General features: G+C 41.4%; 1 protein-coding gene and 2 pseudogenes across 7 annotated transcripts; 2 read left to right on the plus strand and 1 right to left on the minus strand.

Annotated features, from left to right (window-relative positions):
- Window positions 1-27,959: 27,959 nt before the first annotated feature.
- Window positions 27,960-106,761, minus strand: Slc16a12 (solute carrier family 16 member 12). 7 transcript variants are annotated; one of them, XM_042269857.2, is made up of 8 exons: window positions 106,623-106,742; window positions 69,222-69,330; window positions 51,460-51,708; window positions 40,393-40,496; window positions 37,036-37,179; window positions 34,832-35,411; window positions 32,068-32,327; window positions 27,960-30,487 (listed from the first exon to the last, which is right to left on the minus strand). In XM_042269857.2, exons 3-8 carry the CDS (start codon window positions 51,567-51,569, stop codon window positions 30,225-30,227), a joined length of 1,461 nt encoding a protein of 486 aa, XP_042125791.2. In that variant the 5' UTR covers window positions 51,570-51,708; window positions 69,222-69,330; window positions 106,623-106,742; the 3' UTR covers window positions 27,960-30,224. The 7 variants fall into 7 exon arrangements, with proteins under 7 accessions (XP_042125791.2, XP_076418726.1, XP_042125789.2 ...); XM_076562611.1 differs by lacking the exon at window positions 69,222-69,330 and adding an exon at window positions 63,312-63,510 and having other exon boundaries at window positions 106,623-106,714; XM_042269855.2 differs by lacking the exon at window positions 69,222-69,330 and having other exon boundaries at window positions 106,623-106,761.
- Window positions 55,510-55,569, plus strand: LOC121826073 (U6 spliceosomal RNA; annotated as a pseudogene).
- A 26,214-nt stretch (window positions 106,762-132,975) lies between the features above and the next one.
- Window positions 132,976-134,097, plus strand: LOC143271205 (heterogeneous nuclear ribonucleoprotein A1-like; annotated as a pseudogene).
- Window positions 134,098-144,179: the final 10,082 nt, after the last annotated feature.

A 144,179-nucleotide genomic window follows, 5' to 3' on the forward strand; every position in this document is an offset into this window, starting at 1 on the left:
ATAATTTCTCCAATATCTGGCGCTCATGTGGGGCAAACTCCAAAGGCCTGGGCAGCTCCCGCCGTCTCCTCCCTAGCTGGCGGGTACCTAAACCTGCCTGCAAAGTTCCATATAACCAGGGAACACCTACACGGTTCCATTCCCGAAAAAGGGAGCAGCTAGTCCGATCTCAATTCCCTAGCTTAGCCCCAGACCAGCAAAAGAGGCAGGAGAGTGCTAGCTCCGATTTCTCCACCATTTCTGCCATCTCCCTCTGACTCCAGCCAAGATCGCCAGCAGGCCCTGTTTCGGAGCTGTACCAATGCCACCTGCTGGCTGAAAAGTGCTACTACACGCCCCCAATCCCACGAAAGGTAAGCATATTGTTTCAAGTAAAGGTACTTGATAATTTTACACCTTAAAATTGACTAACAAATTTTGAGTAATTCGTGTAATATGACCGACAACATTACCTCACAAGTATTTAAAAACCTTTTTGCCTGTATGATGAATGACATCTTCCTGGAAATATATGACATTCCTAAGGCATATCTGGGCTATACCATTTTGGCATTCATCATAATAATTCACACAGTGTTCAAACACTGGTTTAAGAACAAAGATGAGTCATTATTGGGACTGATACAGGCTTTAAAAGATAGCAATGAAGGCTTAGAGAAAAAGATTCTCTCTCTGGAATCTGCTTTCAAAGATAGCAATGAAGGCTTAGAGAAAAAGATTCTCTCTCTGGAATCTGCTTTCAAAAATAGCAATGAAGGCTTAGAGAAAAAGATTCTTTCTCTAGAATCTGCTAATCAGGATTTACAAAACAGGCTTGTACCCAAAATTGATTTTATTGATAATAAATATGAATATTTAATGGATAGAACACTAACTCTCCAGAGTGAAGTTGTAGATACTCAGACAGTATATAAGGAAGAAAGATTATCGTTAATTGATAGGATAAGGTCCATGGAATCATGTGTTTCTGAGGAACATAAAAACTTCTATGATTCCATGAGAAATATGGAGTCCCTTGCAAGAGAGGAGGTTCACTCCCTAGAACAGACCCTAGGTGCTCGTTTGCAAGCCCTAGAAGAAACTCTCAGTAAACATGACAAGGGAACTAATAAGCAGAAGGTCAAGACCATAGAGGTTGTAACATCTCCAAATGGCTCTCATACAATGGCTTATCCTGTTAATGTCCATGAGAAGCCAGAAGATGACACACACCCCGAGCCATATATGACATATACATTACAACCAATTTCAACAAGGGACTTTAAAAATATAAAGGAAGCAGTAGTTACGTATGGGATACAATCCACATATGTAAAACAGATGTTAAATTCGTGGTCTACCTCACATAGAATCATTCCAGATGACTGGCATCAGTTAATTTCAGCTGTTCTAGAATATAGTCAGCAGTTACAGTGGAAAAGCTGGTTGAGAGAAGAGGCAAAAAATTTAGAACAACAAGGTAAAATCAGAGGTTTTGTGATCTCCCAAGATCAGATACTTGGTGAGGGATGTTTCACTGACAGGAATGTACAAGCCACTTATGATGAGCATACAATATCCCTATGCCGTACAGCAGCTCTAAATGCTTGGGAAAAAATTCCAGAACCTGGAAAACCAACTGAGGTATACACAAAGATATTTCAGGGACCGCATGAACCCTTCACTGATTTTTTACAAAGACTGAACAGAGCTATAACAAGAGCTGTGTCAGACAAAGAATTAAGAAAAGTATTAACTGAGTCCTTGGCGTTCGACAATGCTAATGCAGAATGCAGAAGAATACTTACACCATTAAAGATCAGATCAGCTCCTTTGGAAGAATGGATTCAATATACTAATGGTGTTCAGTCTCTTAACTACAGTAATGAGGCTTGGATAGGAGAGACAAATCCCAGAGGTGAAAGAAGGCCCCGTGTTACCAAATGTTTTAAGTGTGGTACACCAGGTCATATAAGTAAAAACTGTACATGGGGTACTCCTAGAAGCAATACTCCTCCTAGGTATAGCCTAAACAGGAGACCCCAACCACCTCCTGATTATGTAGAAGATGTGGCAAAGGCCGACATTGGACCAGTGAGTGCAGATCAAAAATAGATATACAAGGCAACCCTTTACTGGCGGGAAACACCTCAGGGGGCCTCTTGCAGGCCCCCAAACCAAACGTAGTACGAACATTCCCTGCCACTGTGGAAGAAATTCCTCTCCAGGACAACTGAATAAACCAATGCCTAATGTAAAAACCGATACTGCAATGGATGATAAAACAGCTTTGATAGCTGGATAACAGTTTACAAAGAACACTATAAAACAAATATTTTGGCAGACTTCCATAAATGAACAAAGACCAAAGCTTAGAATTCGAATTAATGGCCTGGTTCTGGAGGGCCTGGTAGACACAGGTGCAGATGTGACTATAATTACACCAAAATCATGGCATCCGAATTGGCCTCTTCAAGAGGTAGATGTCCAACTTTTAGGGATTGGCAGCGTATCTCAGATAAAACAGAGTTCGAGATGGGTTGAATGCATAGGGACAGAAGGACAGAGAGGAAGGCTGAAGCCTTATGTAGCAAATGTAGCAGTAAATCTTTGGGGCCGAGATCTGTTACAACAGTGGAATACCCAGATTAAAATTCCTACACTTTCAGAAAAGGAATACAGACCAATGCATGTTTCTAGGAATAATATCATAACATGCTATAAAAATCAGTCACCAACCATTCAGGCACAAACAGAGCACGACTGTTGCTGAACTCTCAGAAGTACCAACTGCCTTACCTTTAAAATGGCTAACTAATAAACCTGTCTGGGTTGGACAATGGCCTTTGACAAAAGAGAAGCTACAAGCTTTAGAACAGCTGGTTCAAGAGCAGTTAAATGCTCAACACATTGAAGAATCTACCAGTCCTTGGAATCCTCCTGTATTTGTTATTTAAAAAAATCTGGTAATTGGAGAATGCTGACAGATCTGAGAGCTATTAATAAAGTAATTCAGCCAATGGGCTCCCTACAGACTGGGATGCCCTTGCCCTCTATGCTACCAAAAGAATGGCCTATAATAGTTATTGACTTAAAAGACTGTTTCTTTACCATACCCTTACAGGAAAATGATAGAGAAAAATTTGCCTTCACAGTACCTAATTATAATAATTCTCAGCCAGTCAAGAGATATCAATGGAAGGTCCTCCCACAGGGAATGTTAAACAGCCCTACTTTGTGTCAATACTTTGTGCAGAAACCATTAGAGATAATTCGTGTAAAGTTTCCACAATCCATAATTTATCACTATATGGATGATATCCTATTAGCTGATCCAAAGTTAGATACATTGGAAAGCATGTTTGAAGAAGTAAAAAAAGTTTTGCCTCGCTGGGGACTGCAAATTGCTCCTGAAAAAATACAAAGAGGAGATTCTATTAATTACTTAGGATATAAGATAGAGCTACAAAAAATTAGACCCCAAAAGGTACAACTAAGAAGAGATAGATTGAAGACTCTTAATGATTTTCAAAAGTTATTAGGAAGCATTTCCAACTTACTGGGTATCATGGGAATACCCAAAGATGGACTACAAAATTTGGCTAATACTCTAGAAGGGGACAAAGAATTAAATAGTCCAAGAGAATTATCAGCCGAAGCTGAGAAGGAATTGGCTCTAGTAGAAAAGACAATTCGAGAAGCGCATGTGGATCGTGTGGATCCAGAACTTAAATGCATTCTTGTCATATTCCCCTCCAGACATTCCCCAACAGGTATTTTGATGCAGAGGGAAGATATTATATTGGAATGGATATTCCTACCACGTAAACCAAATAAGAAATTAAAGACTTATATAGAAAAGATCTCTGATTTGATTCAAAAGGGTAAATTAAGACTTCGCCAGTTGACAGGAATGGACCCAGCAGAAATTGTAGTACCATTAACTAATGAGGAAATTTCATCACTATGGAAAGATAATGAATACTGGCAGAGAGCCTGCAGTAACTTTTTGGGAGAGATTAACAACCACTATCCCAAAAGCAAGAGAATAGAATTCATAAAGAAGACTGAATGGGTCCTTCCTCACATTGTACGACAAAAGCCAATTTCTGGAGTCTTCACATTCTATACTGATGCAAATAAATCATGGAAAGCAGGATATAAATCAGGAGACTTAAGTAAAGTGGTGCAAAGTCCATATAGCTCTGTACAAAAGGCAGAACTGTATGCCATTCTTATGGTACTGATGGACTTCACAGAACCCCTCAATATAGTCACTGACTCTCAATATGCAGAGAGAGTTGTTTTACATATTGAAACTGCTGAATTTATTCCTGATAATACAGAATTAACTTCATTATTCATACAATTGCAGGAAATCATCAGAAAAAGGGAACATCCTATATATATAACACATATCAGATCCCATACAGGTCTGCCAGGACCTTTAGCACAAGGTAATGATGAGATTGATCAGTTACTAATAGGTAATGTGCTAGAAGCTTCAGAATATCATAAAAAACACCATATAAATAGCAAAGGTTTGAAGAAGGATTTCTCCATCACTTGGCAACAGGCTAAGGATATTGTGAAAAAATGTCCTACTTGTTCCATCTATAACCAAACTCCATTACCTGCAGGGAGTAATCCAAAAGGTATACAAAGAAATGAAATTTGGCAGATGTATGTGTTTCATTTTGCAGAATTTGGAAGATTAAAGTATGTACATCATACCATTGACACCTATTCAGGATTTCAATGGGCAACTCCTATGAGTTCTGAAAAGGCTGATTCTGTGATTACACACCTATTAGAAGTTATGGCCATCATGGGAATACCTGTACAAATTAAGACAGACAATGCCCCAGCATATGTCTCCAATAAAATGAGACAGTTTTTTGCTTATTATAATATAAAGCATGTTACAGGTATACCACACAATCCCACAGGCCAAGCAGTCATAGAGAGATCCAATCGAACTTTAAAGGATATGCTAAACAAACAGCAACAGGTAACAATGACTCCTAGAAATAGACTGCATAGTGCTTTATTAACCTTGAATTTTCTCAATGCTAATGAGAAAGGAACAACAGCTGCGGAGAGACATTGGACAACAGACAAAACTCCTGAGCTAAACCAACCAGTTTATTTTAAGGATGTGCTGACCTCAGAATGGAAACCTGGATATGTTCTACGTTGGGGAAGGGGTTTTGCCTTTGTTTCTGCAGGAGAAGAAAAGCTATGGATACCAACAAAATTAATAAAAATTCGATTCGAACAGGAAAAACCCCTTGATGAAGAGAAGTAAAAGATCATCCACCAATGTGACATCTCTACAAGTTGGAAGAAAAATTTAACAATCAAAGGTTGGGGTAGGGTTCTGTTTTTGTCTTTCCAGGATAATGGAAATACCCATCTTCCAAAACTCATAAGGCCTTGGATAGCTGGATGTTTACAGCAGAAAGGAAGAATCTATTGGTACCAATCTACACATGGTAAAATCTCACTGTCTAACATCTTTCTCTCTATCAATCTAGAAAAGCTGTGGTTCCAATTCAATTATAGCCAAGCTGGCTTTGGAGATGGAATTGGCTCACTCCTTCTCTAAACCCAAGCATATTGCTAAAAGAAAAGTTTAAAGAGATTCTTCAGTCCCATATCAGAAGAGCCCTCTGGTGTGAGACAGAAGGAAACCAATAAAAAGGGACCATTGTCTTCTAAATTCTAATTCTCTCCATGCTTACTCTTGATTTCTCAGAATCCTTTCTTACATGCTATGTCCTCTTTAAATCCAAACCTCCCATTTTTGATAACAAATAAGTTTTTCCAATAGCAATCTCAGAAGTCACCAGAAGGAAGATGGGGCCCCAACAACAACAACTCTACCCAATCCAGAATGATGCCATGGTAATCATCATCATACTACACTTCTTGCCAGAATTTCAGACAATCTTACCCATTACTCTAAAACTTGCTGCAGAACCTACAGTTAGTCTAACTGAGATTTAACTATCTGAGCTTTCTCACAGTACCCAACAGAGATAACATCACCCCCTAAACGGCAGGAAGCAATTCTAAGAAAACGACGCCCCTTCTCCCTTAGGTTTCATAATTCTCAGGGTTATGGATGATGGTTATAGGGTTGGGGGTGGAAGAAAATATTAACTCAGGATTGTAAAAAAAAAGGGGGGGTGGGGGAGAAGAAATGGAACAGATAGGTATAAGATATGATGGTAAATCATTGTATATACTAGTAAACAAACTTAGTAAAATAGCAACCTTAGATAATTTGCACTGTAATTTGTACTGTTATAGATTCTTATATGTTGATACAAATGTAAACTATTTTTATACTCCTGTTTAAGATAATTTGTATATTGATACAAATACAGAACTATATTTGTTATAATGTACATATATTTCTACTCTTATTTGAAACATTTTTATATTGATACAAATGTAAATTTATATCTGTCATACTTTATATATGCTCTACTTCTGTTTAGGATATTCGGTATATTGATATATATTTAATATTATTGTCATATTGCACTATATATTCCTACCTCTGTTATAAATATCTTGTGTATTGTCACAATTTTGAAGTCATCGTTCTTCACCATACATTTGCTTATAGACTGTTTACCTTATTTATGTGAAGCCTTAGTCCTTAGGTTATTTCGATAGGTAAGATTTATAGATTTATAGTCGCCTATGCCTGTCATCTCAATAGTTACGTTAGTTAGGTTATCCAGATTTACAGATACATAGGTCAGATGGGCAGGTAATCTTCAAACACTTCATAGACCTGGAGAATATGGCGTTTAAATAACTTAGAATTCTGTTGACGTGAGACACAATTGCTCCTGGCTGCACCAATTGATCCCGAGAGAATGTTGGGCTTCTAAGACATTTCCATTTGGAAGTTTGTCTTTTGGCACAAAATGGCCTACTGGGCAAAGAACTGCCCTTGCCTTGATGGCTGACAGTACAAATGCAATGCTCTCCTTTCTGGACAAGCGGGACACAAGGAAAGCGACCACTGTACTCTGCCAAGACAGGGTAAGATGGTCTTTCAGAAATCCTGCTTCTGAAAATGGTCTGTCAGATACTCTAGGCCTGTAGCCAATTTGAATGCACCAACAATGCTGAGAAACATTAGGTGACTCTCCAGGCTGCCAGCTGTCTTGGTCTACTCTTGCAAGATTCCCGAAAGTTGCTTGCATCCATCTACCATTTCTCAGGGACCATTATGTTCCTTCTCAGGTCTTTGATGGGATTGAAGACTAGCAGTTATAGTTACAACTTAGTATATATAATATCTTAGATAGAACATATTAAGTATTAGGTTCAGGTTCTTTAGGATAGGACACCTTTGAATGATCTTTATAACATGCTGTTTACCTATGCTCTATACTTCTCTGGACTTTAGTATGTGTTTCTTGCTTGATATTGTTTGCATTGGTTGTAGTTACATCTTATCTAGGTCATTATCTCTCATTATTTCTGGACAATATTTGATAACCATTCCTTTGTATATAGTCTTGTATTAGTTTAGAACCTTCTTATTTAGACAAAAAGGGGGAGATGTAGTGGGTAGCCATTCCAGCTTGGTTCTGGAAGTTCCAACCCCCATTGAGACTCTGGCAACTGTCACGCCTACGAGGCGGGGCGAGGGGAGGCGCCTGGGGACCCGAGAGCTGGATGGGCCAGCGCTCACTCTGGGCGCTCTCTCGGTGCCAGAACGCTGACCGGTGCAGATTGACTGTGCAGAGCTCCGGAGAACACTGCTGGACTGCATTACACCTTCCCCAGACCCTGCGACCTACCCATTACTTAATTTGTGAGTTACGCCATTAAATAAATATCCTTTTAACTACGTGGAGTGGCCAAACCAAAATAATTTCTCCAATACTGATCATTTGGTATTCACAATAGTTAGAGAACGGAAACAACCCAAGTATACTCCAACTAGTAAACGGATAATGAAAAGGGGTACATGTACACTATGGAATGATAGTCAGATATAAAGAAAAATGAAATAGTAAAAATTTGTAGGGTAATGGATAGAATTAGAAAAGATGATACTGAATGAGGTAATTCAGACCCAGAAAGAAAAGAGAAAAACCATTGTATGTTCTCTCATTGGAGGCTCCTAGCTCTCAATCTTCAGACATGAGTACACAGCCTGAAGCAAGAGCAAAAAACAGGAAAGGAAAACAGGACCATTGCCCAAGGAGAGGGGTCGGAGGAGCAAGAGAGAGGGTATAGCAGGTTATAAATTATTTTATAGGGGAGGGGCTCTTCAGTGAGGGGGAGGAAGATAAATACAGAAGAATAATAGTAAGGATCTCTGATAAAATCATAACAAAGAATTATACTATTAACTATCTACTCCCAGCCTATAATACATGTAAGTACATGGATATATATATATATATATATATATATATATATATATATATATATATATATATATATATATATATATATATATAGTTTAAATAAACTTTTCCCATCTGGGCTGACAATGTTCCCTCCAAGAGTCAAATAATATCTAACAAAACCCCCAACACCAAGCATGAGAAGAACTCTTTAAGTTGTGGGTCCAGGTGGTCCAAGAGACTTGCAAAAGAGTAGAGAGTATTGCTGTGGCCTTTGGTTATGCCCCAGAGGCAGAAGGGAAGTCCCTGTTGCTGAAGACACCATGCATTGCAGAAACAGGGTCCAGAGGCTATTGGTGAAATTATTGTGGCCACTCCACATAGTTAAAAGGAAGATTTATTTAGTGGGTAACTTACAAAAAAGGGAAAGGTAGGTTGTGGGGTCTGGGGAAGGTGTATCGAAGTCCAGCGGTGTTCTCTGGAGCTCTGCTCGGTTCACCTCCACAATCTAGGGTCCCGGAACAGAGCGAGCACTCCCCCATACAGCTCTTGGGTCTCCAGGCGCCTCCCCTGGCCCCACCTCATAGGTGTGACAGTTGCCAGAGTCTCAATAGGGGTTGGAACTTCCAGATCCAAGCTGGAATGGCTACCGACTACAAGAGGCCCCAGAACTGGAGCTTGATCTTAAAGCCTCCTCCCTGGGGACTAGATTTCATGGTGTGGACCATACAAATAAAGCAAGCTACAAGTGTGCAGGCTAGGGGGCAGGATAGAAAGTATTTGGACAGAATGGTTAAAGATTAGCCATTTTTCATCTTTAATGTATCTTTCACAGAAGCCCACATTTTATATTGTTCTACTTCTACTACGTATGTACATTGAAGTGGGGACTTGCACAAAAGCTGTAAATGTTTTCCAAAAATGATTATTCATTCAACTACTAGAGAAACAATTACTGTAAGATGGAAATTTCTCCTATTGCCAATATATAGAATTCAAGTTTTCTTCATAAGAATTCAGAAGTTGATTCAACCAGGCATTATTTACAAACAATAAAAAATAAGCCACAAATACTTTATTTACCAGGGATAAAATTATTGATTGTTCAGAGAAATTGTCTTTAATGAAAAGGGAGAAATGCATTAGACCTGGAGGCCTGTAGCATCCTTGGGTTTGTCTACAGCCTTCAAATGTTATGAGCAAGCCTGAAGGCTAACTGATGACTTGGGGAGGTATGGAGCACGGTCCCTCTCTGCTAAGATATCAGCCACTTTCACTTGCTTTTAGGTTTACACATATTTATCACACGTTGTGATTGCTGCTTTCAGAAACATATCGCATAATTCACTATAATGCTTTAACTTTGCAACAGCTACTCAAGCCCAGTAAAATGCTAATTGCATTCAGAAAACAGTGAATAAAGAGTGCTTTATGAATTGCTAATGACTGTATTGTGTAAATGTCGTATCGTAGAAAAAAGTCAGGGAAGATGTGTAGTAATTAAAACATTGGACTTACATATATGAACATTTTAATTCATTCATTTTATCAGTCAACAATTTAGTGCTAGATATCTAAAATACAAGTCAAAGAGGTAGACATTTTTGTTAAATCTCACACAGCTTTGAATCCAGTGAATGAATCAGCAAACAGGTATGCGACCCAGGTCTGCTTTCTATGTAAAATGTTTTACATTTAATCCATTGTCAAATTGTCCTATTTTAACTGAAATACTACTAAAATTGCTATTTTAACTGAAATACTACTTTAGCCACTTGCTGATAGAGATTTGATTAAACCAAGCATTATGAAATAGATGTAATATGATCTGAAAGCAATAGCCATTAATGCAAAATAAATATCTGGGGTGCTCATTGTGGTGGTGAGGGGTTTGATGATCTCCATGTAGTGTCCTTATTTAGTGTCTTACTATCAACCTAACAACACCACTCTGTTCTGCCTGCCCAAGAAGAGAGTCTGTCCTTCCTTGACAGATATAAGAATGGTACAGCGTGGTGCAGTTTGGATGTTTACAGAGAAAAGCAAGAACCGAATCTTGGAGCACAGTGCATTTTTGCATTGACTATACGAATGCCCTCGTATTCAGGATTGTCTGCAGATATACCCAAGATGTCTCAGCAAAATGGCCAATGAATTTCAAGAACTGGGTACTGCCACATAGGCTGTTAACAACTCATGCGGAGCTCTTCTCTGCATTGACACTTAACTAAGGCCAATCTACAGCTCCTTCCATTTGCTACACACTGCCATGGGCTCCAGCCACTTGTGCTATTCTGGCTATTACGCTTTATTTAGAGCTAGAACTGCATTGGAAATCAGAGTATCTACCCGACAGTCTGCTTCAACTTGGATTATCTAGTGGGTTAATGTATTTTATGACTACATAAAACATGTGAGGATAGGCAACAGAAAGAAAAAGTTTCTTTAGTTGATGGTTTAGGAGGTTAAATCTCAAACAGCACAGCATGGCCAACAGGCTCATGGTAGATTGTGTGCTTGAGGAACTAGACCATGACAAGACAGGAAAGCAGAGAACAGGGAGGGGCCAGCTCCAACCTCTCAATCTACCTCACCTTTTAAAGGTCCTACCTCCTAACATCACCATTATAGGGACCAAGCTTTTAATAACGTGAATCTCTGGGATTCCACACTCAAACTGTATCCAAACCATAGCACCCACCATTAGCCTGCAGACACAGCTGCATATGTATCTTGTCCTCAGTCAGACCGAATGTGGTAATAAACTTCCACTATGAAGTTCCTGGTGAAGGGACTAACTGATGCCTAATATTCCCCAACTCCACCTTTTCACATGTTCTCTTCTTGAATCTTAAAATAAGCCTATGATCTGATTTCATTACTCGTTCCGCCATCTGTATCCTGCCTCATATCTCTCACTTGTGCTGTGCATATTCATATTTTCAATTGGGAAAATAAACGGAGAGGGTGTTTACTAAAGCCTTGGTTCTCCACTGAGGTGACGAGGGCTTCAGCAAATCCAGTGAGGGTTTTGGTTGTCACAAATATGAGGTATTACTGTCACCTAGAGGCTAAACACAAAGATGCAACCTGAATATCCTACAATATACATACAGGACAGCTTCCCACAGTAAGAACCAAATGTCAGAGGTGCCAAGGTTCAGAAACTCAGACTAACCTCCTTTTCTTGGCAGAATTGCTGACAGTGAGGGCTTATTCTGAAGCACTGCTTTGGGAAGACCTACCTGCTTTACTGGTTTTGTGCTATGGGATGGTCTGTATGTCAAATTACTCTGATTTGTCAATAAATAAAACACTGATTGGCCAGTGGCTAGGCAGGAAGTATAGGTGGGACTAACAGAGAGGAGAAAAGAAAGAACAGGAAGGAAAAAGGAGTGAGTCACTGCCAGCTGCTGCCATGACAAGCAGCATGTTAAGATGCCGATAAGCCATGAGCCACGTGGCAAGGTATAGATTTATGGAAATGGGTTAATTTAAGATGTAAGAAGTAGATAGCAAGAAGCCTGGTATGGCCATACAGTTTGTAAGCAATATAAGTGTCTGTGTGTTTACTTGGTTGGGTCTGAGCGGCTGTGGGACTGGCAGGTGACAGAGATTTGGCCTGACTGTGGGCAAGGGAGGAAAACTCTAGCTACAGTTTTGTTTTATCCTGACGGAGGGACTATGGCCTTAACACAGCTGCCAGAGAACATGCCTATGCACATCAACTGGCTCTTGACCCTCTGAGTCCATGCTGAGAAATGTGTAAATGTGCCTGATGTCCATTGACTAGGTTGGAGCCAGAGAGCTTGAGGCCCAGTCAGGCAGGTACACATATATACATTTGTATATGTGCACACATATGGTGATATTTTATTTGTACTGAAATGTGATTTTATTTGTATGTTAATAAATAAAGTTGCCTGGGGCTCAGAGCTAATAGCAAGCCATAGCAGAGCTGGGCATTCGTGGCATACACCTTTAATCCCAGCACTTTGTAGGCAGAGCTAGGTAGATCTCTATGTGTTCAAGGATACAGCCAGCATCGGAGACACACGCCTTTTATCTCAATACCATAGAAGACCTGGAGGGCTGTACATACAGGCAGCCATGTGATTGAGTTTACAACCAATGAGAAGGCAAAACAAAAAGTCTATATAAAGACAAACAGACAGGAAGTAGCTCTCTTTCGGAGAGGTCTCTTGGCTTAAGAGGCTAGCTGTAGCAGGCGGGTAAGGCTCTTAGCTCTGATCTCTTGGCTTTCTTCTTTGCATTGGTTCTTATTTAATAAGACGGTTGGTTACATCTACACACACACACACACACACACACACACACACGTGACATTATGGGAAAATAGAAGGGAAACTGTCAGGAAGAGTTCCAGAGGGAGGAACTAGGAAGGGTAATGGGAAGAAGGACAAAATATTACATGTTTTCTCTCACAGGTGGAATCTAGATTTAATTATACGTATGTGAATGTGCCTGTGTGTATGTCCTATTCTATTGCTGTAGTAACAACATTGCCACACATCACTAAGGTTCATCTCATCTTACAGTTCCTCATTAACAGTCCATCCCTGAGGGGGGCAGGGCAAAAACTCCGGGCAGGAACCTGGAGGCAGAAACTCAAGCAAAGGCCATGGAAGAATGCTGCTTCCTGGCTTTCTCATTCCTCAAGTCTTGCTTACCTGTTTTTTTATACAACTCTGGACTATCTGCCAGGGTTGACAGCACCCACAGTGGGCTGAGACCTCCCACATCAGTCAGTCACTTGACACAAAAATGCTCCATGGGCCAATCTGGGAGGATTGTCTTCTCAGTTGAAGCTCCTTCTTCTCAAATGAGTCTAGCTTGTGTCAAGTTAAGCAAAATCTAGCTAGACCAATATGTTGCCTTTATACACAATGTGCAATAGAAAAGGGTTTGACTTCCACTGAAGATTCTCCCAAAGACAATGTGCTTCTTACTGCCAAAAGGACAAAATTACCCAGATCCCTAACTGTGTGGCCCATCCATTTTTGTTTGTTTGTTTCTGTATAAGATAGTTGATGCAAGGGCAGTTTCTTGCCCAAATGGCTAGCTTTTGCCATAAAGAAAGCAAGCTCCACATGGAATTTCTTTGATGTCTATCATATTCTCTGAAGTAAACTGGTGCTATCAGGAGCAGATATGTCTTTTTTGTTTTGTTTTTTATTTTACAATACCATTCAGTTCTACATATCATCCACGGGTTCCCCTAGTCTCCCCCCTCCCCGCCTCCCCTTACCCCCAGCCTCCCCCCAATTCCCACCTCCTCCAGGGCAAATCCTCCCCTGAGGACTGCGATCAACCTGATAGACTCAGTCCAGGCAGGTCCAGTCCCTTCCTCCCAGACTGAGCCAAGTGTCCCTGCATAAGCTCCAGGTTTCAAACAGCCAACTCATGCAATGAGCACAGGACTTGGTCCCACTGCCTAGTTGCCTCCCAAACAGATCAAGCCAATCAACTGTCTCACCTATTCAGAGGGCCTGATCCAGCTGGGGGCCCCTCAGCCTTTGGTTCATAGTTCATGTGTTTCCATTCATTTGGCTATTTTTTTCAATAATTGAGTAAGACTAAAATTTATTATAAGCCACAGTCGTCCTAGGGATCTCCATGCTATATATATAGCCTCTATGGTTCTATGGGTTGTGGTCTGATTGTTCTTTATTTTATATCTAGAATCCACTTATGAGTGAGTACATACCATGACTGTCTTTCTGGGTTTGGGTTACCTCACTCAGGATGATTTTTTCTAGTTCCATCCATTTGCCTGCAAATTTCATGCTTTCGTTGTTTTTCTCTGTTGAGTAGTACTCCATTGTGTATATGTACCACATTTTTTCCATCCATTCTTCTGTTGATGGGCATCTAGGTTGTTTCCAGGTTCTGGCTATTACAAATAGTGCTGCTATGAACATAGCTGAGCATGTATCTTTATGGTATGAATCAGCATTCCTTGGGTATATGCCCAAGAGTGGGATGGCTGGGTCTTGAGGTAGTTCAATTCCTAATTTTCTGAGAAACCGCCATACTGATTTCCACAGTGGTTGTACAAGTTTACATTCCCACCAACAGTGGAGGAGTGTTCCCTTTGCTCCACATCCTCTCCAACATTGGCTGTCATTGGTGTTTTTGATCGTAGCCATTCTGACAGGTGTAAGGCGGTATCTCAGAATCATTTTGATTTGCATTTCTCTGATGATTAAGGATATTGAGCATTTCTTTAAATGTCTTTCAGCCATTTGTGATTCTTGTTTTGTGAATTCTCTGTTTAGCTCTTTAGCCCATTTTTTAATTGGACTGCAGTATTTTGATGTCTAGTTTCTTGAGTTCTTTATATACTGTGGAGATCAATCCTCTGTCAGATGTGGGGTTGGTGAAGATCTTTTCCCATTCTGTTGGCTGTCTTTTTGTCTTATTGACTGTGTCTTTTGCCCTGCAAAAGCTTCTCAATTTTGAGAGGTCCCATTTATTAATTGTTGTGCTCAGGGTCTTTGCTGTTGGTGTTTTATTTAGGAAATGGTCTCCGGTGCCAATGCGTTCAGGAGTGCTTCCTACTTTCTTTTCTATTAAGTTTAGTGTAACTGGATTTATGTCCAGGTCTTTGATCCACTTGGACTTGAGTTTTGTGCATGGTGACAGATATGGATCTATTTGTAATCTTTAATATATTGACATCCAGTTATGCCAGCACCATTTGTTGAAGATACTTTCTTTTTTCCATTGTATAGTTTTGGCTCCTTTGTCAAAAACCAGGTGTTCATATGTGCATGGATTAATGTCAGGGTCTTCAGTTCGATTCCATTGGTCCGTATGTCGGTTTTTATACCAGTACCAAGCTGTTTTTATTACTATAGCTCTATAGTAGAGTTTGAGGTCAGGGATGGTGATGCCTCCAAAGGTTGCTTTATCATATAGGATTCTTTTAGCTATTCTGGGTCTTTTGTTTTTCCATATGAAGTTGAGTATTTTTCTTTCCAAGTCTGTGAAGAATTGTGTTGGGATTTTGATGGGGATTGCATTGAATCTGTAGATTGCTTTTGGTAAGATTGCCATTTTTACTATGTTAATCTTACCTATCCATGAGCATGGTAGATCCTTCCATTTTCTGATATCTTCTTCAATTTCTTTCTTTAGAGATTTAAAGTTCTTATCAAAAAGGTCCTTCACTTGTTTAGTTAGTGTTATCCCAAGGTATTTTGTATTATTTGTGGCTATTGTAAAGGGTGATGTTTCTCTGACTTTTTTCTCAGCCCTTTTATCATTTGTGTATAGGAGGGCTACTGATTTTTTTGAGTTGATCTTGTATCCTGCCACTTTACTGAAGGAGTTTATCAGCTGTAAGAGTTCCCTGGTAGAGTTTTTGGGATCACTTATGTATACTATCATATCATCTGCAAATAGTGAAAGTTTGACTTCTTCCTTGCCAATTTGTATCCCTTTGATCTCCTTATGTTCTCTTATTGCTCTAGCTAGAACTTCTAGTACTATATTGAATAAATATGGGGGGAGTGGACAGCCTTGTCTTGTTCCTGAATTTAGTGATATTGCTTTGAGTTTCTCTCCATTTAATTTGATGTTTGCTGTTGGCTTGCTATAAATTGCTTTTATTATGTTTAGAAATGTTCCTTGTATTCCTGATCTTTCTAAGACTTTTATCATGAAGGGGTGTTGGATTTTGTCAAAGGCTTTTTCAGCATCTAAGGAGATGATTATGTGTTTTTTTTTCTTTCAGTTTGTTTATATGGTGTATTACATTGTCTGATTTTCGTATGTTGAACCATCCTTGCATTCCTGGGATGAATCCTACTTGGTCATGACGGATGATTGTTTTGATGTATTCTTGGATTCGGTTTGTCAATATTTTGTTGAGTATTTTTGCATCAATGTTCATGAGGGAGATTGGTCTGTAGTTCTCTTTCTTTGTTGCATCTTTGTGTGGTTTGGGTATCAGGGTAATTGTAGCCTCATAAAAAGAGTTTGGTAGTGTTCCTTCTGTTTCTATTGTGTGGAACACTTTGAAGAGTATTGGTATTAGTTCTTCTTTGAAAGTCTGGTAGAATTCTGCACTGAAACCATCTGGTCCTGGGCTTTATTTGGTTGGGAGACTTTTGATGACTGTTTCTACTTCTTTAGGGGTTATTGGTCTATTTAAATGGTTTATCTGGTCTTGATTTAATTTTGGTATGTAGTATTTATCCAGAAAATTGTCCATTTCTTCCTGGTTTTCCATTTTTTTTGGAGTACAGGTTTTTGAAGTATGATCTGATGATTCTCTGGATTTCCTCGTTGTCTGTTGTTATGTCTCTCTTTTCATTTCTGATTTTGTGAATTTGTGTGCTCTCTCTTTGCCTTTTGGTTAATTTGGCTAGGGGTTTGTCTATCTTGTTGATTTTTTCAAAGAACCAACTCTTTGTTTCATTGATGTTTTGTATTGTTCTCTTGTTTTCTATTTCGTTGATTTCAGCCCTCAATTTGATTATTTCCTGGCGTTTATTTCTCCTGGGTGAGTTTGTTCCTTTTTGTTCTAGACCTTTCAGTTGTGCTGTTAATTCATTGGTATGGGATTGCTCCATCTTCTTTATGTGTGCATTTAGAGCTATGAATTTTCCTCTTAGCACTGCTTTCATAGTGTCCCATAAGTTTGGGTATGTTGTACTTTCATTTTCATTGAATTCTAGGAACTCTTTAATTTCTTTCTTTATTTCTTCCTTGACCCATTGATGTTTCAGGTGGGCATTATTCAGTTTCCATGAGTTTGTGGGTTTTCTATAATTTTTGTTGTTGTTGAGGTCTAACTTTAAGGCATGGTGGTCTGATAAGATACAGGAGGTTATTCCAGTTTTTTTGTATCTGTTGAGATTTGTTTTGTGTCCAAGCATGTGGTCAATTTTTGAGAAGGTTCCATGGGGTGCTGAGAAGAAGGTATATTCTTTTGTGTTAGGATGGAATGTTCTGCAGATATCTATTAGGTCCATTTGAGTCATAACATCTGTTAGGTCCTTTATTTCTTTGTTAAGTTTCAGTCTGGTAGATCTGTCTTTTGGTGAGAGTGGTGTGTTAAAATCTCCCACTACTAATGTGTGGGGTTTGATGTGCCTTTTAAACTTTAGTAGTGTTTCTTTTATGAATGTGGGTGCTTTTGTATTTGGAGCATAAATGTTTAGAATCAAGACTTCATCTTGGTGGATTTTTCCCATGATAAATATGTAATGTCCATCCTGATCTCTTTTGATTGATTTTGGTTTGAAGTCTATTTTATTAGATATTAGGATAGCTACACCAGCTTGTTTCTTAGGTCCATTTGCTTGGAAAGCCTTTTCCCAGCCCTTTACTCAGAGGTAGTGTCTGTCTTTGAAGTTAAGGTGTGTTTCTTGTATGCAGCAGATGGATGGGTCCTGTTTTCTTATCCATTCTGTTAGCCTGTGTCTTTTTATAGGTGAGTTGAGACCATTGATATTGATGGATATTAATGACCAGTGATTGTTAATTTCTGTCATTTTTTGTGGTTGTGTTGTGTTGTCCTTCTGTGGTGTATGTTGGTGTGGGATTATCTATTGCTTGATTTTTCATGGATGTGTTTAGCTTCTTTGGGTTGGATTTCCCCTTCTAGTGTTTTCTGTAGGGCTGGGTTTGTGGACAGGTATTGATTAAATCTGCTTTTATCCTGGAATATTTTGTTTACTCCGCCTATGGTGATTGAGAGTTTTGCTGGGTATAATAGTCTGGGTTGGCATCCGTGGTCTCTTAGTGTCTGCATGAGATTTGTCCATTATCTTCTAGCTTTCATATTCTCTATTGAGTAGTCTGGTGTTATTCTGATGGGTTTACCTTTATATGTTACTTGGTCTTTTTCCTTTGCGGCTCTTAATATTTTTTTTTTGTTCTGTGTGTTTAGTGTTTTGATTATTATGTGGCGAGGGGACTTTTTTTTTGGATCCAGCCTATTCGGTGTTCTGTAAGCTTCTTGTATCTTCATAGGTATTTCTTTCTTTAGGTTAGGAAAGTTTTCTTCTATGATTTTGTTGAATATATTTCCTGTGCCTTTGAGTTGGTATTCTTCTCCTTCTCCTATCCCTATTATTCTTAGGTTTGGTCTTTTCATGGTGTCCCAAATTTCCTAGACGTTTTGTGTTATGACTTTTTTGTCTTTAGTGTTTTCTTTGACGAATCTATTTTCTCTATTGTATCTTCAGTGTCAGAGATTCTCTGTTCCATCTCTTGCAATCGGTTGGTTATGCTTGTTTCTGTAGTTCCTGTTTGTTTAGTCAGGATTTCTATTTCCAGCATTCCCTCAGCATGTGTTTTCTTTAATGTCTCAAATTCATTTTTCAGATCTTGGAATGTTTCTTTCACCCGTTTAATTGCTTTTTCTTGGCTTGATTTGATTTCTTCCCATTTTTTGTTCGTTTTTTCTTCCATTTCTTTAAGGGAGTTTTTTATTTCCTCTTTAATGGAGTTTTTCATTTCCTCTCTAAGGGAAGTTTTTATTTCCTCTTTAAGGGAGTTTTTCATTTCCTCTTTAAGGAAAGTTTTTATTTCCTCTTTGAGGGAATGTTTTATTTCTTCTTTAAGGGCCTCTATCATCTTCTTAAAGTCATTTTTAGGGTTGATTTCTTCTGTTTCTTCTGTCTTGGTATGTTCAGGTCTTGCAGGTGTAGAATCACTAAGTTCTGATGTTGTCATATAGGTCTTTATGTTGTTGTCTGTATTTTTGCACTGGCGTCTACTCAGCTCTTCCTCTGTGCGGTGCAGATGGTGTCTGTGTCTGAGAGTGCCTCTCTTGTTCTAATTTTTAGTCTTGGTTTAGTAGGAGTTCTTGGTTAAATTGGTGCTATTGGGCTATTTCTTTAGGGGCAGCTGATCTCAGTCAGTGAAGTATATACTTATGATTCTGGTGATTTGGTTTGGTGGCTGGGCAGTGCCTTCTTCTGTGTTCCCAGGTCATGTTTTGTTCATTCGTCAACTCCTCAGCTGATCTTGTTTCTTCAGACTTCAAACTGTAGGCATCTGAATCCTCTCCCAGATGGGTTTCAGCTGAGGGGGGTAGTCTCACCAACACCTCCAAGTTGTTGGGTTTCACAGGATCAGCAGCTGGGCCCTGGGTTGTCCTCAGAGGGAGTGTTCAGATTTGTTCTGGTTCCATCCCACAGAGATAGCTTCTTCCCCGGGTGTTGGGGTTAGAGGCGTCCCTGTTCCAAGCTGCATCTGCTTGTCTCCATCGCCCAGCCTGTCTGCCTCTGTGGGCCGCCGCCGGGCCTGTATGTCTTTGCCAGCTGTGTGTGTGTGCCAGCTGCCGCCAGGCCTGTATGTCCCTGTCGGCTGCTGCCGCCGGGCCTGTCTACCTCTGCGGGCCGCCCCTGGGCCTTGCCAGCTCCTCAGGTGATCCTGTTTCCTTAGACTGGAAGCCTCTGAGTCCTCATATCCGAATGGATCTCAGCTGAACTGCTGCTAGAAGTCTAAAAGCTTAAACAGCCAAATGCTTAACCAGACCAAATGCCCAGATATGTCTTATTGTCATAAAAAGCCCAATGTTAACAAAACATTTTAAATGCTATATTCTGTAGGTACTGGTAGCCATATTGGAGGTGCAGCATGTGGCAATTAATATTCAGGTGTTAGCCCACCAGAAGTTCAACTCTCTGATGAATATGTCTTATTCAAGCAAGGCTTATGAAATTATAGACTCCAGAATGTCTTTTGTCTATGCTGTGCCTTCATATTGTTGCTGCTACATGCTCTTCTCTGGTATCTGATATGATGTGTTTTTTCTGTGGAAACTCCCCACTACCTGTACTACTATGTGTCTATATCATGATTACATCTTAATTTTATGGGTATTTATATCTGTGGACTATCTAAAAGATGTATAGTTGGATGTTTCTCCATCTTGCCTGGCCCTGCAGTCAGGACAAGTCTCTCCCACCTGCATCCTGCAGCCGCTTGGCCCCAAGTAAACACACAGAGCTTTATATTAATTATAACTGCTTGGCCATTAGCTCAGACTTATTACTGACTAGCTCTCACACTTAAATTAAACCATAATTCTTAATCTATGTATTGCCACATGTTCTGTGGCTTTACCTGTGTTCCATTACATGTTGCCCCTTGGACGGCCGGCTCATGTCTCTCCCCTCTCTGCCTTTCTTCTTTCTGTCTCCTGGATTTCCTGCCTGGCTATAACCTGACTCGCCATATGCCAAAGCAGCTTCTTTATTAACCAGTCACAGCAATACATATTCACAGTGTACAGAAAGACATCCCACATCACTGTTACACACATTCCATCAACATTAATTACCCTCTCATTTAATTGTTCCATTTTCAGACTGCCTAATGTGTTATCAAACAGAGACCAAATTCTTTCCATTGTAAAAATGTTTCCCATTTTTTTAATGTGGGAAAAAATTCTCTTTTAACTAATTCTTCCCTTTAAGATATCTTAATTGACTTACCAAGTCTGTTGACTGCATAGAACAGCAGAAGTCTGAGGGAATTTCAAAGCAGCTACCTAGTGTAGTAGCAGTCTGAAATGGAAATCCAGAGAGAGCCCACCACCCCACGAGAGAAAAAGCCAGAGACTCCTGTCCATGTGGGTGGAGATCCAGCTGCGTGCAGCTCTGGCCTTAGCAGGGGGCCTTTAAAGCCATAAGTGGCTTTTTAGTGAATTCTTGCCATAAAACATTGGGTACCAATGGTAGAATGAGGTGTTAAGTGGTCTTATTAATAAAAACAAAAAAAAAAAAAAAACCTAGAGCCAGACATCAGTGTTAACACTTGAGATATCAGAGGAATAGGAAAAGCCACAGCTAACCTCACCTCACCAACTCTGCAGCTTCCAAAGAGACCTACTTTCTGCATAACTACACCTATATGCCTTTCTCTTCTGCCACCTCATTTCCTCTCTGCCCAGTTACATCATTTCCTCTTCCTGCCCAGCCCTGTCACTTCCTGTCTGCCTGTACAGACCTCCAGACCTTTATGGTTAGTACTGGGATTTAAGGCATGTGCCACCACACCTGGCTCTGTTCCCAGTGTGGCCTTGAACTCACAGAGATCCAGATGGATCTGTGCCTCCTGAGTGATAGAATTAAAGGCATGTGCTACCACTGCCTGACCTCTATGTTTACCATAGTGGCTGGCTTTGTACTCTGATCCTCAGATAAACTTTATTGGGGGACACAGATAAAATATCATCACAAAGATGACTCCTCCTTAAGCTATATAATTTTGATGAATAAAAATAATGTTTCATATCTAGGCGTGTTATTACACACAAGGCCACAAGGCATATGAGTCACACCTAAAAGTTTTTTTATATCATAGCTCAGGCTGACATAGAAAAATAGTTTTATCCCTCCAGCTACAAAAACAGCTGTATATTAGTAGCAGATTTAAGGCTTCAAAGTAACTTCAGTTTAGATCAGGTTCCTTGCTAATGGGTTTTAAGATAAACTTTTCTAGGAAATGCAGTTCTGTTCACAAGGACATATAGCCAACTACAATCCAGTTTACTAGGACAATATAGCCAGCTGTCTGATTTGTTGAACCAAGGTTATAGGCACAAAGCAACTTTATTGTGGCACCAGCCCATCTCCTAGTCTGGCTAATTATCTAGTACAGTGATTAACTCTCTGCACAGATTCCTAAATTTAGTTTTATGATATAAGACTCAAAACTCAGACAACTAACTGTTTCTATGCTAGGCCCTAAAATTGCTTGAGACAAAACAACTTTTGTTCAGACTATGTACACAGCAGGAAAGTTCTGCCAACTAAATAGTTTGGAGTAATTACTTTCAAGGACTAGAAATATACATTACATTGTTAAATGATGTGTATAGGGACAACTTAAACAAGAGTAGAAATGCATATACAGTATGTTCTAACAAAAATAACCTTAAATTTGTATCAATATAGAAAAATGCACTGGGCAGTGGTGGTGCACACATTTAATCCCAGCACCCGGGAGGCAGAGGCAGGCAGATCTCTGTGAGGCCAGCCTGGTCTACAAAGAGAGTTCCAGGACAGGCTCCAAAGCTACAAAAAAAAACAAAAAGAAAGAAAGAAAGAGAGACAGACAGACAGAGAGAGAGAGAGAGACAGAGAGACAGAGAGACAGAGAGAGAGAGAGAAAGAAAGATCCACACCATTGTAAAATATTTAAGACTAGTAGTTGCTTTTTTTTTTTAGTTTAAAAGTACATTCAATAGTCTACCCTTCTATCCTACCATTTATATATCTCCCCTTTTTCTTTTTCAGAATGAGATCTTTCTGTCCTGCCTGCCAGCTCCCAAATAACCATACAGATTTCTTATTAACTATGAAAGCTCAGCTGATAGCTTAGGCTTGTTCTAATTATCTCTTATAACTTAATTTAACCCATTTTTTAAAAATTAATCTACATTCTAACACGTGGCTTTTTACCTCTATCCTATTTTGTGTGTCTGACTCGTTCAGCATCCGCCTGGCTTCTCTTGACTTCTTCCCCACATTCTCTCTGCCCCCAAAGTCCTGCCCAGCTGTTGGCCATTCAGCTGTTTATTAAACCAATCCAATGGTACATCTTCACAGTGTACAAAAAGATTATTCCACAGCATTTAGGCATCTGGGTTTGGGATGTTTATAGGTCTAGGCAGGATGATTACAGAATGATTCCTGGGTTTGTCTCTGTTGGATGGGTGTTTTGTTCCTTGGTTTCTCTTTTCTCTAAGTGTCCAAGGGTTCTGGTGACTAACAAATCTTCAGGTCCAGTAGGATGTCTCTGCTGGGATTTTGGGGGTCTGCGTGGCCTCTGGGATTCCCAGTACAGTCTGGCCTCCCTCTAGCACAGCAGAAATTTTCTGCTGAGGCTGGGATCCCTAGATCTGGCCTGCCCTCCATTAAAGCCAAAGTCCTCTTCCAAAGTTGTAGGGTGGGAGAGGTGAAGTCTCAGGTTATCTGGCAAGCTTTAAGGGGTGTTACCAGGAGGTGGTTGGTGGGTAGTGTCTTAACTGGGACCTCTAGGGCCAGGTTGGCCTCCAGTAAAGCCAAAGTCTTCTTCTGAAGTTGTAGGCCAGGATATGGAGCCCAGAGGGGGCGCTGCAGTCTGTGTGGTAATTGTAATTCTAATCACATCTTTCCACAATTTCAGAGGAGCCACACACTCTAAAGGAAATCTAATCACTAACTCTGTTATAAGCCTGATATATGATATGATATGATATGATATGATGATATGATATAATAATAAGCACGAAGTTTTTTATTTCCTAATTGTCATGAAATCCACTCTCCTTGTGTCATTTAGTTTCAATACTTTACAAAATATGACAACCGAGATTATACATCTCACTTCTTTTTTGTTTTGTTTTGCTTTTCAAGACAGGGTTTCTCTGTGTAGACCCAGTTGTCGGGGAACTCACTCTGTAGACCAGGCTGGCCCCGAACTCACAGAGATCTGCCTGCTTCAGCCTCCCAAGCGACGTGATTAAAGGCGTGCGCCGCCGCCGCCGCCGCCGCCCAGCTGCATCTCACATTTTTAGCTTTATCCTCTATCAACATATTAAATCCCTTCATACACTGTAGAGTTCAAAATGTAGGAAAAAAAAAAGAGGGACCAGGGATAGCATCTTTAGCCTGATAGTTGCACTGTGAGAGGAAGAGAATAAATGTGGGATAAATAGCCAGCAGAAGGTGGAAGACCAGGAAATGGCAACAAATCTTGGTGTTTCCGAGAGGCAGCCTAACAGTTGGAGCGTTGTGATGTCTCATGACATCCAGCAGGTGGCAGTGCTGCATAACATCTCAATGTTAAGATGGTTTCCTGTGCTTTTGAAGCTCCTTAAAGAGAAAATCGTTTCCTTCCTTTTTACAGTTGAGAGGTGAATGTTGAAGTAAGCATTATGCGTTACAGATTCCTCCTTTCACGGCGAGAATTCAAATGCAGCCCCTAAATCTTAACAAAGTTCCCAAACACCTTTGCGGATCCTTTTGCTAGATTATTTGTCATGTGGCTATTGGTTCAGCTGTAACCTTAAGTTGTCACACCAAGTGGCCGTCCCAAATGGCTCTCCCTACACCCAGCCTCTTCTGCAAGAAAGGAAGCCCTAGAGTGAGCCACACTTAGTCTCAAGCTGGCTTTTGAAACTTCTTTTTATTAATCAGTTTTCTTTGCCAATTAGTCAGCTTGATAGCATGGAGTGGGTAGCGTGTTTGTGTGTGTGTGTGTGTGTGTGTGTGTGTGTGTGTGTGTGTGTGTGTAATTCTCCCTCCCACTGTATATACTCCTTGGTGCCAGAGAAGTGCCTGTTTATCGCTTTGTCTCATCAACTCTCAAAAACGCTACCAACACACTATAATTTTCAGTAAGGCCGCGTGAGTTGGGGGCCAACTGTAGACTGAGCAAAGGCTCTGGTCAGGGATTTCTGGGGCTGGCCGATCCGTAAAAGCACCTGAGAGGTGTCTGTAGAGGAAACCCTATCACTGTGCTGGGGAGTCTAGCCCTTCCCTTTCACTGTTGCCAGGCTCTCTCGGGGGTGGGGGTGGGGAAGGGGGTGGGGACACTCCCTGCCTGGAGCAGCTCCTTATTTCTGCACACAGTTATTTAGTTGAGACTGCTTGGCAAACATTGTGTCATTTTTACATCTAGGCTTCAGTCAAGTTTTAGTTATCGATATCGTCTAACCAACTCCTTTCCTCACCACCTTTATTTCCTTTTCTGAGCCTGCCTTGTGTTCAGTTGGACTTCCTGCTGTTGGTGTATTCCATTTAGATGCACTAAGTTAGGATTGCCTAACGCCAGGAACTTCTAAGAACCTGGCATGCCAACCTTGCAGTCGGCCGCCCCGTTGTGTCCCAGGTCTCTTCAGCATTATTGTTCATTCTTTCCATTTGCTCTTATCCCATAACTCATTCACCAAGTACTTTTTGAAGATGTGATCTGTTCATTTTCATTGTGCATCCATGAACATATTATTTAAAGTATTATAATTAATACTTAAGGTTTGTTAACAATAGTACTAATGTTCTAGCCTCACAGATCATTGATAGTATGTTAATGACCTCCAAATTAATTATGTCACCACAGAGTTTTGAATGCTAAGGATATCAGGCACTGGACCGAGTGGCTAACAAATCAGCCTAATTCCTGTTCTCTGGAAAGCTTGTGGGGTTGGGAGGTGTCATGGTTTGAATGGAAATGGCCCCCATAGACTTAAAGGGAGTGGCATCATTGGAGGTGTGACCTCATCCGAGTAGGTGTGGCCTTGTTGGAGGAAGTGTGTCACTGGGGGTGGGCTTTGAGGTTTCAAATGCTCAAGCTAGACCCAGCCTCACTATCTCTTCCTGCTGCCTACCAATCCAGATGTAGAACTCTGGGCTCCTTCTCCAGCACCATGTCTGTCTCTGTGCCACCATGCTTCCTGCCATGAAGACAATGAACTAAAGCTCTGAAGCTGTAAGCCAGCCCCAATGAAAGGTTTCCTCGTAAGAGTTGCTGTGGTCCTGATGTCTCTTCGCAGCAACTGAACACCGATTAAGGTGGGAGGGTGATAACTTGGAAATAAATACATAGACAAGTGTGCAATTATAATTAAGAATGAATATTTAATGAACAATTAAGATATAGTTAAGAAAAGTATCAGGTGCTATAGGGGGAAAAGTCCCTATGAGTTCAAGGCCCACTTGGTCTGCATAGTGAGTTCTAGAGCAGCCAGAGCTACATAGTAAGACCATGTCTCAAAAAAAAAAAAAAAGTTTTAACTAGGCTTAAAGTTTCATGGGATTAGCATTTGTGATGGTGGGGTGAGGGCCCAGAGGTAGGCATCTGGAGTAGCATCTAAGAGCTCATATCTTGATCCACAATCAGGAAGCAGAGAGAAGGCACACATGGTGAATAGTGTCAGTCTTTTCAAACTTCAAAGCCTGTCCCCAGTGACACACCTTCAATAGCACGGCCACACCTAGAGGCCCACCAACTGGGGACCAAGTATTTAAACCCATGAGCCTATGGTGGCCATTCTCATTCAGACCACCACATAGGGTGTGAGGCAGGCGAGGCTGGGTGCTTAGAGGTGCGAAGGGAGGCAGGGCAGGAGTGTCTACTGGAACCTCCTCAGGGCGCCACACAGAGGTGGCCTCTCACTGTCATCCCCTCGCTTTCAGACGTTTTCAGACGTGACCCAAGCTTAGATCCTGCCCTGACCTTGGTAATAACATCTCCAGGACCAAGAACAGCTCTCCATCTATCCTAGAACCACAGTTGTCTTAAGCACTGAATAGCAAGAATGGGAGCAGCAAGATATTTTGACTTATTTGATATTACCCGAGGCCTCGAGTAGAGATGTCCAGGTTGGCATGGGCTGAGAAGAGGGAAACTTTCACCTGTGATTCAGGCTCCAAGCCCACAGGAAGAACAGGGCCCAATATGCTTTGTAAGCAATGTGACTCTTAAGTGATACTGTACTTCCTACCTATGCCTTCTTCTAGCATTGAATGGGTTATTGTGCCAAGTTCAGTTATTTCTGCAGCTGAAGGAACACATGTGATGGTAGCATGTTAACATATTCAACTCATGTCATTAAAGGAGAGAATGGTGGCCAGGCCATTACAGATACCAAGGGATGTGCACACCAAGTTAATTTTATTATTCTTTTTAACCTTTGGATGTGTCTGGGAAGTTCAATGATAAAATATGTTCCCCTTCAGATAGTCTTTATGTCATGATTTAATATTTACCCACTACTTCCACCAAATACTTTCCTGTACTAATTAGAAATAGGAAACTTCCCAGCCACCTGTCACCCAAAGCTGCTCTATTAACAAATGTTTGGTGGAGTTTAACAAAACGTAAAAACTGTGAAGTGTGAGAGCTCAGTTTACCTACTCGGAATGCCCACTACTTCACTTCCACAAACAATTTCCAAACTAACTTCTCAGGACCAGGAGAATGTCAGATAGACCAGCAATAGAGCAGACTGCACAGCAAAGGGAGCTGGGAGACAGAATTCACTTCCTCCCCATCCCTGCCCATCCACCCCAAATTCTTCCAAAGAAAAGTCTTCATTAATCAACAGTAAACTAAGTCATCTTGCTGGAAGTAGTGGGGGTTTTTGTTTTTTAAAAAACAAAACAAAGCAAAATCTCTCTTGGGGAGCTCTTATAAATTGCTAATCTAAACACTTCCTTTCTATAATGATTCAGAGGACCGATGCTTAACCCATTGGAGGAGCTCGTTTGGGATGACTTTTTGAACCCATGTAAAATGGCATAAACAATCACAATGGGAAGGATGCAGGCTCCAGCACCAGACAGTATTGGACAGCATCCCTGCTCAAAAGTGTAGTAGCTACTGATCTATGAGACCTGATACCTCAGTTTCCACATCTACAAGATGATGACAGCTTAGGATAATATAGGGATTAAATTGGAGGGCATATAGGAAGTGCTTATCATGATATATCATGTTCTAGAAGGACTCAGTGAAGGATTTAGGGTTTTATAAATCACATTAGCCATGTCAATATGATCCGGATAGACCCACTCCCTAACCTGTCTAAACCTCTTGCTTAAGGAAAAGAAATTGTTCCAAACATGTGAGTAGAAATCCATTTTATTTTACCTTTGAACTAGGAAAACATTAGCCTATATATCTGATCCATTAGTGAAATTCTAATTTAAACAGAGGAGTGAATGGCACATTGAAAAAGTAGATCATTTCTTCTGTTTTCCTACTTAGTTCCAAAGTAGAACTTACAGTGGGATAAACAAATATTAAAGGTATAGTATCATTCCTCTACAGTTTTATTCTTAATTCCATAAAATGCCCCATTCCCATGAATTCCTTAGAACTTGGAACCAACTGTTTAAATACATGGAGGGGGGAAAAACAGTACAAATTTGTATAGATATGAAAACTGTAAACTCCAAGATCTACATCTTTTCTTACTGGCTCTTCAAAAACATTGCCTGCAGAAAGTCAGATTGCAAATTCATTGCATGTATAAAGTAAAAAAAGATCTGAAATGTTTTTACATAAAAATTTAAAACCTTTGATCACTATCCTAGTCTTTTATAAACATAATAGAGAAATTATACTATAGAATCACATAAACAAAATTTACTATAATCAATGCTTTGAAAAAACATATGAATAAGAGCACTTATATTTTTTAAAGAAATCATTTTTAAGATTAAAAATGACATTTAAGATAAAGTGCTATTCCAAAACAAGTATTTCATTTTAACTTTGAATTCTACTGATATACCTAAAATATTCTTAAAATTGCAAATGACACAATGAATGGATTAAAAAACTAAAGTCACAGGATGAGTAAAGACAGAACATTCAAATTCTCTACGAAAAGCTACAAGGAAGTAGTATCATTTTCTCCATCAAATCAAGCTGGTATCCCATTATGAAAGCAATATAGTAACACAAACATTCTCCAGTTCAAACAAGGTCTACACCATCCTCAGACTTCCCTCAATGCTTTGTTATTTCTCCCAGCATCATGTCTGGCAAAAGCCACTCTGAGGCCTCTTGGGGACAGTAGGTTAAATGGCCTTTGAGATCAAAATGTTTCCATGTGACTTGAATATAAACTCCTGAATGATTACAATTCCCCTTTTAGTTACATAACTTGGTTTCTTTGCAGATGTGACATGATTGGGCATTCGGGACTCTTAATTCTATGGATTTGAAACAGCTGGAGATGAATTGGGGGCCCTTCCTCTGTTTTCTCCATGTTCTCTTCTCCAATCTGAAAATTCAGAAACAATTCCAAGTCACAGAAAAGTTGAGTTTTTTAGAATGAACAGGCCCTTCTACGCTGATGAGTCAGGTTTATAATTATGGATCCAAAATGAACAGAGCAAGCACAGAATCCCATTTTTAGAACATCACTATGATAAGAAAACCCCCAAGCCCTCTTTTGGACAATGATGAATCTAATGACTGGTTTGCAAAGAAAACTCCCACCAGATACCCTGCTGACTCAAGAATTCAATTACTGCTCAATTGGAATAGTATCAACATTCTTCTATTCCTAACAGGAATGTGTCTACAGTCCAGATTCAAGGTGGGGTTCCTGGGGTATTCCTAACATTTCAGAAAAGATGGAGAAGTTGCTCCATCACTCATCACATTGTGTTAAATTTAGAGTAAGTATGGGGTGGTGACAGAGGTGAGTGGCAGGGACAGCCAGAGCATAGAGCTTCCTGTTTCAGCTAGTTTCAAGTGAAATACACTACCACCCTTTCAAATCCACTCCAACCATGGTGTTTCATGATTATTTAGACACTCAAAGTGAAGTCTACCCATTGGAAGAGCCAAGGGTTGTTTGGGAAACTATAAAAAGACAATCTGTGATGTATTAACCATTGCCTTTCAAAGAATCTCAAATGCTCCTTTGCCACTCTATTTAAAAACTGGGGCACTCTGCCCAGAAGCCAGCTCTGCATCTTCACCCTCCACCAGCACACCTAGTGCTTCCATTAAGAATGAGAAGAAAGACAGAGGGACAAGGATTTTGTAACAACAAAACTGCTGCCCGGTGGGGACCAGTGCTTGGGTTGTGCCTTGGAGTTACCCTAAAATACAGCTAACTCCATCAACTATGTCCTGACCTCCTCTGGGAGCTAAGTTTTGTAGTGAGTACAAATCCTGCATGAGAAAACTCTAGGCTACTCCAGATTTCTTTGTTATTGGTTATTTCTCCTTATAAATATGTTAGCAAAACAGTATTAATAATTTTCCTGGGAGGTGATACTCTGTCAAAATAAAAACTTCCAAATATGAACAATCTGGTGGCCTCAGGTCCATCAGCCTTGAAGATTCCCAGGGATAAGGCCACACTGGTCACGTGAGGTTGCAACCTGTCACAGCAGCAGCCATGGATTCCTCATCTTTCTGATCTAACTCCTTTGCTACAGAGTAGGCCACTGATCCATTGGTCCATAGTGGCCGCTTGGGATCCGATTCTTTGGCCAGGAACCGCAGCTGCGTGCTCTTCAACCTCTTTACAATTCTAGCAAAGCCAAGCAATACAGAACTAAATATCATGGCAAATCCACAGAGAAGGAACGCTGCGGTGTAGCTGCCCATTGTGTCCACCAGCCATCCTAAAACAGAGGCAAAACCACATTGTTGAACTGAAAATTCAATTACCGGATTTACCCACTCTCAAATTTAATCATTTGTCAGGATGATCACAATAGACTACAGCACATCATCATGACTGTGAACAAAAAGCAGTTGGCCCAAAATTGCCATGCAGCAACTGAGAAATACATTCAGATTCATTAGGGCAACTCATAAAATAAATTAAATAATTGCTATTAAGTGAAGGGCTTATAATAGTCCTCTGTACTCAGTCATTACACAATAAATATTAGTAATTATTAACTTCATGAAATTTGATAGAAAATACTCAAATGTATATTTCATAGCCTATAAATTTAAACATCATTTAAAATATTGAAGTTGGGGTTATTTATATAGGGGGTTAAGTGGACATGCAAAATGCTAATAGATTTCCCAGACATCACACACCATTTTAAGTAACTTAACAGGCTTCAATGCAGTATCCAGTTGTCAATGGAAGTTTAATTTCACTCATATGCCATTCAAATATCAGGACTTTGGGCCATTGCGTCTTTGCCTTTTGGCTAAGATTATGTGCCAAACATGGTGGTATGTATTGTCTTAAATGTATATACCCAAGACCATTGTTGCTGTTGCAGCATATCAATCCCAATATTTATACCAGGCACAAAATTTGAGGGCAACCATGTTGTATGACAGGAAACATATGGGTCACAAGGATCAGAGAATCAGTGGGGTAAAGCTGTACTTTGGCAGGCAGTTACTTTGTAATTGACAAGGAGCATCTTTAAATTTTTTCTCAAAATATCATTCATATGCCAACAAAATGCACCAGGAAAGCACAAAGCACACAGCTTTCCAAACCCAATGGTCAAAATGGTGTGTACAAATTAATTGACATTCTACAAAGTTTCTCATAATCCATACCCCCTGCACACATTTTTGTAATGGTCTGATTTATGTGCGGATTTCTGTAGGACCAAAGTAGTCACTTTGGAAGTCAATAGACATTTATCAGCTTCACTCAGTTGCATTAAAATGGAATCTTAATTTCCTCTGTCATAAATCTCTAGATCACAGTTTCTAAAATTTGCTTTCATCAGTTTGCACAAAAACTTGAATGTTACCAACATTTAGTCCATACAAATGATAAAGAGTTCAGAGCCCTGTCCTCTGCCTGGCTCTCAACTCCATCATCACGCCATTGCTTATCCTTTTGGCCTTGCCACCTACTGCTCCATTTTGAAAGCAAACTTCCTTCTGAATGTGCCTGGCTTACTTAGAATTGGAACAAATGTGCCATTCTTTTAGTTCTACCATTAGTATGAACTAAAACAAAGACCCTAATTTGGGACTTTCTCTTTCCAGGCAAGCCACCAACTTACTTGGTTGGGAAAAAAAATTATAAAAGAAGAATGTGGGTGGGACCATAATACCTTGGTGGCTCTTACATTCCTATTACCTTTGTCTTTCACTCTTCTCTAACTCACTTGATAGGCTTTGCCTAGTCTTTGGCAAATGAGTTGTGTTCATAAGTGTGTGTTTACTTCTTCCACATCAATATGGTGACGGTGGCTAGCAAGCTTTTCACACTTACCTGCAATGGGTGGGCTCACCAAGTATGGCACTGCATGAAGGAAGTATACCACGCCAAGTGCTGATGACAAAGAGGTGGTCCCCACTATCTCTGCAGTCACTACTGGGATCAAGGTAACGTAGGCTCCATCAAAGTAGCCAAAGGTGCAAGAGAAAGGCACAAGAAGGGGGAAACTTTGGAGCACTGGGAGACACAGATAGCACAGTCCATCTAGTGCCACAGCAAAGAGGTAGCAAACGTATCTGTAATCCTTCAAACACCTAGGGATGGGAAGAACAATAGTGAGAATGGGACACACAGACTTCCTAAAAGAGATTTGGAACCCAGCCATGAAGCTGTAAGCATTGCAGCTGTTTATACAGGTACCTTCCTATTTGTGTTCCCTTCCAACTGCTCTTCTCTTTCTAAGGATTAAATTTTAAGTGTGTGTGTGTGTGTGTGTATGAGAACATAAGCACTGGTTCCCATGAAGGCCTGAAAATGGTGTTGTATGCCCTAGAGCTGGATTTACAGGTGGTTGTGAACTGCTCAGTGTGGGTGCTAGGAACTAAACTCCAGTCCCCTCCAAAAGTAGCAAGTGTTCTTTATTGCCAGGCCATCTCTCCAGACCCTGTTACCCCATCATTGTTCTACTGGCATATGTAAATAAATTTATGTCTGTAGCAAGCATAGTGTGGAGATGCTCTAAAATTATATATGCATAAAATTGCAACTTCACGGCCGGGCGGTGGTGGCGCACGCCTTTAATCCCAGCACTCGGGAGGCAGAGCCAGGCGGATCTCTGTGAGTTCGAGGCCAGCCTGGGTTTCCCAGGAAAGGTGCAAAGCTACACAGAGAAACCCTGTCTCAAAAAACCAAAAAAAAAAAAAGATTGCAACTTCACTACCTGTATAACTCGAATCTAAAATTCTTCCATCATAAAATAAAGTTATCGACATCAGTATATGTAAACCTGGTTGCGAACTAGGACATAGCATGCCAGGAGATTATAATTTCCTAGGCATCTACTGCCCTGAGTGTTTCAAGATGTGGTAGCCATTGGTATGCAGCACATCACAAATGCTCAATATCTCAATTGATCATACATTGCTGAGACTGGAATGTGAGGTCATAAAAATGAAACGCATGAGTGATGAAGGTCTGACCTAAGTCTAAGTCCTATGGTGAAGGTCTGACCTAAGTCTAAGTCCTATGGTGAAGGTCTGATCTAAGTCTAAGTCCTATGGTGAAGGTCTGACCTAAGTCTAAGTCCTATGGTGAAGGTCTGACCTAAGTCTAAGTCCTATGGTGAAGGTCTGACCTAAGTCTAAGTCCTATGGTGAAGGTCTGACCTAAGTCTAAGTCCTATGGTGAAGGTCTGATCTAAGTCTAAGTCCTATGGTGAAGGTCTGATCTAAGTCTAAGTCCTATGGTGAAGGTCTGACCTAAGTCTAAGTCCTATGGTGAAGGTCTGATCTAAGTCTTCCCCAATGGTGCTTCCACTCCAGTCCCTCTCTGCAACTCCATCCCTTTCCACAATACCAATTACCTGAAAAACTGTGTAAATGTCAGCTCTGGCGATCTGCAGGTGCTTCCTCTCATTATCCTCCAAATATTGCACTGACCTGTTTGACAGATGGAGGCCCTTGAGCGTCTGAGCACTAGGTGATTTTCCCTGGGTCATGGGTTTAACAAGGGGCAGAACTGACACAAGAATTTAGGTCTTGTGCCTAGCCAAGCCTCCCTCGGCTTATATGTTGCTTCTGCCTGAATCATCACTGTGCAGCAGACCTCGCTCTTCCGTCTCCCTTTGTCCTTAATTTAAAATGTGGAAGTGGTGGGGAGTGGCTCGGTGAGCTTGTCCAGCACAGAAGGTGCTGGTTTTATCACCAGCAAAGCACAAAACAAAAGAAGTGGAATCAGATCCCGATTGACTACCGAAGCGTAATTTGTGAGAAGCCTTGATAGATCTCTTAGGTCATATCTCAAATGTAAAGAATTCCTCATCCAGGACACCATTAGAAGTTTGCAATCTTCAACCCAAACAGGTAATTATTTGCTGTAGATTTCCTATAAATTCAGTCTCTGAGCTTACAATATCATGAAAGTATTCTTTTCCCACATTCAGATCTAAAAATGTGGCTGAAGACAATGTGTGTTACTGTACCTGACCCTCCTACCTGAACTAGATTTAGCTCTCTTTTCTGCTAGTAGCTAATCCCTGGGATGATTCAAAACAAGTTAAAACAGCAGCTGTCTCTGCAGAGAACTAACTTGCCCTGGGCGGGAATTAAATACGTCATTGGAACTGTCAGTTGTCCTTACCCTGTGCAGTTCAGATAGACTCATCAGCCTAGACAATCTAAGACACAGGTGAACAAATTAGGGTCACATCTAGCTTGCTATCTGTTTGTATAACTTACCTGCTTCCCCCCCCCCCCATTTTAAATGGTTGGAAATAGAAAAACAAAAGACAATATTTGATGAAACATATAAAATTTCAATGTACATTGCTTATCAGAACACAGCTGCTTTTGTGCTGTGATAGCAGTTCTGGGAACTCATGACAAATATATGTTCTACAAAGCCAATCAACGTTTGCTCTATGCCCCTTTACATAAAAAGTTTGCCAAAACCTGGTCTATAAGGATCAGCAAGAAAGCTTCCTTCAGATATCAAAATTATCCTTCAAAGGTAAGTGTATGACAAGATAAGGTCAGGGAAACTTAGGGCTTAAAATCCCCTAGGAGAAACTGGTTGTGTTTTCACAGATTTTTTATTTTACCTTCTGTCAGTAAGCCATCCAAATGTGATGTTGCCAACAATGTCTATCACCCCGAGTATGGACATAAGGAACGCAGCTTGATGGTGGCTAACTCCGACACTCAAAGCATAAGGCACCAGGTACACAAAGAGAGGGCTGCAGCCGTAAGCCATGAACAGGACAGAGACAGCTAACACGACAAAGTCCGACATCAGTAAAAAGCCATATTCCTGCTTCAAGGAGCCACAGAGACACATCTGTGCCCATTCTTTGGTCAAAGGCGAATAGGGAGATGCCTGCGGACAGTCTCCTCTCTGCGTTCCATGGTCACGATTCTTCTCTGGACTTGGGTGGTCCTCTTTAAGAGTAATTGGACGCATCAAAGCACCACAGACACAGAGGTTCAAAACGAACCCTCCAAGAATGAGCAGTGCCCCTCGCCAGGAAAACTGTTCGATAAGGAGCTGAACGACAGGAGCCAGGATGAAGGTACCGATGCCACTGCCGGACATGGCAATCCCATAAGCGAGGGCCTTCCGCCTGCTGAAATACTTGCCGACCATGGCGATAGCCGGAGAGTAACAAAGTGCAAATCCGAGACCTGAGAGAGAGAGAATGCCTTGAGAGCTGGTTCACAGTGAGCGGCCAGCGGGAAAAAGTACTCTTGCAACAGTGTGTCTGGGATTGAAGAGCATCTGATCTTCCGGGAAATCCCTTCAAACCTGAATACATATAACCTGCTGAAAACTTAGTTTTCCTGCCAGTCATTCATAACTAGCAAAACACATGACTTAAGTGACATTCTTCTTAGCAAGAATACACTAAAAGAAATGATTTCTCAGAGAAAAGAAATTGAGGAACTTGACAAAAATCGCTATTCAAGCTAAGCTGGAATTTACTAGCAAAACCTAGAAAATGCTGAACCAAGAAACTGATTTCTCCTCTACCTCCTTTTTCTGTGTCTTCTCTCCCTTCCTCCCCTGTCTGTTTTTGTAGGTTAAATTAGTTGAATAATTGCCTCAACTCTTCCCTGCCTGAGAAGACACAGCTTTGACAGTCTGTACCTCCCTGGATTTGTACAGAAATGGGACATACAAGTCCATGGAAGTTGCAGAATTAATTTCACTTAGGTGGGATACATTGTAGAATAGGAAACATTTCATAAGAATAAGGAACCTGGAAATATACCTCAAGGCCTTCAGAAAAATACCAACAGACCCAAAGGCATTTAGAAGCTTTCTGGTTTCTATTACTTTAGCTTAACCTCAAGAGCTTCAAGCCTAGGTTTTGGAACATGTACATGATTTGCCTCAACACACCTAAAGACAGCTGTGAAAGAATATAACACATCCAATGGCTGGTCATGCCAGAGAAGAGAACAAAGAACTACTTTCAGCTCCCATCATGGTCAGCAGAACGATGGGTTTCCAGATGGGGGACTTTCAGTGCTAAAACCAGACCAGTTTCAAGTAAAATTAGCAGTTAGGCTCATTGAGTTACTCAGTGTAGGTCCCTTCTTTAGCAGACAGAGCCATATGTAAAGCTTCACCATGAGGGTACATCCATTACTGGCCTAATTCAAGCTACACTCATGGCACAGTCCCCAGACAGGAGTGGGTACCACTTCCCATGCCCGTATCAGTGATGATTTGAATGCCACTTTTGTCCCACTAGCCAACTTCACTCAGATCCTATGCAGTCTCCTTAAAGTATAGCTTGTTCCATAAAATCCAGCATGATTTTCTAAAGTGATGTTTCTATAATATTGAGAGAATGTGAAATATAAGAATACCTATGACAAGGTGATTTCTAAATTGAAATTCCCACTTATTGGTTAATAATACTCATAATAAAGCCAGGAAAACCCAGGCTGAATACAGTGTTCAGTGTCTTAGCAAAGGCAGATAGATGGAGAATGACCATTGTTGAAAATCTGTACTGTGCTGAGTAATTTATCATTTCGTCTGAGTACAGAATCTCAGGCATATATAATACCAGAAAGAGAAGCTATTTTTCACCACATGACTAAATTAATGTGGTGAGGCATGCTCGATGGTGTAGTGGCATCACATTTCGGACTCCGTGTAACTGCTAAGTAGGCGGCCATTAGCTAAGTCAGCTCCATTATGCCTCTAACATCATGAATATTTTATAAATCTCTTGTGTATGTGCTTGACAACACCTGAACAAGGTGTGTCTAGACATGTGGAAGAAAGTGTACTCACCTGTAAGAACTCCCAGAGTGAGGTAGAGATGCTTCAGGCTGGTGGCAAAGGAGCCCAGGATGAAACCAGTAGATGCCAGCAAGCCGCCCAGCATGATCCCCACTTGACAGGATAAGTGATTACTGACAACACTCCCAAGTGGAGCTTCGAAAACAACAAATAGGTCAATAGAGAGAAAGGTTTGGGGGTGCCCTGAAAACACTGTGGTGTTGTACTGACCAAGAAGAGAGCCATCAACCTCTTAAACATCAAGCCCATTAATTTTATAGCTTTGGAAACTGAGACCCAGGGAGAAGTGGTCCATTGGAGGTTATACAAACAGGAGCAGGGCAGGGACAGGGATGAAATGTCCTGACTTAGACTCAGTGCTTACTCTTATCTTCATTTTCTTACAGTCACACTTCCAGGATGACAGTGTGGTTTTTTTGTTTTGTTTTGTTTTTATTAACTTACTTTTATCTACACTTTATTTATTATTTATTATGTTTTTATTTATTTGTCTTTATTTACTTTTACACACATGAATGTTTGCCTACATGTATGCCTGTATATCATGTGCATACCTGGTGCCAGTTGGGGTCAAAAGATGTTGTAGATACCCTAGAACTGGATTTACAGAAGGTTATGAGCTGTCATGGGGTTGCTGGAAACTGAACCCAAGTCCTCTATAAGAGTAGCGAGTGCTCTTAACTGCAGAACTATCTATCCAGATCTAAGGTGTTTTCATACAGGGATCAATTATTTATTTAAATTGTATGTCTCTTGCTCAAGGATGTTATATACAGTATTGATTTTACAACTAACAATAATGATGACAGTTACTTGAGTTGATGTGGAATATTTGTTTACACTGTTTGAAGACATGTCATTGTGATTGGTTTAATAAAGAGCTGAATGGCCAATAGCTAGGCAGGAAGTCTGGCCAGAGGGAAAGTCAGGGCTAAAATCTGGCACAGCAGGAGATGCTGCTAGCAAGACACTGAAGAAGCTGGACATACAGTACAAAGGAGAGGTAACTGAGCCACATGGCAGAATGTAGATTAATAAAAACAGGTTAATTTAAGTTATATGAGCTACTTTGGGGAAAGCCTAAGCTTTCATAATTAATAATAAATCTCTGTGTCAATTTTGGGTATCTGGCAGTCCCAACAAGAAAGTACTACTACAATGCATGAATTTTTATTTTGAAGGAGAAAAAAATCATGGTATCACCAGTATTCCTAGGAAAACTATCAAAAGAGATGATTCTCTGAGTATCTGTTGAATATGATCAGTTTTGTACTAATCAAGTTAAAATTGGAGACTCACAGATGACAGACTGTTACTAGGCCAGCATCCCCCGCCAGGTAAAGCTGTGGCTATTAGTGTATTTAACTCTGGAAGAATGGAAATAAGTAAATCTCTAGAGACTATGATGAATTCTCACGGGTGCTGCTACTGTAAAAACATTTGAGTCATTCTCTGAAGCAAACTTGATGAAGACATTACACCAACTTCAACAAGTGAGGTTCACTTCTCTGTTCATTGCATGCCAGATTTTCTTCAGGGGATATCTCAGTGCAACTGTGCAGTCCCTTGTTCATGCTCTAAATTCTCACAGTAGGTAACTTGGTGAGCAGGTGGATGTATGTAAATGAGTATAGCAAGACTCACAATCTTCCACAGAACATAAATTCACAATTTTACCCTGCCCAGAGCCTATACCATCATGGTGACCACATTGTTATTGCTCGGTGGAGAATCACAAATATTCTCCAGAAGATAACATTGAGGAAAATGAGTCATGTATATCCTCTGAAGCCTGCTGATATGAACCCTGTGGCTAACACTAACCCTGAAAATCCAGTGCTAGCTCAAGGGGCTTAGAATGACTACACACAGAACCCAAATATGTGATTTTCCTAATACATTTAAGTTGAAAAAGTAAACAGTCTTTTCAAAAAATTTGAACCAGAAATACACTTCAACACAATTCCACTGATTCCTAAATCTAGACATTTAAAAATAAATGTACTATTTTGCTTAATTAAAATTAATAAAAATAAAATAGTATAATAAAATTTAATTTATTAAAAATAAGTACATATGAGTCAGTACCCAGAATGGAGTCAGATGAATTTATCATGAGTTATTGATTAGTACAGTACTTTCCTTTTGCCACTGAAACATAAAAATTTTAGATTTTTTATTTTATATCTTAGGAATGACTGTTTTGTCTGTGTTATGTATGTACACCACATATGTGTCTAGCTCCAACAAAGAAGAAGGCATCAGATACCCCTGTAACTGGAGTTAAAAATGGTTGTGGGTTGCCATGAGGGTAACTAGAAATTGAACTCAGGTCCTCTGTAAGGGCAACAAGTGCTCTTAACCACTGAGCCATCTCTCCAGGCCCAGATAAAAGTTTCTCAAGAGACAACAGTTTCTAAAGCATCTTAGAATCTATCTTATTGAAAGGATAGAGTGGGTCCAGGCTAGAAATGGATTGTTCCAATTTTATGTAACCTTTGAAATTCACTAGTAACAAAGTAACTTTGGTTCCAAATTTATAAAAGGAAAAGTTCATCATCATCTACTACAGATGCAATGTTAGTTCCCATGAATATCTGGAACACTGTCCATGTCATAGAGAGCACATTTGAGATTTATAAATAAAATTATAACCACAGTGAGTATGCTTAGCTCTTGATCACACACTCCTATTATTCTGCAAAATTTCTCTTGTTAATGAAAAGATGAAATCTGTGAGTTAAATTTGGAACCCTCTGGGAAAGGGGCAGAAAGAAAGCCAAGACTGGAGATATGATTCATCACTGTAGGCACTCATTTAATGAGGCCATATAGAAATGGCTCACAGACTATACCATCCTAAAATCACCTGATTTCACTGAATCTTGGAAGCTAAGCAAGGTTGGTCCCTGTTATCATTTGGATGGGCAAAATGGCTTACTGTCCTGTATAATGTTTATGTGCATGACTAGAAAATTAGAAGGCCATCGAATTTGGAAGACATAAACCATATACATTCTACCCATAAACCACCCCCCCACCAGATCATCACAAGCTCTATGACACCCAGATCCAGATGAACCAAATGATTTGTGTCTTTCCCAATGTATTGATGAATTCCTGCACCTGGCATTAGTCAAGGTCATCAATTCCCAACACAAGTCTTGTTAGGTTTAGCTGAAGATGAGATTGATCTTCTAGTTTTTCAGTCTTAACTAACTTGTAACATAGTCCTTCCACTTATAAAACTAATAATGAAAACAGTGTCACTTCACTCTGTCAGAAACCATTGTCATGTACAGTTTCATAAGTGTCCAATAACTGTCTACTGTGGTAAATGATACTCACCACAGAGCATTGTCATGCAGTCTACAATGGAATGGATCCATGCTGTTTGTGAATAATCCTGAGCAAAGTACGTCTGAAACTCCACAAAAAAAATGGAGATACATCTGAAAAATACAATGTAGGCATTTGATACAAAAGGTAAATGAAGATGGAATTGAATCAGAACCTAAAATTGTTTCCATTAGCTGCTGCAGTTTCAAAGGATTTCAGCTACTGAGCTACAATTTATTAGGAAACCAGGAGTTGACTACTGGGGCCATTCTGAGAAACCAGAAAACAAGCGTTCCATCGCCGTGGGATGTTCTCTATGCTGTGAATGTATTGGTATGATTGATTGATAAATAAAATGCTGATTGGCCAGTAGCCAGGCAGGAAGTATAGGCAGGACAAGCAGAGAAGAGAATTCTGGGAACAGGAAAGCTGAGAGAGAGAGACGCCAGCCTGCCATCCAGGGAGCAGCATGTAAAGGCAGCAGGTAAAGCCATGGAACACGTGGTATCATATAGATTAACAGAAATGGGCTGAGTTTAAGTGTAAGAGCTAGACAGTGGTAGGCCTGAGCTAATGGCCAAGCAGTTTAAATAATATAAGCGTCTGTATGTTTATTTCATAAGTGGGCTAAAGGACTGCCGGGGCTTGGCGGGATCCAGAGAGAAACTCTCCAGCTACATTCCATCATCAGAGAGGCTGCTGAAACCATAGCAATAGTAAAGACCACTGCTCTAAGAAGGTGTTAGGGAAAAAAAGAAAACACGTTAAGAACAAAGTTTATTGTTAAATATTATTATTGAGATTTCTTTAAAGCTCTAACTTCTCTAAAGTGATATGCAACTTTAAACTTGAAAAATGAAGAATAACTTATAAAAATAAGCCTCAGAAATTTTACTTCTAATTGCAAAGGCAGTAATCTGATGATAATAATGATGATGGTGATAGATGTATTCAATGAATATATTCTAGAGAAAAATTTATAATAACCGACCTGCTTATTATTAAAAGACTTGTCTTGGTTACTTTTCTATTGCTGTAATGAGACACCAACTTATAGAAAAAAAGAGTCTATTTGGAGCTTACAGTTTCAAAGAGTTAAAGTCCATGACTATCAGGGTAGGGAACATGGCAGCAGGCAAGCAGGTGTGCCACTGGAACAGGAGCTGAGAGCTTAAATCTTATTTCATAAGCACAAGGCAGAGACAGAGGTCGATCTAACTGGGAAGGGTGGTTTGTGAAACCTCAAAGCCTGTCCCCAGTGACACACCTCCTCCAATAAGGCCACACCTCCTAATCTCTTCCCAAACAGTTCTACCAAATGGGGACCAGGCATTCAAATATATGAGTCTATGGGGGTCCTTTCATTCAAATTGCCATAAAACTGATTAAGCAAATTATGGTATATCAATAAAATAAAATAATATTTTATTAAATATTTTTAAATAATGTAGATCTGTATCTAATGATTTGGAAATAAATTTATAACATGATATTAACTCAAAAGGTTAGGGCTAACAATTGACAAAATGGGTAAAGGTTCTTGTCCCCAAGTTTGATGACTTTGTCCCCTGAGTTTGACCCATGGAACCTACCTGGTGGTAGCAGAGAACAAATTTCCACAGGTAGTTCTCTGCTCTCTATACCTACATGAATGCCTTCCGCCCAAAAAAAAAAAAAAAAAAGGAAAAGAATTTAAAAGTTCATAGAGCAAGAACTTTTTTTTTTTTTTTTTTTTTTGGTTTTTTGAGACAGGGTTTCTCTGTGTAGTTTTGCGCCTTTCCTGGAACTCGCTTTGGAGACCAGGCTGGCCTCGAACTCACAGAGATCCGCCTGGCTTTGCCTCCCGAGTGCTGGGATTAAAGGCGTGTGCCACCACCGCCCAGCTTATTTTTTAAGGCATAGCTCATGTAAACACACAAATAACCTGAGAGCTGAGCTGAGTCAGGTCCTTTGAGTTGTGTGTATTTTGGCCAATCATTATATGAAAATGGTGGGATTGTAAATAATTATTCTAACCTTATGGGTTTCAAATGATTTCACACTCTCAGTGGTGTCTTATATATAGTCACATGAACATATGTTCAGCGAAAAATACAAAGGATAATGATCATGATGTAAAAGTAATTACCTACAGAGTATGTGAGGCAAGAGTTTACCACTGCACCATTTGGAAGGTGCCTCATACAGGTTCCTTTAATGACCTCATTTAGGGACAGGTACTTTTAGAGGTATATAATAGCAGAGAAAGAACATTGGCCATGTTGCTTAAGGATAAGAGGTTATCCATCTTTTTGGATATGTCCAAATTCCAGCTCTTCAAGATTCAGCAGCCCATAGTCAACTGTTATTTTCAGTCTTCAGTTGCTTCTGGGTAAGCATATTGGTGGTGGAGAGAGTGAGGAAAAAAGATTACTCGGTGGGATTAGGGCAGCTGTGTCACACACAGCCTGGCATTCCAAAGCATGGACCTTGATTAATGCTCAGCTGTAACCAAATTAAAATTCTTAATAATCATACCTTTGGAATTAGATTTATAACTAACATTCAATGAAGCGACAGAGGCTTCCTGTGATCACAGTTACACATGCCCTATGTGTGTCTGTTACTCTTTGCTGCCCAGCTTACATGGAGTGTTGGAGATGTTTCATGAGCACAGACTTCTGACTGACCTATAGTCCAAGAGAACTTAGTAAGACTCAAGCTAGCACAGAGTGCATGTACTACATCCTTGATAGCAAGTACATGGGAGCAAAATGGAAAGACCTAACAGCCCAAGAGAGGCCACGCTTTACTTCTACACCAAAACTTGGTCAAAAACAGAAAGAGGCAAAGGTATCCTAAAACTCATAGTTCCAATCACCTATGAGGAAAATGATGGCACAGAGAAAGAGGCTAAGAGGGTTACTCCTACTTCTGCTCCCTTTCAGGAAGCTGAAGATGGCTCCGTAGATAACGTACTTAATGAGCAAACATGAAGACCCAGTTCAGATCCCCAGAACTCATAGAAATACTATGTGTGGCATAATCTGCCTATACTGTCAGTGCTGGCAATATGGAGCCAGGCAGATCCCAGGGCCCTCTGTGTGCATGAATGTATAATTAGATCACATGCACACACATGCACACACATACACGTGTACACCTGCATAAATATACATATGCACTCACATAAAGATTAGATAAATAGATAGATAGACAGACAGACAGACATATAGATGAGAAGAGGAAAAAGAAGAGAGATCGATATGCAAGTATCAGAAAATAGGGGTATCAGCTGTATCTAGCATTTCCACTGTTCTGATAAAAATCAAACTCACTTGCATGTACAAGCTATAAAACATGAATTATGCAGTTTCAATGATTCTACATAGAAGTCAATACTCACATTTGCATTTGAAATTGGCATTGTATGACATATATGATCAGTAAATTCATAATAATAATTTAACGTTCCCATTTTCTTAGTTAGACAGCACTAAATGCCAAAAGAATAGCATGAAAATTTGAGTGACTACTCAAGAAAGAAAAGTATGTTCCCATTATGATTTTGCAATGTGTTTTCCATGCTTTTTTTTATTTTTAAACAAAAAGCTTTGCATTTTTATTTTGTGTTGGGCTCTTTAATTACTTTGGCAGTCCTGGTGGTGGAAACGAGATATGGGAGTAGTAGAGGGAGCTAAATAATCAACCCATGGGCAATGGTGTGGAATCTGGCATTCATGTTATATAAGAGATCAATGCCTGGAGAAGGGAAGGAAAGAACACAGGATTAGCAAAGGGAGATCAAACTGTGATATAACCTAAAGAATCCTCATCTGGGTCCAAAGGATGGCCCACCCTCTCTCCACCAGTCATCAGATAAGATGCCCCTTGAAGGACAGGCAGCTTCCTACAGGTGACAGAGAGAGGAAGGCTCTGACAGCTACGGCTGTGTGCTTCTGTATGTGTACTATCAGCTGAGGCCATGCTACTGGCACATCTCTGTGTATACCACAGCCTGTGCTTCTCCACAGTGAAGGCTAGCAGAAATGCTTCAGCCAGAAGGGTATGAAAAGTAGTCCTTCTCCATCCATTGTTTTGAGAATCTATACGACCCTTGTAACAGATCCAATGTGAAGTCAGTAATCATGTCAAAGGCTGGAGTCTTGAAATGCATGTAGCCACCATCAACAGCACAGACAATAAACCGAGTGTAAATTACCCAGACAATTGTATGACTTTAATATGAATTAAAACATTGCAGAACATCTTAAAAACATGAATTAACTGAAACTACATTAAGCCAGTTTTAAATAATAGCAACAAGAAAAACAAGATCCTTTCAACACAGATACAACAGAGTCCATCTGTCGATCTTGCTTCCTTCCCCAAACAGATACTGATCTCAAGAACACTCACTAATAAATTCTGCAAAAGAAACTATCAGCAGAGCAAACAGACAACCTATAGAATGGGAGAAAATACTCATCAGCTATACTTTAGACACAGGGCTAATACTCAGAATTTGCAAAGAACTGCATAAATTAGACAGACAGACAGACAGACAGACAGACAGACAGACAGACACACACACACACACACACACACACACACACACACCAAAGTGTTAATCGGAAAATGAACTCAGGAAATGAGAAGTTTTCCAATGAAGAGACACAAATGGCCACTAAGTGTTTTTTACAGTGTTCACTATCCCTAGTCACCAGGGAGGTGCAAGTTAAAACTGCTTTTCAATACCACCCCATCTCAGCCAACAATCTGACAACTGTCAGCAAGGGTGTGGAGAAAAAGGAACCCTTGCTCACTGCTAGTGGGGGTGCAAACTAGTACAACCATTGTGAAAATTAGTAGGGCATTTCCTTAAAAATATTAAAATAGAACTACCATATGATCACTATACTACACCTGGGCATATGCCCCACAAGCTCCATGCCATACTACAGAGATGCTTTCACAGCCATGTTTATAACTGCTGCAATCACAATAGCAAGGAAATGAAACTAGCAACAGGTGAATGAGTGAAGAAAATGTGGTACATGTACACGACGACATTTCAGCTGTAAAGAAATATGAAATTTGCAGGAAATGGGTAGATATGGAAAATATAATCTTAAGCAAGGCGACCCAAACTCAGGAGGACAAAAGCCTCATGCTTTTTACATGCAGATCCTAGTATGTTAAATACATATGGGTTTATATAAACAGATAAAAGTGTGTGTAAAGCCTAAAAAACTCAAAAGGAGACAAAGAGAGGTAAAAGTAGGCACTGAGGAAAAATGGAGGGTAAACAGAAAGACACACAGGACACAAAACGAGGAAGAGATTGGAGACAGCACATGGGGAAATTTGGGATAGTGGAGGTGGGGGAGATGAATGGGACTAAGAATCACTAAAGCACTTCATTCAAAAATGCAATAACGATAACAAGATTTGATATACTAATTTAAATTTTAATAAAAAATAAATACCTATATACTAAGAGCAATAACAAAAATCTTCTGATGTTCCTTACTATCCAAAAAGACTTCTGGTCTGGTACTAAAATGTCTATTATTTTCTCCTAACTATTCAGTTTTCAATATAAGTGAAAAATGATTGAACAGATATAGCCTAATCATCCTAACAGTTAAGTGATCCATCACCCAGGATTCTGAGCAGAACATGATTGACTTTGGGGCTAGGTAAGTCTTTGAGGGATTTGTCCTGTGTGGCAGGATGCTTAGCAGCTCTCCAATTTCTGCTCCAAATGTCTCCAGACATTGTTAATAAGCCTTGAAACCAAAATGAGGCTGGCTGACAACAAGTGATCTAATCATCAAGTTTTCCAATCCCTCTGCAGAGCATTCATATCCCTCCATGGGTCTCAACTCCTCCATATTGTTCATAATTCATGCCAGTACCTTTCCCCTGATATGTAGCTCAAAGCTCCTAACTAATGCTTCTGAATTCACACTTGGCAGTCTTCAAAACATTCTGCCAACAGTGGCCAGAGTTACCTTCCTGGAACACAAATCAGATCCTGCCATTTCAAACATTTTAGCTTGACTCATAAGATTATGCAAGCTGAACCTTTTTGTTTGTGTTCCTTTCTGTCCACTGTTGGGTACTTCACATCAGCCAAAATGAACTTCTTTCTGCCTCTTTCAACACACTCCTGTGTTTTATGCACTTCTAGACATTATTTTTTATGTGATTCTCCTCTAAGCCCCCTCTTTTAGTCTCAGGCAGTCAGTCAGTCTGCACCTCCAGGAAGTCTTCCTTGACTACCCCCTTACTACTTAAGACAGAAATTGATGCTTTTATTATGTGTCCTCTGCATGCTGCATGTTTATCATGAGATGTGGCAGCTCCTTTTACATTTGTTTGTACTGTCCACTAGACATTGCTCTGTGATAGCAGAAGACATATCTGTCTTAACTCACACTAAATCCTAAATATCTAATATAGTATATGTCATGAATTGGGAGCTTATAAATATTGTTCAATGGAAGAAGAGGGAGATGATGAAAAAGAGGGAAGGAGGAAGGACAGGAGGGAAGGAGGGAAGGAGGAAGGAAGGAAGGAAGGAAGGAAGGAAGGAAGGAAGGAAGGAAGGAAGGAAGGAAGGAAGGGGAGGGGGAGTCATGCCATGATAGAGAAATTGATTGGAATGTAAGGAAGTGAAATGGTCCAATAGAAAGAGAAGAGGAAGAATGGCCGGTAGCTTCAACAGAGGGGCGTGTTCAGAGGTGAGCTGAAGCAGGGATATGAAACATCCAAACATGCTCTGAAGAGAGAGAAAGAATGAGCAGGGTCAGGTGCAGAAGGTGGTGATGTGAGAGCAGAGAGAGTTGAGAGATGGTGAGCTATTTTAAAATTAGAAACCATGGTCTCTTCTCATCTTTGGGGAACTTAGTATCAGTGTGATGTCTCTTGTGATTTTTCTTTTTGAAAATTTTACCTTGTTTTTCCACTTGCTGATTTTCTGAACTAAATTGACTAGTCACAACAATATGAAAATCAAGGGCATGAGCTTCATGTTTGGACACATGAGTGTCTTAGCTGGAGGTAAAATGTTTAATCCATCTTTCCAAGCACTTCAGTGATCATGGCATTCAGGAAGATGGATTATGTCATTCAGAAGGAAGAGGACCAAGTTACAAATGACAAAAAAAACAAAAAACAAAAAGGAATAATATGGTCATATTCAACCTCTTTATAAAGGGGAGAGATGACCATAGAGCTTTCCAGATGGTGGAAACTTGTGTTGTAAGATTTAAAACCCATTGGTGATCTTACAGAAATTGAATTGTAACAGGAGCATGCATGCATCTGGATTTTGTTGTTGTTGTCTGGGATACCTGTGCAATAACAGGGGTCAGGAAGGCAAAACTCTCATCCCACAGTCATAGCAGGGAAACAGTTACTGAGGAAAGTTCTTGATCTCAGGGTCTCAATTTCTTCATCTACAAATCAAGCATTTTTGTAAGCATGACTCACGAAAGTCAGAATAATGAGTCTCGTGACATCTTTTCAGTCCTTGAGGGTTTGTTCACAAGAATGTAGATACAAAACACAGCAAGCATCATCGCTGATAACCAAAACTGCTTTCTTAAAGATAATTTGACTCAACGGGTCAACACACTTGCTATCTCCATTTCATCTCTGCTCTAACACTGTGCTAGCTACTGCAGAACTGGTTGCTAATACGTGGCTTGGCAAAGAGATATCTAGGTTGATTAAGTTATCTGCTGAGTCAGTTCAAGAACTGACTCACTGGGGTGTTATATCCTGCTAGTTAAAAATCACTGCCGTATACCTTGAGTAATCCTGCAATGTGGTGGAAATGACTTTATGAAATCTATTTGAAAGCATGCCAACAAGCACAAAGTAAAGTTAGCAATCATTTGGTTTTTTTGTTGTTTTTTTTTTTACCCCAACTGTTCTTAAAAGAGTTTGAAAAAGCTGCAAAACTCCAAAGAACTCCAGACATTTATTTCAACTAAGTTGATTTGAACCCAGAAAAATCTAGGCAAAAACAAGTCTCAGGCCTCTGATATTCTTTTGTGTGGATATTTAAGTCAAATGTTTGTTTCTCAAGTATCACTTAAGTTGTGAATGTATGAATCTGTTCATCATCATCAATTCACATAATTGTATTTTAAATGTGACTCTTACATGGATAATGTATTTTAATAAAGTTACCTTAAGAAATTAATGCATATTAATAAATAGATGCCATAAATAAATAATAATGACTGCATCCATGGACTGCAGAACTTTAAAATCTAAAATTTGCAAAGTACAAGTTCAGAGCTGAAATAGGACTTTTAAACGACTTGGATCATAATTATAGCACTGTTTATAAAAGCAGAACTCAGAAAACAATATAAAATCCCATTAATGAAAATGTGTCCATTAATTGTGGACACAAGCACAATAGAATTTTAAACAACTATTTTTCGGTGAGTTAGAACAATGTTTGTTGATATGGAACAATCCTGAGAGAAATTGTATCCTGTATCTAAATTATCCTGCTTATGTAAATAACAGGAATGTACATTTGTGTTAGCTCAAGGTTGAGGGGGCTTTTTGTTTTAATTTTGAGACTGAACTAAAAAAAAGTTATTGCTGATGTTAATTTTTAGGCAGTGAAATTGAGTCAAGAAAGAAGAGAAAATATTTTTTATATTTCCAATGTGTTTGGATGCTACCATCTGAACGCAAGATATTTTGTTTTGAGATGTATGTTTTAAATAGAAAATCGAAGCATAGTTGTCCCATAGACACTGATTAGGCAGATTACCCTGGCTTTCACTTCTTGTCCTCCTCCCCAGTTCTCTTGGCTGCTTCTTGGTTTGTGACATTTAGATGGCCAGGCTGGCTCCATCACCACACTTTGTCATCGGCCTTTATTCTGCTCAAGTATTCTTATCTTGGCCTCTTCTGTTGACCTCTGGCACTCTGCCTTGACTGCCAGCCAGTCTTCTTTTCTGCTTTCTGACTAAATTCTGGGCAGTTTAGGAGTGGTGATGAAGGGCAGGCACTGATGCAGGTTGAGACATCTTTCTCTTTTATTTCTGCCCAATTCTTCTACTCATTATGGCTTCACTCCAAGGACAACTTCTCTAGAAAGCCTGCCCTCAACTTCCAGGCATGAGTTTGTCTCTATGTAAATCACATTTTAATTCTATATTGACTAAAGTTAATATAACTTTTTGATGACCTACATCAGGAGCTTAGAAGCCCATCTGTAAATGGGTGGCTTGTCTTTTTTGGTAGGTTGTTGAATCTTTTGACTACCACCAAAGGTCGTAAACTTCATATGTAGTCAATATGGATGATTTTGTTCATATTTCAGCTAATTGTGCATGAGTCTACCATAAAATAGCCAATGTATCTATGGTTGTAGAAGCCTCTAGTACAGAGTTATGTCTTCAATGATCGCAGTTTATCTCTATCCTGGCAGCTATAAATATAGGTAAGTCACTTAGCCTTGCCACTAAGCAGGGATAAATGTGCCCGTTTTGCCTAAATCAAAAGGCTCACAGGAGACAGTGTGATTGACAGAAGAATCTTAGTGTTGCCACCAGGAGCACTATAGACAACCTTGGGAGAACACAAATTCATCATGAAGATTCAATTACTCAGAATACTATAGCATAAGCCCTCCTTATAATGCAATGAGCCCACTTCCAGAACTTTCCTCTTCTGGGACTAATAGAAGTTTCCATTTGTAAGAAGCTATACAAAAGAATTCCTTTTTAGTTATACAACCTCCTCACACTCAGAATATAGAGGAAGAAAATCAGACTCAATATGAAATTATTTTGAATAAAATCTTTATTAGGACACATAACCAACAAACCTTAATGGTGACAAATATAAACCTCTGCATTGACTCTGTTGGCATACAGATAACAATATCTTCATTTATGACATCAAATGAAGTTTTTAGTGCAAATACTTTCTTGTACTGTCAGAGAAGAGAAACTCAGTCCATTTGAGCAAAAGTGAAGAAAGAGCAATCACGTGCATATCAGAAGTATTAATTCATTTATATATGAAGTGAGCTAGTTGGATAGTAAGTTTGTTGATCACCATACCTCTGGGAGAAAACAAATGAGTAAGTGAGGACCAAAGGGTCACCACTATTTTTATACAGTTGCTTTTCTTCAACATAAAATCCAGCCACCATCACCAGAGTCAAAATACAAAGTGAAGCACAGGAATTTAAATTCTAGGTTTGACACTTCCCTGTCTCAATACTTACCAAACAAAAGGGTTTTCAGGATTCTTTGAAGTTCCATAGTTTCCCTCCCAAAAGGATATAGATTCTAACCTTACACAAGCTTGGCTTGATTACGAGGTCTTCACAAACCTATTATAAATTTTATAACTATACTTCAGTCATGGGCATATTTTTCCTTATTCCTATACTGCAAGCTTGAAGATATATTGCATACTATAGTCTCTTGCTATAGTGTTTTCTCATTTATGGGTTCTGAATCATAAATGTAATTGTTTCCACTACAAAATCTAAATGATTAATACTTATCCTAATTAAGATTTCTCATTAATATATCATATCTAAGAAAAAGAAATTTGTAAAGATCATCTTATATATCCCTAGAGCCAACTCAGTTTATACTAACTTAATCTTCTTAGGTATGCATTTAGCAATTCTTTATAATCCCTAGAAAACTGATTTCTTTACAAAAAAATACCATGGAAAAATTCCTCTTCTAAGGAAAAAAATCATGACAATTCTCCTGTTATTTTATATAGGAGGAGTTTATGTGTTTCCCACTAAAAAGTAAGTGCAATATGGAAATTAGGAAGAATTATGTATCATATACTTCCACATTTTGTAGAGATACTCATGAAAACAAATTTATGGATTAGATTTTGCCCAACACATTAAAAAATTCCTAAGTGTCCTAACATATATTGTATATTATGGAAGAGACCAATACTGGGCCTCTGTAGCATTGTAGTATCATAACTTGCAAAGCAAAAGGTACATGAGCAGCCAAACACACATATAAAATGGCATGAGGTCATCCTTAACAAATCAAGAAGCAAAGACCTACTTACCTGGTGACTGCTCTGGTGCAGATGGTAACAAGAAAGCAGCCAGCCACAATCATCCAGCCCCAGCCTCCATCTGGAGGGGCTACTGACCCAGCTCTGGTCACCTTTGCCATGGTTTCAAGTCTGGGTTTCTTCTCCTTCCAAGTTACTTCAGCAGTTAAGTTATGATCTTGAAAGTTTGCTACCCAGTAACTCCCTGTTGATATTCAAAGTTGATACAGGATGCTACCTGCCACAGGGGTTACTGGCCATCTAAAATGAAAACAAAGACATGCTTTTAGTCTATTGCCATGTTCAAAGGTGCATTTTTTCACTTGATAAGTAATTATTACTTTCCTATTAATATGATTACTTATATCCATGAATCCTGGGGCATGGTAAAGACCAGTAGCTGTCCTTTTAAAAAAGTCTTTAAATGTAAAAATGTTTTTACATTCAAAATATTCACAATCCTTGAGAAGTTACCAGTCCTTCAGAAAACTCTTTATGAAAAAAACAAAAAAAAAAACCTGAGACAGTAGCTTATATTAAACCAAAAATATACATGTGATGTAATATAAACCTTAAAAAGCATTAACACAGGCAATGTGAATATAGAGTACCTTTAAATTATTTCCCATGACACACCTACAATTTAAATTCTAAAATATATATAAATACTAGCATAATCTAAAATATATTTACATATCAAAGTATAATATTTATTTCTGAGATAAAAGATGACAAAACGACAGATGTATAGCATTTCAAATATCAAAAGAGCCACATAAATTTTTCATGTACAGCAAGAACATTACTCTTTCTATCTAGGTGAAGATATAGAGGAGAATTAAGCCACATACACTGTTGGCAGGAATGTGAATTAGTCTAGTCTCTGTGAGAATGAGTATGGAGAGTCCTCAAAAACTAAAGCCAAAATGAGTATACCCTCCAGCTACACCACTCATGAGACTATGCCAGAGGAATCTAAGTCAGCACACTATGGAGATACTTGCCCATGAGCGTTTATTGAACACTGTACACAACAGTCAAGTAATGGAACCAGCCCAGGTATCCATCAGGAGACGAATAGATACATTAGCTGGGGTACAAAAGACAAATGTTGCTTGTTTTCTCTCACATGTGACCTGAAGATTTTTACAGATGCAGAGAAATCATACATGCATATGTGACATGAGAATGGAGTGGCGCTGTCTAGGGCAGTGGTTCTCAACCTTCTTAACACTGTGACCTGAACACAGTGTGGTAGTGACCCCCAACCATAAAATTATTTTCATCGCTACTTCATGACTGTAATTTTGCTACTGTTATGAATCATAATGTAAATATCTGATATGCAGGATATCTGATATGCAACCCCTGCGAAGGGGTTGTTCAGCCTCTAGAGGGGTCATGACTCACAAGTTGAGAACCACCAGTCTAGGTGCTAGCAGGAAAGAAGAGGAAGAAAAAGGGTAGGTAGGTACATGATATACTTTAATTGTCTCTATGAAACTTATTATGAACAATTAATACCTGGTAATACAGTTTACTTTTTAAAAAAAAAAAACAATCTGTCTATAAGGAACATTAACAAAATACAAAATTGTATAAATCCAAGGCTTGGAGAGATATTTCAGCCATTAAAGGCAAAGGCTCCCAACCCAAACATCAAGTGTTTGGTACCCAGCATCAACATCAAAGCCCATCTTTCCCACTTCCCTCTCCTTCTTACAGTGGCACAATGGCACATGGCTTTAATTAAAAGAAAAGGACATCTTTTAAAAACCAAACACAGGCCGGGCGTGGTGGCGCACGCCTTTAATCCCAGCACTCGGGAGGCAGAGCCAGGCGGATCTTTGTGAGTTCGAGGCCAGCCTGGGCTACAGAGCGAGATCTAGGAAAGGCGCAAAGCTACGCAGAGAAACCCTGTCTCGAAAAACCAAAAAAAAAAAAAAACCAAACACAATTGCACGAATCTGAGTAAATTTAAGCAACAATCCTCATCATGCTGTAGTGATAACATGGTAAATGGAGGTCTCCTGTGAGTCAAAGTTAACCTAAATGACCACAGCATAAGGACTATCCTCACCAGGACTAGGGAAGGCAGAGCACCACTTGTGAAAGCATTCCGCCCCACCACAGTTCTCCCCAAAAGCACAATCCTCAGAAAGAATGCTGCTCTCCCCTTTGACAATGGTGAAGCTTCCCCTCAGAGGAGACTCCATTGACGCTGCTGCGTCTGAACACATATGGCAACGGGTATCTCTGCAGGCTTTGGATGATACAGTTTGACACCAGCCCTGGAGATTTCAAATTTACTACTGGCACTTCTGTCAACAAGATGTCCACACAATGCTAAAAAGTGGCAAAGGAAGAGAGAAGGGGACCCTACAATGTTAGCCCTGTGGTTCCTCTTGATCACAAAACAATGCATTCAAGTTTCTCTCAAAAGAGCTCAATTAGTAGTTGTGTCTTCCCAAAGAAATGCACAGGTTTCCTGTTGGGAAGCCAGCTTCCTGGAGACTGAAGTAGCCAGCAGTTACCATAATATTAACTTAAGCAATCTTGTAGATGATTAACCCATCTGATATTTGCCAAAAAACAGTAGGGAAAACTTTTACTGAGTCACCATTATGTCTAAACCTATAAACAAAGAAAGCTCTACCTTTATGAAACTCTTCACTTTACTAATAATCCTCTAATTTGTTGTATTTTTACATCAATTGCTAAAATGTAATTGTAGTATATATCTTATTCTGGCTTCAGAAAGATTTTCTCAATCAGAAACTGTATTAGAATGTCCTTCTAAAACTATCCTTTTGAGTACAAATTGGAATTTAGTCCCAATTCACTTCATCTTCTTGGTGCTTCAAAGAATTTAATCATTTGCAAAGAGTTGCTAACACAGTAACATTGCTGTAAAGCTTTACCCTTTGGGAGGGATACATCTCTTTCCTGTTACCCTCAGTGGAGTTTTGTAAAGTAACCTCTTTTATCTGTAGAAAATACACAAATGCATGCATCAGCAGCTGGCTGGAAGGAAACTGGATTCTCTTGTTTTGGAAGCTCTGCACAGTCACTTTCCATTGATTTCCTTCCCCGTGTCTCCTGTTTCCAGTGTCTTCCCAGTTAGCAGGATACTTCCTCTAGAAGCTGGTTTGCAGCCATAACATAGGTAAAGGCCATGATGGAAAATTGCTGAGAGTGGAATCACAATTACTGTCCAAGTGACCCTATTCAGTGGTGTGACCCTGTCTGAATCACTTCATCTCTGCTACTGTTTCCTAACTTATAAAAACAGGACACTGGACTACTGAGACCTAGTCTCTAATTCAGGTAGCCAGTTGTGGTAAGTCAGCTTTTTGTCTCTGTGACAAAATGAGAAAAACAAGTTCAATGAGGAAAAGTTGATGATGGTCCATGGTTTTAGTTCACGGTTGGCTAGGTTCATTGCTTAAAAGGCAGAGCCTCCTGTGAGGCAGAACATTATGGCAGGGAGGGTACAGTAGAGCAAAATGGCTCATCTCAAGTTGCCCAGGAAGGAAGGGAGGGAGAAAAGAGAAAGAGAGATAGAGACAGACAGACAGACAGACAGACACACACACACACACACACACACACACACACACACACACACACACAAAGAGAGAAAGAGAGAGAGAGAGAGAGAGAGAGAGAGAGAGCGAGCGAGCGCCCGGGGGAGCAGAGACAGACACAGACACAGAGAAAGACAGACAGAACACAATGACCAGTGACATGCTTCCTCCTGATAGGAAGGATAGGTTCTACCTGCTAGGAGCCCATTCAGCTATGAACACATCAATGAATTAAACTATTGATAAAGTTAACATACTCGTGAGCCAATCACTCTCTAAAGCTGGTTGGGGACCAAGCCCGAAGCATATAAGCTTCCTTTTTTTTTTTTTTTTTTTTTTTTTTTTTGGTTTTTCGAGACAGGGTTTCTCTGTGCAGCTTTGTGCCTGTCCTAGAACTCGCTTTGTAGACCAGGCTGGCCTTGAACTCACAGAGATCCACCTGGCTCTGCCTCCTGAGTGCTGGGATTAAAGGCATGTGCTACCACATACACTAAAATTGCAACAACACAGAGAAGATTAACATGGCCCCTGCACATCCAAGCTTCTTTGAAGGATGTAGTTGGAAGGTTTCTCCAGTCCTACCTGGCCCTGTGGTCCCACAGCCACTTATAAAATAATCACTCAGGGGCTTAATATTATTTACAAACTGTATGGTCTGTGGCAGGCCTCTTGCTAGCTAGCTCTTATATCATAAATTACCCATTTCTATTCATCTGTAAGTTGCCACATAGCCATGGCATTACTGGTCTGCTGGCATCTTGCTGCTCCTTGGGCAGCAGGCTAGTGTCTCTCTAGACTCTGCCTTTCTCTTTCCTGTCTCTCTCCTTGGATTTCCCACCTGCCTCTAAGCTGCCTTGCCATAGGCCAAAGCAGTTTATTTATTAACCAATGGGAACAACACATATTCACAGAAAGATATCCCCTAGCAGAAGGCTACTTCATATCCAAACCAGAAACCTGAACTAACTACATCCTTATTATATAAGTCTTCTTGTAGAATGAGCACTGTCCATAAACTCAACTGGCTTCATTCTTTGTTAGTAATCAAGCAAATTTGAAATTTGTCAGCCTGACTCTTTTTTGAGCATTTATAAAGTACTCCAGTTATATAGGAAATATTTTTGAAATAAGTCATGATAAATTGCCCTTTATTTCAAACCAGTTTCTCTCAATGGTCCTTTTCTATCACTGGGACTTCTAGAATAGTTATATCTACAGGCAAAGAACCATGGGCCATATTATGGGAAAATTGCCACCATAGAGAAAGGCAAAGTAGCCACAGAGTTAAAGGGATGAGATTTTTTTAAGTGAAGAGTGGCAAATTGCCCACATTTCTCTGAGTCCCACAGAGACGTGGTGAGGTGAAGAGAGAATTACACATTAACTTAGAGGGGAAGCTGTAATATCAAGGTCATGTGTGACTGTGGGAACATACAGCTTTACCGGGTACCCTGTGATGGTCTTAACCAGAAAGAAGCAAAGACAGCATCTATGCATTGTCCCTCAAATCCGTACCTGGATGTTCAGGTATTCTCAATGGAGAAACAGACAGTAAATAGGTGACATAAGCCAAGGCCATGGCAAAGAGAAAAGTGACTCTGTGGCAAATACACTAAGCCAAGTGGGAATCATGCCTGATCCTGAAGGACTCTCATAAGGAAGACGGGGAAGGTATTCATGTTCTGGCTGAGTACAAACCGGATTCCCCCAGGAGCAGATGCCAGTACCTAGACACTAGTAAGATGAATCATTTTATAATGAGGTGCAGGAGACCCAAAGGGTGCTTGGTGGCCAATGATAAAACAACTCTACACAGGCTTGTGAGACCTTAGGAAAAACCAGGAACCTGACAATTCCACCTCCACCATCACAATGACAGTACGTGTGCTCCTTCCTAAACCAGACACTGCTAAGGGGAAAAAAAAAAAAACAAAAAACAAGAGAGGAGATAAATGACCCTTACAAAGAGCCAAACCTCAGGCATGGCTGAATAATGCACAAAAAAAGACTGCTTGTGTGAAAATAGATCAAAACTCTTAAAGATGGTTAAAAACTTTAAAACTGAGAGATGATTTACATAAACTAAATCACATTTTCTAAAGATTTATTTTATTATTGATTCATGTGTATGTGTGTGTTGTATGTATAGTGCAGTACTTATGAAGGCCAGAAGAGGACATCAGATCCCCTGAAACTGGAGTTACAGGCAGGTGTGAGCTGCCATGTGGGTGCTGGGAACTGAACTCGGGTCCTCTCAAAGAACAGCCAGTGCTCTTAACTGCTGAGCCACCCCTCTAGGTGCCAAAATACAATCATTTTAAAGACTACATTTCAATGTGATTTGCAAATATATGCATTTGCCTAAGTATATGACCATAATCAAGGCACAGAACATTTTACCACCTACTAATGGTACCATCATGCTCCCATGCACTACACTAAACATGAGGTTACCACTGATTTGCTTCTGTCAGTATAGACTAATTTGTCTCCCAAGAATTTCATTCAGTAGGGCTGGAGAGATGGCTCATCAGTTAAGAGCACTGGCTGCTCTTTCAGAGGTCCTGAGTTCAATTCCCAGCAATCACATGATGGCTCACAACAATCTGTAATGAGAACTGGTGCCCTCTTCTGGTGTACAGGCATATGTGCAGGCAGAACACTGGAAACATAACAAATAAATCTTTAAAAAAAAGAATTTCCTACAATATGGGATTTCTTTAGTTCAAGATTAAACTTGAACCACATCCATGCTAAGCATATGCTTTACCACTGAGCTACACCTCTAGAACTTTCTATGATGTTTTGAGCTTCGTTCTGTTTGTTTTGTCCATTGCTGATTCTATTTCATTGCTCATTAGTAGTCAGTACTATGAACCCATTACAGTTTGTTTATTCATTCACCTATGATGGACATTAGTGTTGACTCCAGTTTTAGATCGTTATAAATAGAGCTGTGAACAACTGTGTACAAGTGTTTTATGGACCTATGTTTTGTTTTCTGTAGCAAATTTCTAGAAATGAAATAGCTGAGTCTTATGTAAGTACATACCTAAACTTAAGAAGAAACTGCCAAACTACTTGAGATAGTTGTATGATACTGTCAATAGCATACCGCATTCCAGTTACCTCTCAGTCTTAGCAATACTTGGCCTAGAGACATGTTTATTTCAGCTATTTTAGTGTGTACCTAATGATCTCATTTTAGTTCTGATCTGTACTTCCCTGGTGAGAAATGCTGCTAACTACTACATTATAATTAACTATTCATAAATCTTCTTGTATGAAGAACTTATTAAAGCACTAAGATCTCATTTTACTGAGATACAAGAATTATTTATTCTAGATATGAATTTGTGTATTGCAAATATTTTCTCACACTTTATGGCTTGTTAATTTCTTAGTGCTACATTTTGAAAAGCAAAGGTTATTAATTTCAATTAATTGGAATTTATTATTACTGCTTTTATACTTAATTCTATTTTTATGTCAGTGATAAATGATTAAAAATTAGAGTGTAGGGAATGGAGAGATGGCTCAGGGGTTAAGAATACTGGCTGCTCTTCCAGAGGACCTGGATTTTATTTCTAGGACTCATATGATGGCTCACAACCATCTATAACACCAGTTCTAGGGAATCTAACCTCATCTGAACATGAAAGCACCAGGCACACACATGGAATACAGACATATATGAAGATAAAAAGCTCATACACATATAATAATATAATAACATATAAGATTTATTTAAAAGTTGGAGTTAAAATACTACTTTGTAAGGGCTGAAGAATTAGAAATGCTTATGAAATGATTTACCATAATATGTATATACATATTACTTAAAGACTAAAAACTACAAATAGCACTGACAGGAATGTAAGGAGGCCTGAGAGACAGAGAAATAGAAAACCATGTTTACTGCTTTCAAGACTTAGAGAATATCATCACTTCCCAAACTGATTAATAATTCCACACTTGGGAGGCAGAGGCAGGCGGATCTCTGTGAGTTCAAGGCCAGCCTGGGCTACCAATTGAGTTCCAGGAAAGGCGCAAAGCTACACAGAGAAACCCCGTCTCGAAAAAAAAAAAAAAATTCCAATGATAACGCAACCAAAATGCTAATAGTCTCTTTTTAATAGAGAATGATAAGCAGATTGTAAAATTTGTAAGAAAATATGAAATATCTATAAAAGTCAAAGGAATTTTTAAGAGAAAGAGCAGGGGCTGGAGGGTTGGCTCTGCGATTAACAGTGCTTGCTGCTATTGCAGAGGACCTGGGTTCAAGTCCTAGCACTCACATGAGTGGTGCTAGCTCCTACATAGAATCCTAACTCAAAATGCTCGGTAACTCCAGTACCAAGGGATCAGGCACCCTCTTCTAGCCTCTGCTGGCACCAGGCATACACATGGTACCCAAACATGTATGCAAGCAAAGCACTAATACACATAAAATAAAAATAAATACTTTTTTAAAGATTGAACACAGGCTCATAACATACTAACTAATTTTAAAACCTATTCTAAATCAAAGTCAACAATGCATTTGATTGCCAATTAGATCATCAGAGCAGAATATACTAATTCAGTGGGGGGGGGCAGGGGAATAAATCCAGGGGCTTAAATCACACCATCTGCAGAAACTAACTCTGAATGAGTAGCAGATATTAACACAAAAGTAAAAACTATAAAACTGCTAGAAGAAAATGGGAAAAGCTCTTTAAAATGTGGGGATAGACTTTTTTTTAAGGAAGGACACAAACCATGAATTTCCCATTCTTACATTCACTTAAAACTCGGATTGGTGAAGAATTTAGATTTATGATAGGAACAAAGAAATTGTAGGATTTCAGAGGAGGTTCTGTTGCTTCTGTTTCTGCCCTATGAAGGCATTCTTTGGGGATGTAACATTTGTAGTGCTTATGATGTCCCATTTAGAGCTGGTCTTTCTAGATGGACCTGTTTCTGTAGAAGCAGGAGGAAGTATCTTTACTTAGTCGTGTATGTATCCTTTTGGTCTTGTGCCCTGGCATCTGGAACAGTGCCTGACTCCACTTGCCAAGCCCAGCTGATTGTACATCTCTTGTGGATACTCACTGAGAAACACCTTGCCTGTCAGTCACATTTTGCGCTCATTTTGGACAACAAGGAAACGTTTGGTTCTGTCCCAACCAAGAACTAAGGTTCATTCAATGCTCTGGCCTTTGACTAGGAAACCCCGAGGGATCATGTACATTGGAGACTATTAGAGGGCAAATGTCCAAGTATGTTAGGAGAGAATTTCAAAAGAGACTTGGAACCTTTACATCTGCACTGCAAAGTGTTCCAGCTGGTGGCTTTACAGATTCTCATTCAGGGGCAAACTTAAATCCAAGGACTGAGATGGGAGAGTGTTATTAAAAATTAAAAGTTTCTGTTCAATTTGGAAAGGCTCAGGCCAGGTCCAGGCTATTATTGTCTGCTTAGGGTCCTTGGCATTAGGTACACCTGCAGCTGAACATGAGGTTACATATTTTTGTTGTTTAATGATCTTCCTCGTGTGTCACGGCAAAAACAAACAAACAAACAAAAAAACCCAAAAAACCAAAAACCCGTGTTATTCTTGGATAAAGAGAGACTATTGTTTTGCTCTTCCTTTCTTCCTTTCTGCTTCTCTCTCATTAGTCCTCAGACAGATCCTACTAACAAGCAAATAACTACCGGCTTCCACCAGAAGGCTGTGGATGTCCATCAGGGACCTTTGGGCACTAAATTGCAACACTGATCTCTGAGGAAGGAGCTGCCACAGTTTCTACAATGTGTCTGCTATTTTGACGCTATAAATACTTTATATAAAACCCAGAATAAACACCCAAGGGATTGGAATGGTATTTGACCCACAGAAAGGAAGGAGCAGGTGCAACGAGTGTTTCACAGCAGTACAGAAAACAAACTGCTTTCCCCGACCCGGTCAGCTCCTGGTCCACACAGTCCATGACTCTAGGCAATGTTAGACAGTGTTTACATCTAAGCTGATTGCAACACACTTCAACAGCAAGAACTTGTCCCAGATTTCCATTTTCAACAGTAACAGAGTTCTTCTCTCTCTTATTTAGAAGCATTGGAGTAAGTGGAAGCCCTGAACAGAATCTTCTTTGGGACATCGATGGTATAGACTGATTTGGATATTGAGATCAAGATGTCTGATATGGAGACAGACATTCCATACAACTAAGTACAGGCAAAAAAAACCTGGCATGAAGCTGGTGCTTGGTATTTATGCAGTCCGGTGAATAATTTTTCATCTAACTCAATGTTATTTTTGCAAACTCTCTAATGCCAGTTTACACCGTTAGAGAATATGGCATTATGAAGTCAGATCACATTATACTAAGGACATCTTGGCTCCAGAGGAGAGCCCAGGGCTGGAGATACATTGCACAAGGTCTTTTTTTTTTTTTTTTTTTTGTCACTAGGAAGCCTGTTATTGAAGAACAACGGTACTGTCTGTACCACATTTCCTCACTCTGTAATTGCTGTGCACCGTCATATTGTTGAGACAGGAGGGACAGTGAGTCAACTATTTCAGCTAGCTGGAAGTTAACCCTTTGCATTGTGGAATATTGTGAGAACTGTTTGGAAGTGAGCCTAAATTGGTAGCTGGAAGCAAAGAGTAGTCAATAAGCATTGAACTTCCCCAACTCTCTAGTCTGAACATTTTCTCAGATCACATAGAGCTGGTCCAAGGAGCTTGAGAAATGGGGTAAGAATTCACCCATTCTTTCTCTGTTCTTTATAGCCACTGCAGCCAGCATTCCCAGAACCTATGTCACGAAGCCCTAAGTGACTACATCTCATTGGGAACACAGGGCATCCTCTGACAATAGAATGGGACAAGCAAGTCTAGAAGCAGAACTTCACTGCCAGGCTTCACATCTCCTTCCTTTTGCAGAGTGGCTAAAAAGGAGTGTGGGCCTTGGGAGGGCTCACCTGCAGAGCCTGGCATGCTGCCCGCTGTCTGCCCCACATACACAGGCCATCAAATTCCACAGGCCCTCAGAGATGTTTATTTTTGTGTTCTGTAGACTCTGTTCACTGCTTGAACCACAGCAGGTCACACAAAGGACAAGGTGTAGCTGAGACTGAGAACAGAGGGCAGTCTTTTTCTTCTCTTTCATTCTTCTTCCACTCTAAGACTCAGAACCAACATTTCCTTCTTGAAGTGAAAAAGTTAGACACAATTTTACAAAACTCTTTTCAGATTTGGCTTAGCCATCTTTCTTCCTGTCCTCATAAGAACAGTGAGAAATGAATCATTAGATTTCACCTTCTAATTTCGGGCCCCAAAAGTCTTGTCGTAGCAAACATCTCAGAACTAGGTCCCAACTTTTCTGTATGTGAGTATGGTCCATATATTCAAAAATATGCCCGTAGCCAAGCTGGAAATAGTCATTATTATTAACATAAATTATCTGATGGAATATATAAAGACATCAGGTAAGATGAACTCCATAGATTCAGATAAACTGCATTTCATGGGGCTCACTAAGGCATTTCTATACACTTGAAAATCATGATGATGTGTAGTAAATCCCACTGACTGACAACACTGCACATATGTGTGGATTTGCAGTCCCTGGACTTGTTTATTTGTCTCCCAGGCCTGAGGCTCCCAGAGCAGAAGCCCCTCTGTTTATGCAGCATAGCTGTGGAGAGCCTGGACTCCTACTGGTTAACAACACGTAAGGTCCAACAGGAACTAGGAAGTGGGAGAAAATTCAACAATGGCTCAATTCACAAAGGTATGGGCAGTTGAAAAATCCAATAAAGGCGATGGTAACAACCGACAGCTGTCATCATGTGATGCCTGCGACGGCAAAGGGAGAGAGCAGCTGGGGACCCTGGGTGGGCTGCTGTAGAAGATCCTGGGGAAAGGGAAGCAGCCCCCCTACAAGATGTGACAGTGCCACAGTGAAGGAGATACATGTGTGCACCATCCTCAGGCTCTGCCTGCCTTCACAATGCCAGGGTGGGGTTTTTGAACCCACTGAGAACCCAACTGATGCTGCCCATGCTGCCAGCTTCCAGAGCAGAGGACAGGGTGGAAATCGGATGGTGATCGAACCTAAAGAAACCAATGAAAATGGCTGCATGGTAGCATCACCCAGGGGCTGCCTTGCCTTGTCTTGCACGCACTAGGGCTGTGGTCAAGTCTGGAGCTGGTGCTCAGCCTCACACTTAGGCTATAAGTCTCTGCAGTTACCGAGTCAGATCTTTCAGTGGTCCGAATATAAAACTTACTTATGAGACTGGCCTCTCCATTCTCTGTGAAACATAGGCACTCCCTGGGCTTCAGCCAGCTGTCACCTTCAAACACTTGATGCAAAAACCTCAATCTCTGTTCCTCATCTTTCTGCCAAGTTGCAGGTTTCTTATTGGTCAGTAAGGCGCCTTGAATGCACATGTCCAGAGAAGCACTAGCTAGTCATTTCTGGAAATACTTCAATTTTTCAAGATTAGTTTAGTTCTTCTACAGTTTTATACATGTGTATAATACATTCTGATTATTCTCTCCCTACACCCTCTGTCATCTCTCCCACCCCATCATCCCCTCCTCCTTGTCAGTCCCTTTCCCAGATTTATGACTTCTAAAACAACAACAACAAAAAGAACTCCATATGCCTCTAAACAAAATTCTCCTTGGTGAAGAATTCTAAGGGTCCCTCACCTCAGTAAACTGTTCAATGAGGCTTTTAAAGCCACATTATATATATATATATATATATATAATGTCACATTTACTTTTGGTGAAAGTGTGCATGTGTGCATGCAACTGTGTGTGTGTATGTGTGTGTGTGTGTGTGTGTGTGTGTGTGTGTGTGTGTGTGTGTAGGTCACAGAACACTTTGAAGGAGGCAGCTCTCTCCTCACCACCTTGAGCCCAGGGACTGAGTGCAAGTCTTCAGCCTTGATGGCAGATGCCTTTACCCCCTGAGCCATCTCACCAGAACACTTTTAAGCACATGGAATATACATAGCCCTGGCATGAGGTCGGTCATGCATGCCTCTGCAACACAACTCAGGGATAACTCTTCTGCCACATCCCTTAATATTACTAGTTCCTCTTTAAAAGACTTGAACTCCACTTGTAAGCCAAAATACATGGGAAAGCATGTGACAAAAATTTTACATATTAACAAATACTAATTTCTGCCCACAGAGTATCAGCAGATGCATTCTTTGCCTTTATTTATTTGTTTCAGTCACTTTCCCATTTAAAAACAAGAGATGCTGGCATACAATCTTTATGTAGGTGCTCAAAAAGAACTGCTTAAGTAGAAGCTGAGGGTATAGCTCAATTATAGAGCATTTGACTAGCATACATAAGTACTCTGAGTTTGATACCCATCCACAGGCACACAAACCACACACACACCTTAAATAAGTTACTATATCAAATAGTAGCATGTTTAAACATTGCTAGTAAATAAATATCTTTAATATTTTACAATATTTATTAGAAAATAACGGAAAACAGACATTTTCTTATAGTATTGAAAGGAAAAATTAAAAGACTCAACATCTTCATCCACTCTCAACTTTCCCTTATTGAGATAATACAAAGGAGTCAAATATTGAAAGGATAAACAAGAAGACCACAAGCCCAGAAGTAGTGTGTCCCTTCATATTTAAATGATTTTTACTTCATTGTAGCATATGGTTGTTTCTCTCCTTTGAACTGCACATGGAAATTCTTTACAGGAAAATTATGTCAAATACATATGTTTATACTTCTTTCCTTTTGATTATTTTTCCTAAGTGTTGTATGGATGATATATCCAACCATCAACTAGACTAAAGCCTTACAAATTACAGTTCTGAGGATCATAACAGCACACCAAAAGGTACATATTGGGTTCAACTCAAAAAGAGAACACAGAATGTATGTATTATGAATATACATGTATAAATACATTGGAGCAAGAAAGAAAAAGGAAGGAAGGAAAGAGGGAGGGAGGGAAAGAGGGAGAGAGGGAGAGAGGACAGCAAGCAGCTGAGTGAGAAATTGAAATTAGCAATAGACTATTCCTACATTATCTGACTCTTGGAACATACTACTCTCTTTTTAACTAAGTTTGTATACTTACACCCTGTTTTTTTTTTTTCCATGTAACATCTGTTCACACACACTTTTCTATGTTTGCCACAGTTGATGTTTGCCATCTTATGTATGTTCTTACCGCTTTCATGTCAGCCTTCCTTGGTGAAACATACCAAGACTTGAATGCTAGAATGGTTTCAGATGCATTGGCATGAGGCTTTCCTCTGTGGATTAAAAATGTCCCCTGTACCTTTCATCTTCCCAACAAGCTGAGAACAGGGATCCCTTTGTGGAGACAGATAGAGTGGCACTCACCTCAAATCCCATCACTCGGAGGAGGTTGAGGGATTGTGAGTTCAAATCCAATCTTAGTTTCTTAGTGAGACTGGTTGGTTTACAGCCATCCCTTGAGCACGGGACCCTCAGAGTTCTTCCACCTCCAGTCCACACCTGCCACCCCGGATGGTGATACTGGGCAACTTGTCAGCAACAACTCCACCATACACAAAGCTGCCTTCTCTGGGACAATGCTCCCGAAGCAGGCTTTCCCTCTATCATGAGCCACTTGTGACACCAGGGCATGCTGGTGGGCATGGGCCAGAAGGACTCCTACATGAGCGACAAGACCCAGAGCAAGAGAGGCATCCTAATCCTGAAGCACCCAATGCCACCAACTGGAAGGACATGGAGTAGATCGGGCACCACAGCCACAATGCCTGTGAGGAGCAAGACCTCCCCAATCTACAGCCAGTGGTGAAGAGATGGCCCAGATCATGCTGGAGACCTTTAGCACCCCAGTCGTGTATGTACATAAACCATCCAGGCTGCACTACCCCTGTGGCCTCTGTTTGTATCACTGGCATCATGATGGTTCGGGCTTCCCTTAGCCCCACTTCATCCTGCATCCAGACCTGGTTGCTTAGGACCTGACAGACAGACTACCTCATAAAGATACTGACCCGGTGCAGCTACAGCTTCACCAACATGGCTGAGTGGAAAATTATGCATGACATCAAGAGACTGTGCTATATCACCCTGGACTTTGAACAGGATACCACCTGCTGCTGAAACCTCTCGCCCAGTCATCACCATGGCAACCAGCAATTTGCAGTTGGGTGCATTCTTTCAGCCTTCCTTACCAGGTATGGAATCCTGCAACTCCATCATGAAATGTAACATCACATACCCAAATACCCTGATGCCAATACAGTGTTGCTGGATGGCACTGTCATCTGCCCAGGCATTTCCATCAGGTTGCAAAGGAAACCATTACCATGGCTCCCAGCACAATGAAAATCAAGACCATGACTCTGCCTGAGCATGGGTCACATGGATGGCGACTCCAACCCGAACCTGCTGGTCATCTTACAGCAAATGTGGATCAGCACCCAGGACGTACTACAAGCCTAGCCCTCTCTAATACACTGCATATGCTTCCAGATGGACTGTGAGGGAGCTGCTTTACAAATTTTCTTGGTGAAACCTAGCTTGAACAAGAAGACTAAATGTTGCCATGGTTTTTTTACTATAATCATTACCTTTTAATTGTTGTGGGGTTTGTTTTGTTTTGTTTTTGTTTGTTTGTTTGTTTTGTTTTGTTTTGTTTTTTGGTGACTTTAACTTGAGACTGAAAAACTGTAACAGTGAAAGGGACAGAATTTGGTTGGAGTAAGCATCCTCAAAGTTCTGCAATGTGGCTGTGAGCATGTATCATATTGTTTTAAAAATAGTCATTCCAAGAATCCATGAGATAGATACATGGCTACAAGAAGTCCCTGGCTGTCCCAAAAGCTGCCTCCTTGATAGCCACTTAGTCTACACTCTGAGTCCACACAGAGGAGGTGACCGTATTGTTTTTGTGTCAATTATATACTCAAAAGTTTTAAGTCTTTTCCTTAATTTTTAATAGCCTGTGTGTGTGTGTATCCACCCCAGCCTGAGATGTCTGAAGGCTTTTTGGTCTTCCTGAGAGAGGGTTGAGGTGTCAAGGGCTTGCCTGTCCATTGACTTGAGGGAGGTTCAATAAAAGTGTATACCTTACAAAAATTAAAATAATAAAGTAAGCTTATATTGTGGCTCACAGATGTAATCTTAGCACTCAGGGTTAAGGCAGGAGGATTGCGATGAGTTCAAGGCAAGCCTCGGTCCCAGAATAAGCTCCAAATCAGCCCACACTACAAAGTAAGACTCTGTCTAAAACAATAGCTGTAAGAATAAAGGGCCAGTGGTAGAAGTCTCAGTAGGTGAAGGTGCTTGCCACACAGATCTGACCACTTGAGTTTAATCCCTGATAACACAAAGGACCAAGTCCCGTGAGTTGTCTTCCAACTCCACACGCATGCTATGGCACACATGAGCCTCCCTCCTCCTGCATACACACAGTAATAAATACAAGCTCAAATTTTTAAAAATTGGCTTGTGATTTGCTGTAGCCTATTTGGGAGGGGACATGTGCATAGATAGATATGTGTGTGTGTGTGTTTGTATGAATAAAATACACGGTTTATCCCAGTCTGGTTTTCCACTAGATCTTCCGAACTGCTTTCCTCTTATAAAGTGATGCAATATTTGATGAGTAAATAACACAGAGGTTAAGTCCACTCGAGGACAACTGCCCCTCACAGGATGAGAATGCTATGTTCTCTTAGCATTCTAGGCTCCTATGAGGAAATCACTTTGGTTTCTTTGATGAACTTCTTCAGAAAACGCCAATAATGGAAAAATAGTCTCACTGGGGACTAGGAGATAAGAACAAGTTAATGTTTGCAAGATGTAAATAGGTAAAGGCACAAATTACACTGTCTAGCACCCCGGGTTGTTTTGGGCCTTGACTAGACAGCGGTCCTCCTGCCTCCTCCAAGTGCTCCAGCAGGCTTCAAATCTTTAAATAAGATCGTCTGAGGAGAGTGAATGAACGTTTTGGCGAATAACCATCTGTAATGCTGAAGAGCACAGTTCAGGCTCTAATCACGCATGACTGGAGTGCTCACTCTGCATCTAGAAAAAGCCCTCAAATTATGCAAAATTAGTTTATTGGGCCTCATTCCTCAAGATTGATACCAATTAACACAGCTCACCAAAGGCCAGCAAATGGCTACAGTCTATGCTGCTACCCTAATACTCTTTCTTCTCAGGTGCTTTCCTATGACTAGAGTCCAGTGACTTTTCCTCTGGGTTCTATGCTAACAAGTTTGGTGTTATGGGTTCCAGCCCTCACTTATAGATGGATGATCAACTTGTCACAATAGGGAACATCACAGCCCAACCTATAACCAAAAATGAGAATCCCAAGTTCAGAATCTAAGAGTAGATAAGACCAAGTCAAAAAGAAAATAAGAAAAAAGACCCAGAAAATTTAATAGCGTGAACCCTATCCTTCTAGAAAGAAACACATCTGTGCACTTTATTGTGACTGCTGGGCTGCAGGTATGACACTGGTCTACATTAGTCCACCCATGCTGCTTAACAAAATACCACATACCGGAGGGCTGGGACAACCAAAAGTTATTTTCTTACAATTCCGAAGTGAAGATTTTCCATCATTAAAGTTCCAGAAAATTCAGCTCCTGCTAAGAGTTCTCTTTCTAATTTAGAGACCATACTTTTTCTCCACCTGGCATTCCTTGGAGCATATGCATGGGAAAGATGAGAAACTTGAGTTCCCTAATACCTTCTCTTACAGAGTGCTATGGTTTGAATGTAGTTTTTCCTTTGGCACTCATGCTGAAATTTAATCCCCATTATGAGCTTTTAAAAAAAATGGTTACAGTTGGGCTCTTTGAGAAGCAATTAGGGCTCTGCCTTCAGGAATGTATCCATCCAGTAACTCCATTAATGGCTCATATTGATGTGGGTTACTTCTAGAATGTGTTGTCTATAAAGCCAGTTTAGTTAGGTCTTTCTCACACTTTCTGTTTCTCACTAAATGGTGCCTTATGCTGCCTCAGGACTCAACAAACAAGAAGGCCATCATTAAAATGTAGCTCCATCATGGAACCATAAGCCAAAATAAATCTCATTTCTTTATAACTTACTGTGCTGATTAGTTTTAGCTGTGAACTTGACACAGCCAAGAATCACCTGGGAAGACAGCCTTGCTTAGGAATTACCTAGATTAAGTTGGCCTGTGGGCTTGTCCTTGGAGGGTTGTCTTGAATGTTGATTGATGTAGGAAGACCCAGTTCATAGTGGGCAGCACCATTCCCTAGGCAGAGGATCCTGAACAGCATAAAAGAGGAAAAAGCTAGCAAGAGCCAGCAAGGGTGTGTTTACTCTCCTTTTGCTCTCAACTGCAGACATAGCATGACTAGATGCTTGAGTTTATGCCTTGACTTTGACGGAATGATGAACTTGGAAATGTAAACCAAATAAACCCTTTCAATCCCTATGTTGCCCTTTGTCAGAGTATTTGTCATCGATATGAAGAAAGCTAGGGCACTTGCCATGTCTTAGATACTGTGTTTTCAGCAATAGAAAACAAAATGAGACATAAGGAAACTAATTCCATTAGACCAAGAGCCAACCTTACGGCCTCATTGAACCATAATGACTTCCTTGCAGGCACCATCAGCAAATACAGTCATATGGAGGGTTAGGGCTTCAGCATATGGGTTTTTTGAGAGACACAGACATGCAGCCAGTGACAAGTGTTTTCAGCTCGGGGAGAAGTTTGTGGAGTCCTTGCTGGCTGTAGCCTAAGTCATAGGGCCTCCCCAGCCACATGTGTACTGCAGTGCGGCTTAGGGAAATGATGGATTTTGAGGTCAGCCTGCCCTAAAGAGGACAGGAAGCCCTGGCTTAATGAAGTGAGTAAAGCACTGCACTGCTGACCAGGATGCAATAAATCACAGCAATTATCAAAAGCAGAAAGGCATGCCGGGCGTTAGTGCTTAAATGGACTCACCACCTGCCCTGCCCTGTCTTTATACGTGTGTGTGTGTGTGTGTGTGTGTGTGTGTGTGTGTGTGTGTGTGTGTGTGTGTGTTTATGCAGGTTGGCTCATTTAGACCTTCTATGACACTGTAGCTGAGAACACAATTCGGGGACATCCAAATCCCTGCATTTAAACCTCAACTTGTGCGTGATTAATAGCATACTCTTTCTTGATTAAGTGTCTAGCCCTTTTGGAACCGATTTTTCTCACCTACTAAATGAAGATACACAGACAACTGTAAAACTCCAAAAACTTTTGCAAACATTTTTTTTTCACATCTGGCAGTGTATACGACATAAACTATTTAGAAATTTTATCTATTTCCTGGTTCTTTTGTTGTTGTTTTGTTTGTCTGTTTGTTTGTTTTTTGAGACAGGGTTTCTCTATGTAGCTTGGGAGTCTTTCCTGGAACTCATTCTGTAGCCCAGACTGGCCTTGAACTCACAGAGATCTGCCTGCCTCTGCCTCCTGAGTGTTGGGATTACAGTTGTGCACCACTACCACCCGACATGGTAGAGTACTCTTATGTTTTACTGTAGAATGGTTTGAGACCTTGTTATAGGGCACTGTGATGTATCGAAACTCCTGCTCCTCAAGCGATAACAAAATACTTAGCCCCAAGGATTCCCAGACAGACATTTAAATTCACAAGTGTGAGAACTGTGTCAGTTAACTAATGTATGTAAAACAATGCCCTGCAACAGTGGATAAGGGAGACACATGTCTCAATTCCTGGACTGCTTTTATCACTACTGTCATTCTGAAGATGAGAAAACTGAGACAAAGACTCCAAACAGTCTGTTTCAGCCACTAGCTGACAAGTAGCACCATGACCATGAGCTCCAAAGCCTTTGCCCTCAATCCCTGCTTTACCGTCTTCACAAATAATGAAGGTTCCATGTAAATAAAACAACCTGTCTACGAAAGCTTTTTAAAAATGATTTAGAACCTGGCATGGTGGTGCACACTTTAACCCCAGCACTCAGGAGGCAGGGAACTCTGTGAACTCGACAACAACCTGATCTATGTAACAATTCCTAGGCTAGCCAGGGAGGGCTACAGCGAGAGCCTGTTTCAAAGAAACAAAAGCAAAAATTATAATCAAATAGTTTTAGAATTTTTTCCCCACACCAATTGGAAATACTATATGCCTGAATGGAAAACAGGCTGAACTTCAAGGGAAATTTAAAATGATCCCTGCCCCAGGAAAGGGAACCTGCCTGTGTGATTTGCTTCATGATGGGCACCTCCATAGTCTTGTTCATCAGACCAGGAGTGCACAACTCATTCTGAAGGACTGAATTGGGCTGGAGCTCAGAGACGCTGGAGAGCCATGTTCTGCAGGGACAAGAAACTAATGCGATAAACATCAGTAGTTCCCAAGCAGGAGTAATTTGAGTCTCAGAGAATATTTGGCAAAATGTAGAGACAAATTTGGTTGATACAATTGGGGTATGAGTCAGAGTAAAACATGAGTCAGAGAAAAGATATGTTTATACATAGGAAAACAGAAGCCTAGCTAGATCAGCAGTAGCACACTGGAGAAGACAAAAATCAATTAAAAGGAAACGATTTTTGCATTTCAAATACCAATTAGGAGATATCTTGTTATCTAGTAGACAGAAGCTAAGAATGAAGAAAAACATCCTACAGTGAACAGGACACTCCTGGAAAAAATACATAAAAAGAACTAGATGACCCCAAATGTCAATAGTTACATGATTGCAAAACTGAACTAGACCCAGAACACAAAATCATGCAACATCAAAGAGACAGAGAGATGGACAAATCCCTCCTGTTGGTACTAGTGCCTCCCTGGGCCCCGTTTTCATCTGCTCATGATGTCTACTGGCTCCTCCTGCCCTGGGTTCCCTGAAATACTTTAATCCCCTTGTTCTTTATGTATGTGAACCATTCCACAGAACCTCCCTTCTGCCTAACACTGGTAATGAGTTGATGTGACTAAGTTGATCATCACCCTAAGATGCCTGGAGACAGGCTTAGGGGAGATGAGCTCAGATGGCGGGAAGAGCGAGTCAGTCTGAAGTCACAGCACCTGTAAATGCACATGGTTGAGAAAGTATACAGGGAGATGCAGAGAGAAAGATGGAGAACAATGAGCTGAAAGAAAACAAATCTGGGTGAAGAAGCCCCAGCAAGTTCAGTGTATTTGTGAGCAGGAAAAGGAGGAGCCTAACCAGACCCATACAGATGAACACCAGGAAGATCAAAATAATCTTGAAAGATGCAACAAGATACACAGATTTGCACATATGTGAGTATACTAACTGTGGTTCATTCTTTAAATATTAAAAGGAAAATCAAGAAAATGTACCACAGAATTGCCTACAGGACAACCTGACGGAAAGAGGAACCCTTAAGAATTAATTGCTACTTCTAACCGGGCATGGTAGAACATGCCTTTAATCTCAGCACTCAGAAAGCAGGGACATTTTCTTGATTAGTGATTGACATGAAAGGGCCCATATCACTGTGGGTAGTGTCACCCTTGGACAGGTGGTCCTGGGTAGTATGAAAAAGCTGGCTAGGCAAGCCATGTAAAGCCAGCCAGTGAGCAGCATTCTTGGATAGCCTCCGCTTCTTTGGTTCCTGCTTTCAGGTTTCCGTTCTAACTTCCCATCCTGATGGACTATAAGCTGTAAGATGAAAATCAAACAAACAAACGAAACTACAACTTTCCTCCCAAAGTTTCTTTTGGTGACAGTGTGTTTATCACAGCAGTAAACAGCTAGTCCTAAACAAATGTACTTTATCCCTTTATGCTCAAACATTCAAATAACCTGACGAGTCAACAGTCATGTCAGATGCAGGGTGAAGATGAAAAGGAGTTTGTACCACAAAGCACACACATGACAGGCCCTTTTGGAAGTGGTTTTGTCCAAGGAGCTATAACAACAGCACTGGTTCCTGCAAAGCTGAAGCTTCTGGTACAGCCTGAGATTAACCTGTCAAACTGTACAGCAAAGTAAACCTGACTCCAGCCACTGTCCTGGCTCCATTTCAGTTGGGCAAACTAATTAAGTGCATATCACACACTTTTCTTAAAGAACTACAAAACAATGACAGTTAATATTAAGTTTTTTGGCTATCCAACGTGAAAGTCTACCAGGATTATTAAGTAGAAGAAGTGTGTTAAGTTAAGCAATTAGATCCATCAGTCCAACAATCCAAAGGACATGAAGCCAGTTTTTACTAAAGACATGTCTTATCTCATATATACTGTTGATAGAAGTATTAAATCGTTTAATTTTTGAAGGTTATTTGGTAGTGTTTATTGAAAACAATTAACTTCTAACACAGTGGTGCTCTTACATTTAGGAATTTGCCATACAGTAACCCTCCCTGCAAACACTCTGAAGTTTGTGCAGAAGTCCATCAGCATGACCTGACACTGAAAAGCACTGGACTAAAGCTGCTATCAACAGAGAATTAGTGTGTGAGCTGTGATGGGTCCAACAGAGTGAACACACCCAAGCCTGCTTCCTCCTAATGCGCCACTGATAATAAAAATCTGAAAAGGACCTAAGCCACAGGATAAAGAGAACAGGAGGGAAGGTGACGGCAAATAAGAGATGTCAAACACATTTTGGAAGCGGGGAAGTGAGTGAACAGATGGTATCTGACTTAACAAAACAGGGACCACTGAGACCCAGAACGCAAACCGAGTCACCTAAGCCCCAGCTCCTGGCATCTGTCCCACAGAGTTACCCTCCTGTGTCAGGGCTCTAAACAAATGCACTTTAACATGCTCCCCACAAAACCCTTTTTAAGTTTTGAATTTTCTTTTCTCTGAGGCTGGCTTTGAATTCCAGATCCTCCCGCCTCTAATCCTGGGTGTTGGGATTTCCAAGTATCTGCTATCACACCTAGACCCGTTTCTATCTCTCTTTGAACAAACACTCAAATAGTAGCAGAGAGGAGACAATGAGAAGTGATAAAAGTCACTCAAGTTTCAGATCCTCCCCCCCCACACACACACACAAATCAGTAATGGAAGAACAGAGACTTTCTGAAGTGTAGTGAGTGTGGAATGGGCTAAGAATAAGCACAGTGGGATGTCCTATAAGTCCCAGCCCTTCCCCTTGATAATTTGTTTTCCCCTTTGGAAGAAAACTGATGCTGAGTGTGTTTATTCTGTAGAAATGCCACAGACTATCTTTGGAAGGAGCAGACTGATGGGTGAGTTGGGAAAGGTGAAACACCAGACAGACCAAAGCAAGCGGGTTATCATGCTGAATTGTCAAGTTCCCCGTCCCTAGACCCGGCCACATGTGACTCCAGCCAGGAGTCTAGCTGACAATCAAGGACCCAAATAAGTGTGGTGACACTGCCCAAGCTGAGAGATAAGATCCTGACCCTTGGGAGCATTCTCCAGGAGCTGTGAGCAGTCGCTGTGTGGAAGGCTGCTTACTCAAAAAAATTCCCAGCTCCCTTGCCTTCTAATAAGCTTGTCAGTGAGTCATTCTGAGATGAACAGACAGCCCTGGGTCATCAAATAATTAAGAGCTTAATTATTAACAGTATTATGGATTATATTAATCATTAATATAAAATTGGAGAGATGAATCATGAAAGGAAAGAAGAGAACTCAGAGAAACCAAGATAATTCAGACCATGAAAGGGTAGGCAAGCATATGAGAGAAAAATTTTAAAACATCCTGTGTTAATAAATCCCATGAGGGGGGTGGCACGATGGCTTGGTGGTTAAGGGCATTTGTTGCTCTTGCAGAGGATCTGGGTTCAGTTCCCAGCACTTACACTACGGTCCTAACCATCCATAACTCTATTTCTTAGGGATCCAACATGTTCTTCTGACCTCCATGGGCACCAGGCACATGTGTGGGTGCATATACATACATGCTGGAAAAACACATTTCCACATAAAGTAAAATAAATAAATCTAAACAGAGATTAGAAATAAATCCAAGGAGACAAATAGATGGTACATAAATGAGATAAGAGTAGAAACCTACAAATAGAGATATTGGGCCAGCCAGATGGCTTAGTAGTGAGGATCACATGCCACACAAGACTGAACACCCAAGCTTAACTCCTCCAACCCATAGTGGCAAGAGAGAACCAACTACCTAATGTTGTCCTCTGACCACACACACACACACACACACACACACACACACACACACACACACACAGGTATACACATGTACATACTCATACACACACACATACACACACAGGTATACACATGCACATACCCATATTACACACACACACACACACACAGAGGTATATTACACAAACACACATGGATAATAAAATAAAAATTTGAAAATAAAGAAAAACATTTGAAAACTAAAAAAGAACCATATGATAATGGAAATGTAAAACGTACTAGAATTGGAAGACAAGGTTGAAAAAATATCCCACAAAATACACAAGAGCACAAAGATATATGTGATATTATAAAGAATTAAAAAATTCATAATTAATTTGGGAAACTCAACCTCCAAGTCATACAATTCACAAAAAATGAGGAAAGAAACAATGAAAGAAATATAAAAACCCTATCCTACATCTCAGGTCCAATAAAATTAATATAAAGACCCACAGCCCCCTATTTCACACCGTTGACCAAAATCAACTAAATATGTAAAGCCAAAGCATGACAAATATACATAATCCAATGATGCTGCTTAGCCATGATTGGTTTTTTGGTTTGGTTTGGTTTGGGTTTTTTTTTCCCCCTTTGGCAATCTTAGTTACCTGTATCAACCATGGTCCAAAAACATTAACAGAAAATCCCAGAAATAGCTGGGCAGTGGTGGTACACACCTTTAATCCCAGCACTCAGGAAGCAGAAGCAGGCAGATCTCTGTTGAGTTTGAGGCCAGCCTGGTCTATAGAGTGAGTTCCAGGACAGCCAGGGCTACACAGAGAAACCCTGTTTGAGAAACAAACAAATAAACAGATCCCAGAAATAAATACTTCATAAAGCTTAAGTTCCCATTTCTGAGCAATATGATATAAGTCCACACTGTTTTTCTTTGTCCCCACCCAGAATGAGTCATTCCCCTACATGTGGCCTACCTACCCTGTGGCAATGTAGAAAGACTACATTCACATAGCTTTTCATTATAGTATATCATTAGAATTCTTCCGTTTTATTAAATTTGTTTGTATCATTAACCTCTTATTTGTCTCACTTATAAATTAAACTTTCAGGTGTATGTGTAGAGGAGAAAGTATAAAGTACAGAGTTCGGCACTATTTACAGTTTTAGTTACCCAATAGGCGTCTTGGAAATATTCCCATGGGGGTGGGGGATTCCTGGATCTCTAGTGGTTAGAAGGAGTGAGAAAAATTCTAAAATAGGAATCAAAAAGTTCCAACCTTAAAGGTAACAACTGTTACATTTGACTACACTGAAGCCAATAACTATGTTCATCAAAGAGCATGTTTTTTTGAAACAAGGTCTCATATATCCCAGGCTGGTCTCAAACTTGCTATGGAGCTAAGGATCACCTGGAATTTATGATCTTCCTGCCTCCACTTATCAAGTGTAGTTGTTGAAGGCATGCACCACCATGCTCTTAGGACTGGGGATCAAACCCAAGGTTTTGTGCAAGCTAGACAAGAACTCTATCAACTGAGCTACACTCCCAGGTCTTGAAGGATGTCAGAACTTAGCAAAGTGAAGACAGAGTGGGAGGATGTATCTGCAATATATGTACCAGCAAAAGACTTCTACCAAGAATATAGGAGGAACACCCAGTAAGCAGCACAAGATCTTGTGCATATCTAGCCACACCAAAAGAAACCAAGGAATCACAAGAAAGGGTTAACTACATGAGGACAGGCTTCATGAGACGACCTCACTTGTAATCACAGGAATACGTGCTGCAAACACAAGAAGAGACAGGCACCGTGGTGTGTGAGTGTAATCGCAGCACTAGGAGGCTAAGGAAGGATGGTTAGCAAGTTCAACTCAGCCCAGGTGCTTTAGCCAGGCCCTGCCTCTGAAATAAAATAATACAATACAATACAGAGAAGTCTATATCTTAATGTAAATAAGCTGTGTTTGGACTACCTGCTGTAGTTAATAGTGAATCATTCTTGGTTCATCAAGTCATAACAAATTCATCATACTAGTGTACAGTGTTAATAATAGAGGAAAGTGTGGGTGACCAGAGGGAGTATATGGGAATCCTGCATCTTCTAACTGATAAGTGACTATGAGTGCTCAGCCCTATAGCACATCTTTATCAGCACCCCCACGCCAAAGCTCAGAGAACATTGAGGAAGAGAGGAGCAAGAATAAGGCCGAGGATGTGGAGAACTGCTTTGAATGCCACCTTCTTGACATGTCCTGGCTAGTGCACTTACCTGCATAAATATAAAGCCAACTAAAATTCCAGCATAGATGGAGGAGGAGCTCATGAGGCCCCACCCTTACCGAGGGGCTATTCTCATTGACAGCTGCTGAGGGAGGGAGCTTCATTCTTCTTTGGGGCTGCAGTTACTGGTAAGTTGCCCATGCTGCAGTGGCTGATCCACACCCATGCATATGGGCAACATTGATCGGACTCAATGGGTTGTTAAAAAGGAGAAGAAGGAAGAAGAGGAGGAAGAGGTGGCTGGGGTGAGAGGGAGCATGAAATTGGGAGGGGGATGTCTTGGAAAGGATCCAGGGGGCAGTTGGAGGGGTGGTAAATGGAGGTGTGTATGATGATACTTCATTGTATATGTGTATCAAAGTCTCATAGAATAAAGCTGAAATTAAATAGTTTAAAAAATAAAAGTGTCCTTAACAGATAAAGTCTATTAATTAAATACATGATCACAATAGGACATTCTCCCTGGCCCAAAGATACACCAGACAGAGGAACAGTAATTTTGAAGAGTAGCAATAGCAAATGTTAGGAAAGGTGTGAAGGCAAAGGACTTTCATATGCCGTTGGTGGAAGTGAAACCCTATGCAATTATTTTTGAAAACTTTACATGTCCATAAAAGTTATGATAGGCATTCCATATAACCTCTGCTTTGCCAAGAGAAATGAATACGCAAATGCACCAAAGCACATGTGTGAACAATGAGTGACAAAATCCTTGAAACTGCCAGTGTCATTAAATATCAGACATTCAAACAAGGGCCATTGCACAGAGGGGGAAACAGACAGACAGACAGACAGACAGATAGACACACACACACACAGAGAGAGGACACACACACACGTGCCTGTGCATCAGCAGCTCACCCAAGGTCACTCGAATGTTAGACTCTATGGGTGACTAGGCACAGTGTCCCTACAACTACCACCAGTGTTGGAATTCACACAGAGCAGTTGTTCCCTCAGTTCCTCATAGAGAAACTGTGACTTACAACTAATTTCTTAACCGTATTCTTAAGATAGGTATAGTGACAAAGACATCGAGTTACAGAGAAAGCAGCACTATTTACTGGATGGCACATTGCTGCTTAAAGCTTTAATGATTTCCTCCTGCCTCAAGAAGAGAAGAGCACCTAACTTCCGTATGGTCAGAGTACCTTGAACGACCCGACTCCTTCAGGTCCTCAAACATCACCTCCGATCATTGCCCCCATCTCAGTGAGACAGATTTCCAGATATGCATTCCGTTCTCAGAAAATGCCAAACTCATTTCTGCCCCGGGCTCTCTCTCATACTTGCTCTTCTCTGCTTATAGTGCTGTCTCCTTATCTTCACAGTGTCGGTGCTTTGTGCCAGTCAGGTCTCTGGTCACATGTCTCTTTCTGGGCCATTGAAGTGACTCCGTGGATAAGGGAGACTGCTGAGCAAGCCAGGTGACCTGAGCTGATTCTCAGAACCCAGGTAAAGATGGAAACGGAGAACTGACTCCACAAAGTTGTCCTCTGACTTCCACATTTGAGCTGCGTTCTACACACACATCATACACACAAACACACACAAGAACAATAATAGTACTAATAAATTTTTAAAAAATTTAAGTGTCTTCCTGAGACTCCCCACATTTATATGACACCTCTGTCCCCAAACCCTAGTAACCCTGGATTCAATGAAGCTTTCACTCACTTCACCACACACCTGTCATGATGTATCTCATCCATTGATTTGTTTACTGTTAATCTTCAGACTGACGGTGGTAAACCGTAGAAGGAAGAAACTTCCTCCACAGGCATTAAAAGAAATAAGGAACATTTCCTTCACATATGACAACTCCTACTGAATTATATAACATATCAAAAGACTTATTGTTTGTGTGTAACTGGCTTCCATAGTTTCGCAATATTTTCACTATTTTTAAAATGTCCTGTTAAACTAATGAGCCTTTATCTAGCATCATTATGTAAATACAGGCTTGCTTGATTTTGGAAAAGTTTAGAAAAAAGCAAAGAACAGAAGCAACTCCTCTGACAAAAGAGAAAACTCATGTAAGTCAATGTCATCTAACCCACAGTGGCTAGTCCAATCCCACCCCAAACTATAAAAGGTCTCTGCAACATCTACCCCTGCCCCGAGTGGCCTGCCAAACTGCTCTCTTCAAGGCTTTTGGCCTGCTGTGTGGACACTCAGCTTGAAGGAAATGAAGCATAAAATGACTGCACATTGTGAGGTGGAGAGAAAAGGCCAGATCTAGTAAGGGCATGACTATGTGCATTCCTAAATTTACATAAACTAAAGGCACAGACCACTGGTCACAGGTAGTGATCTGAAGACAACCTTGGAGCCAGGTAGGTCAAGAGACACACAAGTGTGTTCCTTAACACACGATGAGGCTACATACATCCTAATAAACCCACAGATTTTGAAAATATCATGAAATCAAGGGGCTGGAGGGGCAGTTCCATGGCTAAGCTTTTTCCCAGCATGCAAGAAGAGATACAAAGACAGGAAGGAAGATAAAGAAAAGGGAGATGGAGAGGGGATGATGGAGGGAGAGCAACGAATACCTCAAGCCAAAAATACCTCTGATATACCTAACCTATTAAACACCATAGCTTAGCCTAGACTACCTCATACTCAGAGGTTTTAGCCTACCTCAGGTTGTTTAGTCTACAGCTGGGCAAAGTAATCTAGCAACAGGGTCTATTTCATAATCAAGTGTTCAATGTCTCCTGTGTAGACACATGGGCATTGTGTGTGCTGGTAACACAGGAACCCAGCACACTGTAGAGTATGAATTACTCTCCCTCATGATCATGTGACTGACTGGGAGCTGTGTCTCACTGCCACTGTCTAGCATAAGAGTGTCTTACTGAATATTGCTGTCCTGAAAAAAAAAGATTAAAATTCAAAATTTGAACTATATAGTTTCTACCAAATATATATCACTTTAACATTATTCCCAAGTTTAAAAATCATCGTAAGTTGTCTTCGTTTACTCTATGTTGCTGTGATAAAATACTCTGACAGAAGCAACTTGAGGGAGGAAGGGTCTAATTCAGCTCCTAGTTCCAGGTTACAGCCCGTCATAGTGGAGAGGGCCAAGCACCAGGAGCTTAAAGGTGCTCATCACATTGTGTCTGCAGAAGAAGGCAATGGCTGCAGGGTTGTGTCCAGCTCACTTCCGCTAGTCTTATACAGTCTAGGAGCGCCTGCTTAGGGAATGGTGCCACCTAGAGTAGGTGGGTCTTCCCATCTTAGTTAACATAAGACAATCTCCCGCAGAAAAGTTGAGGGACCCATCTCCTAGTTGATTTTAGATTTTGTCAAGTGGACAATTAACACTAACCATAACGTAAGTCAAACGTCTTCATAAACGGAGGACCGGCTGTAATTGGTGAGCAAAAATCCACAGTAGGGTTGGCAAGAGTGCTACCAATGGAGTTTACAGTGTCTCCACACACCTGGGTCACTAAGCCCTGTTCTAGCCAGGACTGCTGTGACAGGGAGGAACAGGCTGCCTGGAAAGAGAGTCACGGAGCTAGACAAGCCACAGTGTCAGAAAGCTGGAAGCGAAGAAGGAAGGGAACAGTAAGCCAAACCTTGTAGGCGTCGGCTGCTTCTGTATGGAAAGCCTGGGATATCTGGGCCCAGGGAAGAAATGCTGAGCAGAAATAAGCAGCAACGCTGTTGCTCAGGTACAAAATGACAAAAAGAGAGAGAGAGAGAGAGAGAGAGAGAGAGAGAGAGAGAGAGAGAGAGAGAGAGAGAGAGAGAAACTTGACCTCCCCGTTGTCATAGGATCTTCCAGTTCAACCCCCTCCCTGAAATCAGTCACCAGCTCTCACTTCTTCCCTTATCTCAACAAAGGCATCATGTGTCACATGAGTCCTAACAGCCCAAGCTCAAGGAGCTTCAACAGTCTCTTTTCTACTGCTTCGTACTCTTGGTCCTCAGATGAAGCCAGAGAGAGTTATATCCCAACAACAGGAACAAAAAGCAAACACACACTCCAGAAAAGGCCATTAAAGACTGGTTAAAATGGTAAATCTCCCCTAGTCACTTAACTAGTTAGAAAATAGTCCTTGACCAGTTGTGCCAGTTGCCTGGTACATCAAACTCCCTAGCAATAAAAAATAAAATAAAACAAAACTTTCTAACCCACCTGCTCAGCCTGCATATAAGCCCAATTTCCACAACAAAAACCAAATAATATTATGAGTGGGCTAGTCTTTACTTTTTTTAAGGTAGTAATTAGCTCCATGAAAATATTTCCTGCACCTTTTTTCCCCTTTCGAATTGCTGTATCTTGGCTGCTTTTTAAGCTGAGATAAGCACTTGCTGTGGGCTCTAAAACTTACTGGAAAATTACAGAACATGAAGTTTCCCAGAACAGGAAGCACACTTCCTTTCCACTTATAGTCAGCTAAGGCGACCTGACAAAGCTCTGTAAGTGAACAAATGGGAAAGGAGAGGTCTGTGTGCTGAAGACAGAGAAGGGGTGGAGGTGTGCAAGGTGGCAGAGGCACAAGTATGAGGAGCTGATTTGCACATATCTACTGCCAGGAACCCCTGGTTCTGCTTCACTGCCCAGAGGAGCACGTGGCAGCAGGTCCCCAAGCCCTGAGGCTAGACTTGGCATACACAATGTCAAACTTAAATCAAATGCAGGTTGGCCATGTGAAAGGAGCATTGCCAGAGCAAAGGGGAATGACCATCGACCTGGGAAGGTACCAGCTTGACTCCCAATTCAGAACACTTTCCATTGCCATGTCATATATGTCTATGGCAGGACAAAGAGAAAGTAGGGTAAAAAGACAATAACAATAAGCTGTGTGCACACAGCTCCACATAAACTGGTAAACTGTCACTGTCTGTAGGAAATACTTAAGAGAATCTATTTATTTACTTACCTATATACAAGTATGCATGTTTAAGTATAGTTAATTTAAATATAATTTAAATATTATAACTTCACATGCATTACAATGGTTATTGTAAGAGCAAAAGAAAACAATGTGTTGGCAAGGATGTAAAGGAAGGGAATTCTGGTGCCTTTCTGGTAATACTGTAAAATGATGTAGCCTATGTGGGAAATGCTATGATACATCCTCAAGATGTTACAGGAATTACCAGAGAATCCAGCAATTTTCCTCCAATAATTAGAAGCAGGCACTCAAATTGTTATATATACACCCATGTTCACCACTGCTCTATTTATAATCACCCAAGAATGGAAGTAACCCCATCCAAATGTCTATTGCCAGGTGAATGGATAAATAGAATGTGTTCCGTACTCATGTAGTAGTGTTCAGCTTTAAGAGCAAGAAAATTCTGACATATGCTACTAAACAAACTAAGTATAGAGGCATAATGCTAAGTGGAAAAGGCTGTTAAGAGTCCAGTGATGTGGTGTGGTTAGAACAGTCAAAATCATACGTTCAGGAAGTAAAATGGAGGTTGCTAACATCTGTAGAGATAGGAGAATGGGGTTAGTGGGTGGAGTTTCCTTTTGAAAAGATAAAAAGGGTCTAGAGACGGATGCTGATAAGGGATATGCAACAGCGTGGATCTATTCTTGACATAATAAGAAAATGATACTTGGTCCCTGCCCTGGTTTCCTGGCACACAACTCCTAAAACACTCGAAATTTTAAGAAAACATAAAGATCTTGGAAACCATAAGTGTCTTCTTGCATGCTAATGAGGTGACTGCTGGTTGGGGACTCCTGGAGGGTCTCCAAATGAAACTGACTGCCAGATGAATTATCCATGTGATTGGAGGATTGGAATGTGTGTTGATACCCCACCCCTAACCTTGGAAAGAGAGGGTCTGGACCATGACTTAATGACCAGAGACAAATGATTTAATCTACCATGCCTAAGTGATCACGCCTCCATAAAATCTTAGAAAGACAGGCTTCAGACAGTGTCTGGAGGAAGAAACACAAAAATGCATCCACATGCCAGTAGAGTGGTGCAACCCCAAATCTCCCCGGGGAGGCTCCTCCTCTGACCTCACCCTACCCTGTCTTTTCAACTGCCTGCTGGTGTTTAGCCTTGAATGTATCCTTTGGAGTAAACACTTTACATAGTCTTAAATTATGTGAGCTGTTCTAGCACATAAGCAAAGGTGAGAACCTTTGGCCCCCATCCCCTCCGACTTTCAGCCAGACTGCTCAAAGTGTAGATGAAAAGCTGAACTTGCTATCAGCAATCCTTGTGTAACAGTTTCCTCTGAGTTCAAAACTTCCACCTTGGAGGGAAACTGAAGATACCAGATGTTACAGAGGAAGAGAAAAAACAGGATGTTCTAATAGAAGGTGAAATAGTCCATCCTACAGGGAAGCTTATTAAGCTCTGGAAGTAAACAATTCAAAGTCTTCAGGAAGTCCCTGAAACTGACCAGATTCACTAGGCTCCTTCTTCCTATATATAAACTGCATGTATAAACTGTAGAGACTGCTGACAGACCCTCTCAGATAAGCTGAGCTGCCTAGAAGAGGCTCAGACCAGTGGAGTCACCTGAAAGAAACAGAAGATCAACCAAACTACCTGGGGGAAAAAAACAGACCAGCAGAGCTGGCTGGAAGAGACTCAGACCAACTGAACTACCTGCAAAGGACACTTCAACCTGTTGAGCACCCTGCAGGTTGTGCAGTGTGCTCCAAGTTTCCAGCTTTCATGAACTGTTAACTCACACTGGGGTGGGCTTTTGGTAATGCAACTGGCTAGTCATTTCTAGAACTCCCTCCCCACAAAATAAAACCTCATTGGTTCACCAACGGGACTATGGTGGTCTCTGTACGTTGGCTTGTTGTGGGTTTCCTCTCTGGCGTGAGTAGACTTTTGTTCACATCTCCCAAGGAATAGTGTCACACAGCAGCACTGGATGTGTGGAAATCTGTGGGGCTGAGCACTTGTTCTATGGGCACCTTACTATGTCTAGGTAGATAAAGTCAGAGCTAAGTTAATTGTAGGATCCCCAGTAGGCAGGCACAGGGAACTGGGGCATTCCTTAGGGTGGAAAATTCCAGAAATCTGGTATAATAATTGAAGTCTGAGAGTAGAATACAGAGGAAAATAATTTTTATTTTTCCTATTTGGTATTCTATACCACACTAACTTCCCACTTAAAATGGCTAGTGGAAATTTTGTCATGCATATTTTACACTGATTTAAAAAAAACTACAATCTTCTTATGCTTAATTTTTCCTTTTTATTTAATATAATATTGTGGATATATTTCCATGTTAATAATGTATTCTCTCTGGTCATCTTCATAGTTGCAAACTATTTAATTTCCTTATTAATGAACAGCCAGACTGCCTATGACATGAAAAGGATACTATATGAATCATTCATGTGATATGTGAGGACATAATTCCTGACACACCACACTACATCTTTAATAGCCTTCCCTTGGACTCACTATGGTCATTCACAGATGTTCAAAAACTCTGACACTGAAATAAGAAAACACTGTTTTTCCTCACTGTTAACAAATATTAACTACTTACATGTGTGGCATCTTAATGATTAATAGCAAATGTAATGATTAATGCTGAACAGTAAATATTTATAAAGTACTGGGACACCTCGAAACTTACTATGGGAGAGGAAGAGTTTGAAGTATTTCTAACTGAATATGATGAGGCCTGCAATATTCAAAACACCTAACAAGAAGCTGAGGGGCACTCTGAGAACTAGAGGAACAGGCTTGCTGGTCAGTGGACCGGCCCGATCAAGGCACACTAGCTACAAGCCCTGAGTAACTCAAGGAAAGCCCCTGGTGCAGGAGTCCACAGTTAAATGGGAGTCCTAAAGTAAGTCATTTGAGTGATCTCCTCCTTTGATGGTTTCTAAATAATTGTAATAATAAACATTTTAAAATAGAACAGTCAAGCTGATTTGAATAAAAAGATGTACTCTCCAAAACTCATTAATACCTAGTCCTTTCTCTGAGGTCTTACGGAGGCAGAAGCTTACTTTGACAATAGTGTTTTTAAGTCGAACCTTGGAGCAGTAATTAGGTTTCAATAAAGCTATTAGGATGGGGTGCCTGTGAACACTGGTAGATGCTTGCGAATGCTGGTGACTTTATAAAGGAATGAGAAGGATGCACCTGTTATGCCCTGTCTCTCTCCATATGGTAACTGTGCTGTCTCAGAAATCTGCCAGCAAGACCCTCAACCAAAAGCAGCCCCCTGACTCTGGATAAGAACCCTGAGCCCAAATCATCCTCTTTCCCTTGAGGGCTACTCGGTCTGTGGTATTGTGTGATAAAATCAAAAGAGGATACAGTAACATAAACAGATCACATAAGTACATCAGAACAAATCTGTCTTGAAATGTAGACACTCGGGAAACTTGGTTAGTTGAACTGGACTAGATCCCAAGAGAGAGATGGGATTCAGACACTATGGTTTGCCTCTAAAAGGTTCATGTGCTACAGTGCTGGCAGTTAGTGCCATTGTGATGTGGGGCCCAGGGGAAGATAATTAGGTCATGGGGCAGTCACTACCTTCATAAGGGGCTAATTCTCATATCATGGGAGTTGTAGTCCTATCAGACTACATTAGTTACCAAGGAGAGGTTGTTACAAAATGAGGCCACTCCATACACTTGGCCTCTTAAATGCTCCATCTTCCCTTTGCCCTACTGTTCTACCTTGTAGTGTAGCCTGAGGTACCCTATCAAACCCTAATATCATAGCATTTCCCTTAGAAATCTCCCAGTCCTGGGTATTTTGGTACAATAACACAAAACCAACTAAGACAAGGTATGTGCACCTGGAGCTTGCAGCACATCTGGCCACTGAAATCCTCAAGAACAGGATTTGTCAGACTCCCACTAAATAACACTGATATTCAGCAGGATAGAGACTGAAATCTACACTTTTGGTAAGTGCCGAGAGGCCTCTGTTGGTCCAGGGACTACATACATTCAGGAGCAAGGGACCCTTAGGGTAAGTGGAAGAGAGAGATTGGGATTTCATTAGCTCCTGTTTCTAAGGGAGGCTTGTATGGAAATTGAAGAAAATCTAGCCAGAAAGAAAATCATGCAGAGTGGGCATCACTAAAGTCAAAGAAGAGAGGATTGACCCATGAGAAGAGCTGTAGCTCTCACTGTCTGCTCAGGCTGCCACAGAAAACTACCAGAGGTGATGACTCAAACAGCAGATCTTCCTCTCCACCATTCTGGGGGCTAGAAGTATGAACTGGGACGGACCAGCATGGAGCTCTGGTGAAGGCTCTTATCTCAGCTTGCCTTCTCCATATGCTCATGTCTCCTCAGCACATGACCTTGCTCAGTGGAAAGAGATATTTCTCTTCATCTTCTCATAAGCACATTAATCTTATTTTGAGTCTCCACTCATGACCTTGTCTAAACTGAATCACTTCCCAAAGGCCCCTTCCAAATATCATCGCCTTGTGGAGTGATAAATAAAAGTGCAGGAAGACATTGGCCTGGATCAACTCAGCACCAGGCCCAACCAGGCAAAGCAAAAAATGGAATCACCAGTCTTCACATTCCACATCAATAAGAAAAACTAAGTTGTTTGTGTGACTTTTTTTTTTTTAGCTCACACAAGGGAATCCCTTCAGCTTTGATATGTACAAAATAAATAATTCTGAGCCAGGCATGCAGGCATGTAGTCCCAACATTTGGACACTGAAGAAGGAGGATCTTGAGTTTTGACTCAGCCTGAACTACAGCAAGATATTGTCTGGAAAAAGTCAGAGACTGGCCCATACCTCAGTGGTGGAGTGCATGAAGAGCCTGTGAGAAACCCTGGGTTTGATCCTGCACTCAAATAAATGAACATGCAAATAAGTAACTTTGAAACAACCAATTTGCTCTTTGCTCTGATTCTGCTTTCTTAAGCCCCTTTCTGACCACGCATTCTATTCTATGGAATGAGACATTATCTGATCCTAGAGTCACAAATAAAGCCAATTAAGATCACTTAAATCTAAAGCCAATTAAGTCATCTAATTTTGTTGTTATTTTGACTTTTGACAGAGGGTAAAACTTAAACAGAAGTTTCTGAAGACAGTTCACAATAGTGCCCACTGAGCTTTGTAGAGATACAATGGCACTCACTAGGTGTTTGGCCCAACAGAAGCTTGGCAGCAATTTCAAGGGATGGAGACTCACGGATAGCCCAAGGCCATTTCTGTAGCATATATAATTTCTAGGCCTCTCAGCTCTCTCTAGTGAGAAACTCCTCACATTAAGGAGTGAGTCCTTGGTCTGGCAGAATTCATGAGCTCCAGGTACACATCTGAAGAAGCTCTTGACACAGAAGGCCACATAACAAATATCCATGACCAATATGCTAGAAACCTGAAAACCTTCCAGGGCATGGAAGACTGAAGCAGGACTCCATACCAGTCACCTCTCTCAACACTGGTCAATATGGCCTCCCCCTGCAACCCAGCAGAAGCCCCACTCACTGAAGAAGATAAATAAGGACACCAATGTTCCATGTCCCCATTTTCCTAAAAAGAGCTTGAAGAAGTATCCAGCTTCTAGGTCCACACTCCAAAGCTTGTTATTACAATGATCCCACCAGCACCCTGTTATAGAAAGCCCTGCTTGGGCACTTTCGACTTCAGACCCCCTCAGTTTCCATTCTCTACTTAACATACCACAGAGTTACAAAACACAGTACTCTCTTTCCAACTTCACCATGTCCTGGTCATGCTTTGTGGTCCATGGCACTGTGGTTCTTCCTGGCAGGTGGGATCCCATTCTTTTCTCTTTCTATTGCCATACCCAACACATTGGGTGTTTAAAAGATATATGGGTGTCACATTATATGCAGTGTGGTCCCAAATATGATTTTTAAAAATCTATTTAGACTGTGGTGATAGCTCAGTATGAGCACGAGAGACCAAGTTTGATCCCCAGAACCCACATTTCAAACAGCAACAAAAATCTAGCAATGGGGAAGTGGAGACAGCTGGATTCCTAGAGCTCACTGGCTGGCCAACCTAGCCCACTCCAGCAATATCCAGGCCATGAGGGGACCTGTCTCAGAAAGCAAATGTGGAGAGCATTGAGGAAAAGCAGTTAAGGCTTCCCTCTGGCCTCAGATGCATATGCACACACACACATGTGCACCCTCACCCACAGAAACACCTGCATACACACAAACATACTCACACGTGCATACGTGCACATGGACACACACACACACACACACACACACACACACACACAGAGTTACATAGGAATAATGGCAGGTCCTATTTCTGATTCTCCATTGCTACAAAGCTTTATCATCAGCATTTCTTGGGTTGGGCATGTAGAAAGAATTGGTGAGGCACACCAGGATCTGCTGAAAGGATTATATAGGACATCAAGTCAAGCAACTGGAAGTCCTTTCCCCTCTACCACAGCTCCAAAACAAATATCCCATGTACATACTTTGTCAGCAAAAACTTGGAATCTCCCACTTTGTGTTTCCCATCAAATTACTCATGAATTGTTTCAGAATATACCAAGGGTCCCAGTGTGAGAGCCGGAACCATGAATGGAAAGCAGATGTGTCTGTGAGGCAAGCCTCCAGGGAGTCTGTGAGCATAGGCTCAGAGCCCCAGAAGGAACTCACACTAAGGGAAGGGTGAGTCAAGATGCACAATTTTAGCTTCTCCCTAGAACTTAAAGGATTAATGGGAAGGAGTTGATATGGGTTGTTTCCTTAAAGCCTAAAATAGCTGAGCCATTAAAAAAAATACAAAACATCTTTTATTATAAATGCAGTAGAGGTGGGAGTAGGTTAGATGGTATCAGAACTACTCGAATTTTCTGGAAATATTTCTGATCCCAGTAATATAAAACATATAGAAAGAGACAATGAATAGTCAATAATAACACTGTAAATGTAAGGTGTTCATCATTTAAAGTCACTCACTGACCTATTAGTCACCTAGACATAAAAAAAAAAAAAAGGTAAGCACTTTGACCTAGCTATTCTTATGGGAAGACTATCTTAAGAATATAAGCCAAATATGGGATGAACTTACATTGTAATGGCAATTTACAACAACTCTATTCTTTACACCTCCCTGATGGCTCCTCTGTCACCAAGTCTAACTTAGGAGAGACTTCTTTATGAAGTTCAAATACAAGAGAAACATAAAGGAGGGTAAGCCACAAGCCCTCAACCCTAGCCAGAGAAATACAGGCAGCTAAGGAATGCTGGGAGTGGGAAAAAGTCTGCTCCAGAGGAGAGCCACCAGCTGGGTATCCAATACCCAATGGCCAGCCCTGAAAAAAAAATGTTACATATACATGTATTTCCTGAAGCTTCCATGAAAGGCTTCTCAGCTGAGAAGACATGAAGACCTGGCCTCTCTGCATGCACTAGAAATATCATGTCTTCACACTGTTGGAGGCACCTCAGGTCCATGAAAAAATGAAATCAGTATGTTCTGGGGAAGAGCCTGAGGATGACAGACCCAGACCTTGCTGTGGGTTTCCCAACCCATGAGGGAGTAGAAGCCAGGCCAAGCCCAGGTTTCTGTTGCTTGCATCCCCAAGCATCCCACCTGACAAATGTTGTGTTCCCATCACTCGGGTGTCACAGTCTGTTCCTATGTGTCAGCCCCACTGCCTCCCATGTGAGACTGTGCACCCTCATCTCAAACCTGATTCTCAGAATCCCACTTGGGCAGAGGCGGAGACCCTGGTACGTGCAGCTGCACAGATGGAACACATAATGCGGATTTCCCACCACACGGCTAACTATAGAAGCAGAGGACAGCACACTGTGTGACACTGAAGCTTCTGGCCCTTCTCCCATGACCCCTGCCTCCACATGTCATAACAGCCCCACAGCTGGAAGCTGGACGGTCTTCAGCTGCCTCTCTACCCAGGGAGTGTCCTGATGCACATTTTCAGGAGAAAAAAGAAGGGAAGGAGGAAGAGGTAGATTTCATCAGAGTACAGTCTCCTCTTAGAGCAATGAGGTTTGACCACAGCACCCCAAGTTACCTGTGAAATGTGTTGTGTGGCCAGTTCAATACTTCCAGGTCTTCTCCAAAGACGCAAGCTACTCAACTGATCTTCAACAAGAGGCTAGCTAATCTGTACATCTTTCCTGAGAGCTAATACATGACTGAATTGCAGCATTCTTAAGTCCAGACTGGCCCTGAGGGCTACCAAGAATCATCCACCAATGATGGAGAGACTGCTTACCACCCATCCCGCATCTCTGAGGTCACAGCTTCACTGTGTCCCATAGGATTTACCTACAACCCATCTCAGCCACGCATTGGTAAGTCAATCTATTGCCAGATACACCAACCCTTCTGAAACCTCAGGCTGCTGTGAGCATTGAGCGTCCCTCTCAACCCTTCTATTCTCCTCAACTCCCAAGCTATATAGTTCCCAGCCCACAGTACTTGAGCTTCCACTTCCTTAAGGCCCTAAGCCCCTCCTTACTGCTCTTCTCCCTCCCATCCCATTAGTTGGCCCTGTTTGCTCTTTCTTCTCCTTTGAGGCTAGAGTTCAGGACTGCTCACTCCCGTCGCTCTTGCTGTCACCTTGCATTAATTGCTTGTACCGCTGCTGGGACAAAACAACTTAACAAGGGACAGATTTATTTTGGCTTCCGGTCCCGTGGTATACAGTCTGTCATGGAGGAGAGGTACAGCATCAGAAGAGGCAGTCTGTCACACCACATCTGGAAGCAGGGATCCACCATCGTGCTCACCTCACTCTCTCCTTTTAATTCGGTTCAGGGCTCCACTGAATGTGGGACTTTCAACCTTAATAATCCTAATCTAGACAGTTTCTCACAGACCCACCCAGAGATTTGTCTCCCTGGATAAGTCAACAAGCAAGATTAACCCTGACATACACACACATCCCCCAAACTGCCAACCTCTGATTTGCCATCAATTAAAAGATTTCCAAACATTTCTTCCCCTGTAACTGGTAAGGCATGTTTGGCTACCAGAAATCTCCCAGTCCCCCAGGTTATGAATTGCAGCATGAACCAATCACTGGGTGTCCTGACTCAGCAACCACACATACCATACCAGTTCCTTATATATTGTGGTTGACTGAGATCCTAAGCGCATTTCATTTCGGTAGTACAAACAGCAACAGGTCAGGAGTCCTGTGTTCCGATTCTACTACTTACACACTCAAACAAGTAGCTTAACCTCTCTGTGTGTCACTGACTTTAATTCAAAGTTAAGATAATGATTCTTTCATCACAGGGATGCCATGAGAGTTTAATGAGTTACATATGTGAAATGATTTTTAACAATGCTTGGAGTATAGAAAGTGTCCAAAACATATCCATTACTATTAGGTAGAAAGAACTGAGGCCTGTGGGATCTTCCTCCATTTCCTTTTCTTTTGCTTATTCAGATCCACAGGCATCCTTCTTCTCTTTATGCCACAAAGAAAGATTTTACTTTTGATATTTTATCTCTTTTTTCTACGTTCTGAGCTCAGATATTTTCCTGGAATTCAATAGGCTACAAGTTCACTCAGAGGTCTGTCTTCTTACAGGCAGAAGCAAGGATATGAGGATGGAGAGGACAGAGCCGAGGAATGTACCCCTCAGCCTCATCTCCTTCTCTGGCTACCTGGTTATTCTCTTCCCTTCTGGAGCTCAGCCTCTTTTGTAGCTGTGCACAGCCTCTCCCCGCCCCTTCTCCCTCCCGCCTCTGCAGAACAGCCTTTGGCTCCTGGCTCCCCTAAGTGTCACCCAGGCTGTTGATGGCTTTGCTACCAATGACTCCTTGTGTCCACTGGTAAATCTGCCATTATTCACTAGTTGACATTTCTGTACTGCTGATCCCATCTCCCTCCTTATTGAAACCGCTCTCCTGAAGTCCTTGACAAGAGTCTATTTATCCTTCAGCCCTACAGAGCCCCATCTCTTCCTTTCTTGTGCTAGATTCTCTTCTTCTGGCCACTCATGACATGCTACAGTACTTATTCAACAGATAATTCAACACCTAACCATAAGTCAAGGAACTAAGTCTGTTTTCTGTTCCTATAACACAGTACCAGAGACTAAGAGTTATAAAATTTAAAAAAGAAAGCCCGGTTTGGCTCACAGCTCTGGTCCAAGGTCAGGGAGCTGTATTTGGTGATGGCTCCCTTGATGACAGAGTCCTGAGGCATCACATGGTAATCACAGAATATGGTAAGTGACCTAGCCAAACTGGATTTTATAGCAGATCCACTCTAGAGACAACCCACTCATCCATTAATCTATTAATTACATGATAGATTAATCACTTCATGAAGGCAGGACTCTAATCACCTCTTGGAGATCCCTTATGGCTCACTCCTCTATATCTCATAACAGAAGTGATGACAGCGTCGGTTTGGGAGACAAGCTGTATTCAAGCCATAGCAGGTACCAAGACAGTTAGTTAATAAAGCTGGTTAAGCAGGAACCACTGGAATTCTCAAGAAGACACGATTCCTTACACAGACATGGCACACATTTACAAAGAGTGCCCTCCAAAGTTCTGCTACAGTAACACTATAAATAAGACACAATCCCTGCCCTCACACTTGGCTCAGTGGAAAGGGTCAACATATGGCTAGACAGTATTTTTTTAAAAAGTGTGCTGGGCTCTGGTAGCACATGCCTTTAATCCTAGCACTCAGGAGGCAGAGGCAGGCAGATCTCTATAAGTTTGGAGGCAGTCTGGTCTATAGAGTGAGTTCCAGGATAGTCAGGGCTGTTACCCAGAGAAACCCTGTCTCAAAAAACAAAAAACACAAGCAAAACAAACAAAAAGAGTGTAATGGCCAAGACATGGCCTGGGTGCAGTAGGGTGTGCACAGCTTTTTGATTCTCTTCCATTCTCTCTTGTGTTTTTCCCAGGTAATCACAACCAGGCATGTGATTTCAACGGATGGTATTAGTACATGGTGCTCACGATTTGGCTTCCTTGGCAAATGCCTCCCAGATATCTCTACTACATGCCCTACAAAACACTGAGCACCAAGAATATCATTATTAAGAGAAGTTTTACAGTGAATCACTAACCTTGTTTCCCCTCTGCCCAAGTTCAACAGACTCCTAGTTCATCACCCTGTTGGGCTTCTCTAAAACCATCATTCAGAGTTGTCTGTCTGATGCATAGGTTAATTTTAGCACTCCTACATCTGTTAAGAAACTACCAAAGAAGCTGGGCATGGTGGCTAGCACCTTTAATCTCAGCACTCAGGAAACAGAGGCAGGTGAATCTCCATGGGTTATACATAGTGAGTTCTAAGACAGGAGAGAGACCTTGTCAAAAAAAGAAAAAAAGAATAAGGAGGAGGAGGAAAGAAAATAAGAAAGAAAAGAGAAGAAAGAGAGAGAGGGGGGGGAGGGAGGGAGGAAACTGCCAAAGCATAATTGAAAGATGGTTTGGTTATGGAAGACCCTAATCAGGCTCCTGTCTGTTCTTTGGTTTTCCTAGAACCCTAGCTACCTGCCCTGCATGTGAGCTTTACAGCATCACTGTAAAGAACTAGATGCACTTTCACTCAGTGTGTGTGTACTTTTCCATCCCAGTGCCTTTGTACGCGATACCCCTCATGTCTAGAATATTTCCCTCTGAAAGCTACAAGTCCATAGTGGTTTGACCCACAAAGGCTATCTGAAGTGCCCTGGGCCCTGAACACCCACACAAGGACACTGTAGGCTGGTGAGTCATGCAGGTTGCTTAACCTGGCTGTGTCCTAAAGTAGAGGCCTGCCTTCGGGCTATCAGCCTGAGCACAGAGTCCAGAGCATGCTGGGCAGGCAGTGAGCATCTGCCTAGTGAGGTGGCAAGCTCATCCAGCTATTTGAATAGTCAGATCATAATATTTTATCAGAAAGTTGAATTTTCACTTGAAATTTTAGTGGGAACTTCATGCCTAATGAAATTAGAATATAAAGTTGTCTGAATCTTATCTTTCCTGTATGCAGAAGATAGAGATATCAACCTAAAGAAATAAGAAAGAAAGGGAAGGAATGTACAGTGTTGAATTGTGGTACAATGGTCAGCCCTTCATCACTGGGACACTAAACTACTGAGTAAGCTGCTTTGGGCAAGTGTCTTATTGAGTCACCATGCTCAGCTCATGGTTCTTATGTTTTTAAGTTAATGCATTGGTGGCTGGTGATCCTTTCAAGCAGGTGGCCAGCACAGATGTGTCTGGGTCAAAGAAACACAACAAATCACAGACACATAGAAAATGGGGACCTATCCCAGGACTCTGTGGGACCACACCCAAAACCCAGCAGACACCATTCCATAGGGAGAATTAAGACACGGGGTAATGGATAAACATACTACTACTTAACAACACTTTATAAGAAAGCTGAAATACCACAATGTCCATGCCCATGGCTGAATCTACCGTTCTGCACCTCAACATACATTAAGAAGGGGTCTTAGAGGTTTTTGCAGAGTTTAGGGTTTTTTTCAGAGAAATGTTCTTGCCCTCTTGCCTTTGACCCCATCATGCTACTGTCTAAGTGGAAAGAAAGAAAAAGAAACCGAAAAAGAAAGGACTGCTCTTAGGTTTGGTGAAGAAGGTTTATTATGGGTAAAAGGGAGAGCCTAGCCAGAGGTAAGGACATCTGTGAAGAGTACAGAATGGACATGATCCTGAGCCATGTGAGGAGAGTGGGGAGGAGAAGAGCGGAGGGTAAGAGGGGAACCAGGTACAGCAGCCAGGAGGACCAAAAGAAACTAGAAAGAAGACCAGGCAGTAATCAAAATGGCTGGATTATATATGGAAGGGCAGCTGGGGGAAGGGCAGCCTAGCCCATAGGCTGGAGAATTTAGGGGCGGGGTATGCCAGCCAGGAGGGCCCTGTAACAGGTAGGAACTAAGGGATGCTAGGAGAACCTGATAGCCAGGTCCACTTTGATTTGTTAAATAGGCACCTCAGCTGTTTGTTCCAGGGTTTGAGACTTAACACTGTCTATCTATACACACATTAGCATACATGATCCAACTCTTTTGACAGTTATATACACATGTGTCTGGGGAAAATAAAAGATTAAAATGTGAGTTGAGTGTGGTGATTTACACCTGCAATCCTTGTACTGAGGAGGCCAAAACATGAGGATTGCCATAGTTTGAGGCTGATAGGGGCTACACACATAGTTCTATCCTGGGCTACAGAGTAAGATCTTTGTTTGGTTGGAACCTCCAGCTCACTCCTGCTTGATCCAGAAAGCCCCGTTTCTCTCTCTCTCTCTCTCTCTCTCTCTCTCTCTCTCTCTCTCCCTCCCTCCCTCCCTCCCTCCCTCCCTCCCTCCCTCCCTCCCTCTCTCTCTCTCTCCCTCTCCAAATTATGCCCTGTCAGAGAATCTCCAGGAAAGGGAAGATACCAAAAAGCCCAGCTCCACATTCTTGGTGGCACAGCAGCTCCTCCCCTGAAGTTGCCAGCCACCTAAGTCCATGGCTAAAGTGGTCAGCTTTTGACTGTACTTGGGCATAAATCCAGCTTGTGGCAGACATGTCATCACCCCTCGCCTACAAGCTATATAAGCTCCTTGCTTTAGTTCAGGCGGGTGACTTCTCCTGCCTCAATCTCTGGGACTGCAGAACTCACCAGGGAGTGGCTTTGCTCAAATAAACCTGTTCTTGTACTTTTTCACTTTGGCTTGATCTGGCTCACTGCATTGGTGGAGAAACCTATTAATCTTGTCTCAAAACTTAATTGCTTCATTGACTGAACTTTTGCTTGAACTTAACATGAGGAAAGAGAAGGGCACCCAGTTTAGCCTAGCTATTACCCAGAATTTTATATTGGAACCATTTTATTTTTCTCTAGAAACATTCTCTCATAAGATGTTTATCTTGCACAGAACCTCTATACTTAATTATCCCAAATATATACTTGTTGTCCTGAATATCCAACTGACCACTGGCTCTCTCTTCCATCAGATCCCAATTTACAGCCACTAATACTAAAGTCTCCCCAGCACTTTTCAACATAGATACACAATAGCACCTAGAAACAGAGCCTTTTGGAACCCAAACTACATTGGACACACACACACACACACACACACACACACACACACACACACACACACACGCAAAAAAAAAAAGCAGAAACTTAGAAACATGGCCCAGGTCCTGAAAACTTGTTTTACCTGAGAGATTCCTTGTTCAAGAAACATCTTACTCGGAAGCTCAGTGTGTAGGAATAGCACCCTTTCTTTAGACTGTAAAGCCCCCCCAGAAAGGAACCCAAGACTTGAAGCCAGACTCTGTCCCCTTCCTACCCAGGCCCCAGGGCTCCTGCCAATTTCCAGAAATCGTCAAAAGACTGTTCAAGAACCACCAGTCAAGATCCACAAAGATACTACATTTTTATGCTTTATTTGTTTACTGTGTATGTGAGGGGGCATGTGTGTACCGTAGTGCACACATGGAAGTCAGAGGACAGCCTTCAGGAGTCGATTCTCTGCTTCCACCGTTGGTTCCAAGGATCAAGCTCAGATTACCAGGCCTGGCAGTAGGTGCCTTTACCTACTGTGCCGTCCCTCCAGCCCCAAGATGTATGTTCCCTTTCAATGACAAAATAACAATAGCAGCTCTTTGTGGTTGTTCTACTCATTTGTTTTGTTTGTTGGTATCGAGAATCAAACCCTGGGCCTCACACGCAGGGCAAGCACTCTGCCACTGAGTCACATCCCCAGCCCCAAGGTTAGTTCTAAGTAGTTTGATTAGCAAGTTTTTGTTTGTTTTCCAAGTTCTGTATTAATCACCTCAGCACATTTTCTCAAAGACAGTAAGCCCTAAGGACAAGTACAACCTAAAGTTAATCAAATTTTGTTAGTCACAAAGGACGATATTTAAACTTCTGTCTTTCTCTTATAAGAACCCAATATATCTTTCATACATGAAAGACCTATATTTAGAAAACCTATTTTGACATAGCCAAGTAGAAGAGAAGGTACGCAGAGATAAGTTTGACCAATAAGGCTTACAACTTAATTTAAAGAAACATCTAGCAAAAGTCAGGCATGGTGGTACACACCTGTTATCCTAGCAAAAGAAAATGGAGGCAGAAGTCACACATTCAAGGCAAGCCTGGGCTGCACAGTGACTTGGCAGGCAGTCTAAGCTCAGCCAGTCTTAGTTTTATAGCAAAATTGGGAAGAAGAGGGGGGAAAGGAAGGGAGGGAGGGAAGAAGAAATATTTTAAAGGTATTTAGAAGAAGCAATTGTTACAAGGGTCAAATTATTAGTCTCAAATTTATATCTGCATGAAAGAAACAATTACCAAAACCATGTAAAAGAAGGCTAGCCAATTAACTGGTTGGTAAATGATGATTATACAGTTTGGTGGTGCTGTGTTTGAATGAGGACTGCCCCCCTCCAAAGTTCATGGAGCCTCAATGTGACAATATTAGGGGGCAGAACCATTAAGAGGTGGGCCTAATGGAAGGTAGACAGGTCATCGGGAGCCCTTGGAAAGGCTTGATGCTGGCCTTGTGAAGTGACTTAGTTCCTGAAGAGTGGTCTGGCCTGCCCCTCAATCTCCAGCTCCTTTCCTGTATCCCTATGTGACCACTCCCTCTTACATGCACTCCCACCATGTGGGATACCATCCACGATGATGTGATAAAGCCAGGCAGACTCTACCAGAGGCCGAACAGATAATGTTTCCTGATCTTGGACTTTCAGGCTCCAAAACTGTCGACTGAATAAACCCCTTTTTCTTTACAAAGTATTCAGCTTCAGTCATTTTATTGCAATTGAAAAGCAGACTGGGATAGTTAGTTTGTTGTTCTGACCTTATATAAAAATAAGCTTAATGAATTCCACAGCAGAAGAAAATCCTTCCCGCCACTGAGCAAGGCTTCCCACATACTGAAAAGGCACTGTATAGTGAAAAGGAATTTTTTAAGAAAAATATTTAATTTTATCAGACATGTTTAAAAGATATCCAAAAGGACATATTTAGAAAATACTGCAGCAACTATTTGTTTCAATATTTTTTTCTGAAGAAGTGTAAGATTACTAAATATATAGACCAGTGATCCTCAACCCTGGCTGCACATAATCCTTTCAAACTCCTGATGCCCTTTACTTTACTTTAGCCCAGACCTACTGAACGGAAAGATTTTAGAGTAAGGATATCCATATTTCTGTCCCTTCTGGGTGATTTTAATGTGTAGACAGCACTGAGAACCACTGACACGGAGACTTGAATCAACACATGTGGATACAAAGATGTTGAGGGTCGACCAGAACAACCTATTCTAATATCAGTTAAGCCTGTGAGTTTGAATTTCCCACGTGTAAGAACTGAATAATGATGGTTAAGACTAGGCATAATGAATGTCACTGTGGAGGCAGACTTTGAGATTTCCTGTGCTTAGGATACTGCCCAGTGTTTCAGTCGACTACCTGTTGCCTGCAAGATGTAAGACTCTCAGCTACTTCAGCACTATGCCTACCTGTAGGCCGCCATGCCCCGCCCCCATGATGATAATGGACTGAACCTCTGAAACTGTTAAGCAAGCCCCCTCAATTAAATCTTTTCTTTATAAGAAAAAAAAAAAGACTAGTCTTGATAGCTGTCTACCTGAAGTTCTCTTTCTTGGATTGTTGTGAGAGCAAGTTTGTGCGTCTTGGTGGGTTCCTCCGTGTGCCCCAATGCAACTGTTTTGAAGTTCCAGATTTATAGGACTGGAATCACTATTTTGAGAAATACAGCTGGTTTCAATAGATAAATATGATCTCATTTCCATGGAAAGTATTTCATCAAGTGAAGCAGAGTTGCTAAAACAATACTAGTTGTTCCCGAAATAAGTAGTTGCACTCTCAGTTTGTAATGTGTCAAAGAATCCATGAAACTGCTCTCAAGAATATCTTGAAGAATTTCCGTGTATGAAGGTTTGGGGTGGTAAGTTTTAAGGGTTGGTATAGTTAACATAGTGTGTTGCTGTTCTGTGTACACACTCGAATCAAGGGTCAGCACCCAGGGTTTGGAGAGAAACACACTGCTGACTTTTATGGTGATTTAGAAGACTGAAGATTCTGTCTGGTCTCCCATATAATCTCGAGTGCACAATTCTGTATCCATAAGAGGCCAATAAACAGGAAAACCTCATGCTGATGCCAAAATATGAGCTATTCTCAGAATATACTGAGAAAACTCAGAATCTGAAACTTCAGAAGCTCTTGACCGAAGGAACCAGAAGCCACTTAGAACAAAGTAAAAAGCAGATTCAATGATACATTTTCAGCATCTTGTGCAGCTTTTGTATGAGTAAATGTACATTCACTCCCCAGCCTTTGAATATGGACTCATGATTGGTGTTCTGTGCTGTGCTTCTTGGTTAAATCACACTCACATGTTATGGTTCTATTTCTTTTAAAGTTTCTTAAAGAAACTTGTTTAAAAAAAAATGGCTGAGTGCAAAATCCTAAGGATTTTTACTGTACTTCCCTAATATTTCATAACTGCCCACTTTATATTTAAGTTGTAATTTTTCATGCTGCCTTTTTTAAGCTTTAGGATCTTTTATTGTAGATGTGTGTTCGTGTACACGCAGGTACACGTGTGGGTGTGTGGAAGCCAGAGGACAACTTATGGTGCCAGTTCTCAGGTGCCATTGGACATTTTCTTTTAGGCAGGGTCTCTCACCGATCTAGAACTCACCGAGTGTGGAGACTGGCTGCTCGAGAGCCCCAATAGCCCACCTATCTTTTCCCCCCAGCACTTGGATTATGGGTGCACACCATTACACCAAGAATTTTTTACATCGGTTATGGGGATTTGTGTTACAATACATGTTTTGCAAACCAAGTGCTTTACCAACAAAATTATCTCCCCAAATATTTTTTTTCTTTTTACATTGAAATAGAATCAACATAGCAGATACTTCACCAACTTGATCATCTTAGATTTTCTTTTGCTTACTAAGGATTGAGCCTTAGGCATGCCAAGCAAATACTCCATTAAGCTACATGCCTGATTCCAACTTAGCCATTTTAAAGTGTTGGCTTTAGTATAATCATAATCTCTGCAGGCAGCTTCATTATCTAAATTCAGACCCAATGCATCATCTCAAGAAACCCTGCACCATTAGTGGCCTCTCCCTGTTCCCCCACCTCCATCTCCTAGCTATCACTAATCTATTGTTTTCTTCATTGGTTTTTCTTCTCTGAACATCTGAAGTCAGATAGCATGTAGTCTTTTGTATCTTGCTTCTTTCACGTAGTGTTTTCAAGGATCATGTACTGAGGTTTTTTCAGTGTGCCTAACTTTCTTGGGCCGGTATAGCCTGGTTGTTGAACATCCCCACAGAGGTCTAGGAGTTAAAAGTTTGAACTCTAAAGTAATGGAAGGTGGTAGAACCATAGAGAAGTGGGGGTCTTATAGGATATCTTTAGGTTACTGGAGGTGTGTTTTGAGGAGTATTGTGACATTCTACCCATCCTTTATTTTGGCTTCTATAAAGTGAACAGTTTTCTTTGCTAAGTATTTTTAGTCGGCGACCATGCATGCCCACACTAAGACACACATCAATTAGGCTACTCCATCTTGGACTATAATCTCCAAAACTTGTAATCCAAACTATACCTTTCTCTTTATAAGTTAATCATCTCAGGTAGTACATTATAATAAAGTGAAGATGGGTAACACAGATGTAGCAATCAACTTATTTCATGGCAACAGTGTTCTTCATTTAATGCTGACATTAAAGTAGTTCAGAAAATATTTAATTTAATTGCAAAATTGTAGTATCAAATGCAGCGGGCAAACACAGGACTAAGACTAAAGAGCAGTGTTAGCATGTACATAAGCTATAAAGAGCATAACATACCAGCTTACAACAATGATATTCTGTAGGAATCTCAATGTTTCGAGCAACAACCAGTTTGTATTTCCAATAGAAAGGAGAACACTATTAGGCCAATGAGGTGATTTAGTGTTGGTCAATACTCCATTACCCAGGACAGGGAAGAAGTACACAGAAGGCACAGAAGTGATGTGTTTGTCTGTCTTCAAAATGAAGCAAGTGGGCTGGGTGTGGTGACAGATGGCAAGTGGTCTTATGCATGTTGTTACAACACCATTAGTTCATACATGCACTCCCTGCCATGTCTGGAAAACACTGACTCATTCTTTTCTGCTCTCTCTTCTGCCTCTTTGGGGCTGTTCCCTGAGCCTTTGGAGAAGGGGTATAGTATAGATATCCTATTTGGAGCTTAGCACTGCAGAAGATCAAACTAACAAAATTCCAACATGAAAGGGAGATGTGGACATGAAGTACCACCCCTAGTTGGGATCTATTGGTAATTGATAGCTGTCAGGAGAAAGAAAGTTGGTTTTCCTTAATGGTATGACCCCAGGTAGGTTGACGACCTACCACTCCAATGGATAGTTGCATACTCAAGACTAATTGGATTCCATAGATTAATACATATGGAGAAAGAGAGAGAGAGAGAGAGAGAGAGAGAGAGAGAGAGAGAGAGAGAGAGAACACAAAGTTGGGTGGTTATAGAATAGGGGGTGGATCTGGGAGAAGTTGGGAGAGACATGAATATAATGAAAATATAATGTATGAAAGTCTCAAATTAATTTTTTTAAAAGTAGAAGAAACAAGTAGAGCTAAGGGTAGTTTAGTCATAGAGTGCTTACACAGCACACAGGGCTTGGGGTTCGGTTCAATCCTCAGGTCTTTTGTAGTAATAAAAGAAAAAGGGAAAAAAACTTTACCATGCGTTTCATCTTTCAAGGAGCAACCCAGATGTCTACTATGAAGTCTTCCCCAACCTTTAACTCCTCAAAGTCTACACACTCTCTCCTCCCTTTATATTCCCAAACACAGGCTCTCCTCCATTTACATTCCCAAGCACAGACTCTCCTCCATTTACATTCCCAAGCACAGACTCTCCTCCATTTACATTCCCAAGCACAGGCTCTCTGTAGATGTAACCAATCGTCTTTTTAAAATAAGAAACACAGAGCCAATGTAAAAGAGAAAGCCGAGAGGTCAGAGCTCAGAGATAAAATCTTACCTCCTGCAGTGCTCCTAACTTCCCCGAGAGAGAGCTACTTCCTGTTTGTCTGTGTTTAAATAGTCTTTCTGTTCTGCCTTCTCATTGGTTTTAAACCCAACCACATGACTGCCTCATCACTGCCTGTAAGTACCGCCCTCTAGGTCTTAAAGGCATATGTCTCCAATACTGGCTGTATCCCTGAACACACAGAAATCTACCTAGCTCTTTTAACCACCATGCTCTTGCTATGGCTCTAATAGCTCTGACCCCAGGGCAACTTTATTTATTAACATAAAATTAAAATCACATTTCAGTACAAATAAAATATCACCACAGCTCTCCCTCCTTTTCATTCCCAAGCACAGGCTCTTCTCCCTTTACATTTTCATGCTATCTCTTATTGTAGCAATGATAGTCCTTCAGTGTCTTTCCTTCCAGGCCAAGCTGTAAGCCACTCAGCCTTCAGCTGTCTGTTTTTGTAGCCCATCCTGCCACCAGGAAAACACAATTTTTACACAAATTATTACTAAATAGTCCAATAAATATATAGTAAATCAACAAATTAATATGTTTATAGAATAATTCGTGACATACAACATTCTATATGACTACAACAACTCACTCCTCTGGACCATCTATGATGGAGAAAAATGTAAGTGAATAAAGAAAACAGCCAGGCATGGTGGCACAAACCTTTAATCCCTGCACTTGAGAGTCAGGTGAAGGTATATCTCTCTGAGCTTGAGGCCAACCTTGTCTACATAGTAAGTTCCAGGCTAGCCAGGGCTACATAGTGTGACTCTGTCAAGAAAGAAGAAAGGAAAGAAAGAAAGAAAGAAAGAAAGAAAGAAAGAAAGAAAGAAAGAAAGAAAGAAAGAAAGAGAGAGAGAGAGAGAGAGAGAGAGAGAGAGGGAGGGAGGGAGGGAGGGAGGGAGGGAGGGAGGGAGGAAGGAAGGAAGGAAGGAAGGAAGGAAGGAAGGAAGGAAGGAAGGAAGGAAGGAAGGAAAGGATCTAGCAAACACCAGAAATTGTGAACTTACCTAAGTATTTCATAAAAACTACTTTAAATAGTGCACTAATAGATAATGAGATTTCCTGATATCCTTTGATATAGATCAAATTAAAAATAGAAACAAGGGGGCAAGGGAGAGGGCTCAGTGGGTAAAGTTCTTACCACTCAAACATGAGACTCTGGAGTTGGAATTGCCAGTACCAGGTAAAAAGCAGCCAGTGACAGCACCTATCTGTAACCACAGCAATGGGCAATGGAGACAGGCAAGGCTTGCTGGCCAGCTAGTCTAACCTAAAGGGCAAGTTCCAAGTCTTGTGAGAAGCCCTGCCTCAAGTAAATGAATGAATCAATCAATCAATAAGATAAAGAAGAGAGTGAGGAAGACATTCTGATATCAGTCTCTGGCCTCCACTCACAGCTACATGGACAAGCTCACCTGTACAAACATATACCGCCACCAACCCCCAACACACACACACTAGAACACAGAATCTTTTTTATGCTTAAATCCTCCAACATCTTCAACTGTGATTTGATTTTTCTCAATTAAATTTTACCACAGCAATGGGTTGAGTTTTTAGATAGGCATGAAAGATATTCACTCTCAAGAAAGCAGCTTCCAGTTTGGCAACTTTCAAAAGAAAATCTAATGATTAAATGAAGAATACAAAAACAACCCAAACACTGCAATGAACACTTTGGGGGGGGGCATTAATATGACCAAAAGTCTGCCAAGTTCATTTAGATAAGTCATTATTAAAAATAACAAACATGCCTGAGCTTGCAAACTGTGCTGTTCGAAGAAAACGCAACTGAGAGAATTAAAAAATGTCTAATGCAGGAATGTGTGCAATTCAAAGAGAAAAACTACCATGGTGGCAGGTTTACCAAAAAGTCATATGACTGTGTAGCCAAAGTCATAAACATCAAAGCTACTCGGACAGTTGTTTGTTCCCCGTGATTAGAAGATCAACAAGATGACTGGATAAGAAGACAGAACATTTGGATTTGTTTTCCCTCGGAACATAAAACTGAAATTCTCTTTTACCTGGCCAACTAAACTCCCAGGGAAGTTTTTGACAAATGAATTTCAAATTGAGCTCTTCTGAGCCAAAGTCCTTTGTGTTGGTCACTGACATCCACCAACTGCCCCAAACAGCACTAAACATACAGTTGGCACTCAATAAATACCTGTTACATTGAACTAAATCGAAAAAATATGCAATATGCTGCAATAGTATTAGCTAAGTCAGTCCACGATTTTAAAATTCAAGCCATGACTTCTGTTCCAGATCATTGTGTTGCTCATGACAAACCTCTGGGCCACATTTCTTGTAACAGCTCAGTATTGCAAATCACTCACATCACGTTCTCATCACTAGCCACTTATCACCAGAGGGAGCACAAAATCAGGACTCCACGAGGCAGTGTTGGAAGCTTACTCCTACTGTCCTGATTATTTTCCTTTTTCTGGGTACGCATGTAGGAAGTATCAATGTATGCATCTTGATATGGGAAGAATTTAAATATCATTTAAAGTTAAGGATCCTTCCTTGCTCCCTGCTTTCAGTCCTTTTTCCCCCTCCCTTCCTACCATCTTTTCTTTGTTTTTTGAGACAAGTTCTTCCTATGTAGCCTTTGCTAGCCTGAGAGTCACTATGTAGCCCAGGCTGACTTTGAACTCCCAACAATCCTCTTCCTCCATCTCTGGGGTGCTGGAACTACAGCCTGAACCACCACAGCAGGCTGAGCAGTCCTACTGTTAACAACTACACAACAAAGACAGTAAATCAACCTCTCCTAGATTTCAGAGCCCTCTCAGTTTCAAAACAGATGAGCAAGAGGCAAGGATAGAAAAATTATATGCTTGGGCCATTCTAGTCATGGGGTGGGGAGGGGGAGGCTGTTGTTAAAATACCTAGAGGCAAAGGGCTTTGAAAACTGACCTGGAAGAGAGTGAGAATGCCTGAATTTCAATGTTGGTCCCTTCTACCCAGTTAAAGGTATGAATTTTGCCTGTCCTGGCAGACATGGATCTGAGCTTCCCAAGCTGTTTAAGTTAATGGTTTCAATCTAGTAGATTCTCTAAAACTCTTTTCATTCAATTCTAAGATCGCGTAATAAGTGATTGAGTCCAGTCACTCAGTAACCGATCCAGCGTTCATACTTACAGTCGTAGGCTGGGCGTCATGAGTGGCTGGCGCACCATAAGCCCTAGATGCGTGTAACTTTGGAGGGAAGAGAAATGACACAGCCAGCAGCGGCAGATTTCAAAAGCGAGTGAGCTCAGATACCTGTAGCCACAGGGTTTTCCTGAGTTTGGCAAGACTGAAGATTTTTCCTTCTGGGCTAGGTCAGCAGGGCGGCTGGAATGCCCACACAGCTCTCAGCAAAGCTGGGAAGAACTAACCCGAGGCCACACAAAATGTATGCGGGGTGGTTCAGAGTGCTGAATCACCAACTTGCAGTAGACCACTGATTCTCAATCTTCCTAATGCTACGACCCCTTCATATAATTCCTCATATTGTGGTGCCACCAACCATGAAATTATTTTTGTTGTTACTTCATAACTGTAGTTTTGGAGATAGAGGTTTGCCAAAGGGGTTGAGACCTACAGGTTGAGAACCGCTGCTTTGGGGCAAGGAGTGACTGGAGAAATTAAGTTTGATTCATTTCAAACGTGGAAGGCTGGTGTTTTAAATAGACCACTTATGGGTCGTAAATATTTGGGGAGTGGAGTAGGGTTAAAAAGCAAGAACACCGACAATCAAGGGGAAAAGGCGGTCTGTCATGGGAAATGTGCACCTGGAAACCGCAGGACACAGATCAAAGCCACTCTCTCCAACCACCTGCCCAGAAACTCAGCTGGACGCTTCAGGACACAGGACAAGTGGGCACGTGCTTCCTTTCTAAACCCAACAGGTGGCCAGACTTGGGGTTTAGACACAGCTGCGCGCTGGGACAGACGTAGAATGCAGCGCCGGGGTCTTTCCCAAGGTCTAGGTCCAACCCTGCCGCCCTACTTGGATGCCCGTGGCACCTGTACTACCGAATCGGAAAGCAGAAAGCGGGAAGAGCAGGAGCAGAGCTTTCGGTACCGGGACAGCGTCGGAACTAGGCGCACGCTCCGCAGCCCTCTGCCGCGTCCCCTCCCGCCCGTCCGCCCGTCCGCATCCCGGGCCCGCGGGTCCTCACCTCGCGGGGACAACTGCAGCGCTGGCGGCGGCGAGCCCACATGCCCCCTGCGCGGAGGCCCCTTCCCCGGCCCCAGGCGTCTGGTGGCGGCCGAGGGGCGGGGAGCGCACTGGGCGGAGGCGCCGCGGGGGCCGGGGCGGCGGGCAGCGCCTGCCGGACAGTGTCACTGGAGTGATCCCCACCGCCCCGCCCCCGAGAAGCAAGGCTCTCAGCCCCGCCAGCCCGGAGGGTGACTCTGCCCAGTCGGGGAAGAAGCAGTGTCCTGGGATTCGCTCTGCGCTGGGGGCTCGGGTGAGGGGCGCGGGGTGGAGGGGCACCTTCAGCTTATGTAATGCTCAGGCAGAGTCGCGAGCCTGCTTGCCTTAGACTGTAGAGCACTCTCTGGAACAGCCTTGGGTGCCTCGGACCTACACTGAAAGAGGAGTCTAGGTGTTCTCAAACACACACACACCACACGTTTCCCTGCAGAGTCAAAGAGCAGAAGGTAATCAACGTCTGTAGCTGCATCTGGCAGGGAAGGGGACCCTGCCAGCTAGCGGGTCAGACACTTTCACTGATCAGTTAATTACAAGCGTCCTAAGGACCTGAGTTCAACTTGCCAGCAAAGCCCATGACGTTGGGAGATCAACTTAACTCTGAGTCTCCGTTTCATCTATATAATGATAATAATAATAACAACCTTTACTTCCCTCTCTTGCTGGGAGGAAGAACGAGGTGTAGGTTCCAGGTGCAAGAGCAGTCCGGGGTAAAACCTGAAGAGGGATTGCCCCAGCCTTCCAGAAGGCAAGTGTGTGCAGCAGGTTCCTGGCCAGCCATCCTGACAGACATTCTCCTAGGCCAAAACAGGGTCTCTGAACTGACAGTCAGACATTCCTGCTATTCAAAGTGGCCCTTGGATTGACACAAGCTGGGAACTGGTTAGAAATGCAGACCCCTAAATCTGTCTTCTGTTCAACGAAAATCCCTGGTGATTTTGATGTATGTCAAAGTATGAAAAGAAATTAAGCTTTCAGAAAAAAATTGAGGGGAATAGGAAGTCACTGGTCAATAACAGGCAATATTCTCCTCCGAGTTTGTTGCTGTTTGGTCATGAAGGTTCTGGTTTTGGTTTTGTTTTTTGTTTTGTTGTTGTTGTTGCTTTTAAGAACAGGAGGTATGATGTGGTCCAGGCTGGCCTTGAACTCTCTGTCCTTCCACTTTCAGAGCCCCTGTGCTGGGATTTCAGAGGTGTTCTGGCATTTTAAACACAAGCCAAGAGGGTGAGGGTGTGGCTCCATCCTAGAGCGTCTGACTACAGTCCCGCAGCTCTGGCCTCCATCCTCAGCGCTGCACAAACCCGGCCGATTAAGACACTTCTCATCTTGCCGCCTGCCGTGTACGTTTGTTTCCCTTTCTGTTGACCTTCCTATACTTTAACTATAAATTGGAATTTAAGGACTAGTTTCACTTGCATGAAACTCTAATTTAGATCTAAGGGATTAGTAAATGTGTGTTTAAAATATACACAAGGAGAATTCATTAGCATTGAAAATGAGCATATAAATGCAGGGGCAGCAGTTGGCCTGAACCCTTAGCTATGAAGGTCCTTAGGTCAGAGGCTTGGAAACCCTGTCTTTGAGAAAAATACTTCTTCCAGCTAAATACTGATTTCAGTGGCAAATCAGTCTTATCTTCCATTTAAATAATAATATAGGACAACCGGTTCTTTTTAGAATCTTTGGAGAATAGAATGAGTCTTGAGACTTCTTTCTAAGCCACTACTCCCAGGGCCTCTAACAAAGCCCAGAGCTATTTTATTTATTGGTTTAAGAGCTGTGTCTCTGTTGTTTTATCCTTGGTGGTATTCAGATTTTGTTTGCCTGACTGCTCTCTGGCAGAGGGAGTTTTAACCTTTGAGAGTTTAGTAATTGCTGGTGTAATGGTACATGCCAACAATTCCAACACTCTGGAGGCTAAGGTCTGTCGTGGATGGTGAATTTGAGTCCAGCCTGGGCTATATAACAAGATCTCTGTCTTTAAAAAGACAAAACGAGAGCCATCAAGACAGCAGGTAAAGTTGAGTTAATTCCTGGGACATATGTGATCAAAGGAGAGAATCATTGACTATCTGAAGTTGTTCTCTGACCTCCATAAAATACACAATAAATAAATAAATACATGAAAATAGTAACTGTCTTTAAACAAGGCTGTGATGTGGTTCACTTGATTGAGTGCTCCCTGGCATACGCAAAGCACTGGGCTCACCAAGCCCTTGTAATGAGCACTGAGAATGAAGCATAGACCAAAGGACATCAACCTTGCTCTCACTGAGGTCTTTCTAGTCTAGATGGCAAGGGCCAATGAAGAAATACATAATGTCATAGAGAAAGAGGTAAATCCTCTGGGATAAAGAAAGCAGGATGTGAGGAGGGAAGACTGACAGGGTTTTGAGTACAGGGGAGGTCTCTTATAAGAGGTGACATTTGACCCTAAACTTGAATAATGTAGCCAGTGAATCATGGCTATCTAGAGTGAAAATGTTGGCGAAAACAGGTAGCACAATCATCACAGTGCTGCCTGTGACATCTGTGCTCTATTGTGCCATCATAATGTTTCATTTTTATGTAACAATGGTGTATTGGGACATCACTATGCAGTGCTTTGCTATCACAATGTTCCTTTGTGCTATCACAGTGCTCCACTATGACTTCACGGTACTCCATTATGCGGTTGCAATGCTCCACTATAGCATGACAATGCTTCATTATGATATCACAGAGCTGTGTGTGCCATCACAATGCTCCATTGTGACATCATAGTACTCCCATATGAGAACACAGTGTTCCACTATAGCATGACAATGCTTCATTATGATATCACAGAGCTGTGTGTGCCATCACAATGCTCCATTGTGACATCATAGCACTCCCATATGAGAACACAGTGTTCCACTATAACATGACAATGCTTCATTATGATATCACAGAGCTGTGTGTGCCATCACAATGCTCCATTGTGATTATCATAGTACTCCAACAAGAGAGCACAGTGTTCCACTATAACATGGCAATGCTTCATTATGATATCACAGAGCTGTGTGTGCCATCACAATGCTCCATTTGTGACATCATAGCACTCCCATATGAGAACACAGTGTTCCACTATAGCAAAACAATGTTACATCATGACATCACAGTGCTGCATTGTGACATCACAGTGCTCTATTATGAGATCACAACTCTGTTAAGAGATCACTGTGATTCTCATGTCATGCTATGACACATGACAGTGTCCACTGTGTCACTATTGTGTCTATTGCTCCACTGTGACACCATAGTGCTCCATTATGAAATCACAAGATTCCACTGTCACATGACAATTCTCCATTGTGCTAACACAATGCTATTTTGTAACATCATTGCTCAATTGCAGCATTAGAATGTCCCACTGTAACTTCACAATGCTTCTCTATGACATCTTGATGCTCTATTGTGCTAGCACAGTGCTGTCTAATGCTGCATGTGATATCATGGTATTCCATTGTGACATGTCACTTGTTGTTGTCAATGCTCCTTGACAATAAAATAAAGTAAAAAGTGTTCAGTAATTGTGGGTTGCTGGTAAGTGTAACAGGAATAGGCAGAGTCTCATATGAAAAAACCACTTCCTATGGGGCTCCCCTTTCAGGCTATGGAAGCTGCTGCTGATACAGGTGTAGGCCACATGAAAGGAAAGGTGGACAGAGGAAAGAAATCTCCTTTCACTTAAGTTTACGAGTTAGGGGATGGCTCAGTGGTTAAGGGCACTCACTGCTCTTCCAGAGGTTCTGAGTTCAATTCCCAGCAACCACATGGTGGCTCACAACCATCTATGGTGGGATCTGATGCCCTCCTCTGTCATAAAGTTGTACATGCAGATAGAGCACTCATATACATAAAATCAATTTTAAAAATAATAAATAAAAGTCATGATGTTTAAAATAAAAAAAAGAGTTGGAGTTACTGGGAGTAGAGAGGAAAGCCCATCTGTGCATCCTTCTTGGAAGAAAAGCAAAGTTGGGACCCTAGAATCCAAGCAGGAAAGGAAGATAAGGCACTGACTCTCTTCTAAGCATCACTGTGGGGTAGAGCCTTCTGCAGTGGTTGAAACGCTCTACATTCACACCATGCAACAGCACTCCACTATGTAGACTATTCACACTTATACTCTAAACCAGTAACTCACTAAATTGGGGTTTTGTGTGTGCTACTTCTTTTAAGTGCTTATCTGTTTTGTGAGCCACGTTTCGAGGGCTCCATATCAACATGTGGCTAGTGTTTCTCATGATGGGCAGTGTTTCTCATGATGGGCAGTGTTTCTCATGATGGGCAGTGTTTCTCATGATGGGCAGCAACAAAACACACCCCTCATCCCAGCAGGCTCTTTAGTCAGTGATGTTTACAGGGTTTGGGTGAGGAGGTTAGACCAGATATGGTGCCTCTCTGAAACCTGTCGCCTGTTCAAAGGCGGTGTGGAATGGTAAGGGTCCTTGTGAGAGCTGAAATGAGATAATGCATCGAATGCATTATTAAATCCAATGTTTTGGCCGTAGTCAGCATACAAAACTTTACCCATATTGTGTTTATGATGGACAAAGATTCTTTTCTGAGCCCATTCTGAACCTCTACATCAGTACAGCAAGAATCTCTCTTCCCTCACATCTGATCGCCCTCCAAATCTGGATCCTCCACACTACCACAGGGACGTCTGATTACTGGCCCATCTTCAGCAGGAATCCAAAAGGTTGGTTTAGCTGTAATCTCCTTTATCCCTGATGTCCTCTTAGTAGTTTTTTAATTATATAACCTCCACCCTATACCCTTGCCTATAAAATCTGACTTGCTCATAATGTATGGAGATATGTACTGTATCTCTTTCTCCCCTTACAATACCCTGTTATACTGGTCCCTCAACCTGTCAGTATTCCAGAAAAAAATTCTTCCTTACACTGATTTAACAAGTGTCACTGAACAAATTTTTCCATTAACAGCAGGCATGGTACTATAGTTACGTCAGTACTAATGAGGAAATCTTCCACTGATATGATCAGCTGACCTAAGCACTCAGCTGCCCTTCCTCTCCCCTCCAGAACTGAGCACTACCTGTGTTATTCCAGCCTGGAGGAACATCATATTTGGTAAAAAGCCCTACCACTTATAGCCAATAATTAACAAGTGTGGTTTTTTTTTTTAACTAATATCAAACTGCACAGAGCTTAGTGCAGCAGTTCTCAACCTGTGGGTCATGACCCCTTTGAGGTCAAGTGACCTATTCACAGGGATTGCTTAAGATCATTGGAAAACTCAGATATTACATTATGATGCAGAACAGTAGCAAAATTACAGTCATCATGAAGTAGCAATAAACTAATGTTGTGGCTGGGGGTCACCACAACGGGAGGAACTGTACTAAAGGGTTGCAGCGTTAGGAAGGCTGAGAATCGCTGGCTTAGCGGAATTAATCTCAGAGAGGTTCTGAGAAGCATGGCACCTGCAGTACAGCCATTATTGAAAGAGTATTTGTTCCTGTTGCCTGGTCAAACAAGATGTGTGGATTCAGCAGAGGTGACTGAGAACGTGGGCAGTGACAAGGAGCATGCACAGGTCCATATCAGAGTGAAAGCCACCAGACGGCTGGAGATGGGCATACAACCTTGAAGCTTCTGCCTAAATAGAATTAAAATGCTTTTTTCAAGGCTAATAAAGATGTTAAGGATAACTATAAACAGCATACATGCAATGAAAGGATATATGTCATCAATTACATGGAATTGTAATTGGTAAGAGAATATAGTGAAAGTCTTCTCTGGACTCTAAGAAATATATTTTTGAATATTATCCTCTCAAACTCCTATTCACTTGGCTTTTAAAATAATACCCACATGGCAGCTCACAGCTGTCTGTAACTCCAGTTCCAGGGGAATCTGACACCCTCACACAGACATGCATGCAGGTCAAACACCAATGGGCATAAAATAAAAATAAATAAATCATTTTTAAAATTATAAAAAAGAATTGGTTAAAAAAATAAAATAATATCATGACCCTTGAACATTTTCTCATTTCCTTGATTGTATTCATTAATTCCTTTTTCACTCTTCACTTTATTCTTGTGAGCATTTTCCTAGAATACAGTTTCTAATTCCCTGCGCTCCTTTCTTAGCACGCCCCAGGCCCCTTCGTCCTTCTTGTTACTGTGGTTAACACCTGCTGTCAGCAACATGGCATTTCCTGTCCTGACCTCCCTCTGAACCCCAGTTCTTGTCACCTGACACCACTAGATATTTTCACTTGCAGTCTCCCGGCTCCATCACTTCAAGTTTTAAAACACTTATCACTGCGATTTTTTTTTCCCCTCAGCTTCCACACAGCTCTCAGGTTGCCCTGTGCATTGTAGAGTGTTCAGCAGCTTCCCTGATCTTTGGCCATTGGACGCCAATAGAAACCCTCCTATTTGTCAGGACCAAACTGCCTTTAGTACTGCCACATACCCCCAGGAGGCCAGAGGAAGGCTGGGCGGAGCCACAGTGTCTTACTGTCTGGATGCTTCACATGTTACATGAGGTGATAAATTGAAAGAGACTGGTGTAGTTCAGGATCATCATGCTCAGAATATGGATGTCCACTCATCTATGAAGTTCCATCAAGGTAAGGTGTTCTCTAAGAATTATAGGTGAGTATCTCATGAACATTTTTAAGGGGGAAAATTAAATTGTGTTGTCCCAAACTACACATGGTTAAATATTTTGTTGGAATTCAAACAACACTCAAAGAAACATCTTATATTCTTTTGTTATTTGAATGTGAAACATCCCACACTAAGGCTCACTGGGACACTTTGTCCCAACTGATGGAGCTATTTGAGAAGGTTCTGGAACAGTTAGGAGGTGGGTCTCTGCTGGAAGAGATGGACCAGTGGGGAAAGGGACTTAAGATTTTATAGGCCAGCCCCATTTACTGTTTATCCTCAGCACTACTACTAACTTCCTGCTGCTGCCCCCATGCCTTCCAGGCCTGTGGCCACGCCTTCCCAGTCATGATGGACGTGTCATGTCTCTCCCAGGAACTATGAGCTCAAATAAACCTCATCTTCTTTATGTTGCTTTCGTCAGAGCATTTTGTCACTGTAACAGAAAAAGAAAGGAGGACCTCTCTTAGCAGTTTTATCTCCCTGTCTACCGTCACTGCTCCTCAGTCTCATATCCCTTCACGCAGCGGTCACTAGGATTGCTCTCCTCCTCTTCTTTCATTGCCCAGCGTGTACCACCGACCTTCCGAACACTGCTTGTTTCCAGCATCCTTTCTTCCAGAAACCGTTTGTCCTTGTGCCCCCTCTCTCTCCTTCCCCTCCCTCTCTCTGTCTCTCCATGTGTGTCTCTATCTCTGTATCTCTCTCTGTGAATCTCTGTGTGAATCTCTCTCTCTCTCTCTCTCTCTCTCTCTCTCTCTCTCTCTCTCTCTCTCTCTCTCTCTCTCTGTCTCATTTTTTGCCTTTTGAGACAGGATCTCACAACACAGCTAGCCTTGAACTCATAATCCTCTTGGCCCAGCTCCCTAGGATTACAGGCATGTGCCACCTTACCAACTCCTTATTTTCCGTATCCAGATGGCACTCATTTTTCCATTAGCAAAGTATGTTCCACTCACCCTTCAAGATCACGCTCCTGAAATGTCACCCTTTGTCAAAGTGTGCTCTCTCTCTCTCTCTCTCTCTCTCTCTCTCTCTCTCTCTCTCTCTCTCTCTCTCTCTCTCTCTCAACCCAGGGCCTTCCGTACTCAACTACTGAGCCTCATCCTCAGTCCTATCGTAACCTTTCTGTTCTGTGAGATCACTATGCGCTCTCTCTCCCCCACATACTTGCACATGTCTAGGGATTGCCCCTCCTCACTGCTTTTGCCTGTAGAGTTCTAACATCATTCTTCACACAACAGTTCAAATCTCAACTTCTGTTGATGCTGCAACTTCCTTTGAAAGCAATCAGAAGGGGGAAAATGATAATTAATGGTTAGAGAGGGGAATGGACAGGCAGTTATGAAATAAATAATATTCAATAAGATAGCAATTTAGAATCTACATACCAACCTATAGATATTCACAATGTAATACTTTAAATTTTTTGTTTCAAATTGTCAAAATTAATAGGAAAATAATAAATAAGTAACAGCAATAACGTGAAATTAAGAATTTTCCCACAAAGCTTCCACCACTCCAACTCTAACCACAGTCATTAAGAAGCTAAGCACAAATGTCAGATGGATCTCAGTTCAAGGCCCAGATGCACTGTTCGACTGCTGGGTGACCTTGGGCGTGTTACATGTCAACTCAGAGCTTTAATTTTTTCATTAATTTATCTTCTCCCTAAGACAGTTGTGAAGGTTAAATGGCACATAGAAATGTGAGGTACTTGTCAAACTACCCGAAGCTAGCACTAAATACACTTTAGCTGAAAATAAAGACCAACATTTCTCCTTTGAACACCTCAACATTTGCTACTTGATGGCAAACAGTTTCTCTGTCCTATTCATCATCCCTCAGATGCCTACAGACTACCGATTTTGTTGTTGTTGTTTTTTTCTCATACAATCCACCCTAATCACTCCTTCCAGTCCTCCACCACCACTTCCCCTTTCCCCCAGACCTACTTCTCTTCCTTTTCCCTTCGGAAAAGAGCAGACCTCCCAGGGAACATGGCATAACAAGTTACATAAGACTAGGTATAAACCCTCATGTCAAGGCTATGCAAGGCAGCCCAGGAGGAGGAAAGGGGTCCCAAGAGCAGGCACAAGAAGTCAGAGTCACAGTCCACCCCCCCTCACTCCCACTATTAGGAGTTCCACAAGAACATCAGGCTAACAACCATAAGATATTTGCAGAGGACCCAGCACAGACCCATGCAGGTTCTGTGATTGCTGCTTCAGTCTCTGTGAGCCCCTATGAGGCCTGCTTAGTTGATTCTGAGAGCTGTGTTCTCCTGGTGTTTTTGACCCCTCTGGCTTCTACAATTTTTCACCCCCTCTTCCTTGGGGTTCCCGGAGCTCAGAGGAGAGGAACCCAATGGAGACCTCCAATTTGAGCTTTCTATGCCTGATGGAGACCTCCAATTTAGTCTCTCTCTCTCTCTGCCTGTTTGGCTGTGGTATTGATTTAATCAATTGCTACAGAATGAGTTGCTCAACAAGTGAGCACTAGTTATGTATCACTTCTATTGATTACCTCTGATGCTGCTCTAGTAGATCCATTCAACTAGTACTTATGAAGCAACTACTACAAACATCAACAACCCTGTGCAGAGCCCTGACAAGCCCACTCCTAGCCTAATTATTTATTAATGAAATTAGAAGTTTTCAAGCTGGGTACTTCTATGTAGTTTCAGAATTCTCTGACAAAGATAAAACCCACTTGATGATGCTGTGTGGTGGTGGTACATGCCTTTAATCCTGGCACTCGGGAGGTAGAGGCAGGCGGATCTCTGTGAGTTCAAGGCCAGCCTGGGCTACAGAGTGAGTTCCAGGAAAGGCTCCAAAGCTACACAGAGAAACCCTGTCTTGAAAAAAAAAAAACATTTGATGATAATTCTAGACTGAAAATACATGTTTCTATGTGAAATGGAAAGCATATGTTTATCTATAGCATCACCCCTAAGTCAAATGTGGAAATAATGAGGCCAGTTCCCCAAGGTCTGACCCATAGACTTGCAGACTCATTTTTCTTGATCTCATTAGATCTGCACTTATGCTTTGTATCAATACTAGTGTCAATGACTTTGGGCTTAGCTTTCCCATTAGTATACTCAAAAATCATTCATTATGCTGCTTATACTTTTCTCCAAGTATTTGTTTTGTTTTAGTATTTTGTTTCACACATTTTATTTAAATAAAGTTATTTAATTTTCTTAGTGTTAAGAACAGTCCTTTAAAGGGAGAGTTGTGGGGTATTTATTAATATTAATAGATATAAATATCAAGTGCCTGTGATGTCCCATGCTTTGTGTATATGTTATTTTATTCAATTTTCACCATACCTGTTAGGCAATTGATAAAAAGTAACTCCAAGTGGTTAAAGGAATAATACAACATTGTGTGGCTGGCAAACAGTACTGGTCTGTGAAACAGATCTAGCTCTGGGGTAATGGATTGCAAAGACAACTGGGTTCTCCCCATCCTTTCTGCTTCCACACCCTTTGTAGTGTGACTTTGTAGCTCCTCCCAATAAGTGATGGTACCTATTTCCACAACCCTTACATGCTGATCTTGTGATTGTTTTAGAAAATAAGGAAGAGAAATGGCAGCGGAGCTGGCCTATTGGACTATTAGGCTGAACATGGGTCAGCTTGAGTCAGCCCAGTTGCTCGTTCCAAGGCCCAGACACTTAGTGAGTCCAGCCAAGAAACATGCACAGCAGGTGCATGAGTGAGCCCACCAAGATCAGATCAGATCAACAGAATTGCTCAGCCAACTACTGACTCATGTCCAAAATAAGTAACCACTGAAATATGGCTGTTTGTTGTTCAACACTAGTTAACATAAGTCACACAAGCTCCAGCTATTAAATATACCTTACAGTAGTACTAAGAGAAAAAAAATTGCAAACGCATCTATCAGAAGGTTTTCGTTCATGTTTTACTTGTTCAAAGGCATGTCAAGGCACAGGTATGGAGGTCAGAGGACATCTTGTGTATGTCAGTCTCCCATTTCAGTGAGCACTGGGATTGAACTCAGGTTGTCAAGGTTGGAAGCAAGGGCCTTACTCATTGAACCATCTTGCTACCCCTCTTTCATGTTTCACTCATGCTCTTATAGTCTTCTCAATTACTCTAGAGGAAAATAAAGTATCTTATGAGTGATACATTAGAAGAAAAAGGAAATGATTTGTCTCGAATGAGCCAATTTAATGTGTGCTAACTTACAAACTGAACCATAGCATGTGGTGCCCCATTTCCACCAGTGGGCAAACACAGAGTGTACAAACAGTTTTAAGACATGGGTCCTGTCTTAAAGGACTTTATTGTCTAGTCGGAAATATCAATGGCCATGCAAGTAAGAGAAGCTAAATGATAATAAAACATTTTTTAAAACTTCAAATAAAAAGCAGAATGTGATCATTTTGTTGAGACAGAGAGAGAGAGAGAGAGAGAGAGAGAGAGAGAGAGAGAGAGAGAGAGATTAGATCATCTTGGTAACGTAGAGCAACTCTTCATAGGAGAGTTCTGAGAAGTAACATAAATGGGAATGAAGCTAGTAAGATGGAGGCTGGCTGATTGAAATATTCCAGTAAAGTAGTCAAGAAAGCCATCTTCGTTGGTGGAAACAGGGGTGATGATACTTGCAGTTGGAAAGTGCATGGTATATTTGGGAGTGAGTAAATAAGTCATTTGATTAGAACAGAAAAAAATCGACAGAACAAAGTGATGGAATCAATACAGAGTGGAAGAGGCAGGTGAAGCCAGCCAGGAGCACGTTGATCATTAACAGCCTGTGAAACTGTTTAATGTTGGGGTAGGAGTCACACATCCAGTTAGCAGTTGAAATTTCAGGTCAGGGGCCAGGGGAGAAAGTCCAGGTTTCCGGTATGGTTGGAAAGTCTTCAGTGTCTGAGAGGTGAGATGAAGGCAAAGCAGTGGGAAGGACTGGCCCTTGGGGAATGCCAACAATGTCTAGTGGGGGAGATAAGGAAAGTGCAGAGCTGACAGCTAAGCAGGATGGAGCCAGAGCCATGTGAGGTCCACAGTGTGGTATCCACGTCAAGAAGGGAGAGCCACGCAGCAGCTGACAGGAAACGTTCTCCTTCAAAAGAAGACTGGATGATAATGAGCAAGACCTGCTCACAATGCCAGATGCCTTTTCTAAGTCTTGGGATGGTTCCCATGGGACTACTCATGAAGGAAACACAGGGGAGACTGATTGGATCTGTTTGGAAAATGGACACAGCCATCTTCATCTAGGACTAATTAACCCTTCCGGATTCTCTGTGGTGAACTTAATGAATTAATTACCCCTTCTTCATTTTATAAATTTAGAAAGTACAAGTTGAAGAAGACAAAGTCTCCCGGTGCTGGGGCTATAGCTCAGTAGTGTTGAACAAAAATCGCTGGGATCAGTGCCCAGCACCACAAGAGTATCCAGTTCAATAAACAATAGCCAAATCTCCTGTTAGCTTCTGTACCATTAGTACATCTTGTAATAAAGATTTATTTATGTTTAGCTTTGTTTACATGCATGTGTGGTTGGCTGTGTGAGTATATGTGGGTGTCCACAGAGACTAGGAGAAGGTGTTGGACACCCTGGAACTAGAGTTAACTGGCAGTTGTGAGCTACAGCCAGATGTGAGCGCTGGGAACTGAACTCTAGAACAATGAATGCTCTTAACCACTGAGCCATCTCTCCAAGTCCCTATAAGTACATCTTAAGTGTTATCCTAATGATACAATCAGGTTGTTGTTGATATTATTATTATTATTACTAATTTTCATTATTTTAAAACAGCAAATTACTGTATCTTATTGTGCTGGCTTCCTTCCACAGACATACAGACTTACTTACATTAATTAATCCTTATGGCTTTGATAATATTATGTAAATAAATGGAATAAACACTCAGAGTGTTTCTACCAATATAAATAATAACTATTATTCATACTTCGTTTTCACTCGTACACAACAAATGAAAAACAACATGAAAATATGCTACATTGTTTTCAGTTCCTTCTCACACCAAACACAGCCATGCTGGCCAACCTGACCCCATGCTCCACTCCAAGACTGTTACACCAGGAAAGCCTTTCCCCATGACTCACTCAACACAATTCAGTTTGAAGCTGTGGCCTGGGAACTCTTCAGGGAGACACAGGCTTTTGGAAAGGAGGAGGGGGGTCTAGTACATAGCACCCAGCTTTCCCCCTTTCCATTCTTTCTCATTGGGTCAATCAGGCCAACTATCTCATCCAAGTAAACCTCCAAATCAGCGGCCTTCTCAATTAGCTCTATTACTCCGCCCCTGTCTACTCCCTGTGTTCTCTTCCCCAGCACTGCAGTCACCTCCTGCTGGATCTGCTGGCTTCTGTCCTTAGTGTCTGCTGTCCATTCTCTGTAGGGTGTGCTCAAAACCCAACGTGGATGACATTGCCCACCTGGGATGACACAGTTGACTACTCCCCTGGTTCCCAGTGCACTGTGACTGTCTGCACTCTCCTGTGCTGCTGTGCCACAGGTTGGCTGTCCACAGCATCTGTGCCATACTCCCCAGATGCCAGGGTTCTTGTCTTGCTGCATGGCCTTTCACTCAGCACCAGGTCTGGGGTGCAGGGAACAGGAAGGGCTTCTCCATCTGCCTAAGAAGCTCTCTGGCCTTGTTATAAAAGCCTTATTACAATTGTTCCCTTCCCAGAGGATCATCCAACCCCATTCATTTATGCTCAGCCTTCTTTGCTCCATTCCTCCCATTCAAAGCCCTTTATATTCCTTCATGTAAATCACAATGGAACTAAAAGGGAAACATTTGCTTCTTTGGATGGGGCCTATGTTTATGTGCCATGCTCTGTACGTAGCAGTCACAGGACAATATTTAAGAGTTGGTTTTTGTCTTCCATCATGTGGATTCCTGAGATCACACTTGTCAGGCTTGGCTTGTCCTAGAATTTTTTTCCTGTTGTTTTATGTCCAGCCTTTGACACTATGACAGGAAGTTATCATCTACAAAAGTCACACACAAGAACCACATTGTGGAGTTATCAAAAACATCATCTGGTTAGAGAGATGGCTCAGTGTTTAGGGACCAGAGTTATATTCCTAGCACCCACATTGCACAATTCACAACCACCTATAACTCCAGCTTCAGGCTATCCAATGCATGCTCCTGGCCTCTGAGGGCTTCTCCACACATATATCATTCACTCACACAGACACACTCGAACATGTAAGTAAAATAATACAAAACTTTAAAATGTTTAAATCACACACAAAAAAATCATGACATTTTAAGTAAGTTTATGGTTTTGTGCTTGGTGGCATTCACACCTATTCTGATGTGCATATGTGCTGGAAGCCACAAGTTGGACATACCTGCAATGGAAACCTCAAGGCAAACAGGAAGAGTGTCCATCATGGTAATCATTGTGTTCTCAGAACCCAGGATGATACTTGGCATACATTATGAACTCAATGATTAGATGCATGAATGAAAGGATCCGAAGTTCTCACAGTGTTGAAGTCCCTAAAGAGACAAGTTAGAAGCTTCCTTTTCGACATGATAAGTTTATGTATTCTAAAATTAAGCTAGATTCCAGGGTTATAGTTAGTGACTGGGGAACTAAATTGTCTGAGTCCATTGCTCTTCCAGTCCCGTAGAAATGGATCACAGTGCTATTGGGAAGTTTCTATGGTGATAAGAGTTTGCTTTGCCTCTTTTGGAAAGGATACACTAATGTTCCTTTCTAAGAGGGAAAACATCATAGCAAGAAAGAAGGATTTTTAACTCTGTGGAAGAATGCCAACTGACTATAAAGCAAATGCTATTAATTATTGTGGGTTTTATGAAAACATTATTCAACGTGAATCCATGTAACATCATTTTCAAAATATAGACTTTGGGCCTTAAATATTCTGACAGTCTATTTTGGAGTTAGAAAAGAAACCAAAATATTTCTCCCCCAAGTATAAAGAGGGAGATGAGGACAGTCAAAGTACAAGGGAACTCCCTGCTCATCAAAAAGTAAGACAGGGTCCCAAAGGCTGGATAGCGAGCTCTGTTCACGCCTGAGTGTTGAGCGAAAGTGCTTTCCAAGGCTCATTCATCTGCTAAGAGATAGCAGCTCCAGCTACATCCGGGAGCCAGTGTCTTCCTTGCAACTGTCCTGCCTCTAGAGCCTAGGATGCTTTTTAATTCTTCCTATAGCTTCTTTAAAATACATATACTGTATTAAACTGTAACTTAATCCAGGACCCTAACTACACCACTGTCTTGAGTTGCTTTACTCCTATCTTATGTTCTCTGTAAGTGTTTAGAAACCTGACCCCTCACTCCTCGTAGTCCAGGATGACTTGAACTCCTAAATAGGATTACAGGTATGCACCACTCAACTACACCCGGCTTGTTTTCTTTCTTGCTTGCTAATCTACCTTTCATTACAGGAAACTGCGTCAGTTACGAACTAATGAATGTTAAGGGAAATAGCATTTTCCTCTTCAGCATTACCTGCAAAAGCTCTAGAGTAGCTGAGTTATAGCTGGCTACTCTCCCACTGTGGCTTAGGGTGTATTGAAGTAGGGAAGGGAGGGCTGTCAGACTAGAGAGGATGGCAGTGGGTAGATGATGAAAACTAGCTTTCAGGTCCCTTCAATTGCTTCTGGTTCTATAGTTCCAGCTAGTCTAGCCAGTCCAACTACACAGTTATTGAGAGCTTCCCAAGAATCAGGAAGTAATCTAAAAATATGCCACTAAAGAGGCTGGACATTAACTCCACTCTAATAAAATCAAAAGCCAGTAAAATGAAGAGGAACTGAGACTTAGCTAGATTAGATGGTAAAGTCTGCATATGGCTTTCCTTCTGTGCTGTCAGCTTGACACAAGAATTAACCATGCAATAAGTATTAGTAAAGAAGATTCAAAGAAATATCACTTTCTTAAACATTACCAAACTATTTTTAGTCCCTAGCTCCATGAAATAACCATCAAATGCATTTGAATAGCGGCCACCCATGGAATTCATTTAAATGTTCCCTCATCTGCTCATTCACATCTACATATTTATCAAATTTCCTATGTGATATTGCAGTTTTTCTTAATTTAATAGTAGAATTCATATGCACTTCTTTTATTAGATTTATGAAATAATAGAATTTCTGGCTTGCCCAGAACTTCTTGCAACGTCATCTGATAGCTGTTTTCCAGTTGACAGTCATGTTAATAATTATGCATGTTTAGCAGAGTCGTCATAGGACCTGCTTAAGACCCAGCCAGCGTAGCGTATCTTCTGTTTCCCCATTAGCCCCTCCGTGATAATCATAATTTTCCACATTAGGTACCACTGTACACTCATCGTTTGGGTAAATCTTGCACTTTCAAATGATGGCCACGTGACATGGCAACCCCTTTCCATCCTCAATTGGTTCCAGTTAACAGTGGTTGTCTCTGTGTTTGTCAGACATATTCCTGCTTTTTGTGGCTATTGTCTGACTAAGTGAAAGAAAAAAACATAGATTTCTATGATAAGGTAGAGCAAGGTCATTAACTTCCCCAAGTCTGGTACCTCATCTGCAAAGTCAAGGGGTTGAACTAGGTTCCAGGTTAAACTACAGACTACCGGACAAATGTTATTGCTTCGGGTGAGTTGGAATTGACCCTGGCCTACACCCTAGCACTCAGAATGCTGAGACAGGATTAGTCCAAGGTTAGACCATGGTACATTGCAAGTTCCAGACATGAGAGATCTTGTCTTAAAAAACGTTTTTGCAAAAAACAAACAAACAAACAAACAAAAAAAAAACACCTCTTAAAATACACACAAAAAAACCTTTTTGTCTAGCATGGTGGTACATGCCTTTAATCGCAGCTCCCAGGAGGCAGAGGCAGAGGCAGAGGTGAGTTCTAGAGGCTGCCAGCTAGGGCTACACAGTGGAACCTTGTCTAAAAACATTTTTTTATTTAAAAAAAAAATCTCACCCACTGATAATTCTGCTAACTTTTTTAAATGGGAAGAGTGTCCACAAAACTCCAGATTTCTTTTGAAAAATAAAAATCTCAATAGTCTGGATAAATTCAGTATTTGCTTTTTATCTTTATCTCTCCTTTTTTTTTTCTCTAGTCTCTCCTTTAATCTTCTTTTTGATAGGCCTTCCCAAAAAACACAGGCTGGCCTGTTTTGCCAGGACTCTGTGTCTCAGCCTTTAGACAGGTGGGACTGTTTTAGGTTATCTGGTTACATTAGTTTTAAATAATATTTTTATTATTTGTTCTTCAAGAATTTCATACATGTATACAATGTATTGAAGCTTATCCATGCCCACACACGTGCTCTTTTCCCCTCTAATCTACTAAGACCCACCAACCCATCTCCCCTCTATGCTTTTATTATTATTATTATTATTATTATTATTATTATTGCCTTCACTAACAGAATTGACCAAGGGGAAGGCAGACTACCAGGGCTCTATGACAAGATAAAGGAACTGGACCATTCAGACAATAATAAAGATAAAATAATAAGAAGAAACCAAAACATTCATTATCTATGGGACACTATGAAAAAGAACAAGACTATGAATCAATGACATAGAAAGATAAAGATTTCATGATAAAGGCCTACAAACTACTATTTGTCTACTATCCCCAGAAAAACTATCTGTCATAGTTAATAGAGAAAGGACTGCTTTCCTTGATTGATAAATCACAACCACCAAGTCAGCTCTACAGAAGATTCATGAAAGAATATTTCATTCTCAAGAGCAAGATAAACACATCTGTAAAGCTACAGGAAAGAATAAATAACACTACAGCATGAGTTCAGCAAATCAGGAACAGGAAAACACAACAAAACATTGAAAATGAATATATACCTTTCAATAATAATTATAAATGATGATAGTTTCAATTCACTTCATCAAAAGACACAGATTATCAGGTTATACTTAAAATAAAAAAGGATCCACATATTTGTGGCCTCCAAGAAGTGCACCTGACCACCAAAGACAGAGGAAACTTTAAAATTAAAGAGTAGAAAAGGTTTTCTAAGCAATTGAGCTAGGAAACAAGCAGATGCCACTGTTTTAATATTGAACAAAATAGACTTTGAACCAAAATTAGAAGAGATGAAGAAAATCACTTCATAACTTATTAAGTGGAGAATCATCATGAAGATATTACAATGTGAAACATGCGCACCAAACACAGATGCATCAATTTCATGAGTAAACATAATTAAAGGTTGTGTACGGCACATCTGTGGCCAATATTACACCAAAAGGAGTAGAGCTCAAATGATTTCCACTAAAATTGGGAACAAGACAAGGTGTACACTAGTACTTGAAATTTTAGGTAGAGGAATAAGACAAGAGAAGGAATTAAAAGAAATAAAAACAGGGAAGAAGTCGACATATCTTTATTTGCAGATGATAGGAGTCAATGCATGAGACTCAAAACTGACAGAAAAGTTCAAGAGCCAGTAAAGATTTTCAGCTAAGTTGTAGGATACAAAACTAGTGCAAAAAATCACAGCTTTCTCACGTAACAATGACAAGCACACCTAATAATTACATTAATAATTGCTTCAAAAAATAAAACACCTTGGAATAAACCTCACCAAGGAAGTAAGAGACCTCTACAACAAATATTAAAAGACACTGAAGAAAGAAATTGAAGAAGTCACTAGAATGAGTAAAACATCTCTGGTAATGGATTGCTGATCTAATATTATCAATGTGGCTTTACTACAAAAAGCAATCTACAGAATCGATACAATTCTATCAAAATTCTAATGCCATTCTTTGCTGATGTAGAAAAAAATCTTAAAATTCATATGGATGCAGAAAAGACCCCATATAGCTACAACATTCCTGTGCAAAAACAATAATGTTAGTGCTCAGGTGATTTTCATTTCTACCACAGAGCAGGAGCAACAAAAAGTGGTTCAAAAATAGACACACTGATCAATAGAGCAGAGGACTCACATATGAAACCACACAGCTCCAGCCACCTGAATTTTTACAAAGGTGCCAAAAATATTCATCGGGGAAAAGGCAAATGTTCAATAAATGGTACCGGGAAAACTGGATATCACATGTCAAAGAACTAAAGTACTTCTTTATCTCTCGTTCTGTACCCAACTCTACTCCAAATGATCAATGACTTTGATCTAAGACCTGAAACTCGAGAACTAGAAGAAAGAGTAGGGGAAATGCTGTTACATATAGACATCATTATATGCTATTATAGATAGACATTAAATTAGATATAGACAGTGACAAGGGTAAGGACTACTGAATAGGACTGCAGTGACTCGGGCAATAACATCAATAATTGATAAATGGGCCTTCATGAAATTCAAAGGGCCAGTGAGATGGCTCAGCAGGCAAAAGCATTTGCCACTGAGACTGATAGTTGGAGTTCCCTCCCTGGTATTCACATGGTAGAAACAGAGATCCAACTCCTACAAGTTATCCTCTGACGTCCACATGTGTGACCTCACACATACACAGGACAGCTGAACTTAGGCAATGAAGGTAACCATAGAAAACAGAAAGCTGGTGAAGATGTAATTGAACCAGAGGGCCATGTTCCAGCCCCAGCAAGCAGCAGAACTTGGCAGCTTTAGCCATGTGGTTCTGGCTTGAGAGTCAAGAAAGAGGTTATGGAATCTTCCTCTGCTACTAAGGAAAGCTACAGAGGCCAGGTATGTGCCTGGATGTCACTGAGTGGAGGCCTAGAGAGGCCATTGAATGAAGCTGGGAAGGTAAAACCTGGATTCCCTTGGAGACTCCTGGATGTTGGAGATACCAGAGCCATGGGATATCTGCTGAGAAGAGCTGCCAACAGGGAGTGGACCAGGCCAAGAGAAAGAAGTGTGTTGTAGTTAACAAAACTGAAAGGAGTTGGAGATCTAAAGAGCGTTTTGACACTAGACAAAGAGATGCAGAGTTTGGAGTTTGCCCAGCTGAGCTTCGGTCTTGCTTTGGTCCAGTATTTCCTCGCTATGCTCCCTTCCCTATGTTTTGGAATGGTAATAAATATCTTGTGTCATTATATGTTGAAAGTATATGATCTGCTCTTTTATTTTGATTTTACAGGTAAATACAGTTAAGAGATTGAATCTCAAGAGACTTTGAACTTTAGACTCTTAAATAAGTTTGGGACTGTTATAGACTATGGGGACTTTTGAAGTTTGACTGAATGCATTTTTGCATTATGATATGGCCTATAGGGGCCTGGAAGTGGAATGTGGTGCTTTGAAAGAAAATGGCCCCCCAAAGGAAGTGGCACTATTAAGAGATACTGCTTTGTTGGAGTTTGTGTGGCCTTATTCAAGAAAGTGTGTCACTGTGGGGCAGGCTTTGAGGTCTCCTTTGCTCAAGCTATGCTCAGTGTTGCTTCTGCTGCCTGTAAACCAAGATGTAGAACTCTCAACTCCTTCTCCAGCACCATGTCTGCCTTCATGCCACCAGCCATGATGATAATGGACTAAACCTCTAAACTGTAAGCTAGCCCCAATTAAATGTTTTCCTTTGTTAAGAGTTGTCGTAGTCATGGTCTCTCTTCACAGTAATAGGAACCCTAACTAAGACAGTGCCCAAGAAAGAATGATGGGAAAAGAAAACGTGATATATATACACACTGGAATTTTTGTCAGCCATAAAAAGCAGAGTTATGGCATTTGCAGGAAAATCAATGCCACCGGAAATGATCACATTCAGTGAGTTAAAGCAGTTTCAGAAAGACATACATGGCATGATTTCTTTCTTTTGTGGTTCCTACATCTTATATTGATGCACAGAACATTAGGGTAGAAGGGAAGCTCTATATAGGACTAAAGGGGACTAACATCAGGGTATGGGGAGAGGTAAACAAAGGGAAGGTAGGCGTATGAAGAGAGTGTGCTCAACAGACAATATATATGTGTATGAAAATGTCCTTATGTAACACAGCACAGTGTACACTGAATATACACAGTGAAAATTCGGAAGGAAGGCAGGGAGGGAGGGAAGGAGGGAGGGAGAGAGAAAACCCCTGCTTCTAAATTGAGCTTGTTAGAGAAGGTGTATGCTGCTTCATGTTTTCACTGTTAAAACTTCTGCCCCGAGGCAGAGCCAGGTGGATCTCTGTGAGTTCGAGGCCAGCCTGGGCTACCAAGTGAGTCCCAGGAAAGGCGCAAAGCTGCACAGAGAAACCCTGTCTTGAAAAACCAAAAAAAAAAAAAAAAAAAAAAAAAAAAAAAAAAAAAAACTTCTGCCCCATCATATATATGGACTGTGAGTAGTCAACACTTTACCTGCACTGAGCATGGGGGTACAACAAAGGAAAACACAGAGATCTTGCCCACAAATAGATAGATAGATAGATAGATAGATAGATAGATAGATAGATAGATAGATAGATAGATAGATAAATAGATAGATACGTACGTACATACATAGACAACAGAGCAAAGAAAAGACAACATTAAAAATAAGTGTCAGTTGTAGCTAGAGTTTTCCTGCCTTGCCCACAGTCAGGACAAATCTTTGTCACTCGCCAGTCCCACAGCCGCTCAGACCCAACCAAGTAAACACAGAGACTTATATTGCTTACAAACTGTATGGCCATGGCAGGCTTCTTGCTAATTGTTCTTATAGCTTAAATTAATCCATTTCCATAAATCTATACCTTGCCATGTGGCTCGTGGCTTACCGGCGTCTTTACATGCTGCTTGTCCTGGCAGCGGCTGGCAGTGACTCCTTCTGCCTTCCTGTTCTTTCTTTTCTCTTCTCTGTTAGTCCCGCCTATACTTCCTGCCTAGCCACTGGCCAATCAGTGTTTTATTTATTGACCAATCAGAGCAACACATTTGCCATACAGAACATCCCACAGCAGTCAGTGGTCCTCTAGAAGGGTAGAGGCAGGGCTGGACAGGTAAAGCACAGGGCATTTTTAGATAAAAGAGTCTTTGAGTGATACTACAATAATGTCTAGATGTCCTTTTCATTTGTTAAAACTCATAAAATGCACAGTAGAAAGGGGCCCTAAGGCAATCCACGGTCTTTAGCTGATCATGGTGTGCCCGTGTAAGTTCTTCAACTGTGAGAAATGTGCACTCTGATATAGTGGTCATAGTGGAAGACTGCTCTACTGTGTACCTCCAACTGCACCAAAAGACTATTAATTCATTGTGTTCATGATAAGAAGGCCAAAACCCAGCAGAAGGCAGCCCCTGAATTCCTGAGCTTGTTTGTACTCTGTGTTGTCTTGGGAATATTCATAATAATAAAGTTCAGATGAGAACAACAATCAAAGTGCTGGGGTAAATCACACACACAGTAAGACACTGAGTATCTCAACTGCCTCACCTACCTGCAGACCTCCGAGCAGACTGGGAACCTGTACCAATTACCTTGCTGGGATGGACAGAGGGCAAGGATTGGAGGCATTTCTTGTTACTTCAAAGGCCCACCAAACAAATACTTAAGGGCACGGGAGTCATTGGAATGAAGACAGTGAATATAATCATGGGAATTCACGTTCTCCTCACTTCTGATAATCTCAGCTGCGTTTAAATATTACAATTCTCAACAAGACCACATGCCTACTGTGGATTATGCTCATGGCTAATAAAAAAAAACTGATTGGCTGATAGCTGGGCAGGAAGAGATTAAGCAGGAGAGCCAGACTAAGAGAATTCTGGGACCATTTGAGTTATTTGTAAGTGGCTATGTATACCACCTGTCAAATGATGATGACTTCCTGGGTGACTTTAACTGAGCAGCTGTGTCAGCTAGAGGAGAATACACAGCTTTGAAATTGGCTGATAATAATTTCAGAATATAGTTTCAACTTTTTAACCCCAAATATTCTGTATTTTAATAATAATACACTTATCAGTTTGCCTGTGACTCAAATAAACACTTCCTGTATTAGTTGATTGAGGTCCAAGAAGAAATATTTGATGAACAATGACAATTTTTGCAATGTCATTTGAAGGAAATGACTTTACATTATGTACTTTAAAGTTCTTCAAGTGTCAAATTCTGTACTGGGCACTAAGTGTACAAAGAGGCTATGAACTGTAACCCCCAAATAAGACAAATGTTTCTATATTGAAATTTTGGGGGGGGGGTCTGGTAAGGCAGTCAGCACTGGTGACCTGAGTCCAACCTCTGCAAGCCATAAAAATATGGAAGGAACTGAAGGAGAGAACCAACTCCTTCCATCAAATTGTCCTCTGGCCTCCATACATGGACCATGGTGCATGCACACACACACACATGTATAGGAACATACACAATAATAGTGATAATAATAATTAGTGATTTTTAAATTTATTTGCAGAGTCAGCAAGATGTCTCAGTGAGTCCCAGGCACTTGCTGTCATGTCTGATGACCTGAATTCAATGCCCAGAATTTATAGAGTGGAAAGAGAGAACTGACTCCCACAAGTTGTCATCCGACTTCCACATGCATGCCATAATGTACCCAGACAGACAGAAACACACACACACACACACACACACACACACACACACACACACACACACAAATAAGTAAATGAATGTAAAAAAAAAATGAATTTTCAGCCAAAGCCAAGGACAATTGCTATAATCACAAAAATATTTATATATAATGAATTTTAGTTACTCCCCCCCCCATTATTCTTTCTCATGCCCCCTTCCTCTCCATCTGAAATCCTTCTTCCCTACGAGGTCCCCTCTGATTTCCATGCCTTATGTTTGTGTGTGTGGCCCCTGAGGTTTACTAGAGTCACTTGCCTGAACTTGGGTTATCTGCTAGAGAATGGGACCTTACCAATGACAACACCACTGAAGAAAACGACTTCCTCTCCTCCAACAATCATTAACCGCCAGAGTCCCTCGAGGAGGAGTGGGACCGTCTAAGCTCCCCCCTTTCCTATGATGAACTGCTGTGCAGGTCTTATGCAGGCCACCACAGCTGCAGGGAGGTCATGAGTGCAATCTCCATGTCACGTCCAGAAGAACGCTTTTACAGCACACCTCCCCATCCTTTTCCTCTGCCCCTCTTCCATGATATCGCCCAAGCCTTTGATGAGTGGTGGAGATGCCCCAGTTAGAGGCAAGCACTACACTATCCCCTCTTCTTGGCACTGCAGTCCTGTGTCTCTGCATTGACGGTTGCCTGTATTGATACAATAAGAAACTTCTCTGAAGAAGATTGACAGCAGTACTAATCAGTGGGTATAAACGTGAGTATTTGGAAGGCAGTTTGACAGCATAACCATTTAGCAAGGTGATAGTAGCAGCCTTCCCACTCCACCCCAACCAGAACCTGTAACTCTTGACCAAGTTTACAGTACCAGGCATGAATTCTCTCCTGTGAACTGGGCATCAAATCCAAAATGAAAGAAGTCGGTTGCCCCCATAAGTTTTATGCCGCTACTGCAGCAGTGGGCACACTTTGCCTGGCATGTTGGTGGTGGCTCACAGCTTGAATAAGACTGTCGATGACCGTGTTCTTCAAGCAATCTGCTTAGCACCTTGGAGCACTGTGAAAACCACCCGGTAGGAGAAGCTTGTAACTGAGTTCCAGTGGGATTTCTGTGTCCTGTAACTTCAGTATATGGTGTCTTTCGGCAATAGGGTCTTATCACCTGGCAACCGAGAGCAATGGCAATAGCTCTACTGTTTGGGGGCCTCTGGAGCCCCCTAAGTCATATTCTACATCTGACACTGGGATTTCTGTCTATAAACTATGGCTCCTTGGAGGAGTGTTACTTACTCACTCATGCAGGGTATCTCCATTCAGACTACTTTTAAATTATGTTTTTAATAAACATATAATAATAGGTGTACACATGGCTTTTCACACATTCTTAGGGTTAGTTATCTGTCCCCCACACCCTCCTCCATCCTCCTCTCCCATGGCCCCCCACACTTAAACCTTTCTACCCCCAGCAATCTTCCTTTCCACGTTCATGTCATCTGTCTCACATGGGATCTTTTTAAACCACCGTCTCCCAGCGATGGTCCAAGGAAGACGCTAAAAATGTCATTTTGTTTTAGGTTGATGAAATTTATAAGACTTAATTAGGCTGACTATACTCATGCAAATGCCAAGAAGAGTGTGAAGTTTTTTGTACAGGCTTAAGAAAGCCTACTGAGGGGCTGGAGAGGTGGCTCAGTGGTTAAAAGCACTTGCTGCTCTTGCGTGAGACCTGATTTCAGTTCCCAGCACACACTTGGAGACTCATAACTGGCTACAACCCCAGTTATAACACCCTCTTCTGGCCCCTGTGGGTACCAGGCATGGTGCACATAAAAACACGCAAACATCCATATACATAAAATAAAAACAAATAAGATGAAGAAGAGAAAAAAAAGCCTAGTGGAGTTAAATTGCCTATGATCCTGCAGTTGATGGGCAGGCAGTCAGGCCAAGTCTCACATAGATTTCACTATGGCGTAGGGCAAGCATTACAAAATACCCAATAAATTGCTTACTCCAGTCTTGATAGGAATTATTCATTGAAAGGTTTCTAAAAGATTAGTAATACAGTGATTCTTTCAATATGAATGAGAAGTATTTTTAAGCATATCGATCCATCAAAAGCATTTACTTCTGTAGAAGCCACTGTTGCCTTTAACCCACATGTATATTAGCTATATCCAGGATGTATGTTGTGTGCTAGAATGTCAGTGGACCCATAGTAACTAATCTGTTAGGCCTCAGTCAGCTGTGCAGTGAAAGCAGTTCTTGACTCAACAAAATTTCACATTTATTTGTACGAGCGACAAACAAAATTCCTTGGAAAGTGATGCCATCTAGTGGTAAAAGTAGGCAGCAGCAGCGTTCCTGCAACAGATAAGGTGTGTATAGTTCTTCACTCTGTAAAGGGAGCGAATTGCTGGATACTAGGGAGATACATGCTGTCACCTCCTGCTCTGGTCACCACAGAGCCACACTTACATATCTTCCCTGTCACAATGAACTACATCCCTTAAATCATGAGTCAAAATAAATGTCTCCTCCCTTGAAGAGCGAGCAAAAAAAGAAAAAAGAAAAAGAAAACTGGGGGCCGGACAAAATGCTGAACCATGCTACAAATGTGGGTGAACCTTGAAAATACTATACTAATGAGAAAAGCCAGACACAGAGGTTATATGGGACATGAGTCCACTTACAAGCGATGTCTAGAATAAGTAAATGCATGGAGACAGACGGAGGCTTGTCAGGGGCTCAGAGTGGGGATTAAACACTCACAAATATGACCCTTTCTTCTGATGAAAATATCTAGTACTAGACCCTCCTCTACAGTGTTCTAGCTACTGTTCTATCTTACATCCTAAGTGTTAGAAAAAAAAAGTTAAGGTGTAAAAGCCAGTTTCTCTCCTTAAAAATTGAACTTCAGTGGCAGAGTCCTATGTCTAGATAACAATAGCAAAAGGCAGGATGTGATCCGGGCACAGGGACAGAAAAGACCACTTCTCTGGGCAACTGGAGCAAGACATTGGCACTTCTCAGTGTGGGTCCAGGCAGAGCGCTGCGCAGAGAAACATCTGGAGAAGGTGGATTCTGATCTGGCGCAGGAGGGAATCACCATTCCTCCCAGAACATCAGCTCAAGCTCAGAAGCCCCACACATCCCTGAGCTTTCTCCTTTCTGCCTGTGGACGCGGTAAGGAAGCATGGCGGAAGGCTCTCATCTCCCTGCCATCGTGTCTAAGTCAGAGTCTCCCAAGGAGGGGGAACAGCTGCCGAGCTCTTCATGGGGTGGGGGGGGGGTGCTGACCTCCGAAAGGATTGGTGAGAATCTGAGGAGCCGTTTTGAGCAATGGGGAACACTGACTGTGGTAATGAGAAATCCAAACACCAAGGGATGCAGGGGCTTTGGGTTTGTTATGTATGCCATTGTGAAGAAGTAGATGCAGCTATGAGTACAAGGCACACAGGGTGGATGGAGGAGTTGAGGGACGGAACAGAGCTTTGTCAAGAGAAGATTCTTAAAGGCAAGGTGCCTACTTAACTGTGAAAGGTTTTTAGGTGGTGGCATTAGAGAAGACACTGAAGAATATCACCTACAATATTATTCTAAACAGTGTAAGAAAACTGAAGTGAGTGAAATCATGACTGACAGAGTGGGGGAAAGAAGGGCTTTGCATTTGTCACCTTTGACAACCACGACTCTGTGGATAAGTTCAGAAATACCGTACTGTGAATGACCACAGCTGTGAAATGAAACAAGCCCCATGGAAGCAAAAGATGGCTAGTGCTTCATCCAGCCAAAGAGGTCCTAATGTTTCCAGAAACTTTGGTGGTGGTCCCAGAGGTGATTTTGGTGGCGATGACATTTTTGGTTGAGGAGGAAACCTCAGTGGTGATGGTGGCTTTGATGGCAGCCATGGTGGTGGTGGATAGAGGGCAGCAGTGAAGATGGCCATAATGGATATGGTAACAATGGTGGTTATGGAGGAGACAACCTCGGTTATTCTAGAGGGGCTATGGAAGCAGTGAGCAGGGTCTGGGAAAGCAGGAGAGAGGCTATGGCAAGAGTGGCAACCATTACAGCTATGACAATGGAGGAGGTGAAGACTTTGGGTGGTAGGAATGGAGGCAGTTTTGGAGGTGGTGGAAGCTCCAATGATTACAGTTACAAGAATTAGTCTTCAAACTTTGGACCAACGAAGGGAGGAAACTGTGGGGGCAGAAGCTCTGGTCCTTATGATGGTAAAGGAAAGTATTTTGTGTAACTACAAAACCAAGGTGGCTGGGATGGTTCTAGCAGCAGCAGTGGTTCTGGCAGTGGCTGATGGTTCTAATTCCTGCCAGGAAAGAAAGCTCAGAGGGAAATGAGAGCCAGAGAAGTCACAGGGAAGCTACAGGTTACACATGATTTGTGATCTCACCATGCACAGGTGGCAGGGACTAGCTACTCACTACAAAGAAGATATGCTTTTAGTCAATGTTCATGTGTATGAACAAACAAAAAAACCTGTAAGAGTGTGTTTGTGACTAATTAGATAGCAGAGTTTTTTAGGTTTTTGGGGTTTTTTTAGCATCTGTCCTGTGTAGTCGGAAGTTTCTCTGTGTCCCGCCCAGTAAGCAGCCGCCCAACCCCAAGTAAACATACAGAGGCTTATCTTAATTAAAACTGCTCAGCCATAAGCTCAGGCTTACTACTGACTAGCTCTTATACTTAAACTCAGCCCATTTTTGTTCATCTATATATTGCCACGTTTTTCGTGGCTTCACCTATGTGCCATTACAAGCTGCTCCCTGGATGGTGGGCTGGTGTCTCCTGACTCACCCTTCCTCTTTCCAGAATTCTCCTTGTCTGCTTATCCTACCTATACTTCCCACCCTGTTACTGGCCAATCAGTGTTTTATTAAACCGATGTACAAAAGCATTATCCCACAGCAGTTCTGTGCAAAGTATAACACACTCTGACAAAGTGTTTTAATGAAGACCTTTTTTCACCCATGCTGTCAACTGCTAAATGTAATAAACTTATCTTTATGCTGAATAAATGTATCTTTAAAAAAAAATTCAGAAGCCCACAGGAGCAGTGGTATGCATCTATGTTGATCTTCCAGCACAGAGATCCGGGTACCAATAGTCTGCTCCAACTTTGAGAACACATGACAAATATCTAGAAGAAAATCTCTTGGTTCTTGCTCCAACAGACAACTGGGGACAATCTGTGGAGTCCTTACATACAGTCTTCCAATGAGTAGAGGCTGAATGGGGCAAAAAGCAATAAAGTGTTGCAGGAGAGAAACCAGGCAATTATTACATCAACCATGATATCAGAGTCAATGTCACCACAATAAGATAGGTTGGTAGTTTATACCCTTGAGACAGTATAAGAATGATGTTCTGTCTTTGAGATTTCCCTCCTCCAAACCCATAACCCATCCTAATCATGAAGTAGCAGACAATCCCAGTTGAGGGATATGCTAAATACTTCTCAAATATTTCCCTAAATTTTCTCAGTCTTTGACAACCAGAAAACTCTGTGAACCTGTCATAGCCAAACAGCATCTAAGAAGAAATGATGACTAGGCACAATATGACAGGAATCCTGAAATATAAAAAGGAGATTAGGTGAAAGTGTAGAAATCTGAATAAAGTATGGACCCAGGCAGAATATATTGATAATGGTTTATTAATTGTGACAAACATGCGACCATAATAGAAGATAGTAATCAGGGAGACAGTGTCAGGCATGTGAGCACTGTACCACCTTCACCCTTGTTCCTAAATATTCGTGACTGTTATAAAAATAAGTATATTTAATGTATACTAACATAAAGCATAAATTATTTCATCTCACACATTTGGAGAAATGTAATTAACATAAGTAATATGCAGCCTTATCACACCAAGCATCCTCAGTAGGATGACATCATCTTTATAGCCTGTGTGGCAGTCCCCGACACCCTTCCATGATGCCTCTGAAGGACAGGATGACTTGGAAGTCCAAAGTCATAAAGTCCTGGAAGTCCTAAAGGTCATCCAACTTCGGGGTGATTACCTGAAATGTTTCTGTAGGGCAGATTATGCAGTCCCCAAGCAGATGCCACAGACCTATAGGCCCACAGTAGGGTATTTGTGTTAACGCTGGGCAAGAATGCCATGGTGGGCCATCCCATGGCATCTCAAATACAGCGTTTGTCTGCAGGTTGCTTACCTGACTGTTGCCTGCCTTGGTAGCATGTTCTATCATGGCAGATACCAGTATGTCCTGGCTTTGTCTGTGGAGATTTGGTACATCTTCCCACTTGCTGAAAAGGTCAAAGCCTTCTCTATGGATCCATCTGCATGTGTAGCTGTCGTCCCTGAGTCTGCGGTCACCACAGCTGCTCCTGTGGACTCAGCCAAAGCTGAGGGCAAGGTACAGTCAGAGGAATCAGAAGAGGACATGGAATTCACTCTTTGATTAATCTCTCCAAATCAACCACTCAGCCAGATCTATTTGGGAAACATGGAAAGAAAGGTCTACTTCTCTTTAAAAAAAAAAAAAAAAAAAAAAAAAGATGACAGGAGAACTGGAGAGATGGCTCAGTGGCTCGGAACACAAGCTGCTCCTGGGGACCCGATGCCCACTTCTAGACTCCAAAAGCATCTGCATTCATAAGCACAAACCCACACACAGGCACACCCATAGACACATAACTTTTAAAATAAAAATAAATCTTAAAAAATAAATGAAATAACAAATATTTGTGTATCCAAAACTGATTTCACTTCTCAATGTTTTTTGCAGTTTTAGGAATTGAACCAAGGGCTTGTTGCATGCTAAGCCAAACACTACCATTTAGCTAAATAACCAGCCGTCTTTTTACTTTTCTCTTTGAGACAGGGTCTTATTACATTGCCCAAGCTGGCCTTGATCTCACTGGGTAGCACAGGCCTGCCTTGAGCTTGCAATCTTCCTCCCTCAACTTCAAGAACAACAGGGTTCCAGGACAGCACCACCAGGGAGCTTAATTGTCAACATTTGTAGCCACCTTCCATTCACCTTCTAAAATATTCTCTTCCTCTCTCATTGTAATGTCTTGTTTACAATTCCACATTTTTTTAAATTTCTAATGAGTGTGTGTGCTTGCAATCAGTCTGTGGCTTCAAAATTGTGTATTTTCCATGAATACCTGTAAATGTAAGTAAACAGGGGAAAAATACATTGAATTAACCCTAGAGCTTACCTCAGGAAGGAAAGAGACTAGGAAAGAAAGGCCAGGATAAGCAGAAAGCAGAATTCTCTTGTGGCATGTTACTGTTACCACAAGATGGTTGTGTGGCTTTTATGACTTTAAATTTGGAGAACATGAAGAAATGCTGTTTTGATCACATCATCTTTCTGCTCAGAAAAAGAAAACATAGTTGGTATTCCTCACCACCAACCCTACAATACTCTGCAGCCCGCACCTCTTCATTAAACATTTATCAATGTCAGAATCTTTGGCATGCTGACCCTTAGTGTTCCTTCCTGCCCATTAATCCAGTGGCTCTCATCCTAGACCACACATTAGAATCACTTAGTGAGATTGTTAAATGCTGAACACTTGGCCCCTTTCCTAGTAAACTCATTGGAACCTCTTGGAGATGGGGCAAGGAAATTGTTTCCTATGCTCATTAGCAACTATATCATAGACCAAACGTTTAGGCAGACTTAACTTGTCACATGATGGAAGGCATCTGAATGGCCTTAGCTTCCTGAGAAAAGTGAGTATGCTGTTCTGTGAGAAATCTACTGAATATCAAACAGAAAATGGGGACTGTACCCAGGCAACGCCTCCAGTGAAGGGACTGAGTTGCATTCAGTTGAGTTATTGGCTAAGGGGGTCCCATGGGAATTCCCAAAAAACCCAGGCTGATGCTAACAAAGGTTTGCTCTCCACAAACTGACAGTGGGGCCCCATTGCCGAGGACAACATCCACACAATTCATTGAAGATGGAGAGGTTGAGCTGGTGCCTACATGGAGCCTTCATCCACATGTTCTAGACTCTTTGGTGCAGGAAAGTACCTTGCAGGCTATTGAAAGAGAAACCTGACCACCAACCCAGCCACAAAACCTTTAATCTACAATCTGTCCTGACTGAAAAGTATGCTAGGGAAGTCATGGTACAGAACTGTGGAAGTAGCCAACCAATGTATGATTTGACTTAAGGCCCATTCCAGTAGAGAGAACCCATGCCTGGCACTGTTTGTGTAACCAAGAACCAAAGACTAGATGGTCCAGAGACCTGGGACAAAACCAAACACTACTGCTCAAAAAAAAAAAAAAAAATCAATGAAATGATTCCTAATGATATTCTGCTATACTCATAGATCTGTGTCTTATCCAGTCGCTATCAGAGAGGATTCCTGATAGCAGATGGAAATAGATGGTAGCAGATGGAGACACATGCAAAGACCCACAGCCTGACATTATATGTAGAGAGTCTAAGCTAAAGGTCTCTATCAAATCCTGTGAAAGAGGAGGCAGAAAGATTGTAAGATCCAGAGGAGATGGAGGATACAGGGAGAACATGGCCCTCTGAATCAATTAAGCAAGGTCCATGTGAGCTCACAGAGACTGAAGCAGCAAACAGGAGACTACATGGGTCTGCCCCAGGTCCTCTGTGTATATTTTATAGCGATTATATTAGTATTTTTATGGAACTCCTGACTATGAGGACAAGTGGGTGTCTGACCCTTGTGCCTGCTCTTGGGACTCTTCTCCGGCTGTTAGGTTGCTATAGCCAACTTCAATATGACAGTTTTGTTTCATTCTATCATATTTTATTTTGCTGTGTTTGGTTGTTATCTCTTAGAAGCCTGTTCTTTTTTAATAAAAGACAGAAAGGAAGTGGATCTGGAGGAGAGGGGAGGTGGGTGGGAACTTGGAGTAGAGAGTAGAGAGGGGGGAAACTATAATCAGGAGAGATAGATAGATAGATAGATAGATAGATAGATAGATAGATAGATAGATAGATAGATAGACAGATATATATTTTTGGTGCCTGTCCTGGATCTCGCTCTGTAGACCAGGCTGGCCTTGAACCCACAGAGATCCACTTGGCTCTGCCTCCCAAGTGCTGGGACTAAAGGTGTGCGCCACCACTGCCTGGCAATCAGGATATATTGTATGAGAAAATAAGCTATTTTCAATAAAAGAAAAAAATTAAAAATAAACACCTTCAAGCCTCCTTCTTTCTTCCTCCCTCCCTCCCTCCTTCCCTCTCTCCCTTTTAACTTTCTTTTTTGGTATATTTGAAGTAAGATCTCACTGTAGTCCTACGGCCTAGAACTCTATGTAAACCAGGCTAGATTTAAAATTTTAGATTTTTTTTCAGTTCTTTTTACATAATATTTGTATTGGTTATTTGGGAATTTCACATCATAAACCCCAATCACTCACTTCCCAGTCCTCCCAGGCCTGCTCCCCCACCCTTGTGACCACACACACACACCGGAAGAAGAGGAAGAGGAAGAGGAAGAGGAAGAGGAAGAGGAAGAGGAAGGAGAAGGAGAAGGAGAAGGAGAAGGAGAAGGAGAAGGAGAAGATACTCTCACTGGAGCATGGTCAAACTCCTGGTGGCCAGTTCTTAAAGAAAACTGAGTCCTTCCCCCACCCACACCTCCACCAGAAGCCATCATTTGTGGAGAGCTACACTTCAACATCTTCATCACAATTTTTTCAAAGGTCTCTTCGAAGAATTTCTACCTAGGCTGTTACTTTTTTTGTTTGGGGGCATGGGGTGAGGGTAGGATTGTCACAGAAGCCTTCTATGTCCCTCTTTCTCAACTGTGAGTCTGCAGTCATAAATATCATGTCAAACGTAGTTTCCTTGCCCTGTACAGTAAGTGAGTGCCCTGTACAGATCGTGGACTTCAACGTGGTTTCTGGAGACAGCATGCACCACTGACATCCACACGGTCTCTGGCAACAGCACTTGCCACAGAACTCAGCATTGGTCTGTGGTGGCAGTACAGACCACGGACATCAGCATGGCCTCAGGTGGTAACCTAGGCCATTCACATCAACACGACCCCAAGTGGCAGCAAGTCCCATGGATATCAACTTAGCTTCAGGCAGCAGCACCATGGTAACACGGGCCATAGATGCCAACATAACTACCACTGCAGTAGTACCACAGACGCAGACATTGCTCTCAGTGGCAGCATGGCCCACAGACATCAACATGGCCCCAGATGGATACAAAGGTCACTCACACCAGCACGGCCCCTGGTGGCAGCACAGCCCACGGACATCAGCACAGCCTCAGGCTCAGATCTCCAACATCCGAATGGCCTTCTGTGGTAACTCGGGCCACAGATATCAATACTCCCCTGACTATTAAGACCAAGGACATCCATATGAACCTCAGGCTTCAACATGGCCTGAGACAGCAGACCACAGATACCAAAGTGGCCTCCAGGGGCAGCATGAACCATAGAGGTTTTTCCAGTAGGTGCCATCCAGAAAATGAACTGTTCTTCATCTCGGACATCCTATCGTTGTTTAGAATCAGGGTGATCATGTGGCTGGGCAGTGTGTGTGTGTGTGTGTGTGTGTGTGTGTGTGTGTGTGTGTGTGTGTATGAGAGTGTGTGTGTGTATGTGTGTATGGGTATATGTGGGGGGGTATATGTGTGTGTATGGGTATATGTGTGTGTGTGGGAGTGTGTGTGGGGGGCGGTGTATGGGTGTGTGTATGGGTGTGTGTATGAGAGTGTGTGTGTATGGGTATGTGTGTATGAATATATGTGTGCATATGGGTATATGTGTGTGTATGGGTGTGGGGGGGGGAGTGTGTGTGTGTGTATGGGTATGTGTGTGTATGGGAGTGTGTGTGTGTATGTGTGTGTTTGTATGTGTGTGTGTATGGGTATGTGTGTATGGGTGTATGTATGTGTATGGGTATGTGTGTGTGTATGTGTGTGTGTATGGGTGTGTGTGTGTGCTGAGTCTGTGTAAGCTCCAGGATGCTACACACCATCCTATCGGCTCTACTCAGCAGGAACACGTTCCCTGTCGATTCTCTCATACCTGTCAATGCCTTCGAGTCTCTGGCTCTGCCTCTCTCCACCACGCTCACACCACTCCATTCCTCCATTTCCCCACTATTGAAAACTCGTTTCCTCTCCACTGAACATCTGTTAGTCCATCATAGTGGCATTAGAAACTGCTGTGTGTGACATAGTATATGTGATTGCCCAGACATCTTTAAATGTCAATATTCATTTCAAAGAGTCGCTGGTCTGGTTCAAAGCCTCCGGTTTCTGAAGCATCATAAATACTGGACCGTTGCTGAGCCTCATGGCGGATATCCTCCTGTTGCCCAGAATGAGGACGATGTTGTGGCCAGGTAGGGCATCCAGGGTCAGGTTCTGGGTGAGCTCCTGGCTGCCACACACCTCCCGCCCTTGCTGACTGCTGCCCTGAGCCTCACTGGGCTGGATCTTTGTGCTTGTAGCCTGCAGGCAGCCTTGCTGCTCTGTACTCTCTGTCGCCCAGCAGGGGAAGCAGCACAGGCCTCAGCCATGGTGGCTCCATGACGGGAACTGGCTGGTGGGACCAGGGTCATCCCTATTTAGTAATGACCAGTCTCTGCGGGAGCTCTAGGCCTCGGCACATCTCACCATGGCTCCTCTGGCACAAGCTTTGTCCTTGCAGCCTGCTGGCCAAGGTTTGGTGTTGAAGGATATAGGTTCATCATTTCCCACTGCTCAGCTCTGTTCAGCCATCTTTCTTTCCGGTTTTGTGAGTCCACTTTTTGAAAGCATCTTCCCATAAGACTTGCCTCTTTTTTCCCCCTTAGTTGTTCCAGAGCTATGGCAGGCCCTGCAGACTCCTGTTCCTCCACCACGTCACCCTTCAGAGACCCCCTTTGCCTCCACCACGTCAGGCTCCTTGGAGCGCCTCTGCAGCCCCTGCCATCTTTGATTCCTCCTCTTTATTTTTCCTATATGGCCCCAGTGTGTGTGTGTGTGTGTGTGTGTGTGTGTGTGTGTGTGTGTGTGTGTGTGTGTGTGTAGGGGGAGGTTGGTCCCTTCAATCTGGAAATGAATTATAATGTCATAAAGCAAATGACCTTAGGGGGAAATTTTTAGCAATTACCTAGTAAAAGCTAAGGACAATGGGTTTGTTTGATTTTAGTTTTGTTCATTGGTTGGTTGGTTGGTTGGTTGGTGTTTTGTTTTGTTTTGTTTTGTTTTGTTTTGTTTTGTTTTGTTTTGATGTGTCTGGGTATTTTGCCTGCATGTACATCTGTGCACACCACATGTGTTCCTTGTGCCTGAGAGGCCAGAAGAGGGCATCCAATTTCCAGAAACTAGAGTTACAGATGGTTGTAGTTACCATGTAGGTAACTGGGATTTGGACTGGGGTCCTCTGGAAGAGCAAGCCAGTGTCTTAACTGTTGAACTATCTCTTCAAACCCCTGTTGTATTCATTTATTTATGACTTATCCTAGTATGGTTCACGTCTTTTCAAGGTAACATGGTTTCAGGATATATACACTGTGTATTAGAACTTTGTGAAGATCATCTAGATATCTAAATGAACACGTGGCATTCAGTCACCTGGGGATTTTGACATCCCAGAGCCTGAAAATTTAAGAACACCTGCCCTCTCTTATATACACAACTTAGTTTTTTTAAATAAGTAATGCTTTTTAAAATTAATTTGATGACTCAATTGTGGGAAAAATGTAAAGATTTCTTGAGATCATTGAAAGGGTTCCGGGTTGCCAGCTTTGGGAACTAAACACAGAGTCTGGCTTCTAACAGGCAGTTATAAATACTTGCTGAGGTTAGCACCCCTTTCATAGACTGGAGATGAACAGACATCTCAGCACCTGTCATGAGACCTTTAGAAACACGTTTTGTAGTTCTTAGAAAGCTGAAGATTTGTCACAGATTTTTGTTTTTCTATTGGTAGAGAAAATCTGGGGACCCCCTAAGTGAGAAAGGACTACATGTTTCAAGACACGCCCACTGTGTTCCCACAACCTCAAATAACCATAAGAAAACAGCACCTCTGTCGTTTAGCACAGCAGTCTATTTGCGAGAAAAGAGATGAGAACATTTCTTTGCAAATTGTCCTTCAAGTTTTTAATGTGCCTGAAGGGTGCTTCAGTAATGCAAAGTGTAGATTCTGCTGTCTCTAGAGATGGCGGCTACAATAGGGCAGGCTGACCTAGGGAGGCTGTCTTCTGTCACTTCGGTGCTTGAAGGAAAACGGCTCACCTGAGAAGAACTCTAGAGACACTTGAGCAGAGTAACTACCCACCACGCACTCCTTCTCCCCTGCAAAGTAAACGCAGAACATTGCCTTCCTAGCACCACAGGAGACATGAGAAAAAAATGTAGGGAAACCAAAAAAGCACACCACAAAATCACTTTCTATAAAATGAAGGGGAAGCAATTCGCCTGTGTTGTGTCAAGAGGCACTAGTCTGCATCCAACAGCTGTGGCTGATTGGCAATGACATAGTGCAGTCATCTGAACACAGAAATCAAGTGGGGTTCGGTGGTATAGTTCATAGTGAGTCATCAATAGAAACTGCTTCTCTATATCTAGATATAAACAGCTACAGAAACAAGAAGCATTTTGTAGATATGGTTAAAGATTTGGGGGATAAGCTAGGTAGTGGTGGCCCACACCTTTAATCCCAGCACTCAGGAGGCAAAGGCAGGCAGATCTCTGGGTTTGAGGCCAGTTTGGTCTACAGAGAAAGTTCCAGGAAAGGCTCCAAAGCTACACAGAGAAACCCTGTCTCGAAAGTAAAACAAAACAAAAAGATTTGGGGGGTGGATGCTGGGGAACTCAGAGCCTCTTGCAAACTAAGAGTCTAAATTCTACCACTGTGCTATCCCTGTAGCACCCTAGATATGACTTTTAATTCTCTAATAATGTAAATTTAAAGGAGCATTTGCAAGATAATGTTTAAGGAACATCCATGGAAGCTTTTAAAAATGCTTTCTGGGGCACAGTATTCCTAGAGATGAAGACCTAGTAAGGTTGATATTTTGCACGAATTTGGAGGTTCTACTAGAACATGCAAGTCTAAACTACATTTCACTCACTGTTACCAGCCTTATTCCCTTGAACAAAAGTTATTTGACACAGAATGAGTGCTCACTTTCGCTGTGGTGTTGTGCTAAATCACTGGGAACACAAAATTCTATTTAAAAATACAAACTAGGGCTGGTGAGACAGCTCAGGGAATAAGGGTGTTTGCTGCCAAGCCTGGCAATCTCAGTTTGCTCTCTAGATGGACATGGTGAATGGAGCTGTCCTCTGAGTTCCATACGTGTGCTGTGGTGCTGCTGCATGCACATCTGCTCACATATAAATAAATAAGTGTAAGTTTTAACTACCTTCAACCTACATCATTCCTA

Source organism: Peromyscus maniculatus, chromosome 1, assembly GCF_049852395.1.
Source record: "Peromyscus maniculatus bairdii isolate BWxNUB_F1_BW_parent chromosome 1, HU_Pman_BW_mat_3.1, whole genome shotgun sequence".
Classification (NCBI taxonomy): Eukaryota; Metazoa; Chordata; class Mammalia; order Rodentia; family Cricetidae; genus Peromyscus; species Peromyscus maniculatus.

Coding starts and splice junctions, on each gene's coding strand:
- Slc16a12 (XM_042269855.2), bottom strand. CDS start 51,569: ATGGCAAAGGTGACCAGAGCTGGGTCAGTAGCCCCTCCAGATGGAGGC. Junction 35,412..37,035: donor CACTCTGGGAGTTCTTACAG/GTGAGTACACTT, acceptor TCTCTCTCTCAG/GTCTCGGATTTGCACTTTGT. Junction 32,328..34,831: donor GGATGGCTTACTGACAGAAG/GTAAAATAAAAA, acceptor TCCCATCCCTAG/GTGTTTGAAGGATTACAGAT.